The sequence below is a fragment of the Eleutherodactylus coqui genome, chromosome 13, assembly GCF_035609145.1.
Source record: "Eleutherodactylus coqui strain aEleCoq1 chromosome 13, aEleCoq1.hap1, whole genome shotgun sequence".
In the NCBI taxonomy this organism is placed as follows: Eukaryota; Metazoa; Chordata; class Amphibia; order Anura; family Eleutherodactylidae; genus Eleutherodactylus; species Eleutherodactylus coqui.
The window spans coordinates 16,835,792-16,975,762 of NC_089849.1; the positions used below are offsets into that span (position 1 = coordinate 16,835,792).

At 46.0% G+C, this 139,971-nt stretch overlaps 3 protein-coding genes across 8 annotated transcripts in view; 2 read left to right on the top strand and 1 right to left on the bottom strand.

Moving 5' to 3' along the window:
* Window positions 1-19,980: 19,980 nt before the first annotated feature.
* Window positions 19,981-87,276, bottom strand: DIDO1 (death inducer-obliterator 1). Of its 5 annotated transcripts, none has more exons than XM_066588197.1 (17): window positions 87,154-87,276; window positions 72,250-72,362; window positions 71,697-71,811; window positions 62,425-63,163; window positions 61,284-61,596; window positions 59,172-59,456; window positions 54,869-55,088; window positions 32,776-33,283; window positions 31,247-31,406; window positions 30,907-31,023; window positions 30,535-30,633; window positions 29,729-29,867; window positions 28,873-29,359; window positions 26,164-26,317; window positions 25,988-26,077; window positions 25,440-25,635; window positions 19,981-24,162 (listed from the first exon to the last, which is right to left on the bottom strand). In XM_066588197.1, exons 3-17 carry the CDS (start codon window positions 71,776-71,778, stop codon window positions 20,924-20,926), a joined length of 6,828 nt encoding a protein of 2,275 aa, XP_066444294.1. In that variant the 5' UTR covers window positions 71,779-71,811; window positions 72,250-72,362; window positions 87,154-87,276; the 3' UTR covers window positions 19,981-20,923. The 5 variants fall into 5 exon arrangements, with proteins under 5 accessions (XP_066444294.1, XP_066444293.1, XP_066444292.1 ...); XM_066588196.1 differs by having other exon boundaries at window positions 32,776-33,280; window positions 62,425-63,175; XM_066588195.1 differs by having other exon boundaries at window positions 62,425-63,175.
* Window positions 87,277-104,664: 17,388 nt separating this feature from the next.
* GID8 (GID complex subunit 8 homolog) lies at window positions 104,665-119,085 on the top strand. Of its 2 annotated transcripts, none has more exons than XM_066587585.1 (5): window positions 104,665-104,768; window positions 106,688-106,810; window positions 108,416-108,612; window positions 110,096-110,293; window positions 114,459-119,085. In XM_066587585.1, exons 2-5 carry the CDS (start codon window positions 106,693-106,695, stop codon window positions 114,630-114,632), a joined length of 687 nt encoding a protein of 228 aa, XP_066443682.1. In that variant the 5' UTR covers window positions 104,665-104,768; window positions 106,688-106,692; the 3' UTR covers window positions 114,633-119,085. The 2 variants fall into 2 exon arrangements, with proteins under 2 accessions (XP_066443682.1, XP_066443683.1); XM_066587586.1 differs by lacking the exon at window positions 104,665-104,768 and adding an exon at window positions 104,775-105,011.
* A 15,568-nt stretch (window positions 119,086-134,653) lies between these two features.
* Window positions 134,654-139,971, top strand: part of SLC17A9 (solute carrier family 17 member 9) — a 23,523-nt gene continuing 18,205 nt past the window's right edge. Inside the window, exon 1 of the mRNA XM_066586284.1 lies at window positions 134,654-135,137. Within this exon, the coding sequence (XP_066442381.1) occupies window positions 134,998-135,137 (140 nt within the window). The 5' untranslated portion in view covers window positions 134,654-134,997. The remainder of the gene's footprint in view (window positions 135,138-139,971) is intronic.

Consider the following 139,971-nt stretch of genomic DNA (forward strand, 5'->3'; position numbering starts at 1 on the left):
AATAGTGCTCCCAGTAGCGGCCCCAATAGTAATAGTGTCCACAGTAGCGGCCCCAATAGTAATAGTGCTCCCAGTAGCGGCCCCAATAGTAATTGTGTCCCCAGTAGCGGCCCCAATAGTAATAGTGCTCCCAGTAGCGGTCCCCATAGTAATAGTGCTCCCAGTAGCGGTCCCAATAGTAATAGTGCTCCCAGTAGCGGCTCCAATAGTAATAGTGCTCCCAGTAGCGGCTCCAATAGTAATAGTGCTCCCAGTAGCGGCCCCAATAGTAATAGTGTCCCCAGTAGTGGCCCCAATAGTAATAGTGCTCCGGGTAGCAGTCCCAATAGTAATAGTGTCCACAGTAGCGGCCCCAATAGTAATAGTGTCCACAGTAGCGGCCCCAATAGTAATAGTGTCCACAGTAGTGGCCCCAATAGTAATAGTGTCCACAGTAGTGGCCCCAATAGTAATAGTGTCCCCAGTAGCGGCCCCAATAGTAATAGTGCTCCGGGTAGCAGTCCCAATAGTAATAGTGTCCACAGTAGCGGCCCCAATAGTAATAGTGTCCACAGTAGCGGCCCCAATAGTAATAGTGTCCACAGTAGTGGCCCCAATAGTAATAGTGTCCACAGTAGCGGCCCCAATAGTAATAGTGCCCACAGTAGCGGTCCCAATAGTAATAGTGTCCACAGTAGCGGCCCCAATAGTAATAGTGTCCACAGTAACGGCCCCAATAGTAACAGTGCTCCCAGTAGTGGTCCCAATAGTAATAGTGTCCACAGTAGCGGCCCCAATAGTAATAGTGCTCCCAGTAGCGGTCCCAATAGTAATAGTGCTCCGAGTAGCGGTCCCAATAGTAATAGTGTCCCCAGTAGCGGCCTAAATAGTAATAATGCCCCAAGTAGTGGCCAATATAGTATTAGTGTCCCCAGTAGCGGTCCCAATAGTAATAGCGTCCACAGTAGCGGCTCCAATAGTAATAGTGCTCCCAGTAGTGGTGCCCATAGTAATAGTGTCCACAGTAGCGGTCCCAATAGTAATAGTGTCCACAGTAACAGCCCCAAAAATAATAATGCCCCCAGTAGCCGACCCCCAATAGTAATAGTGTCCCCAGTAGCAGCCCCAATAGTAATAGTGTCCACAGTAACGTCCCCAATAGTAATAGTGCTCCCAGTAGCGGTCCCAATAGTAATAGTGCTCCAAGTAGCGGTCCCAATAGTAATAGTGTCCCCTGTCGCTGGCCCAATAGAAATAGTGTTCACAATATCTATCCCCATAGTAATAGTGTCCCCAGTAATAGCCTCAAAAATAATAATGACCACAGTAGCGGCCCCAATAGTAATAGGCTCCGGGTAGCAGTCCCAATAGTAATAGTGTCCCCAGTAGCGGCCCCAATAGTAATAGTGTCCCCAGTAGCGGCCCCAATAGTAATAGTGTCCACAGTAGCGGCCCCAATAGTAATAGTGTCCCCAGTAGCGGCCCCAATAGTAATAGTGTCCACAGTAGCGGCCCCAATAGTAATAGTGTCCACAGTAGCGGCCCCAATAGTAATAGTGTCCACAGTAGCGGCCCCAATAGTAATAGTGTCCACAGTAACGTCCCCAATAGTAATAGTGCTCCCAGTAGCGGTCCCAATAGTAATAGTGCTCCAAGTAGCGGTCCCAATAGTAATAGTGTCCCCTGTCGCTGGCCCAATAGAAATAGTGTTCACAATATCTATCCCCATAGTAATAGTGTCCCCAGTAATAGCCTCAAAAATAATAATGACCACAGTAGCGGCCCCAATAGTAATAGGCTCCGGGTAGCAGTCCCAATAGTAATAGTGTCCCCAGTAGCGGCCCCAATAGTAATAGTGTCCCCAGTAGCGGCCCCAATAGTAATAGTGTCCCCAGTAGCGGCCCCAATAGTAATAGTGTCCACAGTAGCGGCCCCAATAGTAATAGTGTCCACAGTAGCGGCCCCAATAGTAATAGTGTCCACAGTAGCGGCCCCAATAGTAATAGTGTCCACAGTAGCGGCCCCAATAGTAATAGTGTCCACAGTAGCGGCCCCAATAGTAATAGTGTCCACAGTAACGGCCCCAATAGTAACAGTGCTCCCAGTAGTGGTCCCCATAGTAATAGTGTCCACAGTAGCGGCCCCAATAGTAAAAGTGCTCCGAGTAGCGGTCCCAATAGTAACAGTGCTCCCAGTAGTGGTCCCAATAGTAATAGTGTCCACAGTAGCGGCCCCAATAGTAATAGTGCTCCCAGTAGTGGTCCCCATAGTAATAGTGTCCACAGTAGCGGCCCCAATAGTAAAAGTGCTCCGAGTAGCGGTCCCAATAGTAACAGTGCTCCCAGTAGTGGTCCCAATAGTAATAGTGTCCACAGTAGCGGCCCCAATAGTAATAGTGCTCCCAGTAGTGGTCCCCATAGTAATAGTGTCCACAGTAGCGGCCCCAATAGTAAAAGTGCTCCGAGTAGCGGTCCCAATAGTAACAGTGCTCCCAGTAGTGGTCCCAATAGTAATAGTGTCCACAGTAGCGGCCCCAATAGTAAAAGTGCTCCGAGTAGCGGTCCCAATAGTAACAGTGCTCCCAGTAGTGGTCCCAATAGTAATAGTGTCCACAGTAGCGGCCCCAATAGTAATAGTGCTCCCAGTAGTGGTCCCCATAGTAATAGTGTCCACAGTAGCGGCCCCAATAGTAATAGTGTCCACAGTAGCGGCTCCAATAGTAATAGTGCTCCCAGTAGCGGTCCCAATAGTAATAGTGTCCACAGTAACGGCCCCAATAGTAATAATGCTCCCAGTAGCGGTCCCAATAGTAATAGTGCTCCGAGTAGCGGTCCCAATAGTAATAGTGTCCCCAGTAGCAGCCCAAATAGTAATAATGCCCCAAGTAGTGGCCAATATAGTATTAGTGTCCCCAGTAGCGGTCCCAATAGTAATAGCAACCACAGTAGCGGCTCCAATAGTAATAGTGCTCCCAGTAGTGGTCCCCATAGTAATAGTGTCCCCAATAACAGCCCAAAAAATAATAATGCCCCCAGTAGCCGACCCCCAATAGTAATAGTGTCCACAGTAAAGGCCCCAATATTAATAGTGCTCCCAGTAGTGGTGCCCATAGTAATAGTGTCCCCAGTAACAGCGCCAATAGTAATTGTGTCCCCAGTAGCAGCCCCAATAGTAATAGTGTCCACAGTAACGGCCCCAATAGTAATAGTGTCCCCTGTCGCTGGCCCAATAGAAATAGTGTTCACAATATCTATCCCCATAGTAATAGTGTCCCCAGTAATAGCCTCAAAAATAATAATGACCACAGTAGCGGCCCCAATAGTAATAGGCTCCGGGTAGCAGTCCCAATAGTAATAGTGTCCCCAGTAGCGGCCCCAATAGTAATAGTGTCCCCAGTAGCGGCCCCAATAGTAATAGTGTCCACAGTAGCGGCCCCAATAGTAATAGTGTCCCCAGTAGCGGCCCCAATAGTAATAGTGTCCACAGTAGCTGCCCCAATAGTAATAGTGTCCACAGTAGCGGCCCCAATAGTAATAGTGTCCACAGTAACGGCCCCAATAGTAAAAGTGCTCCGAGTAGCGGTCCCAATAGTAACAGTGCTCCCAGTAGTGGTCCCCATAGTAATAGTGTCCACAGTAGCGGCCCCAATAGTAAAAGTGCTCCGAGTAGCGGTCCCAATAGTAACAGTGCTCCCAGTAGTGGTCCCAATAGTAATAGTGTCCCCAGTAGCGGCCCCAATAGTAAAAGTGCTCCGAGTAGCGGTCCCAATAGTAACAGTGCTCCCAGTAGTGGTCCCAATAGTAATAGTGTCCACAGTAGCGGCCCCAATAGTAATAGTGTCCACAGTAGCGGCTCCAATAGTAATAGTGCTCCCAGTAGCGGTCCCAATAGTAATAGTGCTCCAAGTAGCGGTCCCAATAGTAATAGTGTCCACAGTAACGGCCCCAATAGTAATAATGCTCCCAGTAGCGGTCCCAATAGTAATAGTGCTCCGAGTAGCGGTCCCAATAGTAATAGTGTCCCCAGTAGCAGCCCAAATAGTAATAATTAGAGATGAGCGAACACCAAAATGTTCGGGTGTTCGTTATTCGGAACGAACTTCCCGTGATGCTCGAGGGTTCGTTTCGAACACCGAACCCCATTGAAGTCAATGGGCGACCAGAACATTTTTGTATTTCGCCGATGCTCGCTAAGGTTTTCATGTGTGAAAATCTGGGCAATTCAAGAAAGTGATGGGAATGACACAGAAACGGATAGGGCAGGCGAGGGGCTACGTGTTGGGCTGCATCTCAAGTTCACAGGTCCCACTATTAAGCCACAATACCGGCAAGAGTGGCCCCCCCCCTCCCAACAACTTTTACTTCTGAAAAGCCCTCATTAGCATGGCATACCTTAGCTAAGCACCACACTACCTCCAACAAAGCACAATCACTGCCTGGATGACACTCCGCTGCCACTTCTCCTGGGTTACATGCTGCCCAACCGCCCCCCCCTCCCCCCCCACAGCGCACACCAAAGTGTCCCTGGGCAGCCTTCAGCTGCCCTCATGCCACACCACGCTCATGTCTATTTAGAATTGCGTCTGCCATGACGAGGGACCGCAGGCACACACTGCAGAGGTTGGCACGGCTAGGCAGCGACCCTCTTTAAAAGTGGCGGAGCGATAGCCCACAATGCTGTACAGAAGCAATGAGAAATAGAATCCTGTGCCACCGCCATCAGGAGCTGCACACGTGGGCATAGCAATGGGGAACCTATGTGCCACACACTATTCATTCTGTCAAGGTGTCTGCATGCCCCAGTCAGACCGGGCTTTTTAATTCATAGACACAGGCAGGTACAACTCCCTATTGTGAAGTCCCTGTCGACCCACAGCATGGGTGGCTCCCTGGAACCCACCGGCGGTACACAGAAATATCCCATTGCATTGCCCAACACAGCTGAGGTAGTAATGTCGTGCTTAATGCAGGTGGGCTTCGGCCCACACTGCATGCCCCAGTCTGACTGGGGTTCTTTATAAGTGTACAGATGTAGTAAAAACTCCGTGTGCACCTACAGCATGGGTGGGTGCCAGGAAGCCACCGGCAGTACATAGAAATATCCCATTGCATTGCCCAACACAGCTGAGGTAGTAATGTTGTGCTTAACCCTTTCCAATCCAATTTGTATATGGTTTTCCTAGGGGGCTTACTCTTTTTCTGCTGTTATACAACGGCGCTATATGCTGGCTAAAGCCAGTACTGCATGAGCTGACACGTAGGATAGGCTCCGACAGCAGAGAGGCTGGCAATATACAGTAAGAGAACCCCGACGGACGTCTACCAACAACGGAGCTGTACAGCCTTAAACCCTAATGTCTTCACAGGTCACACAGTGGACTGGAAAGGGTTAATGCAGGTGGGTTTCGGCCCACACTGCATGCCCCAGTCAGACTGGGGTTCTTTACAAGTGGACACATGTAGGTTAAACTCCCTGTGGACCCACTGCCTGGGTGGGTGCCAGGAAGCCACCGGCGGTACATAGAAATATCCCATTGCATTGCCCAACACAGCTGAGGTAGTAATGTCGTGCGTAATACAGGTGGGCTTCGGCCCACACTGCATGCCCCAGTCAGACGGGTTCTTTAGAAGTGTACAGATGTATTAAAAACTCAGTGTGCACCTACAGCATGGGTGGCTCCCTGGAACCCACCGGCGGTACATAAAAATATCCCATTGCATTGCCCAACACAGCTGAGGTAGTAATGTCGTGCTTAATGCAGGTGGGCTTCGGCCCACACTGCATGCCCCAGTCAGACTGGGGTTCTTTACAAGTGGACACATGTAGGTTAAACTCCCTGTGGACCCACTGCCTGTGTGGGTGCCAGGAAGCCACCGGCGGTACATAGAAATATCCCATTGCATTGCCCAACACAGCGGATGTAACGTCAGCTGTAATGCAGGTGGCCTAAAAATTAATTTGATTACACTGTAGGCGAGGGCCCACAAAAATTGCTGTATCAACAGTACTAATGTACATCCCAAAAATTGGCCATGGCCAGCCAAGAGGGCAGGTGAAACCCATTAATCGGTTTGGTTAATGTGGCTTAAGTGGTAACTAGGCCTGGAGGCAGCCCAGTGTAACGAAAAATTGGTTCAAGTTAAAGTTCCAACGCTTTTAAGCGCATTGAAACTTATAAAAATTGTTCTGAAAAATTATATGACTGAGCCTTGTGGCCCTAAGAAAAATTGCCCGTTCAGCGTGATTACGTGAGGTTTCAGGAGGAGGAGCAGGAGGAGGAGGAGGAGGAATATTAGACACAGATTGATGAAGCAGAAATGTCCCCGTTTTGGATGGTGAGAGAGAACGTAGCTTCCATCCGCGGGTGCAGCCTACGTATTGCTTACGTATCGCTGCTGTCCGCTGGTGGAGAACAGAAGTCTGGGGAAATCCAGCCTTTGTTCATCTTGATGAGTGTTAGCCTGTCGGCACTGTCGGTTGACAAGCGGCTACGCTTATCTGTGATGATTCCCCCAGCCGCACTAAACACCCTCTCCGACAACACGCTAGCCGCAGGACAAGCAAGCACCTCCAGGGCATACAGCGCTAGTTCAGGCCACATGTCCAGCTTCGACACCCAGTAGTTGTAGGGGGCAGAGGCGTCACCAAGGATGGTCGTGCGATCCGCTACGTACTCCCTCACCATCCTTTTACAGTGCTCCCGCCGACTCAGCCGTGACTGGGGAGCGGTGACACAGTCTTGGTGGGGAGCCATAAAGCTGGCCAGGCCCTTAAAGACTGTTGCACTGCCTGGGATGTACATGCTGCTCGATCTACGCACCTCCCCTGCTACCTTGCCCTCGGTACTGCGCCTTCTGCCACTAGCGCTGTCGGCTGGGAATTTTACCATCAGCTTGTCCGCAAGGGTCCTGTGGTATAGCAACACTCTCGAACCCCTTTCCTCTTCGGGAATCAGAGTGGGCAGGTTCTCCTTATACCGTGGATCGAGCAGTGTGTACACCCAGTAATCCGTAGTGGCCAGAATGCGTGCAACGCGAGGGTCACGAGAAAGGCATCCTAACATGAAGTCAGCCATGTGTGCCAGGGTACCTGTACGCAACACATGGCTGTCTTCACTAGGAAGATCACTATCAGGATCCTCCTCCTCCTCCTCCTCCTCAGGCCATACACGCTGAAAGGATGACAGGCAATCAGCCGGTGTACCGTCAGCAGCGGCCCAAGCTGTCTCTTCCCCCTCCTCCTCATCCTCCTCATGCTCCTCCTCCTCCTCCTGTACGCGCTGAGAAATAGACAGGAGGGTGCCCTGACTATCCAGCGGCATACTGTCTTCCCCCGCCCCCGTTTCCGAGCGCAAAGCAGCTGCCTTTATGGTTTGCAGGGAATTTCTCAAGATGCATAGCAGAGGAATGGTGACGCTAATGATTGTAGCATCGCCGCTCACCACCTGGGTAGACTCCTCAAAATTACCAAGGACATGGCAGATGTCTGCCAACCAGGCCCACTCTTCTGAAAGGAATTGAGGAGGCTGACTCCCACTGCGCCGCCCATGTTGGAGTTGGTATTCGACTATAGCTCTCCGTTGTTCATAGAGCCTGGCCAACATGTGGAGCGTAGAGTTCCACCGTGTGGGCACGTCGCACAGCAGTCGGTGCACTGGCAGCTTAAAGTGATGTTGCAGGGTGCGCAGGGTGGCAGCGTCCGTGTGGGACTTGCGGAAATGTGTGCAGAGCCGGCGCGCCTTTACGAGCAGGTCTGACAAGCGTGGGTAGCTTTTCAGAAACCGCTGAACCACCAAATTAAAGACGTGGGCCAGGCATGGCACGTGCGTGAGGCTGCCAAGCTGCAGAGCCGCCACCAGGTTACGCCCGTTGTCACACACGACCATGCCCGGTTGGAGGCTCAGCGGCGCAAGCCAGCGGTCGGTCTGCTCTGTCAGACCCTGCAGCAGTTCGTGGGCCGTGTGCCTCTTATCGCCTAAGCTGAGTAGTTTCAGCACGGCCTGCTGACGCTTGCCCACCGCTGTGCTGCCACACCGCGCGACACCGACTGCTGGCGACATGCTGCTGCTAACACATCTTGATTGCGAGACAGAGGAGGAGGAGGAGGGTGCTTTAGTGGAGGAAGCATACACCTCCGCAGATACCAGCACCGAGCTGGGGCCCGCAATTCTGGGGGTGGGTAGGACGTGAGCGGTCCCAGGCTCTGACTCTGTCCCAGCCTCCACTAAATTCACCCAATGTGCCGTCAGGGAGATGTAGTGGCCCTGCCCGCCTGTGCTTGTCCACGTGTCCGTAGTTAAGTGGACCGTGGCAGTAACCGCGTTGGTGAGGGCGCGCACAATGTTGCGGGAGACGTGGTCGTGCAGGGCTGGGACGGCACATCGGGAAAAGTAGTGGCGACTGGGAACTGAGTAGCGCGGGGTCGCCGCCTCCATGATACTTTTGAAGGACTCAGTTTCCACAACCCTATACGGCAGCATCTCAAGGCTGATGAATTTTGCTATGCGGACGGTTAACGTTTGAGCGTGCGGGTGCGTGGCGGCGTACTTGCGCTTGCGCTCGAACACTTGCGCAAGCGACGGCTGAACGGTGCGCTGAACTACACTGCTGGATGGGGCCGAGGACAGCGGAGATGAGGGTGTGGGTGCAGGCCATGAGGCGGTAGTGCCTGTGTCCTGAGAGGGGGGTTGCATCTCAGTGGCAGGTTGGGGCACAGGGGGAGAGGCAGGGGTGCAAACCGGAGGCGGTGAACGGCCTTCGTCCCACCTTGTGGGGTGCTTGGCCATCATATGTCTGCGCATGGTGGTGGTGGTGAGGCTGTTGGTGTTGGCTCCCCGGCTGAGCTTTGCGCAACAAAGGTTGCACACCACTGTTCGTCGGTCGTCAGGCGTCTCTGTGAAAAACTGCCAGACCTTAGAGCACCTCGGCCTCTGCAGGGTGGCATGGCGCGAGGGGGCGCTTTGGGAAACACTTGGTGGATTATTCGGTCTGGCCCTGCCTCTACCCCTGGCCACCGCACTGCCTCTTGCAACCTGCCCTGCTGATGCCCTTGACTCCCCCTCTGAAGACCTGTCCTCCTGAGTAAGCGTTGCACACCAGGTGGGGTCAGTCACCTCATCGTCCTGCTGCTCTTCCTCCGAATCCTCTGTGCGCTGCTCCCTTGGACTTACTGCCCTTACTACTACCTCACTGCAAGACAACTGTGTCTGATCGTCATCATCCTCCTCACCCACAGAAAGTTGTTGAGACAGTTGGCGGAAGTCCCCAGCCTCTTCCCTCGGACCCCGGGAACTTTCGAATGGTTGGGCATCAGTGACGATAAACTCCTCTGGTGGGAGAGGAACCGCTGCTGCCCAATCTAAGCAGGGGCCCGAGAACAGTTCCTGGGAGTGTTCCCGCTCCTGAGCAGGTGTCATTGTAGTGGAGTGAGGAGGCTGGGAGGAAGGAGGAGCAGCAGACAGAGGATTCGGATTTGCAGCAGTGGACGGCGCAGAACTGCGTGTTGACGATAGGTTGCTCGAAGCACTTTCTGCCATCCAGGACAGGACCTGCTCACACTGCTCATTTTCTAATAACCGTCTCCCGCGTGGACCCATTAATTGGGCGATGAATGTGGGGACGCCAGAAACGTGCCTCTCTCCTAATCGCGCAGCAGTCGGCTGCGACACACCGGGATCAGGAGCTCGGCCTGTGCCCACACCCTGACTTGGCCCTCCGCGTCCTCGGCCGCGTCCACGTCCTCTAGGCCTACCCCTACCCCTCAGCATGCTGTATTACCAGTGATTTGATTTCACAGGCAGGAAATAAATTGGCGCAAGACTGCAGGCCAAATATAATTTTTTCCCTTTTTGGAAAACGAAAGGCCCCACTGCCTCTAGTGAATGAATAATCTAAGTTTAATAACTGTGCTGTGTCCCTGCTAATGTGTCACAGAACGTGAGGGTAGCAGAGTTATTATAACTCTTGGAGAGCAGGTATTTTTTTCCCAATTAAGGAAAGCAAATGGCGAAGCCAGCAGTAAAGCGTAGCTGGGTGCGTCTGATTTAGCAATGTTGTTCACGCAGCTCACACGTCTCCACCGCCCTTAGGACGGACAGAGGCAGGACAAATAGATTTGTTTTCAGTTTTTTTCCACCAAAAGGCAGCACTGCGTATATTCAATGAACATGAGAAGTTTAATAACTGTGCTGTGTCCCTGCTTATGTGTCACAGAACGTGAGGGTAGCAGAGTTATTATAACTCTTGGAGAGCAGGTATTTTTTTCCCAATTAAGGAAAGCAAATGGCGAAGCCAGCAGTAAAGCGTAGCTGGGTGCGTCTGATTTAGCAATGTTGTTCAAGCAGCTCACACGTGTCCACCGCCCGTAAGGACGGACAGAGGCTGGACAAATAGATTTGTTTTCAGTTTTTTTCCACCAAAAGGCAGCACTGCGTATATTCTATGAATAATAACTGTGTTGTGGCCCTGCCTATACAATTCTTTCCCTGCAGTATCAATGGAGGGTGGAATGCTCTGCAGAGGCGATTTTGAGAAGCAAAAAAAAATGCAGCACAGCTAACAGCAGCCTGGACAGTACTGCACACGGATAAATATGGCCCTAGAAAGGACCGTTGAGGTTCTTGAAGGCTACACTCACTCCTAACACTCTCCCTGCCTATGCAGCACTTCTGTCCCTAATGCCAGGTGCAACGGTCTGCAGAGGCGATTTTGAGAAAAAAAAATTTGCCACTGCTAACAGCAGCCAACACACAGCTATCAGTGGCCCTAATAAGGACCTTTGGGGGGTCTTGAAGCCTACACTAACTACCAATTCTTTCCCTACAGCAGCTCCGGTACAAACAGCACTGTCCCTCATCTAACTCACAAGGCATCTGAGGCGAACCGCGGGAGGGGCCGACTTTTATGTTCGGGTGACACCTGATCTCGCCAGCCACTCACAGCAGGGGGGTGGTATAGGGCTTGAACGTCACAGGGGGAAGTTGTAATGCCTTCCCTGTCTTTCAATTGGCCAGAAAAGCGCGCTAACGTCTCAGGGAAGGAAGTGAAAGTAACCAGAACACCGCATGGTGTTCGTTACGAATAACGAACATCCCGAACACCCTAATATTCGCACGAATATCAAGCTCGGACGAACGCGTTCGCTCATCTCTAGTAATAATGCCCCAAGTAGTGGCCAATATAGTATTAGTGTCCCCAGTAGCGGTCCCAATAGTAATAGCGTCCACAGTAGCGGCTCCAATAGTAATAGTGCTCCCAGTAGTGGTCCCCATAGTAATAGTGTCCCCAATAACAGCCCCAAAAATAATAATGCCCCCAGTAGTCGATCCCCAATAGTAATAATGTGCACAGTAAAGGCCCCAATATTAATAGTGCTCCCAGTAGTGGTGCCCATAGTAATAGTGTCCCCAGTAACAGCCCCAATAGTAATTGTGTCCCCAGTAGCGGCCCCAATAGTAATAGTGCTCCAAGTAGCGGTCCCAATAGTAATAGTGCTCCAAGTAGCGGTCCCAATAGTAATAGTGCTCCAAGCAGCGGTCCCAATAGTAATAGTGTCCCCTGTCGCTGGCCCAATAGAAATAGTGTTCACAATATCTATCCCCATAGTAATAGTGTCCCCAGTAATAGCCTCAAAAATAATAATGACCACAGTAGCGGCCCCAATAGTAATAGTGCTCCGGGTAGCAGTCCCAATAGTAATAGTGTCCACAGTAGCGGCCCCAATAGTAATAGTGTCCCCAGTAGCGGCCCCAATAGTAATAGTGCCCACAGTAGCGGTCCCAATAGTAATAGTGTCCACAGTAGCGGTCCCAATAGTAATAGTGTCCACAGTAGCGGCCCCAATAGTAATAGTGTCCACAGTAGCGGCCCCAATAGTAATAGTGCTCCGAGTAGCGGTCCCAATAGTAATAGTGTCCACAGTAGCGGTCCCAATAGTAATAGTGCTCCCAGTAGTGGTCCCAATAGTAATAGTGCTCTGAGTAGCGGTCCCAATAGTAATAGTGTCCACAGTAGCGGTCCCAATAGTAATAATGCTCCCAGTAGTGGTCCCAATAGTAATAGTGCTCTGAGTAGCGGTCCTAATAGTAATAGTGCTCCCAGTAGTGGTCCCAATAGTAATAGTGCTCCCAGTAGTGGTCCCAATAGTAATAGTGCTCCGAGTAGCGGTCCCAATAGTAATAGTGTCCACAGTAGCGGTCCCAATAGTAATAGTGTCCACAGTAGCGGTCCCCATAGTAATAGTGTCCACAGTAGCGGTCCCCATAGTAATAGTGTCCCCAGTAGTGGTCCCAATAGTAATAGTGCTCCCAGTAGTGGTCCCAATAGTAATAGTGCTCCCAGTAGTGGTCCCAATAGTAATAGTGTCCCCAGTAGCGGCCCCAATAGTAATAGTGCCCACAGTAGCGGTCCCAATAGTAATAGTGTCCACAGTAGCGGCCCCAATAGTAATAGTGTCCACAGTAGCAGTCCCAATAGTAATAGTGCTCCGAGTAGCGGTCCCAATAGTAATAGTGTCCACAGTAGCGGTCCCAATAGTAATAGTGCTCCCAGTAGTGGTCCCAATAGTAATAGTGCTCTGAGTAGCGGTCCCAATAGTAATAGTGCTCCCAGTAGTGGTCCCAATAGTAATAGTGCTCCGAGTAGCGGTCCCAATAGTAATAGTGTCCACAGTAGCGGTCCCAATAGTAATAGTGTCCCCAGTAGTGGTCCCAATAGTAATAGTGCTCCCAGTAGTGGTCCCAATAGTAATAGTGTCCACAGTAGCGGTCCCCATAGTAATAGTGTCCACAGTAGCGGTCCCCATAGTAATAGTGCTCCCAGTAGTGGTCCCAATAGTAATAGTGCTCCCAGTAGTGGTCCCAATAGTAATAGTGCTCCCAGTAGTGGTCCCAATAGTAATAGTGTCCACAGTAGCGGCCCCAATAGTAATAGTGCTCCGAGTAGCGGTCCCAATAGTAATAGTGTCCACAGTAGCGGTCCCAATAGTAATAGTGCTCCCAGTAGTGGTCCCAATAGTAATAGTGCTCTGAGTAGCGGTCCCAATAGTAATAGTGCTCCCAGTAGTGGTCCCAATAGTAATAGTGCTCCCAGTAGTGGTCCCAATAGTAATAGTGCTCCGAGTAGCGGTCCCAATAGTAATAGTGTCCACAGTAGCGGTCCCCATAGTAATAGTGTCCACAGTAGCGGTCCCAATAGTAAAAGTGTCCACAGTAGTGGCCCCAATAGTAATAGCGTCCACAGTAACGGACCTAATAGTAATAGTGTCCCCTGTAGTGGTCCCCATAGTAATAGTGTCCCCAGTAGCGGCCCCAATAGTTATAGTGTCCACAGTAGTGGCCTTAATAGTAATAGTGCTCCCCGTAGCGGGCACAGTAGTAATAGTGCCCTCAGTAGCAGCACTACTGGGGACACGATTACTGTTGGGGTGCCTATTGGGGACACTATTACCATTGGGACCACTACTGGGGACATGATTACTATTGGTGACACTATTACTATTGAGGCTGCAATTGGGGATACTATTACTATTGGTGCCACTACTGGGGACAGTAGTACCATTGGTGGCACTATTGGGGCCACTTAGGGGAGCACAGTTACTAGTTGTAACCACACCCCTTTTTACATTGATTTTTTTGTGATGTGTTGATGCTAACACTGCCACTAATGTGGGCACTGGTTAGAGAACCTAAGAAACTGTGGCTGGCACTAATTCTGACACTGGTTCGAGCACCTGGGAAACTGCGGGTGGCACTAATGTGGGCAGTGGTTAGAGGAGCTAAGAAACTGCGACTGGCACTAATGTGGGCACTGGTTAGAGCACCTAGGACACTGCGGCTGGCACTAATGTGGGCACTGGTTAGAGCACCTAGGACACTGCGGCTGGCACTAATGCAGAAGCTGTGACCGCTGACTTCTCCCCCTTCCTGAATCTTCGTCTGATTACAGCAGTGTTGGCCGGCGGGAGAGCGTGACTGACATGCTGGATGCTGCGGGGCTGCTGCCCGGACTGAGATACTCTCAGCCAGTAAAAAACGTGTACCAACACCGGCCTGACGGCTTAATTACCGGCTGGGTAATAACCCCACCCACAGTACCCCCAAGTCGTAGCCCCCCCCCCCCCATCAGTACCAGTTACAGTCAGCCGGGTGTAGCTGTAGGTGGTGGTCACCGTTGGGCCCTGGTATCTTAGGGGGCCACAGATGTACCTGTCTACCATCTTGGATTCCAGGCTCTGCCACGTTACCCTTATCCCCTTCCCGCATTATCACGGGGACCGCGCCATTTTCAACTTTGTTTACATTCTCTCTCTCTAAAGACAGTTAAAAACTTTGAGGAAAAAGGGGGCGCAAGATGGACCCTGACTGCTGGGCTAATGTTTCCTTTAAAGCGACCCTCCGATCCTTTACAAAACAAAGATGGCCGAACCGCTTCCCTGACTACCAGATGTGCGCTGCGTATTACTATGTGGCGGTAGTCTGAGATATGACTGCTCAGCGCTGCTCACCTGGTCAATCAAAGTAGGTGTAGCATCCCAGACTAATGGTGCGTAGTAATAGGTGGTCAGGGCAGCGGTTCGGCCATCTTTGTTTCTCCAGGACCGGCGGGTCGCTTTAACACTTTTCATCTCTACTTTTCAAAAGCCACAACTTTAATTTCCCCATTGCCGTAGAAGGCTTGTTGACGGCCGGACTCACAGGGGCTTACTTGCTCTTGCAGTGAATAGAATCGATTGATTTAGTGGGGTCGTTCACTTGCGCATGATTTTGCGTGCGCAGTTCAGTTGAAAAAAATAATGCAGCTTGTCCTTTGTTCCTGGGCAGGTAAATAGAATATGTGAAATTCATAAGACTGATTGGCCATTTCAATGTATGGGACCCGTGGCTGCGGGGTTTTTTGCGTGCGCAAAAAGTACAGTAAGAACCGCAGTCGCAAAAGCGCAGCCTCTGATGCATAAAACCGGCTTCATACTGGCGGTGAAATCGCGCAAGATTTCTGTGTTGCACAACGCATAAATATGAACCCCATTCTTTTGAATGGGGTCATACACATGAGCGATGCTTTCCCGTATGGCACCGCGATGCGGCAAACAAATCACGGAACGTTCTATCCTGTGTGACGGCGATGTCCACATTAGTGCCAGCCACAGTGTCTTAGCTGTTCTAAGCAGTGACCGGTTTAGTGCCAGCCAGTATCCCGGGGGCTCTGACCAGTGCCCACATTAGTGCTGGCAGCAATATCACTTTCAACACGTCACAGTTAGGGATGCCACCTTTGTCACAAAAAAATACCAGCCAATGGCGAAGGAGGCGTGGCTTACCACAATGTATGCGTTTATCTCCATTATTAGGAGCTGCAGCTATTGATTGTGCTCCCCCTAGTGGCCCCGAAAGTAATAATGCCCCTAAGTAGTGGACAGCAAGTGTTTCCCATAGTGTTTAATGGGAAAACTCGCATTACACACCGCACACCGTGCAATATGTTTTCCAGGCCCATTGAGAACAACGGGTGATGCGATCCGAGGGAAGACCTGCAACAATTTGTTCCGCGCACCACAATGCGATACGGGAAAATAAAATTACTCATGTATATGACCCCATTCAAAAGAATGGAGTTTATAGTCATGCAAGATTTGTACGTCTTGCAATTTTCAAGCCAAGTAAAAGCGGCCTAAGTTGCGTCTTACAGAAATATTCTGCAAGTGTGAAGGGATCCTTATTGCATTTTTTTGGAAGGCGACATGAAGGGAAGAAAAAAAAGCAGTTCAGCTGTTCTCAGCTATATATATATATATATATATATATATATATATATATACACACATATACACACACACACCCTTTGCCATTCAGGATAAAAAGTGTGTTCAGTGTCTTGTATGATCATTTAAGGTGCGGCGATACCGATTTTTATTCATTTGTTTCTTTGCAAAAAGAAAAGTGTAAAAAAAAAGTTTTTTATTTTTTTTGCTCAGATGATACACTGCAATTCTGTACTGCAGTGTATCATCTTCTATCTTTGCCATCCCAAAGCCATGGTAGACCCAGAGGTCACTATCAATTGTCCAGTTGCAATGGCAACCCATCACAATAGGAAGATGGAGAGTGGATGACATCAGAGAGAGAGAGCTTACTTACCACTTCCATGCCGCAATGAACATTGATGGCGACAACTAAGGGGTTGATGGTGGGAATCAGAGTACTCTGCGATCCTTGCCATTGCCATAGGACCCCAGCTGTCAGTTACAGCTAGTCTCGCTGCAGCTCGTTTGAGCTCAGCTTCTGAGCCCACGCCATCTACATGCCGTATGCCTGACATACATGAACATCATGGGGTGGGAAGGAGGTTAACGATCTCCTTTCCACGGTGCACGAGTAGCAGAAAATCTGCACCAAAATGCGCATCCTTTCCGCTTAAAACCATTGGTTCGGATTTTGATGTGGATTGGCAGCAGACAACAGGCCTTCTATATTCTATACTAGCGATGGCGCCACTCTGAGATGGGAAAATGCCCTAAAGGCCTCGTTCACGTGGGCGTTGTTTTCGCGCATTAGAGGCGCGTGAAAAGAGCGCTTCTATAAGAACCAATGGTTTCCTATAGAAGGTTGACATGAAGGAGTTTTAGACGCACTAAATATTGGCACCAATCAAAGATAGGACATGCGTGGCTACAATGCCCGCATCTAAGGGCCGTGCTGCGGGTAAAGAGAAGACCGGGCCTTTCTATGGTGCGAGCTGCGCAGGAGTCTCCATAGACTTATATGGGAGCTGGAGTTTATGGAAACTCCTGCACAAGAGAAGTAGATTTCTGCCGACCAAGGCAATACCCATTGCTGCCCAGAAGCACATTTTAAATGTTCCTGTAAACTCCTGTTAGTCCCTGCGACGAGGGGGAAGCCCTGAGGGTTCCCTTAATCCCGGCGAGGACTAACAGGAATTGATAGTGAGACATTTAAAATGTGCTTCTGGGCAGCAAGTTTTAAATGTCCCGCTGTGAGCAGCAGGAAATTCCTCCTGCTCACCTTCTGGGCAATTCCCCAGCAGCAGGGGGCAATAGGCAACTCCCTCGACCTCTCTCCCCAAGGGATTTCCCTATAGCAGGGATAGACAGGGGGACGGGGTTGCAGGGCTTTCCTGAGAGCATGATAGGAGGGGGGCAGAGCTAGAAGGATGCACCCTGCAGCCCCACCCCCTCTATAGTTTGCTATGGGGGATATCTGTGATAAGCCCCTCCCCCCCTCTCTGCTCTATGGGGATATCCCTCATGGATCCCCAGAGCATGGAGGGACAGAGCAGGGCTATGGGTTAATCCCCCATAGCAGAGAGAGACTGAGTGGAGCTATGGGTTAATCATTCATAGCAGAGAGAGACTGAGTAAGGCTATGGGGGGATTAACCCATTAGTTTCAATGGGAACTTGGCCTGCAATACCAAGCGTGACCACTGCAATAAGAATGGTGCTGTTTGCTTCCTGCACAAATCAGCTCAGTACAAAAGTGCTCTGGCCCAGTGAACAGATGATCAGCAGGGGTTCTGGAAGACATACCTCCAGCAATCTAATACAGATGACCTATCCTAAGAATAGTCCATCAATAGTTCATAAGTGAACAACCCTTTAACAATTGCCTAATGTGTCCCTCTTTCATTGACGTTTAGAGATATGTGTATGGCGGCTTGATAGGTTCATGAGGTTTTGGATTTTTTCTCCTACATGGTAGATATCTAGGAGAGGCAGCAGTTAGTCCTCCAAATCTGTAGAGGGCTCTCTTAACCAGTTTAAATGAACATTAGGCCTCATGCACAAAGGCAGACTTCTGCTGCCGAATCCATAGCATGCTATGGAAAAAGGATTCTTCATGCACACGAGTTGATACCAATTGCGGTGTCTGCTCACGGATGAAAAATCGCAGGATGCTCCATGTTACTGCGGTTCCCGCCCAGACGGCTTCTGTTGAAATATAAGCCCTACCCCAAAAATAAGCCGATTGCTTTAAAAAAAAAAAAAAAAAACGAAAAACAATACATTACCTAACAGGCGCTGTCTGCCCCGCCGCACTTCTCCTCAGGCAGTTCTGCGGCACTTATTTGTAGTCTTCAGCCAGCGCTTCCAGGTCAGGGGGTTCAAAAGTCCCACCTCCAGGAAGCGCTTGCTCATTGGTTCTTGAGCAGTGCGGCTCAGCCAATCACTGCAGCGCTTGATGAACCAATCACAGCCATTCAATCTTGTACTGGGACTGTAGAAAAGAATCCTCACACAACCGAAATGGAAACGGATACACGGAGTGGAACTTAAATCCACAGATTGTCAATTTAATCGCCGTTTACACTGCACCTCTCTCCAGTGAGGGGGTCAATGCCGCCCCAAAATCAGTGCTAAAAACACGGCAAAATCTGGTGCAGTTTTTGATGCAGAATTTCCACTGAGAATATTCTGTAGCAGCTCTGCCCTCCGTAAACATATGGAGGTTCTGGGGGAAAATTCTTAAAATACCTTTGCCTGCTGCCTTCTCGAAGGACCATATCTCTGGGTCTTTTGGCACCACTTATGAATGAGGACCCCCTTGTGTTGTAGCAGCAGTACAAAAGCTTATAAGAGAATGCAGCCTCTTGGTGTTGCAAAACCAGCACTCTGCCTACAGCTGAGGAACACTACTAGGAGTCGTCGAACTTCTGTACATATGGTGGTAAAATCTGTAGAGCGAGCACCGCTGAAAGAGCAGCCAAGACTGCTGATAAAAGGAAAAAAAAAAATCAATACTCACCTAGCCGGTGAAGTCACTGTCCCCGGCTCTGCTGTCGGGACCTTGTGAAGCCAACCGATTGCTCCGATTAGCTAAGCGCTGTTGAGGGACAGCCAGCTGAGCCAATTGGAGCCAGCACTGGATGTGTCCAATCACAGCCATTCAATAAATGAATGGCTGTGATTGGACGCATCCAGCGCTGTCTGTGATTGGCTGAGCGGGCTGTCACTCAACGGCACTCAGTTAATCAGAGCAATCTCTTGCTGGAGGCAGGGATTTTGAATTTCCGTCACCAGAGAAAAAGTTCCCCTGCTGGCCCACAAATCCCGGGAGCGCCCCCGGGGGACAGCGACATAACCTGGAAGGGGAGTAGTGATTTTTTTTTCTTTTTGAGTCAGGCATTGTAGCTAGGGCGTTTAGCGCTGCCACAAGTGTGGTACCAAGTTGTGCTGCGTTTTCGGCAGCACTGAAACCACTGCCCATTCATTTCAATGGGTGACACGGCTGAAAACAGACAAAAATAGAACATGTAACGCTGTCAAAGCGCAGCGTTGAAGACGTGTATTCAGCCTTGTGTGAGCAGGCCCATTGAAATGAATGGGAGCCTTGTACAGCGTTTAGCGCAGCGCTGAAAAAGCAGCACTACATGCTGCACAAATCCGCCCGTGTGAGGGAGGCCTTAGTCTACAAGGGGAAGCCGCCATATGGCCATTGGTTAAATGGAAATTCCCTCGGGCTGAGTGGAGCTGGTCAAGTGTGGACCTGTCCTGGTTAATGGCCGAACACCAATCATAAAACAAAACTTCATGGGTGGAATGGTTATCAGGATTGCCTGGCCATTTAATAAGCACAGTGGCCCCTTCGATTCAGGTGTCGGTAGAAGTCACTGCTCAAAAGAAATACATTTTGAAAGTCGTCTAAGAGCAGATGTGTTGATGTGTTGTTCCCCTTTAAGTAGAACCCTTTACAGTAGGTCATTTTTGGATAATCTTCATAAATGACAGAAAAGGAGAACATCTGTTCACATCTGCTTCGCAGCTTCAGCACAAAAGCCCAGACCGAATCCTGGAACGCGCTCTGCTAGTTTGTCCGTGAAGACGTTGAGTGATACATCAGAAGTCATTTGGCCACCATTCATTTCCATCATAGGACGGATCCGTTTTGGCTGGCATTCCGCTTTCCTGTACCCATGATGGAAGCGTGAACCCAGCCTAAAATATTTCTCAAAGCAAAATCCATGAAGTCAGAATCCGTGGGCACAATTAGTGAAAATTAACCGTAGAAGATATTTATTCTACTTACAAAATTAACATTTACATTTGTAATATACAGTGAGAATCTCCCATATAAAACACTCATTTGTACAAAACACAACCTCTGGTTTCCCCCAAAAAATTCTTAAAGGGACATCATGAACCTAAAAAAATTGTATGCGGTAGAATTTCATTTTTTTGTTGTTTTTCATATTGCCAGGGATAGGTGAGCTTTAACAAAGTGTAGGTAAGTTATGGCAAGAGGAGTTCAGTTTTTGGCCATCCGAGAGTAATCTTCACCAAAAATATACTTTCTGCTTTTTGGTTAATTTGGGGATAATGGGGAAAAAAAGGAAAACAACTAATTATCCTTCAGCCAAAATTTTCTCCCGAATAGCAGCATCAGATGTAGAACGGGAGAACCGCCAAAGTATTGTATAGCACACATCTCCTACTTACACATTTACATTTAGTCTTGTAGACATATATATATCTATAGATTTGTATTTTTTTTACAAAATATTAAATTATGTAGGAATGAGGAAATCCTCCTGATGTCAGAGATGCTATAAACTCCATTTATGATGCAGGTACCTACATTTACACCCGCGTACTCTGTGTGTGCTCCATACTTTTGAGCCAAAAAGTTAAAAAACAAAAACAAAACAACCCGTCAAACTGCTGGAGAAGAGCCGTATAAACTCTCCGGTGATGTAATTACCACCCTAACGGTCCAGGACGAGGGATTAAAGAAAAGAGGAACACATAAAAAGTTTTACTCTTAGTGTGGACAGCGAGATGAGGGACAGAATGGGATTGTTTTAGCATCTATATACCAGTGTGTACGACAGAAAACCTTCCCCCCCCGCTTGGAAGGGGATTTAATATAAAAGGATGCTATGTATATACATATGTACAATTATTAAAGTCCAGTTTCTTGACCTTTAAAAAGTTCATTACGTGTGACTTGAAGACGCAGGCTCGGCCGCCGTGCTCTTGGAAGAGTCTTTTGACTTATCGGATTTAGAATCTCTGTTTTCATTGCTTTTGCTGCGGACTGTACGATCTCGTCCTCTGTCCCGCTCTCTCATTCTGTCACGGTCTCTTTCTCGTTCACGGTCTCTTTCCCTGTCTCTATCACGATCCCTGCTTCGAGACCTGTCCCTGTCCCTACTCCTTGATCGATCTCTACGTCTATATGAATCTCTGTCACGGTCTCTATACCTGTCCCTATCTCGGTCACGGTCTCTATCACGATCTCGTTCCCTTTCTCGTTCCCGCTCTCGGTCTTTATCTCTGTCTTTATCTCTGTCACTATCTCTATCCCGATCTCTGTCCCTATCTCGTCCTCTGTCCCTTTCACGATCTCTGTTTCTGTCCCTATCCCTGTTGTCCCTATCCCTGTTCCTATCCCACTCCCTCTTTTCTATGTCTTTGTCTCCATCTCGGTTTGATTCTCTTGTTCTTGGCCGATCAAAATCTCGGTTTCTTTCAAAATTTCTTTCTCTGTTCCAGTTTCTGCCACGGTCTCTGTCCCACTGTACATCATTTTCCCTTTCCCTTCGTCTCTCCTCAAACCCTGTATTTGATGCAGGTTCAGATGGTTGTGGTTCATTAGGTCCCTCAAAGTTTCGAGGTCTTCCCTCAAAACCTTGACTGCGCTGGTCTTTGTTCTGTCTGAAGCTGTTAGATGCCCAGTGATCTAAATCTTGCCTCTGTTCTGTAAACTCCTGATGGGAATCTGGGCCAGGCTTGCTCCAGTTTTCACTTCTGTGTGAAGGCAGAATAGCTGGAAGATCAAGCAATGGCCGAGATCGTGTTTGTTGAGGTTGCTCTGAAAATCTAGAAGATGCTTGACCATGCTGTCCACTATATGGAACAGAAACAGAACCTCGCTGATTAGAAAAGATGGGTGGCGAGTGGTTACCGGGATCATCCGTCAGATGAGGTGAAAGGCCTCTTGCTCCAGGATAGTTACTTGAACCTTGAAAGTCATCAAATTTATTTGGATAATCTCCTCGTGGAGGCAAGTTTGTGGGTGCAGGCCCTATAAACGATGTCTGAATCTGCGCACCTCTAGAAGGTCTAGGTGGACCATCAAAACTGAGTGGCTGTGGTCGTCCTCCCATAAATGAAGTTGGCATGGGTCCTCTAGGACTATCAAATCTCCGAGACCCATCAAATCGAAGAGATGGATCAGCTGTACCACCAAAACAAGAATCTTCTAATTCTAAGTGTGGACTGTTTGGTCTGTCAAATTTTGGAGGTGAATGCCCCTTTTGAGTGGAAAAAGCATTAAGAGGTACTCTGTCCCTAAACAAATGAGGAGGTTGATGAGACGTAATAGACCCAAGGCCTTTTTGCTCAAGGTTTTGTTCAGATGGAAGGCCACCATATCCTTCCAAATTATCTGCAAAGTCATCTTCAGAAAACAAGGTGGAATGGCTTAAATCTGTATTAGACAGTGGTCTTTGTTCACCAAACAGCAGTGGAATGTCATGTTGTGGCGGCGCTAATAATGAATCCTTAGCAAAAGGCAGATGCCTATTTTCTCCCTCCTCTCGGAAGGAGGCAATTTGTCCCCTTTTCTGTGCCAGCACTATTTCTCTTAAGGGTTCAAAGTGATTAGGTCGATTTCCTTGAGGAAGAACACGACTGCCAAAAGTCTCGGAGTCCATGGCCCAGCTTGGCCCTTGTGCCGAAAGAAAGCCCGTAAACTGTTGCGTCTCACGTAGTGGTGGAATACCTTCAGGTGTTGGTAATAGTACTTTGCGTGGAGGTTTAGGTATACACATTGAACTTTCAGGTATAATAGCTGCATCTTGAATGTTATTCCAAGGTGCATCATCTTGCTTAAAGTCTTTTTCCAGCTTCTCAAAGAGGATTTCACTAGTTTGCTTAGTAATGTCCATATTAGCTACAGGTTTCTCTTCTTCCATGCTGGAAAATGGCATAACCACAGAGATTGACATATTAGGTTCAGATAAAAATGGTTGAAGTTCTTTCTCACTTGGCAACTCTTTGCTGGGAACATCTCCAATATCTGAATGTATTCTTTTTGTCGCTGCTTGTCGAGGATCCCTGGCTTGTCTAGGATCTTTGCTACTAGTGACAAGCTGTTCTGAAGTTGCACTTACGGTAGCTTTAGTTGTACTCGGTTCTTGCTGGAAAAATTCATTCTTTGTTATAGAAGATTTGGGGGGAGGGGACATTAAGGCATCAGAGACTGAGAAATGAGCCATCGACACACCTACAGCTGCTCTTTGCTGCCTAAGAGCTTCTTCCTGTTCCTCCAGTTGTCTTTTTTGCTCCTCTATCTGCTTGTTTAGTTCCTCCAACATTTTTTGTTGTTCCAAAAGAGTAGAAGAATCTGGGACATTGCTCAAAAACTCTGCACTTACTTCCCCGGGCTTTATTTTACTTACAACACTCATCTTATTGGGTAAATCTTCAAATGGAACTTTAGCTTCTTCTAAGATCGTTTCATCCTCCGGATCGTAGGCCTCATCATCGTATAGATTTTCACAAGGCTGTTCTGGTTCATAAGGCATTTCATTATTGCCATCATCAACTACTGAAATATCAAAGGCCTTTTCTGGATCATACTCTTCTTCTGGATCATAGGGCCTATCGTTATCCTCCTCTTCCAAGTCTTTTTCTTTTGGCAGCTGACCAAACTGCTGCACAATGGGGTCCACAAACTTTCTCTCAACTACTGGTTCTATAGTAGCGGTCGTGCTTGTGACGGCAGGAGAGTTCGAGGTTTCCGCTTTCTTATCAGAGGTTCCAAAGAGTTTTTTCAAAATGTGCTCCAGTGGAGTGGCAGTCTTTGATTGTTCAGCAGGTGGTGGAGGAGAGTTACGGGCAGTGTTGGCTGCAGAGATATCAGCTTTAGAAACTGGCAATGCTGGAGCAGAAGGGACCACCTTTGGAACAGTTTCTGCAAGCGGTGGAGGGGATCCTGGTGGGGTGGTGCTTTGAACAACATCACTCGAGTATGGCTGGTACTTCTGGGGCTTCTTCTCGGCTTGAGATTGGACAGGCGTTTTTCCAAAATTTAAGATATCTATTTCTTCCTGGGTTGGAGGTTTCATTCGCTTTTCTTCGGCTTTATCTGGTTCACTTGGAGCTGGACGCTTGTTTCTTTGACAAATGACCAATCCCAGAATTAAATTTGGACGTGTTGATTCAAGGCCTACAAACCAAAAATAAAAGAACTTTATATAAAGAGATGTATTTTACCATATGCAACACACAAAAATATCCTCTTAAGACCTGCACGCATTTTACACCATCATTAGGCTATGAAAGGTCTCTGCGAATGACTCCAGATAGCATCCAGGGGCAAGACAAGTGTGAAAATAAGGTATATGGGGCGCGAGTGATTCTGCTTGGTCAGTAACGGTTCAGTATATAGAGTGTATATGTTATTCATTTTCTGCCCTAGCTCCGTGACCATCGTGTCATCTCAGCTACGCCGTTCTTCAGATATCTGGGATTCCCCTAGAATACTTTAGAATTGTTTGGATTTTGGGTGAAGAACCCAGTGATATGAGATAATGAAGGTGGCAGATTTATTGCAGAGACTTCTTCAATTTAAAGTCTGTCCCACACATGTGAATGGGATTGTGTTGGCAGCAAGCACATGGCTTTCTACAACCCCTGTTCAGATGAATGGAATTGTTGCAGAAATTTCTCCAACAAATCTGCTATATAAAAATGTGACTAAACTCTTGAGTTGTAGTATTGTAGAGGAGACATGCTGGTGTATAAGGAATCGTTTGGCTGTGATCGGCATTTATAGCGAATGTAAACAAGAAGCCTATATGGACTACATGTGGTCTACCCAAGGGTGCCAATATGGGTATGCAGCACTTGTGTGTATAAAGGAGGTCTTCACTCAGACACCAATCTTCAAGACGTGTCCATCGTACAGCGGGGCTTCTTACATGTGTAACCTATAGCTATTATGATTTGCTTATGGGTCTGCTTATTCCAAATGATCTCCTAACGTAAAGCACGAGCCGATCCAGTTCCTCATTTTCTTCGTTTAGTGAGCAGCATTGTAGGCTTTTCATATTTCAGGCTCTACAGGCTGATTGGAACAGATGAATTGGGTGCGAGGTCTTCCAAAGCGACTCTGGTGAAGAGCTGATCCGAACGTCGACGTTGCGAGGACACTCACACGGACTCGATGTCTTAGCTGTTCTTACATGTAACCTATTCAATATTTACACCCATGTCTGCAAGTGGATGGAAGGTCAGTTCTTCAAGTTAACCAGTCAATGAACACGGTTTATAAAAAGGTTTTATTTTTTTCTCGAAGAAATATGACAAGAAACATGAAAGCAGCAAATTAATGGTCACATGTTCCTCCTCCGTAGTAACGGCAGCGCGGATTCTATACTTACCTCAACCTAAATGCCATCAGCGGTGGGATAAAAGGGATTTCTTTAAGCACAAGTTTCTTACCTGGTCCATCAAATGGCAAGAGTTTTGATGGAATTGGGTCCTTTGCACTTAATGGGATAAGATAAAGGTCTTTGATGTGTCTGTTGTTGTTGGCGACGACTCCGAAACGACCGCGGCTGCTGAAGTAGGAGTAGAGGGAGATGTACGCCACCTCTTCCTCTTCTGTGGCAGGGTGAAAACGGATCAAGGACAGCTCCTGGAAACAGAGAACGCAATACTGCTATGATAGTATTGAAAAAAAAAATCTTTTAAAAGTGGTTTTTCAGAACTTAAAAGAAAAGTTAAGGGCTTAAAATCAAGAACTGAATTGGTCATCTATCCAGCGCTGCAGCCCCGATGCCTGGCGCACGGTACCCGGAGAAGCGTCGGGCGGTCACGTGCGGTTCATTGTGCACATGACTACTTAGCCACTTACAGGCTTCAGCAGCGATTCTTCTATGGCTACTGAAGCCTGTGGATGGGCCAAGCAATGAACGGCACATGACTGCCCACTTCTTCTGGGTTCCGTTGCAGTTTTGTACTGCGTACAACCACTTTAGCACACCTACCTTTGACACCGAGGATTTCAGTTTTCCCACATAATCCCATACAGTCTTTGGAGAGATTCGACCACCGATATGGATGGTGTCTGGCAAGTCCTACATGAGACATAGATACGTGTGCACTAAATATCATTGCTGAAGGGATTAACTAAAACACTATTCTATATAGACTGGACACCAACCTCATTAAGATACTCGATAGAGCCGGAGACGGGGAAAGCCTTTGTGACAAATTTGGCCACAGACTGCATGTTTATGAATCCTTTCCATATCGGACTCAGACGAGAGAGGAAAAGGGAGGTATCTCCATCTTGAGGGGACCGGATATCTGGCATGCTGTAAGGATGGAACCATAAAAAGGGGTCAGCAGGCAGCTACACACGATGCGAATGAGATATCCTACAAGGCACATCTATAGGGAACAGCCTAAGCTGTACTTCATCAAACTCAGAAAGCACCAAATCACTCAACCTCGTAGAACTGCAATATGTAAGTTACTATTCATACCCAACTAGGTGAAATCTACCTGATGAACGCAGCAGAGTAAGTCCATAGTTATGGCATTATACCCAACTATATACCGGTATTCTACAATGCACTGCCAAAAAAAATGTGGGAAGCTGTAGAGCCTCGATATTTGTAGGCGATCCACCCCGAATCACAAGGCTGGTTTGTAGCACCAGCAAAGACCAGTATAACCATATGTCACCACCGATCACTGCTGGATGAGCCAATGTAAAATCAAGTGAATGACTGTTCCTTAAAGGATAAGCACTTCGGCTTCATCTCTGGGCCATCTAGGCGACACGTGTGCTGTAGTGACAGTCATGTCTACTTGCTAAGGTTTACTTCAGTTTGTAGGATACCGTGACCCTTTCGTCTTCAGTTCATGGCAGGTTATGTGTATGAAGTATGCTTCTCTTACAAGACAAGGGACTGGATCTAGTCAAAGGGACAATCTGGTTTTCCCATTCGCCTCTGATGGGATCCACTTCTGTAATTTGGTAGGAAATGTACAGACAAGTTTTTGGCAGACCTGTTTGTATGTAGACTAAAGCGCCATTTACGCGGAAAGATGATCACTCAAATGGCAGTTTGAGTGACAGTTTTGAGCGATCACTTTGCATAAGCTCTTAAGTAGATAATTAGCTACTTAGGAGGTTATTAGCATGTAAATGAAGGCGGACACTGTATGCAGAGGACGCTGGTATCCTGCTGAGAGCTCTGAGCTGGATACCAGCTGAAAGAATATCAGCGGTATCCTGGGAAGAATGGCCGAGCGTTTAGACACGATTATCGCTCAGAAGATTACCTTATGAGCGATAATTGTTGTGTGTAAATGGGCCTTAAGGCTTCATTAAGATAGCTGCAAGGTGGACATATTTTAGCATCCGGATCCCCACAGTGCGTGTCAACCATACATAGGTGGGGTTTCCGGTCTGATGACGCTAAAACACTGCTGCATTGTGGGAGTCTGATTGAGACTAAGGGCCCTTTTACACAAGACGGCCCATTGGGCACAGATGCCCGGACAGGTCGTCCCAGCAATGATCGTTCCTGTACTTTTACACAGGACGGAGTGGGTTGGGGATCGTTATAGCCTACTTGCCTCTATTCACAGTAAACAGGCAGTCGTTCATAAGCGATAACTGCCTGTTTACATGGGCCAATCCATGGTTTTGTTTTATGCCTGCAGAAACTGAACGATGATGAAGCAGCAAAACGGATTTTCATTCATCATTCACTCGGGACATGCATTTACACGGACTGATCATTGACCAGATTCTCAATGGATGCGGGGATCTGATTGAATTATCGGCTCGTGTAAAAGGACCCTCAAAGTGACTCCCCCCGATCCTGGCCAAACAAAGATGGCCACACCACTTCTCTGACTACTTGATGCACACTCTACACATCATTACTCTAAGACAATACACCTGCTTTGACTGCCCGATGCTGCCCATGTGAGCAGCATTGCTCAGTCAGATCAGTATGTAGGATGTTAGAACACTTAGGTATAGTAGTGTATCAGGTAGTCAGAGAAGCAATTCGGCCATCTTTGTCCAGGACCAGAGGGTCGCTTTAAAAGGAACAGACCAGCATATTGCAAATGTATTCATCTGTCGACATGCCCTGTGCTTCTACCGGACAGACCTTTGGTTCTGTAGTACCGCAGGTAGTCCAGGCGTTGCATCCATAGAATGAGGAATTAAATACAAGTGCGGCATGCTCTCAGCTCCTAGACTGCATTGCAACAGGGTCATTTTTTCAGTTCATGTCTAGTTTGTATACTCCCTGCTGAAAATGGGACTGGTTCCAAGCAGAAGCAGAAAAACCTAAAAGGTGCTTGTAGACATTAGTTGGGTGAACTCACTGATTTCGGTGGGACCAGCTGACCTTGATGTGTGTGTGCTTGTGTGCCCCAACTCCTCCCCATTATAGATTGTCAGAGGAAATAAAGATCAGGCTGTTGGATTTCAGTATGCCCCATCCCTTTGTTTTCAGGGTATATAAGCTGCCACCTGAGGGGTCTGGGTGCAGCTTATTCTGCTCTCCCCATCCATAACAGATGCTGGCTGAACCAAGCATTAATGCATATGGGAAAGGTCAAGAGGAAAGAGCTTTGTGACTATGTGTACCCCTCCTCTGAAGGGAAGAGATTGCAGAAGTCCTCTGGGCACAGCAGATTCGGACTTGTCTGTGCCACCTCACATCACTTTGGTGTATATGTATAGATTTGCACATTCTGTAAAACAACAGATGTGAACCAACTGCTCTACTTCTTCTATGTAATGTATTGTTGCCCAGCTAGGTCTATACTAAAAGGGTCAGCGATTCACCACTGGAGACATGCACTGTGTATGTTCCATAAGAAGTTCTGGACTACGCACTTGACATTTGGCGACGAGGATGATAAATAGCGGATGTCAGACGTTGTTGGCTTCATCAGAATTGACTTGGGGGCTGTGATGACTGTAGTCGGCGGAGACGGTGCTGGAGTTTCTTCATCTCGAATGGGATTAGGGCTTGCATTGGGGACAGTAGACACGGCAGGTGGTGGGGGCCGGTTGATTGCTCTTCTGGGGTCTCTACCAGACACAGTGACAGTAGTGACAGGGTTGGAGGGGGGTTGTGGTTTAGGTAAAAGTGGCTCAGGGAACGTGGAGGAAGCAGTGGGAAGAGGCGTTTTCTCTGGGGCCGTTTCTGGGACAGTCTCATCTTCAGTAGTGTCCATCGGCGTGTCAGGTTCTTCATCAGGGGGTGGAGGCGGCTCATCTACGAGTTCTGCATCCGGTTTTAGATCGGCCTTCTTCACAACAGTTGAGGAAGTGGTTTTTGTACGCTTATTGGACGGTTCATCACCACCCGACATTTGACCTGCAGATCAAAACAGAAGATTAAAGAGTCTCACCCCAAACTACAAAACCCCACATCATTATGTAAGCCCAGGGTGCTTTCGCACGGGCGATAGTCTCCAAGACGTACAGAACTCGCCCAGAAAATTAACCCATTCATTTGAAAGGTTAATTTACATGAGTGATCTTCTTGCAGGAGAACAGGGCATGTAATGCGCAGTATCCTGGCACACGGACAGAGTGTGTCTGTAAGTGATGGGCTGTGCCCAAGAATCTCTGGCACAACTGGCTATTGTGAATGCGGCCTTACAGGACTAGCATTTTGTGTTCACAAATGGCAAATTCTTGTTACTTTGTGGCTGGAGAGTAAAAAGGTAAAACTGCTTCTCACCTGTACATATTTTACAGTTCAGATCAAAAAGATGGGCACGGTGCTGACTTGTTGTGTCGTTTAGCATACTGGTGAATACATCGGGCAGACTCAAGCTGCTCTTCTCCGGAGCTGGGGCCCGAGCGGATTCTTGCTGTTCCTAAAGCAGATAGCAGCAATGTTACAAGTGAGGTTTGTGCGCTTTCAGTTTTCATACAAAAAAAGTAATCAATTTGATACGACCAAAGAAACCCAACTACTGCAAAAAAAAAAAAAAACAACATTCTGAGCATTAGCGATTGTTGTGGGTTACACTCGACTGCTGATTGGCTGGGCTAAATATCAATTTAAAAAAGCTAAGTTCGATCACTAATTTTGGTGCGAAGAGAATGTATTAGTTGATGGGAAGCCATCCTATGACGGCTGATTGGACAACCACTGCAAAACAGTGACACTAAACATTTGTGCAATGGCAGTAAGGCTGAAGGGCTATCCTGGGGCTAAAAGAAAGAAAAAAAACTCCCTGGACAGGGAAGGGTGGAAAGCAATTATATTAGATATATTTATTTTTTTCACTTGTGAAATGACCCCTTAGGGCGGGCGAGTGTAGGGGCCTCAATCCCCACTGCTCTGATCCCATAAGCAGCAGCATTGCTCATGTGCCCTTCAGCCGATCACTGGCTTCTGCGGCGATACGGTGGCGAACACCACGTGATGCTGAAACCTGAGCAGTCATGTGTACAGTGAACAGCGTGCGACTGCTGCAACGTCTTCTGGGATCAGAGCGGTGGGGGATTTAATCAACTGCATGTAAATGTATTACCCACCGTATCCGTATCGAACATTGGAGGGGATTCCTCCATATCAATTACATTCCTGGGAGAGAATTTATTTTCCCCGCGAGACTTCATCTTCAGAATCGCATTCTGTTGGAATGAGATAGGGAGGTCAGTAACAATACTATGTAATAATATATAAACACACCGACGCTTTGCATATAATTAAGTTTGTTATGCGGAAGACCTTCTTGACACAGAAAACCCTTCCTGCTGAATGCAAACAGAGGCATCAGTTGTCAATGATGCATATTTCCGAGGACAGAGGCATTACCAAGCAAACATTAATGAACCCATTATATATGTATTCATATTATGCAGGACTGTTGGGGTGATGATGGTAAACATGAGAAAACAACGCACCGATTTGGATCCAGTTTCTCTCCAGGAAGATATCTTCTTCGATACGAGCTCTTCCGGCTTGAGACGCACCAATTTCGGCAGCGGGATTTGTTCACGCAGGACTCGGTGGAACAATCCCTGCAAAGAAAAATATGTTTCATAGTTTATATCTCAAATGCAATGTGTTTCTATAGAATACTATATATTATACACCCTACACAATATCTGCGTGTTACCAGAGCGCCAGCCAATCAGATTGCACCGACAAAACATTAGATAATAAAGTCCGTTATATATGGAAAACTCGCTATAGCGCCGAATGAAAACAATCAATAGACTAAGAGGTCCTTGGGGGTTGTACCTGGTTTTTGGGATCTTTCAGGTTAAACATCAGGTTTCGGTACTTGCTCTTGTAGCGGTTATCTGTATCCTTAAAGAGGTTGAACATCTCTTTTTCAATGTTTACGGCAATCTTGGCGACTTCGTTCTCTGACATCACCAGGTCGTCGCTGTCATTCATCCTGTGTAGAAGAGAAAGGAAATTTGTATTTCTTGCAGCGTTCCACGTTATTATAGAAGATCCTAACAAGTGTTTTAAAAAAACTGCATATATAATAAGCTAATATTGTCTTATTGTAGCGGCTTCCTTTACATAGGGCGTGTTTCAGGAATTCACTCTAGCAGTGGTAGCATGACAGCGACAAAGGTTACGTTCACATGTGGCAGACCTGTTGCAGCTACTTTCAAATGTGACTTGTTGCAAGACTAAAAATCTGTTGCATACAGCTGAATGGATTGGTCTCTGCAGCATGTATACGGATTGCTGCAAGACCCATACCACTGAATGGAGTGGCCTCTGCAGCATGTATACAGGTTGCTGCAAGACCCATACCACTGAATGGAGTGGCCTCTGCAGCATGTATACGGGTTGCCGCAAGACCCATACTGCTGAATGGATTGGCCCCTGCTGCATGTATCCGGGTTGTTGCAAGACCCATACCACTGAATGGATTGGTCTCTGCAGCATGTATACAAGTTGCTGCAAGACCCATACAGCTGAATGAATTGGTCTCTGCAGCATGTATACGGGTTGTTGCAAGACCCATACTGTTGAATGGGAAAGTTGCTGAAATTTGCCGGGTGTAAATAGACCCTAAAACTGTGCAAGGGTCTATATTTGCTAATGTTGGTTCACTTACACATGATATGGGATTTTTTGAACACCCGTGTTAAATCACAGAGTGCTGCAGAAAATGCACCGATCTATTACCATGACTGATCTCAGACATTCAAGGGGACACATTGTATCCACTGATAAATGGCACTGGATGTATAGATTTTGGAGTCGCAGCACAGCCGAATTTATTGCATCTCTTTTCTTTCTGCAAACTCCTCCTCCCCCCATACTGACCACCAATAGATTCGCTCCCGGCCTTTAGAGTTTGTAAGGTGGGTAGTCCCTGTTAATGGAGGGTGTCAACAGGCAGAGGAAACCCAATGTGAATCATTAACAGAGTGAAGGAGACCACCCACTTGTCATATTCAAAGTGGCAGAAGCCAAATCTAATAGAGGTCGAAGCAGCAGTGTAAGCGGGGCCGTGGCTGCAAAGCTATGCAGCCGGCCCTGCTGATCAGAGAGCACAAGTCCTCTTAAATCCCTTAAAGCAACCCTGCAGAAATATTGCCAAAGCACTTCTCTGACTACCTGATGCACACAGACTGCCAGTGCGTACTAATGCGCAGACTGGTCATACAGATACACCGTGCACATCAGGTAGTAGAAAATCTGGTGCGGCCATCTTCGTTTGTTCAGACCTTTTATATAAACGGTTTCTCTCTCCCCCCCCCCCCCCCCTTCAGAAATAACTAAACCAAAGCTTCCTCCCACACCTTTTCGAGAGGATCTCCTTCAGTGACCGCCGAATGTTCTGCCTTATCTGAACATTAGGACCCTGTTGTGAAGAGCTGGTTGTTGGCTTGTTGGACACGTTGGAGGTTTGTGACGCGTTTGCACTGGAAACAGAGGTCGAAGTTGCTTTGGGGGGAGAAGAGGATAGCTTTTTGGGCAAGGAGTTGGCTGTTGTCTTCATGGGGGCTCCTGAAGAGGATGATGGTGGTGGAGTCTTCTTGGGTATTGGTGGTAATTTACTAATAGCAGAAGGACTTGGAGCAGCACTGGGTTTAGGTTTGATAGATATGAATGTCTTGCTGCTGGTTGGAACCGGTGTTGATGACTTTTTGGCGGGAACTAAGAGCGGTGGGATCTTCTTTAACATTGGAATTCTTGGGAGACCAGAGATTGGCTTCATCAACCCCAAGGGTAAAGTGGGAGAAGTCTTCTTAACAGGTGGTGTCGGAGTCTCGGCTTTCTCTTCTGGTTCTTCGACTTTCTCTGCTGCTGAAAGTGAAAAAAGGTAAATATTAGGACTAGAATCAATAATAAAAAGCGAGACAGATTTAGGTTGAAGATGATGTGGGGTCAGGTTTGCCTTCATAAAAAGTGAATGTGAATTTTTATGTATGGAACACAAGTTAAAAAAGTGAAGTCTGGAGACCCGTAATATATATGATTATGTGAGCTGGTCAACTGGTCCTTCACCGCACGCAAGAACCTATATTAGTATCTCTTCATACTACTGCCAAGACTTGTGCTCTTAGAGGGGTTCTGGAAGACAGAAGCCATCCATGGGTTCAGCCGACTGTTATTTAATACTCCACTTCTGGCCACAGAAGGCTTCCTCCAGCAAAATCAGCCATTTGCTGGGCGTGCCGGAAGTCGGATCCATCGCTGCAGTTCTACCAATTTACTGTGGGCATCGGGTTTCCAGTATGTCCAACGGCAGAGCAGTGCGGTAGACTGGTCATGGAACCCAGTGTGGGAAATCATCATGATGAAGTAGTACCACTTTGCTGCAAACACAGGAGGGACTCTTGTGTTCGGGGCTTTATATAAACCCATCCACTTCTAATTCCCTTCTTCCGACAGCTGTCGAGCGAAACGCGTGTCAAGGTGTCCCCACGGATATCTGTACAGCCAATAAGTTGGTCATATGGGCTCTGATGGGTTGTAGCGACTTCCTTTATCTACCATATCTAATCTGCTCGCCTCCCGTCAGCCCTCCTATCTATGTGGGTCTATTAGTGGATAGACTTCTCTACGGTGCGTATCCTTCTTAGTTTACGTTTGGCCTCATTCTCTGTTTGTGACACTGGCCGATATCTACTGGGACTGACTTTTTGCTCATCCCCGTCGGCTCTGCTCCCCGCCTTTTTTTGTGTTATACATGATATTTTTCATACCACTGGAGCCAACTCTCACTTATTCACCTTTTATTCCAAAGTGTACAGGTAACTCTAAGGCCGCTCTCACACAGGCGGTTCTTACAGCGTTTAGCGCGGCATTTCAAATGTTGCGCTAAACACTGTAAAAAACATCTTCGTTGATTTCAAAGGGGTTTCGCAGATAGCGTTGCGCTTTTTGAATGCCGTCTGCTCTATTTTAGTGTGTTTTAGCAATTTTTAAGTGCATCTCATCACCTATTGCAATGATGGGTGCATTGAAGGCAGCCTAAGGTCGCTCTCACACCGGACGCTTTTTTACCGTGCTATCTGGAGCGCTGCACTAATCAAAGTACAACGGTGCCACTGATTTCAATGAGACCTCGCAGACCTGCGCTCGGACGCTGCTTTTTCAAACCCTCTTGATTTTCGGAGTGCGTTTTATTTTTGTGCGTTTTCGCGCTTAATGCACCACATCATCCATCACAATGGTGGGGTGCATTAAAAAAAACACTGACATGCGTTAAAAAACGCCACTTGAAGTCACAGTAAAATGCTGCGAATGCGTTTTGTGAACGCATGTGTGTGAGAGTGGCCTAGGAGCCTTTTATGTGGCTTGATGATCAGGTAAGAACGTTCATTTTCATGACTGGGTCATGTGACTATGCCACCAACCAACCGGTGAACTTAGGAGTTAGTTTGTGCCATTCAAGTGGGTGTTAAATGGCAGGAATCGGCCAGTGTAAAAAAATAAACCCTTGGGCCGCGTTTACATGGGATTTACTTTCAGATTTTCAGCAACAGAAAAATCCACAGAGATCCATCTGACGTAGAAGGGGGGAAATCTGTAGCAGATCTACAGCAAAGGCTGCAGAGCTTTCCACTGTAGAAAATCCACAGCAAATCTGCCATGTGTGAACGCACCGTAAGGGTATGCACGAACGTCCGAATGAGGCGATTTCTGACCGTAAAACTGTTTAAAAATGCATTTTTTAACATGGTTTTTGGCACGGAGCCTGGTCAATGTGCAAAATCCGTTTGTGCAATTCTGATGTGGAAAAGCAATTTTCCACGTCGGAATTAGACATGCAGATTTTGCCCACTGACCAGGCAGATTCTACGTGCGGATCCGTGCCAAATACTGCAGCAGAAAACTACCAATTCAGACGTGACTTTTAGGGGCAGAAGTCATCATGGACAATTCTGTGGCGAATCCGCCGTGTGAACAAACCCTGTGAAGATCGCCTGTGTCACGCGATCGGATTTGCGCGTGCAAAACTTGAGCACACAATACTCAGTGTATAGAACCCATTGATTTAAAGGCGTTCGTTCACATGTACGTATTGTGTGAGCACAAAAAAAAAAATAAATGTAATACACAGCATGCTTTAGGCTGGGTTCACACAAGGCGGATTTGCCGCGGAAATTCCGTGTGGAATTTCGCTGCGACAAATCCACTTGCAGCCGCTAATCCCGGAATTAGCCAACCACGTGGACGAGATTTGTTAAAAATCTCGTCCACACAGGATGTCCAATCCGTCGTGGCAAAGCCGGGGCTGTGGTGAGGAGTCCCCGGTCGCAGCAGGTCTATTTTTTTTTTCCCGTTGCAGCCATGCTGCTCTCTATAGAGGAGCTGGCCACAATGGAAAAGCATGCGGCCAAGCCACTCCAAACCCGTGGCTAAGTGGCGCAGGTTTTGAAGCTGTGCTTTCCCGACAGAAATCTTGCGCTTTTTCGCTGCGGCAAAAACTGCAAGAATTCTGCAGAAAATATGTCCCGTGGAAACCCAGCCTTACTTTCCTGTGCATTTGTGCATGAGAATCACAGACTAATGTAACCTAATTGCCCGTCTTAATGATTTGGATTGGAGCGTGCTTGCAGGTTTTTTCAAGTGCACAAAAATTACAGTTAAAAGTGCGCACACAAATGCCCGGCGCTCATCGCATGAATGTGCTTATAGATGGGCTTATGCCCGTGTGACGCCAGCCTAAGACTGGAAATAGAGCTAAAATACAACAGTGGCACAATGCTCACAACAGCCGCGGGCGCTGCAGCCAGATCTCCATTAAGGCGGTCTTCTGCCATTCCAGTATATGGTTACTACATGAAGGCCACGGAGTCTTATAGGCCTCTTGGACAGAACAAGAATCTCGCGATACTCATTCGCCCGATTGAACGAGCTGCTGCCATCGCCAGCTCATTTGCACTCGGGCAGCCTGTTGGGAATCATGCAGTTCTCGTTACTCATCGTTCAGCGTTTAAACAGTCTGACAATTGAAGGTCCGCCATCAATCATTGGTTGGAGGACGGGTAGGTGGAACTAGCTTGCAGCTCATGAATATCCAAGACTACTTCAAGTCTGCATGTGCTGCTGCTATGTAAGTTTCTACCAAACTACTGCACAGATCCACAGAGCAGGCCTATCACTGTGATCAGTGTGCCAGTCACCAGCTTAAGCTCAGAGAGGGGTGCAAAAAAGAAGGCGACAGTCACTTAGTAACATAGTTCGTAAGGCTGAATGAAGACAATGTCCATCCAGTTCCGCCTGTTAGCCTCCTGTTTTGTTGATCCAGAGGAAGGCAAAAAAAAACCAAGGCCAGAAGCCAATTGGCCCTTTTGGGGAAAAAAAAATTCCTTCCCGACTCCCTAATGGCAATCAGACTGTTCCCTGGATCAACCCCTAATAGTTCCTACCTGTCTGTATACCCAGATTCACAATTAACCTAAGATTTATATCCTATAATGTCCTTCCGCTCCAGAAAGACATCTAGTCCCCTTTTAAACTCCTCTATGGATTTTGCCATCACACTTCCTCAGGCAGATAGTTCCACAGTCTAACTGCTCTTACAGTAAAGAACCCTTTTCTGTGTTGGTGATGAAACCTGCTTTCCTCTAGACGTAGCGGATGCCCTCTTGTTACCGTCGTAGTCCTGGGTATAAACAGATGATGGGAGAGATCCTTGTATTGTCCCCTCATGTATTTATGCATAGTTATTTGATCACCCCTTAGCCGTCTTTTTTCTAGAGTAAATAATCCCAATTTGGATAGCCTCTCTGGGTATTCCAGTCCCGTCATTCCATGTATTAGTTTAGTTGCCCTTCTTTGAACCCCCTCCAGCACTGTAACCTCTTTCCTGAGCACTGGTTACCAGAACTGTATGCAGTATTCCATGTGGGGCCTGACAAGTGCCTTATATAATGGAAGGATAATGTTCTCGTCCTTCGCCCCTATACCCCATTTAAAATGTTATTACAAAATCTTAACATTCCGGTTACCCAAAAAAAAAAAAAAAAAAAAAAAAAAAGTATAATTTTCACTCAAGTGACCAACAAAAAGCAGGCTCAGTAAATGACCCAACCCAATAATGCAGAAAAGAATTGTGCCGAGTTGGGTGGGAATTGGTATTCACAGGAGTCACAGGCCATGGCAGACCCTGACACAATTGTCTGGCATCTGATTGCCATGGCAGCATATCAGTCCTCCGCGATTACATGTCAGAAGGCCAATTACATCAGAGAGGAAGTGCCCTCCCTCTGAACACTTTACATGCTCGATCCCCGCTGCTAGCCGCGTACATGCTGCGGCGTTCTCATCAATCTCGCAAAGTCCATTTGCACAAACCCTTTTCCGACCAAAACACACGTTTACGTCCTGGGTTGGGAACGGGGTAAAGTACACAGAATAAAAAGCTATAACTGCCTGCCTGCAATATTTAGGGTTTGCCCTGAGGTCACCCATAGTATTTGGTGAAAAAGCTCCTTTATTGCCAACAGATATTAAACAGCTGAACAACCTTCCCGCCATATTTAGGGTTTGGGTAAGAATAGGTGGTTCTTATATACTGCCATTATGGGTTCATTTATATGGAACGGCGCCATTAGGAATCCACATGCCGATCTTTCGGCGGAGCTGAAAGCCGCAGCGCAGGATCAAAAGCTCACAGAAGTGATGAGGAGTCTGACAGAAATAAGCCTCCCAACCGCGGGTACATAACCTGTTCAGGAGTGCGATATCAAGCTTCATTTCACTGCCAGATATCGCGCTCGGACGTGTAGGTAGCCTTACAGATGGCTTTCCGCTTAGATAGGTAAAAGGAATGGAAGGCTCTAGCAGGGATTTCTGCCCTCTAGGATGCCCAATAAAAATAAAACCCCTTTCCAAGTCCTCTCCCCACCGTACCCCTTCCTTCTGATTCTGCCGCCTCTTCTTCAGCAGCTGTTGATGTCCTAGATTAGTGACCATCTCTAGTCAGGTGAAGATAGTTTGTATCCAACCAAAACACACAGTTGTGGCCAAAAGCTTTGAGACCGACACATTTAGGATTGCATAAAGTTTGCTACTTCAGTGTGTATAGATCTTAGGACTACATTCACACGGGCGACCGCGATATTGCGCTTGCCAACGTACATTTTCACGGTAATGCGAAGGGTTTTAAAAAAAAATAATAATGAATCACATCGCATCTGGAAATTGCAATTTCCACACGTGAAAAGGATCGCAAGTCTTTCCCATTGACTTTAATGGGAAACAATACATTACAAAAAATCCCCAAGAGAATATCGTTCGTGTGAATGCCCCCTAAGATGTTGCTATGGTTACTTAAAATCTAAGCATTTCATAAGTTTTTAAACTTTTGTCAAAATACATCAAGTTTAGACGAAGACTCAATATTTAGTGATGCCCCTTATTTTCGCTAGACTTCTGTACCTCGCCCTGACATGCTGGACATCAGCTTCTGGGCCAAATCCTGACTAATGACAACCCATTCTTCCTAATCAGGGTTTGGAGTTTATCACAATTTCTGTGTTTTTGTTTGGCCACCCTCCTTTTGGAGGATTTACCTCAGTTCTCAATGGGATTGAGATCTGGGTAGCTTTCTAGAAATGGACCCGAAAAGTTGATTTTTTTCCCCACCAAGCCACTTGGTTGTCACTTTTGCTTTGGGAAAAGTACTGTTCATCACCACATTGCTCCTCCCTGGTCAAAAGACGCTGCTCCTTGGTGGTTGGGAGAAGTTGCTCGTGGAGGATGGTTAGATCCCATTACTTACTCATGGCGGTGGTCTTCGGCTGTGAGTTTGGCCGCTCCCTTGGTTGAAAAGCTGCCCTCACACACGAATGGTCTTTGGATGCTTTACTATCGGCATGACACAGGATCGTGGTAGCTCACCTTATCTTCTCCGGACAATCATTCTTCCAGATGTCCCAAACAGTTTGAAGGGGGCTTCATCATAGAAAATATAGTCCCGAGTACATTTCGACGCAGACAGGGCAGTAACCAAGACAATAGCTTACTTGTTAGAGCCACTTGGCTAAAATCAAGCAGCTACTGGTCCGTGTAAACAGGAGCCATGATGTTTGTACAACTCCCGTTTACTGTGAATGGAGGCGGGCGGAACAGAACAATCCCGGCCCGCTCCGCTTTCATTCATTGCAATGACTATCGCTCCCGTGTAAGCTTATACGCCCAACAGTTGTCCTGTGTGAAGGGATTTGAAGTTTCCCCCAGTCCTCTGAAGTCCAATCCCTGCACTTCCCTCAGAATGGCAGTGTCCTTGATGATTTTGATGGAGAGATGTGGCTTCTTTGCTGCCCTTCTTGACACCAGACTGGAGGCATCAACACCTACCTGCGGCCACTCCTGAGCATACTCAGCACTGCAAGTGCCCAACACCACCACCACGAATAAAGTATTGGATCTAACTATCCTCCATGAGCAGCTTCCCCCAACCATCAAGGAACAATCTGGTGGTGGAAAATGTGCTTTCCAGCATGCTTGATCACCATGTCACGAGGCAAAAGTGGTAACTAAGTGGCTCTCTGAACAAAACCTTGACATTTTGGGTCCAAGGCCAGGAAACATTCCCAGATCTCCATCCAGCATGCCTGGGTGAATAGCAGAGGTCTTGAAAAATAAGGGTCAACAATGTCAATATTGAGTCTTTGCCTAAACTTGTTTAAAAAAAAAAAACTTATGAAAGGTTTATATAAAATGGTTCTTCAGAAACATTTGACTAAAAGCTCTAAAAACACAGGCAGCAAACTTTGTGAAAACTTTTAGCCACAACTGTAGAATATTCGCCAATAAAAGAAAAAAGGTCACTTCCAGTATTGGATCGCCAATATACAGTACACAAAAGGTGGGGTGAGAGATTCTTTACACCCTCCTTTTAGTTATTCTTCATTTGCTTTAAAGTAAAATGCAGAGCAGGGCGGGAATAGCAACAGCCGATCATCCTTTGACATGCGCTAAAAATTTGCAAGTTTTTAATGCCAGAAATGGGTGTATACTGCAACCTATAATAAAAATAGTTGAAGGTTGGGGAAAGGTGTTCTGGGATATCAAGTTAAAAGGGCTTAAAAGGGAATCTGTCACAGCCTTTGAGACCCATAAACTAAGAACCGGGTGCCCTGTTCCTGCACTGTGTGTCCCCATGAACTCTACGTGCACCCTCCCAAAGAGATGAATGGCAGAGCATGTGCACTGAGTGGACTGAAAAGAGTTACAGTGCTGAATAGTCAGTGGCCGGGATAGAAGAGTATGCAATTTTAGTTCATTTTAAGCCCGTTTAGTTTGTTTTTTTGTGTCCCATAAAATCTCTTTGAAATCCATGAAAATAAATAGGGTATCTGTGTGCTCCATGCCAAATGCCCAACTTCTGTTACCAGATTCTCTTGCTTTGCAGAACAATCCACCATAAACAGCACATGTATTCTGCCGACTGCACCAGGCACGGATTAATCTTCCCAGTTATAGAATGGTCGCTTTATTAGTGCTTTCACCGGATGGGCTATAACAGCCGCCGACCAGTTCCAGCGCCATTGTGTCTTAAGCGAAACAGAAAAGTGATACTCCAGTGGGCAAAAGAGCGCAAAACTTGTATCTCTGAGCAGCGGAGAAACATCACCTGGTCAGATGGATCCACTGTGCTGATGGGAGGTCAGAATTCGGTACAAAACAGGATGAATCGCTGACCTTGTCTGCACCTCCTAATTTACAACTACAAGAAGCTTCCTGTCCACAGGGGCCGATATTCATCAGCTAGTGGAATCTACAACACAACAAATTCTTGTTGTTATGAAGGCTAAGGGAGGTTCATCGCGGTAGTAGATGGGTATTCCTAATAAAAGGGCCATTCAGTACACATAGCCATCATACACTATTGTTGTTGATAGAGCGTTTGCCGAAAACATCCAATCTTCGACTTAAGCGCAGTTTTCCAGCGACACGTTCTTTCTTATTGTATTCATCCGCGTTGATGCTGGTGCTGCAAGTCATACAAGACTTGATGGGCAAACAGACAACACTTTCACTAAAACTCACCTACTTGCCAATATCTTTATATAAAAACATTAAGGAGTCTAAGGCCTCCTGTCCACGGGCGATACTTCATTGCGTTATCTGCGGCGATAATCCGCACACATGAAACGCTTTCCATAAGATAACTAAAGAAAGTGCAGGCCGATGGACATGAGCGGAAATCTGCCGTAATGTTCTGCTTGCGTATAAAAATCGTGGCATGCCGAGATGAAGCTATCATAATGATAGATTCAGCAAAATCGGTGACTTCAGTGTTCTCCCGCGGCGGAAATCCACTGCGTTAAAACGCAACGCCCACGGGCAGGCGGCCTAGGAGAGTGTGACAAGATCTTAGAAAATCTGAAGGCATGGAAGCTTTCCTCTTTACTTTACAAGAGCCTGCGTGAACTTAAATACATTTGTTTTTTTAATTTGGTGCAGAACATCTTTACATCAGCTGTAGCGATCCGTGTACGTTCTTCACCATCCCCCAAGTGGATTTTCTGTCCGCAAATTTAGCAATCCACTTTATTTAGAAAAATGACTATGGACAACTCTGATATGATCATAAATCAGCGTAGATCATGAGGAGGGCTGGAAACCAAACTATCAAAGTAGCCAACCTGACAAACTTTCTAGTGAACAGCATTCTGTAGATTGCCCTGTATTGTGCTTCATTCTTTTTCCTGCTCGATTACACAGAATTGCACACATCTCGTTCCATATTGCAGACGTATTTGCGCACCCGATTGACTTCTATGGGGACCTTCAGTACGCAAAACATATAACATGTTCCAATTTTCTTTGCATGACCAAAATGTGCACACAAAATACAGAAATGTGAATGAACGCATTGAAAAATCACTAGGGTCGATTCTCTTCGGCTTTTAAACACAAATACGCCCGTGTGAAGCCGGCCTAAGAGGCGATGTGAAGATCGTTGATGCTCTCATCACAACGGCACCTGTCAGGGGTCAGATATATATTAGGAAGTGAGCAGTCCGTTCTTTAAGCAGATGTTCTTGTCCATTTTTTTGTCCTGCTTCCACTAGAAGGATCTGAGCGACTTTGACTAGAGCCAAATTGTGAAGACTAGGTCAGAGTAGCTCCAAAGTAACAGATCTTTTGGGTGTTGCAGGCATGTAGTGGTTAAGGCTGCCTGTCCATGGGCGATGATCCGCTGGCGATAAATCGCCAGTGGATCACGCTCTGTAAAGCTTTCCATAGGATTACTATGGAAAGCTTTGCAGCGGCGTCCACGAGCGGAGAATCATAGTGATTTAAATTGCGGCATGCTGCAATTCTCTGCAGTGATAGGCTCATCTCGAAGACCTATCAGTGCCCCCCCTTCTCCCAAGCGGCGGAATATCGCTAGCGATATTCCGCCTCGGCTGTGGACAGGGGGCTTTAGAAAGACAGATGAAAACGCAGCAGTGCCATTAGGAGCCCAAAGAAATCTGATGCCAGTGGAGCGTGATGGCCAGTCCCCTTGGCCCAATGTCACCAAAGAGCTACTGTTGCCAAAGAAGTGAATGTTGGCTATGATAGAAAAGTGTCAGAACACACAGCTGCACTATACATGGGGCCACATAATACACATTAAGAAGATGGTTGTAATGTTATGGCCGAATGGTATATATTCGGCTAGTCTCTGCTTTAAGCCAAACGATAAATCAAACTTAGTGTATGTTTGAATATCCCATGAGGTTAATAGCTACTGCCTAGATTAAATCAAGCCAAGCCAATCCGTGATGTGAACCATGAAGTCTAGGTTAACGCACCACGGCATCTTATGGTACTACCCAGCTTGGTGGGGTTTTTGGCCAATATACTAATTCCATTATATAGCACCAGCCATTGTTTGAAGATTCTCTTTGGGTAACTGTGTGGATCTGCACCGGGTCTACATTTACTGAGTATAGGCTTTTAGATACGCTGAAATGGTTTTGGTCCCCATTATATCCATCTCCAAAAGGACGGATAGCCAATAGCTCATGCAAGAAGCAATTCTATCGGCACGACAACTCAAGTTGTTTTCCAGAAGTATTTATGTATGGTTTGCTTTCTTACACTGAAATGAGTTACAAGGGGAGTTCCACCAAAAAGTGTCCATGATTGAAAAAGTTGGCCACAGGACGGTGTTGCCCTATTCCAGCATAGTTCTGTTCATCTGCAGATATGGAGTCAATGATTGGTTGCAGAACTTTGTATGGCTTAAGTATAATAGCAGCAAAAGGTAAAGGTTGTAACACTCATTCAAAAAGAATGATACATACAATCAAGCATGTGTCTAACTACTTGAATACTGCAGATATGCCAAAAGTAATGGGCAAAGACAGATCTCATGTAGGATTTCCTCTAGCATGGCGAAGTAAAGCAACTCGATGCAGCCTCGATTCCACAAGTGGAGACAAGACGTCTGAAGGGATGTTGAGCCATCTGAACAGCCAGCGCAGCTTCTTTGTATTTGCAGGATCTCTGATGTGAGTGGCCATCTCATTAATACGCGATTGGGCTCATATCGGTCAAATCTGCAGACTGCACCATTTGTAGGAACTCCCCAGAATACTCAAGCCAATCCTGGACGACCTTAGGCCATTGGCACGGTGCATTATCCTGCTGGAATATTTCATCATTGTGGGGGTACATGAAGGGCTGCAAATGGGCACCAAGTAATTCAAAAATAGGCACCAGTCATTGACACATTTGGGCGGACCACTGGATCCAATCCATGCCATGAGAACACGCCACACCTGTATGGAGCTGCCACCAGCCTGCACAGTGCCATGTTGACAACTGGGGCCTATGCACATATGAACGCTACCAGCAGCCTGAACCGATTGATACTGTGACTCATTGAACCCCGCCACGTTGCCAGTCCTTTAGGGTGTGGTTAGCAACCTCACTAGCGCAGGTGAGGCACTGCATCTGGTGTTGTGATGTTTACAGAGGCATTCTGGTTGGTATTCTGCTCCCATACCACATGGAAGATAAAAATACAGGTCAGTGCAGCGTTTTGCATGTGGATCCTCCTGTATTGAATTTGATTTCTGCCAGTCACTTATCTGTTTGCATAATCAATTATAGCTAGAAGCTGTCGGTTGTGACCACTAAGCACCGTGGGCAGCCACTGTGGGTAGTAATGCCTTCCATGAAGTATTAAGAGTACACATTTGACATGGTGGATCGAGAAATGTTAAATACCCACACAACTTCTGAATCCATCTAGTACCTGCTATCATGCCTCATAATTCAGGTCAAGCACACAGGCCAGTGTTAGGTGTGGGCATTCCCAAGCAGCCACCTGAGGTAACACCACTTCATAATCAATTTACATACTATGCCATGACTTTTGGCATGTCTGTGTACATCCCTATATGGTTGCACATCACATTCCAGGGAAATGAGTACTAACATGTTGCCCACTCCCCTACTGCTCAAATTTTGCTGAATGGCTCCATGGATTCGCATTATTTCAGCAGATCTCAGCTTTAGCTGCATCAGAGACTGATGTCAAGTGATATGAACTGGCTTGCCTTGAACTCTCACACAAGTAGTTTTGAGGTCAGCAATAGTGTTTAGACACACTTCTACTGAAAGAAAAAGTCTTTTTCTTAACAGTAGTTGTTGGCCGTTGAGTCGTTCACGACCCTCGGTGACCCTAAAGACAAGCTCCCTCCATGTTTTTCGGTTTTGCACTGCTTCTTTTCAGTTGTGTGATATACATGCCAGTATCAGCTTTGACGGACTAAGGGGTAAAAAAAAGTTCCAAACTTTGCCCTCATCAGTAAAAGCGAGACTCATCCCCGACTTTGTTTGCACTGCCGTCCGTCGCGCGGGCTTAACAGAGAATTCTATGGCAGATTGGTTATGGAAATCCAGTCACTGAAGATCCACAAAAATGATTTTACGGCGATTGCTTCCTGAGGAAGCACTCTAGTTATGACTTTGGTTCGTCGCTGGTCTCATTCTGTGAGCTTTATGTCCACTTCAGAGCTCTGCTGTTGATGCTGTAATCTTCCTACGGCCCACAACATTGACTTTGGCAGCATTAGTAGGGCAGCAACTTGGTGAGGTGTTGGAAGGTGACATCCCATCATGCTTAGTCAGCTTTTTAAATCAGTCATTAAGCTTTACATACCCATTAATAGGTTACAGTGGTAGAACCTACTTGTTATAAGGGACCCAAACTCACTTTTGTCCATGTGGTATGCAGATACAGCTTTTAGCACACGACATTTGCAGATCCAGTCATCTGTAGGCCCAGTGTCAGACTTGGCCTTGCCACATAAAATAACATTGGAGGAGATGGGGTGTAGGCATTTGTACATGTTGATTTGTAGACATTTTCTGGAGCTTTTTTTCATCTGAACGGAGCTTGTAGAAACATGTGCATGCTGTGGCAATCACCCCTTTCAGATGTGAAGACTATAACCATAAGCGCAAAACGGCACAATGTCCCGAAGCCTAATAAGCTTGTCCCTACCCATTACAGCATAGTAATTACAGGGGGAAAAATAAGTTACTGAATTTTTAGAGGATTTATTTGAAATAGATTGTAGAATACCATAGTAAAACTTCATAGTAGAGGTAGATGGACTCAGAATGCCGATAGTTCCTACATGGAAGGGGGCAAGGCCGTCTATGAAGTGTATGGGCCTACCTTTGGACATTGCAGTTTCGTCCCATGTACATTGGTTTAACATGTTCTGACATGCCAATGCAAGACAAATCTAGGCAAAGGGATCTTTCAATGTAAGCTTCATGAATAGAGAGAAGCCATAGTGTAAGATGTAACAGATGTGTGTGTTTACGAAGGGTTTGGGTGCCATTCCATGCATTACAATCCCCTTTATTGTAGTAATCAGAAGAGCTAACCATAGTAGACTGTCACATTACAAATTCTGTCATGTCTCATGGATGTGTTACTATGTATTGTCAGAATTTCCTCTTAAGCACCTGAGAAAAATGATATTCTATTGGGAGGTGAAGTTGGCAAGTGCCATCCCACCATATAGTCACATTATAAAGCGCTTGTTTGCTGGGGTATAAGGTCGTGTCTCTACTGGGCACGTGCATGGTCCTCGTGCTAGGCTTTGAAGACCGCACAATACATGGTAACGGTCTTCAGGTTGCTTCAATTCAAGTTATTAACGTAGTGGGTACTTTGGTTTGAGCGCTGATAAACTATTACACTATTAACAAGGGCCTGGCCTAAGTGACCTGTAAAGGGAACCTGTCACTATGTACATGCTGCCCATACCACAGCCAGGCTGAAAGCAGCACAGGTGCCTATATTAAAATGAATCCCATCTTCTTCAGATACGCTGCATTGAAAAGGAAAGCCCTTAACGTGTCGCACCGACATCAGTAATTACAGTCATTGAGCGAAGTCCCACCAGCTTCTCCCTGCCGGGATTGGCTATGACAAGTCCCTTCCTATGTATGTAGAGGGAGAGATTTGTCAATCTGGCTGATCCGGGCAGGGAGAAGCCGGCAGGCTCTGCCTTATTTCCCATCCCCGGCAGCTTCTTAGTAGGTTTTCTTCTGAAACATTGTAGCATTTCAGAAAGTAAACAAACATCATTGTGAAGTAGGCATGCGTCTGACATGTTCCCGTGTAGCATGAATCTAGGAACACTGTCCCCTTAAAAACGTGTCATTTTTCAGGGTGGCGGGATCATATCAGACTATATATGCATGCTCCAGCCTCTGGGAAAAAGAAATCTCACAGGATAGTTCAACCTGTCGGCTCCTACTGAATGGCCAGCGACAGGTGTCTGGCTTCCACTTTTTTCCTCATTCATTTTGAGTTGACACGCGACGGCTCCATGCTAAACCCCCTGTACGTGGTAAAAGTTGCAGAGCTATGAGGTGCGGGTGGTATAAACCGCGAAATATGCAAGTGTATTCACTACTGCACTCTGTATAGTGGGGCCTCATAACGGTCCACCCCATTCTAATTAGGAACCCGATTTATTTATCCCCCTTAACGCAGCAAAGGCATACAGGACAAAGTAGTATATTATAGTAACCTACATGTGCCTTGTGGAAGAGATGATTAAGAAATAATTATGCAAGTTAAAAAATAAGTTACGATCTGTGCTCAGTAGCCAAGGAAGCCATTAACTTGCTATTGAGAGCCTTCAGCGTTGTAATAGCACGGGTAGCTGATGGTCCAGCATGGTCACACATGCGGCTCACCAAAAATCGATGCTTAGGTTATCAGCATTGCTGAGGCAAGGTTTTGTGGCGATACATCTCTCTCCATCGCTGCACACGTTCCTCTGCAAAGGTTAATTCATAGTCGCGTTGAGGATCCCACATCTGCTTCTACCTTGGGTTGTTCACAGGAAAAGGACGACTACCTGTAGCAAGTTTTCATGCGGATATAACCAAAAGCTGGCATCGACGTTTTGCAATGCATTACTAAAGGTGTGAGATACTTTGTGTAGTTACTGTGTAGTAGTACAGCACAATACCCCCCCCCCCCCAGCTCCCTTTTAGCCTCTACAAGAAGGTATTGAGCTCCACTAACAGAACACACATTTTTGATATCCATTACCTAGAATGCTTGTAATCTCCAGCCAGGCCCAACTCTTGGAGAACAGTAGCTAAAACATTATAATACAGCAGCAACTCTATCAGTGTTTTAGGCTCTGCTCATCTCTGTGTCAGGACCTCTGGCAGAGATCCATTCCAAAGTCCAAGACCAAGTAGTGCAGGATGAGGTGCTATTTCATCAGGGGTGATGAAGCTGGACGAATCCCATTACAGTCAGAGGGGTCCATCCGGCAGCTCGTTCCATCATAGGACCGACCAGGTCTCTGCAGTGATTTCATGTTCCCGTTTCCATGTTAGAGCAGTAAGATGGAAACTCAAAACACAAACGAGAGTTGAGCTTTAATGAAAAAGGTCGTTTAGGCAGAGTAAGGCACACGAACATATAAAACTCATCAGTATTGTGTCTGCAAAATGCATGTGCGGCCCCAGTGTCCATTCGCTTTACTGTAGTAGATCATGCATTTTTCTTTGCACCCGAGAAAAATTGAAAACAGGGCCATTTTTATTTTTTGCATCTCTTAAAGACGGACTCAAGAAATCTGTATACCATTATATGGATCAACCTAAACAGGAAAGTCTCCTTCGCAAAAGAGATCACAATAGTGCAGATCCCCCTTTTTTAAATGCAATTCGGTTGAGGGGTTAATATAGACCCATATGTGAATCGGTACACGCCGTCTTCTCTGGGTCCATGTGTCATCAGTTCCAGACTAACAGCAGACGGACTGAAAATATGCTTGTGTGCCTTTGGCCTTGGACCAAATCGACGTACTGCAAGCTTTCGCATCACTGATTTGCAGTGAAATTTGACCCGAAAGCCACGTGTTACATGCAGTTTTAGTCGCCTTGAAAGCTCTGTTCAAGAAATGAGTAACAGAATGAACATGCCTTGCATTAGAAAATCTGCAGCATACCCCTCAGGATATGTTCACAGAATGGAAGCAGGTGCAGATTCCACTGTCTGAACATACCCCAATTCTATACGGGTTTACTCCCCCCTCCCTAACTGCAGAACCCACCCTAAAAATGTGCCTGTGAACTGACCCTGAAAAGATTTTATGCCAGAAAAAAAGATAAAGCGGCAATAGACAATATAGGATTTTTTCAACTCCATTCATTTATGCTAGTTATCCTATGCTCGAAATCAGTGGCAGTCAAACCACTATAATGAAAGGGGTGAAGCTCTCAACGCCATGCAGAAGCGGACAGCGGCTTTTGTAAAAGGGAAAAAAACTGAAATATATTCATCCATGAAGGATCTATCACTTGGTCTCTCAAGACAGTAGCAATGCTGGAGCTCTCCTGGGAGAGGTGAAGATTGGTAACAGACTTGCATTATAGCCAAAGGAGCAAATCCCACAGCAACATCAAGACCACTCACCAATGAGAAGTGCTGAGGTCTATGGAGGTCCCGTTCTATCCCCACTATATGCCATTACTACTTTTGTAAGAGTCCTTATCATTACTGGCCACAGAGTCCTAACATGGTGCATATAAGAACTGACCACTGAACATGTGATCGGAAAAGCCACACCATTTTCTGCTAGACCTTGGACTGAGATGAGGCACAAAAGATGAATTCTGGGCTATACTAAGGATTCCTACATGGCAGCCATGGTTACGGGAGATGCAAGGACTACTTTTTGAGTATGTGTACGGAGGTTCAATAAAACTAGGAGATGCTAAAGCAGTCAAAAGTATCTGGATATGTATAGTGAGGAGACACAGAGGGGCTATGCTCTACAGGGCAATAGTCTCCGTATTCAGACTTCACACCTATCCTGTGGTTAGAGGTTCTTTTTGAGAAACATTTTAACTAGTGTATTTCATGACAGCTTTAAAGAACCAGGATGCACACATAAAAGAAAGATACCCAAAACATGCCTAACTGGCCCACTGGGCAAAAAAACCAAATACCTGTTGTGCGCTTGCTATGCTACTTCGGACTATCTTCTTACTTCCAAGTATGTGCTAATGCACTTGCCCGGACCATACCGGCGCTACCTAAAAGGAACGTCCAGTCCAGAGCAGCTTAGCAACAGGAGAACTTTCACAGAGGCAGAAAAGGTGGTATAATTATGGGGGCAGAACGGGGCATTACTGATGGGGGGGGACAGTCTAAACAAAGTGCACTAAAAGCAGCACTGACTTTGGGGCCTACTAACTATCTGGGGCACTATAGCTTGTGTAGAGGTGTGGAAACTGTAGGGCAGGTGACGGAACAGGAAGGAGCCTGTGAGGTCTGTGTGTCAAACTCTGCAAAGACCGGATGTGGCTGAAAGTAATCATTGTGACAGTCTAGGCCCAGATAAAAAGCGAATGACAACAATCAGAGGCGATGCTACCTGTGATCACCTGAGGCACTGTAATTATCACTGCGCATGGCTGGTATCTATTTAGAGGTAAACCATTACTGTAAATGGATCACTGAGAGGCAGTATTACAAAAAAGGATCACCAATGGGCACGAATACTGCGAGGGAATACAAAAGACGCGGCTTACTGTTAAATGGGCATGGCCAAAAAATTTTTTTTTTTAAATACAAATTTTAAAAAAATCTGCTGTCATAAGATTTTCACGCTAGGTGGGCTAATGCCAGGGGTGTACCATCATATTTGACCACTTCTTACTGCAGGCAGCTTTAATCTGGCCCTGCCTAAAGTTGTTCACAGCTATAAGACAATACTTGCACAAAGCATTGGCTGACAGCCATCTTCACCAATTCTTCTTCCAATTAACATCTGCCTTCAGCTCCAAGAGTTCTGTTGAACTCAGTTGAATCTCCCAGCAAAATCAAATATCCATTGCAAACTTTCAAGGGTAATCCCAACACAGACATCTATGGTACGTCCACAGTATATGCTACAGGTCTAATAGGTGCAGATCCCTATGTGGAGAAGGGGTACCCCCACACCCCCCCCATATTGCAAGCAATAGAGAATAGAGAAGTGATTCTGCATGTGCGTCTCTCTATTCACCTCTCTGGCCACCTTGGCACTCCTCCTTTGACTGGATGTACAATGAAGGCCACCTTGCCATGAGTGTCAGCCTCTTCTCCACATAGGCGAGGATTCCACTTTAAGAACCTGCACCTACCAGACATTTAACGCATAGTTTGAATATATGCATTAAACATCTGGACTGGGAAGATCACTAAGGCTTTCTACATATAGTTTAGAAGTTAAACAGGTTGTCCGGCATTAGAAAAACATGGCTACTTTCCTCTAAAAACAGAGGCGCAGCTATCTTTAAGTTGTGTGTAGTATCGAAGATGTTCCATACACTTTAATGGAGCTTAGCTGTAATGCCAGACAAACCCATCGAGGGCTGCCGCTCTGTCTTTGGGAGAGTAGCCATAATAATCTAATACTGGACACTCCCGTTGTCCAGTAGTGTGTAATCTCTTCATATTACTTCCTGTGGTAACCATCACATGCAGGTATTATATGAACATACATTAGTTGACCTCAAGGAGCTTGTGACTCCTTCAAGCTCAAATCTGAAGTTGTGATGCCATACTACATTTTCTCGATTTAAGAATCCTACCCTCAGGAATAGAATCCCCACAATCACCTCCCAAAGAGAATGAAACCATCAAGACCATGCTAATTCACTAATTAGCATGTACAATTGAAGTTATAAACTCAGACCTTATTGTTGACAAACTGAAATATACCACTGCTTGCTAACGCTTTATGATCGTGAAAACTGAAGTGTACCAAACCTTTACCTTTCAATGTCTTCTGACGTATCCACAGAGAACAGGATATAGCTTCAATACAACACTAGGGGAAAAAACCCATTATTCCTCCAGATTATCCTGCTTCGCGTGGAATGAGTGGGGGTCATGACAAGAGCTATAAAAAAAATATATATATTCTTGCCCTTGTTACTCAGCGTAAGGAAAAAAGTAAGCTGTGTAATAGCGAAGGCCTCAGGTTGTCACAGATCTCCGTATGTTCGGCTGGGAGACCAAAAAAAAAATCACAAGAATAAATCTGTGTAATAGAAGATTGTCTGAAACCTGGATTCTATGAGAGTTCAGTATAACCAAGGTGGCACAAAAATAGGTCATGGAAGCGACTGCTGAAAAACACTTTTCACTCACTGCCTCATGGTTGCACCACCACTAAAGCAGATAATTATTCTAGATACAAACGACGATAAAATAACTAAAATTACTACACCTTCATGTAAACAAAGGCAACCAGACATACAGATGTAGCCATCATTAACATGATCAGCAACACGATAACAGCAGTTATAACGTGATAAGTGTCACTTTAACATTCGCTACATATGTGTATATCTAAAAACTAAAAACAGAGGTTGCAAACTAGAACCAGATTCTTGTTCAGATATACAAAGGATTTCATCTGGCTATGCAACATATTTAATATATAACTAGTACTTTACCATGGGCTTTGCTGGTCTGAATGTATTAATATTGGCTCATTTTTATAGAAATAGTGTGGGTCCTTCCTAGATTCTTCTCTGGTACACTTCCAGGTCAGTACAGACAGGGAATGCAGTGTAGCAGAAATCCCTTATGAAAGCATGTGGGGAACAGGGAGAGATGAACTCAAGCGGTGTCTATAGTGAAAGGCAGTACAGGCACACTGCACAGCTAGGGACAACTAGAGTATTTTCACAATACCACCCACTCCAAAAAAAAAAAAGCAAAACAAAAAAAAAAAGCTTGGGGTCGGGGGCGCAAAACGTCCTCTAGAAATTTAAGGGTAGATTATACTAGACGACTTGGTATATTCCATGCCAAATTTCTTAATAGATTACGATTGCTGGCTACAATTCAGCGATTATGTCTGTGACTAATCCATACAGTGTGCATAAAAATAAGATTTCACATGAAGGTGCAATAAATTGTTTTAATTTTTTTCTCTCAAAAAAAACAGACAATACCATAGGGTCCATTGATCACTTACCTGTACTGTAGTCCATGCTGATAAAGGGAGAGGTCTTCGTTTGGCTTGCATTAGGATGCATTGGACAAATATTTCACAAGAGATTAAATAAAACGAGCTTTGTAAAGGGCTTTGCTAACCTGGATGCAAAGCAGTCGGACTTCAAAGTAAGGCTGTGGTCTGCCAGTCATAATCTGGCAATCTAGAAAAAGTTTTAAAGGGGTTGTCCACTTTCAGCCCAAAATCATGCATTGATAAGACAACTGCATGAAATAAAATGAACAAAAACTTACTTGTTGGATCAGGCGCCGCTGCAGTGTCGGTTCTCCCTGCTGTGCTTTGCTTACCTAACTGAAGCAGTGACATGTTGACTACAATGAACGCTGCAGATAATCACTACCTAAACGCTGGATCTCAGTATTGCTTGCTTTAGGCAACTTGACAACATTGCCTACCATTTGGGCTCAAACTGGACAACTCACTTGAGTTCTGATTTCCACAGTCAGACCAGAACTTATACTAATACAGAAACTAAAACATAGCTGCATTACAGCCATCTGAACAAGGCTTAAGCAGAAATAAAAAATAAAAAATAAAATTAAGTGCATAATTAAGAATTCAATGGTCTTCTAAGGCTGGGTTCACACAGGGCGGATTTGCCACGGGGAAATTCCGTTCGGAATTTCGCCGCGGCAAATCTGCCTGCGGCCGCTAATCCTGGGATTGGCCAGCCATGTGGACAAGATCTCTCACGGGACGGCGAATCCGTTACGGCAAAGGCGGCGTTGTGGCGCGGATTCCCCAGCCACAGCATGTTTATTTTTTATTTTGTTGCGGTAGCGCTCTTCTGTATGGGAGCGCCGGCTGCAACGGAAAAGCATGCGGCCAAGCCGCTCCAAAATGCCGAGGGATTTGAAGCAGCGCTTTCCCTGTGGAAATCTCGCGTTTTTTCGCTGTGGCCAAACAGCTAGATTTCCGCCGGGAACCCAGCTTAAAAGTGCCAAGACTCGCTACAGTAGCAGCTAGGTAGTTGGGATATTAGAGTTTAAAAGGAATCTGTCAGCATGAACAGGCAGTCCATTCTGCAGGCATCATGTTGTAGAGTAGGAGCAGCTAAGCAAATTGATATATAATTTTATGCGGGAAGCTTCAGTATGACTTGTGTTCCATTTAGATCTGCACATTCAGAGCTGAACAGGTCACTGGGGGGTCCTATCAGTGATAATCAGCTACTTCTGTTTGTAGTCATACATAGACCCAAGGTCAAAATGAGCAAAAGTTTACATGAATAAACAAAAAAGTTACTCAATCTCTCCCCATGAAGCTGTATCAAGCTGCTCAGCTCCTCTTGCTCTTTAAATACTTACAGTTTGGATGGCATTTTCGAGCTGACAGATTCCCCTTGAGAGGCCTTTAGGGCAATGTAGATTATAAACCCTAAAAGCTTTTTATTTGCACAACAACTTGGAGATCAACCTTCGCCTGCCTGGTAAAACCCTCAAAGTGAAATTTGTCATTCTCACAAAAGTTTTGGTTGAAATAGTTGTAGATTTCATTAGAAAAAACGGGAACACGGACCCCTTGACCAAGTCGGTTAACTCTTTGCTCAGTGTTGTATACTTCTCATTATACTTGTGGCAGCAGAGAGCAATAAGTTACCCAAGATGGTCTATAAAAGGTACCTAGACATTCAGCCTACACCTGTGCAATACTTACCCTTAGATCTATTATCTAGATGCCCCTATATGTAGCTACCTGCAGGCAACAAGTTTATATGACAGTAGTATAAAGATTGTGTTATGTTAATTAGGATTATGTCATGTTGATTACTGGTGTTATGAATCCATATTGAACAAAGATGCATATGTGGTCAAGATGTTGGTGGTGTGCTAAGGGAGAACTCCTATGTGATACATACATTTGTAAAATAGTGTAGATGAAATGGCAGCAGTCTTTTCTGGCTTTACTGCAATGTAATTATGGTCACTCTCCCAGGACGGCGTGCTGCCACTTTCCATTTTCAGCTCACTGCTAGCTTCTGGTTCTGTTCTTTGTATCACCACTAGAGCTTTCTTCATTACATCATCTGTCTTCATAGGGGCTGAAGACTTCTGTACAACTGGGGGGTTTGAAGAGGTCTGTCAAAAGAGAGGGAAAAAAAAATTAAGACTGCAACATACAAAGATTCTGCCATAAAAATAAGTAAAGCAGTTTTAAAATAAGGGTTAATGATTTTGGGGGACTTAGAACAGCAGTGCTCGCTGAAGTGTGCCTTTAGTACACTACTCAAATTTTGGGAAGACTTAAGCCCCATTCACTAGGGACGATTATCGCTTAAACGGTGTCTTTTGAGCGATAACCATTGCGTGTAAACGGTACCAGTTTGCACTTTAGCCGAAAGATTTTATGTTGAGTTTAAAATCTATCATTCGGCAGGCAGCTGATAGCAGGGACCGCACACTGCAATTCTCCACAGGAGTGCTGAAAACATTGTTCTGCCACTGGATAGCAGCTGAAAACATTGTTTTCAGCTGCTGTCCCGTGGCAGAACAAAGGGGCTGTATGCAGATAACAGACCACCTGCTGGTCCCTGCATACAGCACAAGGCGGCTCATTTAAATGCAAATGAGCATGTAATCAACATTTTGCATAAGCTGCTAGTGCCCACTAGCAGTTTATGCAAAATGATCGCTCAAACTGTCATTCTCCCCATCTTTTAAACGAATTTTGAGAAATCAACTTTGTGTGTAAATGGGTCTTTAAGCATCACATAACACCAAGTCTTGGTGTTATGCTGCTACACAGGAGCGAGTATCACTGGCTCTCTGACAAAGCGACCAATAGGGAGGCGGGACGTCTAGAGGAGATTTCAGTCTTTGCTCTCCCCCGCTCCTCTTTATTCACTTAACACAGCGGCAGTTCAGTACTGAATGGAAGCTGTTAACCCCTTGACACCCCCCTCCCATTTTCATTTTTTTCCTGCCCCCTTTAAAAAAAAAAAAAAATCGGAACTCTTTTTTAGCCATCAACGCCGCTGTATGAAAGCTTGCTTTTTGCAGGAGAAGTTGGTACTATTTAATGTACCATATAAATGTACTGAAAAACTTTTAAAAAAAATTCTAAGTGGAGTAAAATGAAGCGCCCCCCCCCCTTCAAAAAAACCCCCAAAACAACGACATTCCGCCATCTTTCAGTGCGTCTTGTTTCTACTACGCACAAACTGCAACAAAAACGACATAACTTTATTCTATGGGTCGGTACGATTGATAAAAATAAAACTACACAAGTTTGGTATTGTTTTTACTGCACTTTTTTCCAAAGACATTTAATTTTTTTCAATTATTTTCTGCCGCCATCTTCTGCGCGCAATTACTTTTCTTCCGTTGACATAGTTGAGCATTGGCTCGTTTTTTGCGGGATCTCCTGTAGTTTCCGTTAATACCAAATTTTGTCAGTCGTGACAAAAACAAACCAAAAATAAACTAAGTCAAAACTTTTGCCAAGCTTTACATCTGTCACTAAAAGGGCAGTGGACCAAAATAGAGGGGAAGTGGGAAGACTTTCTTGCTATATGAATGCACCCATGAGGCCCAACTTCCTAAACAGGTTTTTTCAATCTTATTGTGGCATCTGAGTAAGATCAATGGAAAGCTACAAGAATATGTCATGTCTTATAGCCACTAATTTGCTCTACAGGCCTAAAAGGTAAACATTTACATCTAAAACATTTACGTAAAATGACTACGTGCTTTAGTATCGATTTTGAATTTCAGGTGATAATTCATGGTCAAGATTTCCGCACAGGCATCAATATAATGTGCATCATGAGATAAGTGATATATAGCATTGAAATGAATGGAGCTGTAACACATATGCACAACCACTGCTCTATTTATGTGGGGACCTTCAGGATCCCATTCACAGGACTGGTGGCGGTCTCCGAGGTCAGACTCCATTGATCAAAAAGTTATCCCCTATCCTGTGGCTAAAGGATAACCTATCTTAGCACAAGCCCTTTAACCGATTAAGGACCAAGCGCAGTAAATTTACGGTGCTGGTCCTAGGCTTTAATCATAGCCGATAATAAAAAATATGGTGTGGGATTAAAACCCCTGACAATCAATCAGCAGCAGGTCGGGGTTTTCAGCTGTTAAACACAGTGGTCAATGAGCAAAAGTGGAAGTTTTTCTTTCACTACGCGAACTGACGGTCAATATGACCATCGGGATCCCCTGGCACACCAGAGCTACAGGGTCCTAGCAGACCTTGATCAGCTCTGCCAGTGAACACTGTCACTAAAGGGGGAGGTTTACCCTGTAACTGGGGCTCCTACCGATGTTCCAGCTACAGTGGAAAAATGAAGGGGGGGGGGGGGGGCACGACTTTATTAATGTTCCCCGCAGGTCTTATATGACGTTATGGGGGACATATTTATGTAATTTTTTTTTTACTATATATAAAAAGATATAATTTTTTTTCGCTTCTTTACAACGAATTAAAAAGAAGGATATTTAAAAATAGCCCTATGTGTCATGGGGAAAAGAAAAAAAATGCAGCAAAAATAATTTTGGTAGCTGAAGGGAAAAAAAATAAAATAGGGCAGTTAAACCATTACATGGGTAAAATCGCTAAGAAGTGTCTGGACCTTAGGGCTTATTCACACGTCCGTATATCGGCCGTGATTTCACCCCGGCCGATATACGGCGTTTCCCTTTCTGCAGTGGGAGGAGGCGGGCCAGGAGCAGTGTACTGAGCTCCCGCCCCTTGCCACTATTTGCAATGGGAGGGGACAGAACTTAGCTCCACCCTATCCCTCCCATTGTAAACAGTGGCGAGGGGCGGAGAGGAGGCGGGAGCTCAGTGCACTGCTCCTGGCCCGCCTCCTCCCCCTGCAGAAAGGGACACCGTATATCGGCTGAGCGTGAAAACTCAGCCTGGTACTTAAGGGGTTAAACATGTAAAGAAGCAATGTCAATCCTGTTTCATATACATTTTTCAACTTCATGTAGTTAAAATTTACAACTTAGAAAGTATAGCAGTCTGATTTTTGATCAATTGAAATATATTAATTGTAAATTAAGAAAGCAATATTGCCCATAACACTTTCCAAAAACCCATGCATCTTGACTGCCATTACAATCAAAAGTTTATTACTTAGTGAAGAAATATATGGAATATGGACACATCCAATGAATGCCACTGTAATACAGGGGTTTACTTACTACATACTTGATTTGAAGTGTAAACTCTTTGAACATGTCAAGTATTTAGATTGGTGAGGCTCCATCACTGAGCTCAGTCATTGGCTTCAGCAGCCTGCTGCAGCTTATAAACAATGTGTTACAATGTAAACAAATGGCTGAGGCACGGCTCACAACAGGGGAGCCAGGAGAAGAGTGTATAGGCTATTGTTAAATTAACACATAGGCTTTAAGCAGCTGCAATTGATTTTCAAGTTTCAGACTCACAGGGCTGGACAAATTCTAGGAGCAAGGTGGACAATGTACTGGAAAGTTAACTACTGGCCCCTTACATGAAAACAAGCTTCTATGCTAGCTGTTTTTAATGAAAACTAAAGTTGGCTCCTGCAGCAGTAGAACTAGCCCTTAAACATGCTTTACCAGGACTTAAAATTGCTTCTCAACCACTCTGCCCTTCCTGATTGCTACTGACCAGGACATGTGACTGCTGCAGCAAATCACTGGCCATAGCAGTGACCTATAGCCAGTGATTGGCTACAGCCCTGGTCAGCAGAAACCAGGAAAAACCAGGAAAGAGTGGTTGTGAAGCAATTGTAACCCTTTAGTAACTAGTCTAATTTTCTCCTTAAGGACCAAGTGATTTTCATTATAGCACTGTAAGAGCCATTACTGGTTGACATAGCAGTATGATTTTTTTTTGGGGGGGGGGGGGGGGGAGGGGGAGGGGGGGGGGGGGAGAACCACAAATTTTTTAATGACATCACTCCGAGGAACATATAATGTGATGTATAATTTATTTTTTTTATTTTTTTTGAGGGAGAAGGGGAAATGGAACGAACTGTAAATGAATAGTGCACGATTGCTGTGCATTTAGAAGAGACTATCATCGTGCAAATTCGTTCATTTGAACTAATTTTGCGTGATAATCATCCTGTGTAAATGGTCGTTTAGGCATAACTGTCACCAACAGAGCAAATAATGGATTTCTATATAGTGCAATTACAAAAATATGCCTCTTACCTGCATCTTGGGTGCAGGTTTCTTCTCAGATTTTACCTTGACCTTCTCCTTAGGCTTACTTTCTTTGCTTGAACTAAGAGATTTCATTGCGGCTGCAGCGTGCTTGAGTATGCAATCATGACTGCAATACACAGAATCGGGAAGGGCGTTTCTTGCACAACCTGGTCCAATGCACCTGGCTACATCTGGAGTGTCAGACAATTCCGTACCCGGAGTAAGCTCATTGGAAACTGGAGCTGTCTCAGACACTTCTTCAAGATGCACAATAGACTCTGGAACCGCCACCTGCAATACAATTGTAGTTAAGTAATTTCATACAGCTTAAAGTTCTTGTACACCAAATGAGGCTTGCAATCAGCTGACTTAGGGTGCATTCACACGATTTGCCGTGGGGTTTACGTGCATCACTTCCGCAGTAAATACAGCAACAGACTCCCTATAACTGCGAGTATGCATATAGCTCGTCTCCAGAGAAGCATTGTAGCTCCGCTCACAGGTTCTGCAACTTGGTAGCACCAGCCTCCCTCTCACTGAGTGCCAGAGAAAGCCCGTTGAAGCAGGCAGAAAAGGCCTACCAGCACTCTGAACTGCACGAGCAATAAAGCGCAGAGCTTTTCCGCGCCTATCCTCCCATAGCGCACTGCTCACAGCCGGATGTTAGAGGCAATATATTGGACAGGGGAAGAAGTAGCAAATGCGGAAAAGACATCAGAGTAAGGCCTCCCTCACACAGGCATTTTTGTACAGCTTTAGCGCTGTGCTAAACGCTGTACAACGCTCCTATTCATTCCAATGGGGCAGCTCCCACAAACGTGAAAATGCAGATTTTCTAACGCTGCGCTTTGACAGGCATGTATGTTCTATGTTTGGGTGAATGGGCAGCTGCTTCAGTGCTACTGAAAACATGGCACAACTTGGCTGCTGCACGGCCTAAAGAAAAAGGAGGAAAAAAAAGTGATTCTCACTTGGCAGATGTCATCGGGGGCCCCTGGCGCAGGCTCCCGTCCACTTGTCATGTCGACAGAGCATCTTCTGCTAGAGATAGAGATTAAATTCCCCGCCTCCAGCTAGAGAGTGCTCTGATTGGCTGAGTCGGATGTGAGAGACAGCCCTCTCAGCCAACAGCAAATGCTGAATGCAGCAATCACAGCCATTCAGCGCTGGCTGTGATTGGCTTATGTGAGCTGTCAATCAGCCGACTCAGGCAATCAGAGCAGTCTCTTGCTAGAGGCAGGGTTTTCCAATCGCCGTCATTAGCAAAAGATGCCCTGCCAGCTTGATAAGTGCAGGGAAGGTCCGGGGACCTCAATGACACCTTCCAGGTGAGTGTTTTTTCCCTCCCAGCCTTCTTGTCTGCGTTTTCAGCTGTGCTAAAAAAGGCACCAAAAATGCTGGCATAGCACATGCCACCGCTGCGAAAGCCAGGCTGAATCTGCAGTAAACACAGCGTTGAAACAGTGTGAAGGAGGTCTAAGTGGAGATATTTTTCAGGTGGAGGGTCATGTGACATTCAATTTTAAAATGTTTGCCTGTGCCCAGAACACCCCTTTCAGAATTGCCCATTATTTCCTATGGGAACCAAGAAGAAAAGAAAAAAAAAATATTGCATTTGCATGTAAATGTCAGTTTCATACGAGTGCAATGCGATTTTTCTAATTTTACTATTTAAAAAACACAAAATACATCACAAAGTTTAACAGTAAGTTATCAGGCCAAGTTTAGCAAGTCGATATCACACTCGCCCATGTAAATGCACCCCTAAAAGGTACATTTTATTGATATTTCATTTATGACTGAGCACCTTGGTATCACAGAAATGTGTTAAATAAAATGTGTTTTAATACAATTTAACCACTACAGAGTGCTATGATAGTAATAGTTTTACCTAAGTGACAGTAGATCTGGATCAATGACATAAGGGTTTTATTTTATTACATATATGGGCATTTATGACAGCTTGTAACAGATGTCAAACGTAATCTAGTTATGCATACAGTCTATGAGATCTGTAAACTACGGTAAGATTTAGGAAAGGACCACCTTTATAACAAACACTACAGCATTATATCATAGAGAGGCATTTCTAAACAATATTCTAGACAAAACACTTACAGGATGAAAAATCTTCAGTTTCTTTTTGCCACTGGGGTGTGCAGCCTTCTCAATTCTGCCTTTGATACCTTGACTGAGTGTATAGTGTTCCACAGCACCCACACCGGTAACTTCCGTAGTGCAAGTAACGGCTTCAGTGCTTGTCTCCTTCTGTTCGCCATCTGTTCCACTTTCTTCATGCTCCTGCAAAATGGTGCAGTTGGGGCAAATATAATCCTCTCCATCCTTCTCCAAAAGTCTACCACGGCCTTCAGATATTCCAACACAATCGCCGTGAAACCACTCTTCACATCTGTCACAGCAAATCATGAACCTGTAATCCAAAGACAACATAAAATTACAATAAAGCACGTAGGCAGATGAAGTTCTATTTTGGTGTCAAAAGGTACAAAAGCACAAGCAATCTTTCTGGAAATGCATGCAAATTAAAATGACACTGGATTTAAATGGCAGTGATAAATAATCAGTGTTTTAAAGGGGTTGTCCAGTAAATCTCAATAAGCCTGCCTGTCTGTATTTAAATAAACTGAGCTATACTTTCCCCTCCCCTTCCTGGTGTTTGTTGCGATAGCTGCCCTCACTGGAACTCAGGTGACTACTGCAGCCTGTGTTCTTCTAGTGTGATGCCAGAAGTTTCGGAAATGTGATGCTGCAGCGGTCACTTGAGTTCACACTAGGACCACAGCAGGCCTGTAGCGCTGGATCTCAGTGGTGGTGAAGGGGCAAGTACAGCTCAGTTTACTATTTTAATACAAGCAACCCTATTGGAAGGTTGCTTGCTAACCGGACAACCCCTTTAAGTAAGTATCACTCAGTAACAGGCAAGTATAAACTCAATGTTGAATTATTCCCTATGACAATGCTTATTTAGAACAAATCTGCTTTAAAGAACTTTTCTTGCTACAATCAAAGTTCTTAAAGAAGGAAGACAAGGCTGCATGCACGTTCCACCCCCCCACCCCCCTGCACATTGTAAAGTATATAGTTAGTCTGACAGTGCTCTTTGGACAACAGAATTACTACTCCCTTTCGACTTCTTATTGTAGCTCTATTTACGTTGTAACTATCAACAAAGCAACCTGTACAAACGAACTGCTTATAAAACAAAATGTTTTTGAGTCATCATTCAGATAGACCATACCTGTTGTTGTGAGGTTGACGACATATGCAATATAGTGCATTTGGATCATAGTTCTCCACTTCAGGTCTGCTTTTTGGCGAGAAAATCGTTCTCTCCTGTTTCTGGTCTTGTATGTGTTCTGGGCTGTGGGGCTCCTGCTTTATAGGAGTGGTCTGAGTTTGCTGTTGCAGTAGGGCTAGACGATTTGCACTTCTAGTGCGGATAGTGGACTCTGAAGTGTTCGTATTTCCAGTGTTCACAGCCTGTGCACTAACTGTTTCACTTGAAGAGTTGTTGCTGCGTCGACTTCTTAGTTTGTTCTGAAGCTCTTTCAATGTCATACCATCACTATCAGAACTATCATCTTCTTCCTTCTTAACCTGGACTTTAGAAGAGACACTTTTAGACTTTGAATCAAACTTTACTTCAGAAGTGCCCTCTACACTTCCTTCGGACGCGGTTTCTGCATCAGTTGCTGGACATGATCTATCGCTAGAATTTTCCAGATTGTTGCTTTTTCTCTCTCTATTTCTTCTGAAAGATGTAAGAAACTCTTCAACCCTCTCAGTAGGCTTTGGCTGGCGCCCACTGCGTCGCAGAGAGGGAGTCTGTTGCCGACTGGAGTCTGCACTGTCCATGTCTGTATCACTGATTATCTCACGTTTGGCAATTGTCGTTTTACGAAATCCCCAAGTTTTCTTAAACTCCTTGCTTGTTGGCTTAATGGATCTCAGCATATCTTCACTGTGTTCCTTGTCATCTGAAAAGGAGGCTATTGTCATAAAAAGTAAAACAAATAAAATATTGTTAAAAAGTTTCAATGTTTAAACCTTTAAATGTTCCCTGCTCCTTAGGTTTTCCAAGACACAGATATTAAGGATATAACATTTGCTACTCAGGACAACCACCAGCCAACTGTTTAAAGTGGCTCCAGCTCTTGAATAAGAGCCATAGCCACTTCAGTACCGGCACAGCGCTGTACATTCTGTAGCTGCTGTGTGTGGTATAACAGCTCAATTCACTTGAATGGGATTGAGGCTGCTCTTTAGCCATGTGACTGATAAAGGTCATGCTGCTGGTCTGAGAAGCAGCCACAGCACTAGTAGGGTCCTCAAACAGATAATCTGTTAGGGTCCTAAGACGCAGTCTCCACTAATTTTATACTGATTGCAGGATAAGTTGTTAGTGTGTTATCCATGGAAAACCCCATTGATAAGCGATATCATGCAGTGAGAGACTTAGTTCGCTCTGTCTCATAGCGGCATTGCATATGCAATATAGCCCATACGCATGCACAGCGCTGCGTACACTACCTATAGTAAATAGGGGCAGTTCATGCTTGATATGTGTCGAAATAGAGCATGCTGCAATCTGTTTTATGTGCGTTTCTACACGCAATGGCTATATGCTAATGTGAATGGATCAATGAAAATAAATGTACTTTCACCGACTCCATTCACCGTGTACTACGCGGACATGCTTTGTGTGCGTAATTCGATGTGAAATCACGGCCGTGTAAATAAGCCCTTAATGTTGTGCTGATGAATACTTATTTTGCATCTCTCTTTCTCCTTCAAGTACACATTAAGCATGTGTTGAAGTTAAATGCAAATGGGGTCAATATTCTATAATTGTCTATTCAGTGAAAGGGTCCTATATAATTATAAAAAACTATTTCTGCAGCTGAACTGGACTCATTCGTATGCTAAACGCCTCTATACATGCAAAATCAAACCAGATTATAGAATAGGCATTCTTGCCATTAAAAATGACGACCACCATTTCTGTCCAGAGGAGAAAGGATGGATTATATAGCAACACTGTGCCAGTATTACACTATGTTACAATATAGGACAATCTTACAACAATAAAGAACTCCTTAAATCCTGTCTACAAATGAAGACGATAGGCAAAAATTAATTACTGGAAATGTATCACTACAGACAATAAAAGTATATTACAATAATTCAATTGCAAAGGAAAACATTTGAAGACATTACAGCAATTCAGCATCAGTAAATGTTTCACCTGCTTTTTTTTCTTAAACTTACCACCAGATAAAAGAACACATTTCTGGCGTGTTTTCACTTTCTGGTGGTAGTCATGTACACAGAATAGAATAAAAACAAAAACTATGGGAGCTGCCATCTTGCCTGAGCTGCAGTTAACAGTATTTAGGGATACACTTTACAGCAGCCCTACTGGTCAGACACTGTGGACAAGAGCTGGCCCATTGACTTCTATGGGCGAGTGTGTCAGGCATGCTCTTAACCTGTGCAGAAAGGAGGCAAGCTGTGACCATTACCTTTTGTGAATGGTGGCTCCTGTTTATTATCTAAATATAATGTGGTACCTTTCAGTACTGGTGCATCTGGTCTCCATCGCAATTATGGGTGGAGACATGGGTTGGCTGGGTTAATGTATAGGGTGGGCCAGGTGACTAGCTAGCAGCGGATTGGATGAGCCACACACTCCTACGCTCACCCTAACCCACCGTGCTACCATTACGCTGCCGTGGACAGTGGCAGTGTCCCCAGCCGCCTAACATCTGCAGTACAGGGTCCACTGTTACTGTGCCCCTGGCAGTCTGCCATCTCCGCTTCTGCCGCCGGAGTCACTTTCTTCCCTGGCCTCCTAGTACCTGCGTTGCAGACCCCGCTTTTACCTATCCCGTCGGTCTGACCTCCTGTCACTGTGCACGGCGATGCCTTCTCCCCTGGCAACTCCGGTGCTGTGAGTGTCCTTGACAGGCAAGCATCTCCCGTTCCGTACCCACTGTCACTGTCCTAGTCGACCGCTCCCTTCCCCCACTGTCAGTGCCGCCACCACTGCCGCTTACAGCGCTCTCAGCTTGCGGTCCCATTCCCAGCAACTGGTACCAACATCGCTGTTACCCTCCATGGTGCAGGTGGGTTCCGTGGCCGGAGCTGCCTTCTATAGGTGGCCCAACAGCGGCATACGGGTCCATCAGTCCTGCTGTGGCCCCTACAGCATGTTGCGGCTCACACAGCTCCAGATGCCTTGTCAGTCAGTGTAGCCAATCAGGAGCTTTGGGGCTTTTAACAGGGCAGATACAGACCATGAGTATGTCTCCACCCATACGTCCGATGGAGACCAGATGTACCAGTATCGTACCTTTCATTATATTCCTACCTGTGATTATGAAATGACCCCTCTACAGAATAGAAGTGTCAGATCATTATTAAGCTCCGTGGTTAGTTTGAAAACCAGGTTTTTGATGAGACATCTATCTAGCCAAAAAACTAAAAATCTTAAAATGGTTTAGCAAATATTTGATTTATACGATAGTGTATTTTCTGCTAACGCACTCCCTTTAAACATTTAAGGCCCTTTTACACGGGCCGACAGTCTTTTCAGTGACTGCACAAGTGCTGACGTCACCACTAAGGTTGTTAGCAAACGTGCAGGGCTTTCAAATTAAATGTCCTGCTAGACGCTCGCTGGCTTTTCGTCTGCTTCTTGCTCAGCACTTCCTATGATAAGTACTGTGGAGAGCTTTCACACAGTACGAGACGCTAGCAATCGCTAACGAGGTTGTTTAAGCTGACAGAAAAGTGACTAGTTGGTGGAAGGCAAGACTTCGACCAACTAGCAGTTTCTTTGCAGGGGGGGTGGGGGGGGGGTGGGGGACAACAACTAAAATGTTGTTCGCTTATACACAACACAGTACAAAAAAATTGGCAAATATTAGACCGTGTTAACATGGGGAGGATTTGTTCATCTACTGAGGGAAAAATCCACACAAAACCTGTGCACAAATTGACACGCAGTGCAAAATTTAAATCTGCAGCATGTCAATTTTAATCACCATTTACGCTGCAGAATCCACCTCTTACCAATGAGGGGATGAATTCTGCACCAAAATTCACTTTAAAAACTATGTCAAAAATCCACAGCAAACGGTGTGGGTTTTGATTGACTTTCAGCTGTGGATCTGCCCCGTGTGAACATGCCCCATGACTTGCCGATTCTTCTAGCTACATCCAAGTTCACACTCACGTGCCAGTCACTGACCGTGTATTAGGCCTCCCTCACACAGGGCGTTTGCAAAACGCTGCCTTTTCAGCCGAGTTTTCAGCCCAGCTGAAGAGGCTGCCCATTCATTTCAATGGGAGACTCAGCTGAAAACGCCCAAGAATAGAACATGCAGCGCTTTCAAAACGCAGCGTTTTGAAAGCGCTGCATGTTCTGTTCTTGGGCGTTTTCAGCTGAGTCTCCCATTGAAATGAATGGGCAGCCTCTTCAGCTGGGCTGAAAACTCGGCTGAAAAGGCAGCGTTTTGCAAACGCCCTGTGTGAGGGAGGCCTTAATGTGCAATGTTTAGTGTATTTTATTGTTGCAACATTACACAAAACAATAGAAAGCACTGAAATGCCTCCTGCACACGGGCGGAAATTCCACGTCCGGATTTACCACAGAATTTCCGCCCGTGCCTGCTGCCATAGGATTGCACTAGACAATGCAATCCTATGCAGACAGGCGCGATTTGACCGCGTGAAAACACACGCGGTAAGCAAATCGCGGTATGTCCTATTTCTGTGCAAGCTTAGCAGAGGGCTGCACAAAAAAGGTCACTAGTGACGCATCGGCTCCGCTCTGCTCTGGCTGGGCAGCAGCCGGCACAGAGCGGGGAGACGCAGTGGTCACTGCAGGGGCACAGTGCGCATCCTATGAGAATTCTTGCAGCGGGATCCGACCCAGGCGTGTGCAGGAGGCCATAGAGGAATAGGAAGTATAACTCATCTTGGCTACTGAAATCTATTTTTTGCCCAATGAAAAACTCCAAATCAAAGAAATAGTAACCCTTGTCACGACTCTATAATTTGGCGATGACAGTCTGGTTAAAAGAGTCAAACGAATATTTAGCCAAGACAAAATTTGAAAGAAAAAAAAAATTTGGAGCCTTTTCAGGTTCTCGAAAAACTATTTGTACTAGTATTCATCAATGATGTACCAATGTTACAACACACAGAATTTGTATTCATAAAAATTTGCGAAACTCAAATGGATGGATGGATTGATTCAAAGGGGCAATTATTACCAAAGCTTTACACCATCCACTAAGAACATTTTATTTTTTATTCTTTTTTTTATTTTTATTTTTTTAAAGTAGGGTTTCCAAATCTTTAAAATTTTCTTTAAAACACACATTGGTGCATAAAATTCTCTTTAAAACACACATTGGTGCACCCCTGGAACAATAAAAATCTTACATCGGAGAACCCCTACCAATTTCTTTAAATAAATAAACCAGGGGATACACAAGACACCTCAAGCAAGACTACCTCAGATACCAGATTTAACCTTAAGAGACAAAGCTTTCTTCGTCCACCCCCCTTTTTAAAAAAAGGCAACTCCTTTATTTATCCATCCACGTAGCTGTAGAATTGTACTATTTAATGCACTACCGTGTTTCCCTGAAAATAAGACAGTGTCTTACATTAATTTTTGTTCAAAAAGGTTTAACTTTTTTACATGTATAGCTGCCTGGACACTATTTAAATTGACTTTTTAAATTAACTGTTAGCAGGGCTTAATTTTGGAATAGGGCTTATATTTCAAGCATCCTCAAAAAGCCTGAAAAATCATTTTGCATCCTCAAAAATTCTGGAAAATCATGCTATGTCTTATTTTCAGGGAAACAGGGTATATAGTGTACTGAAAGACTTAAAAATTCTAAGTGGAGGGAAATAGGGGAAAAAATGAAATTCTGCCATATTTCGGTGCGCCTTGCTTCTACGGCGCACAAACTGCAACAAAAATGACATACCTTTATTATATGGGTCGATACAATTATTACGATATTAGGTTTTTTTTTTGCTGTACTACTGGTATTTTTCAAAGATTTGATTTTCAAAATTTTCTTCTGCCGCCATCTTCAGCGCGCAATAGCTATTTTAATTTTTCCGTCGACATAGTTGTGTGAGGGCTAATTTTTTGCGGAACGTCCTGTAGTTTGCGTTGGCACTATTTCGGAATACATAAGGCTTTTTGATCTCTTTTTATTGCATTTTTTCTTGAAGACAGGGTGACCAAAAAAGCGCATTTCTGAGGGCAATTTTTTTTGTTTCTGACGACCTTCTTCGTCCGGGGTAAATAATTTGTTATTTTGATCGGACTTTTACAGGTGCAGTGATAAAACAACAAAAAAAATGCATATTTGTTTTATTATTTAGATTTTATTAATATGGCAAGTGTTTTTTTTTCCATCTTACTCTTTTCTTTTTAAGAATTAGTAAAAACAAAACAAACAAACAAAAAAACCAACTGATTTTATTTATAGTCCCCAGAGGGAACAACAACGTGCGATGCTTTGATCGCTCCTGCAGTATGATGCAATGCCATAGCATTATATCATACTGCTAACGGCAGTCACGGGCATGGCTTTATAGGCATTCTGCTATGGCAGCCCTGGGGCCTTTTAGACGGCCCCCGTCTGCCATGACATCCACACGGCTCCCTGCAATTTTCATGGGGGGGATTTGAAAAGTCCCTATCGATTGTCAGCGGCATTTAAAGGGTTAACATTTCCAATGAGCCGCACGGCTTATCACAGCCGTTGCCACCAAGTGTCAACTGTAGAAAATAGCCGGCAGCCATGATGTATGAAGAACGATCGCTGCGTGATCTCCCTTCATACATGTTCTGCAGCTGCATGCCGTTATAGGATCGGCAGTCATTAAGGGGTTAAGAACCACAATAATTTCAGACCCTGGATTTACCCAGTATGGAGGACTCTACGTAGAGTAGTGTGGAGCTTGTATAACTGTCTGCAGTCATTTCTTGCCATCTGATGCTAAAGACTATAGATCACAGCATCCTCTGCAGTATGGCATCTACAGATAAGGCCCTTAGTACGGTAGTTGTTGACAACCCTGCGCTCTCTACAGGGTTTTGAATGATAGTCGTCCCGTGTAAATGCATGCAGAAACTGAACGACTGAGCAAGACCACTCAGTCGTTCGGGTTTCAGCATGCTTGAAAACAGAACAACAAGCCATTCAGTACTGAACGACTGCTGTTAACACTGAACAGAGGTGGGTGGGGGTAGAGCGGGGAGGAAACGCTCCCCCAGCTGGCCACGCTGTGAGTGATACTCACTCCAGCGTAACAGCATAGGAGCGAGTATACACAGGGACGATGCCGACACTCGTCCCATGTAAAAGGGCCTATTATTCAGCATATTTAAATGATGAACCTTTTTCCAGCCAGCTTTAGACAATGCACTAAAATTAAATCCTCTAAAAACAGAACTAGTAAACCAAAATGAGGTCAGTCTCATGAGCGCAGGACTGAAAAGGGAACCTGTTCTATGCAGACACCCCTCCCCATCCACTAGTTAGAGATCCTGTTTTCAGTTGTCCAAAATGACCACTGCACTTTTCTACCTTCCTAATGCACTGTTCTCTGATTGGCAACCACAGATCAAGTGAGCAGCACCAATCAGAGAACACAGTGTACAGCGGTAGCCTAACACTAATGCTCTGCAGGGATTAGGTAGTCTGAAGATTGGGTCTTCCATCTTGGACAGTTGAAAACAGAATGACGAATTAGTGAATGGGGAAGGATATCTGCAAAGAACAGCAGATCAGGGGGTCATTAGTACAGAAGACCAGTAGAAGGCAATATAACTGCACCCTCCAGTTTAAGGACAAAATTCTGCTGTGAAACAGGAAAATCACTAACAGTCTTTATGTAAGAAATATATCAATCTTTTTCTAGCAGCACATGTAACAGAAAACATGCTAGTGCTAAAACAAAACTACCACAATTTGCATGTGTAGGGTCAGAAAGCAGTGTTGATTATTGACTTAACAGTCTTCACTTGCACAAATGCTTATTACAATACATGAAGTGGGCTGATAAGGCTATAGCCCATAGCAGTTAATTGGAGTTGCGGACAAGAAACTTGGCTGCAACTTGAATTGGACAATGCACAAACCCTGCACACTTACTACCCTACTCATCTGTGAAAACAGACAGTAATAGGGCAGGTCAAACTTTTTCCGTGTGTGTCAGCGAAACATGTTTTTTGTTTTTCATTTTCAGATTGTAGAATTTTTTATTCCGTTTAAATATAACTAAGCTTTACAGGAGACTCATAAGTCATCCACACAATAGACAGAAGGGGACCCATTGACTTGCATGTACTGTTCTTGACATGTTCTGTGACCTGCAGAGGTCATTTTGCAGCGAGGGGAGTAGAAAAAAAACAATTTTTAAAAATATGTTTAACAGAAAAATGTGATTTATGTAACAGGTCATTTTCATTGCTTAAGCATTAACATTTCCAGAATTAAAAGAAAAATGGCAACATGTGCTTTGGTTTTAGGAAATCAAGAGTCCAGTGACTTACTGATATTGGACATTATTCATTCCACTAACAGTGCCAATGCTGAAGTGTACTGACTTTAAAGGAGAAATATGTTTTTGGAGTTTTTAAAGAAACAAATCGCTTCTCTTATCTGTACTAATTTTTTTTAACGAACTTTCTTAATAGAATAAACAATTTCCAGATAACCTCTATTTTAATATCTGCATAAGGAAACAGGGTTATGTATCAAATTCCACAAGGTAGGAAGGTTGTACTTATATAGGAACATAGGCGAAGACAACGGCTTTAGGGTATAACCAGATAGGATGTATTTTCTACAGCACCAAATCTGCATGTGTTTCATGTGGATTCACAGCAGATTTTACCCTGAAGCATAAACGGACATTGTGCAGATTTAGATCTCGCAGCATAGGTCAATTTACACTGCGGATTACTTCCACATCCTGCAGATGAGTTTTCATAAAATCTCATCAACTCTGCTTGTACTGTAATACGCAGTGTATATTCAGCATATAAATCTGCAGTGAAAGATACGCTTTATATATGCCATGTGTAAACACGCCCCTAAAAGGCGTTTTTCTACAACATTTATTCCATATCCACAAGATAGGAGAGCAGCATGAAGCAGTGACACACAGCAGTGTCACTTATGGGCATGGATTAGCACTTCCACTCCCGAGAAGTGACAGATCGCTGCAATCAATGTTTCTGTTACTACTTTAAACTGCTCTCAATCAAGGTAGAATAAAGTACCTGTCAGGTTCTCTTTAAAACACTAAATATTTCTATGTAAGAATTAACCTTTTTCTATCCAATGAAATTGTAAGTACCAAGAAAATGGCAAGTACCTAGCGCTCTAGGATAGTTAAAGGTTAAAACTTCTATACATATTTAACATCTGTACTAATCCTCTGAAGAGTACATAAACTACAGCATACCAGGAGAACTGCTCTCCAAGATTTCAAGGTTGAGTTCAGTTTCAAAATTCACGGAAGACAGAGTACTTGTCACTTCCTCCATTGCAGGTGATGCTTTTGCTCCTACACTGCAACTCTGAAAACAAATACGTACGTTTGTAAGAGTAGCAGTAGCCAAATCTTTCAGAGCAAGCGTCAAGCTAACAGCTGCAGAAATGTGTCTGACTGTATTACGACAAGCTATTCTTCAAGCTAAAGATCAGACCTATAAAAACGCTGTATTGGAAACTTATAAAAGCTAATATTGCTTATAATTTACACTTTTATATTAAGCTCATGGGAAGAACTGTCACCAGAAAGAACGCAGATAAATGTAAAAGCTTCAGTGGGAAGATTGTTCTGTGTCTAAAATTTGGTTTTGCATTTAAAGAATTAAAAAAAAAAAAATAATCATACAGTCAAGCACAAAGTGCCTTACATGTTTCTAAAAGCTTGAAATTATTTTTTCTCCCATTCCCATAACACAAAGAGAGCCTGATAAAGTGTAGGTATAAGTCAGATATATAAGCTTTACCTTGACTTCAGGGAGACTTTAGCCTAAATCCATTCTGAATGTAACAAAGATTTGTGCTCTTGTTTCTAAAGCTTTAAGCTCAGTAGTCAACACTTCCCCCTAGGGGCGATGTCCTGGAAAGAAAGAAAAACAAACTTATTGGCATCGCAAAACAAAAGCAACAAGTAAAACTGTGCCGTCTGTAAGATGATAAAATAACTGGGATTTGTAAATTACTGAAATAGCTTACCAAACAAAAAATTATATATATCCTAGTTCCTAATGAAAGAAAGAAAAAAAAAAGGATGTCTTGAAAGTGTTAATACATTTGGCCTCTGTGCAGGCTTTAAAGGAAGCCTGTCATGACCTTTGAGCCCCATAAACTACTTATGTGGCTCAAAGGTCAGGAGGGGGGTGGGGGCTGGGAAGTACCTTTTACTCAGAGGCACCCATGTCCCTCTGAAGTCTGCGCCAGCAGCACAACTCCTGTGCTCATCTCCCATCCACCTCCAAAAGGTGATGCACACGCAGCAGGAGTCACGCTGCTGGCGCTCACAGACTCAGGAGGGACAACACAGGAACAGGGCACCCACTGAGTATATAATACCTCATCTCCCATAACACTGTATTCTTTGACCTTTGAGCCCCAACAACATAGTTTATGGGACTCAATGGTCATGACAGATTCCCTTTAACCCCTTAAGGATGCAGGCTTCCCACCCCACGCCCAAATTTTCATTTTTTCCCTCCCCCCTTTTAAAAAATCTTAACTCCTTTATTTATCCGGCGACGTTGCTGTATAAGGGCTTGTTTTATGCGGGACGAGTTGCATTTTTTAATGGTACTATTTAATGTAGCATATAATGTACTGAAAAACTTGGAGTAAAATGAAAAAAAAACTAAACAAAAAAAGAAAAACATTCCGCCATCTTTGGTGAGTCTTGTTTCTACGGCACACAAACTGCAACAAAAACGACATAACTTTATTCTATGGGTCAGTACAATTACTACAATACAAAACAGTTTTTTTTTGTTTTTATTTTTTGCTGTACTATTGGTTTTTTTTCAGACATTTTTTTAAAATCAATTTCTGCCGCGATCTTCTGCGCGCAATAACTTTTTTCTTTTTCCATCAACAGTTTTAATAAAGCTCCCTTTTTACAAGACATCCTGTAGTAAACATTAGTACCGTTTTGAGATACATATGACTTTTTGATCGCTTTTTATTGCATTTTTTTTCTGGGAGACCGGGTGACCCAAAAAGTTGATGTCTGGCGGTATTTTTTTTCTTTGGACGACGTTCATCGTGTGGGGTAAATAATGCGTTACTTTGATAGATCTGACTTTTACAGACGTGGCGATACCAAATATGTATTTTTGTTTTATGATTTAATTCTTTTATTATAAATATGGCAAGTGTGTTTGTTTTTTAAACTTATAACTTTTTTTTTTAATAAAAAGTAATGATTTTGATTCTTTTATTAAAGACATGGCAAAAGGGAGTGATTTAAATTTTATTTATTTTTTTTTTTTTTTTACAATTAGTAAAACTTTACTGATCTTATTTTTACTTACTTTTTTAGTCCCCACAGCATGTAATGTTTTGATCGCTCCTGCAGTATGATGTAATGCTATAGCATTACATCATACTGCGATCGGGCAGGCAGTCTATCAATCCACCCCATGGGGATGGCTTGATAGGCAGTCTGTTAAGACTGCCATAGAGCCTTTTAGAAGGCCCCCGGCTGCTATGACACCCGCACGGCTCCCTGCGATCTCATTGTGGGGTGGCCGTACAAAATTGACATTGGCATTTAAAGGGTTAATAGTGCCGATCAGCCACGTGGCTGATTGCACCTTTTGCCTGCGGGTGTCAGCTGTAAAACAGCTGGTGCCCGTGATCTCTCTTCATATATACCCTGACCCCGCAGGACGTAACTCTACGTCTTATAGCGGGAAAAGGTTATCCGAGGTATTTTTTTCTAGCTAGCTTCCAGTTTGGTCACAGATTTCATGCATGGCATTATAATTGGTGGAATCCACAGCTAAAAAAATTGCAAAAACTAGGGCATGAGGCAGAACTGAGTAACTTTCTTTAACCCCTTAAGGACCAGGTTGTTTTGTACCTTAAGGTCCAGACACTTTTTAGGGATTTTACCCATGTGGTGGTTTTACTGCTCTATTTTTTTTCCTTTAGCTATCAAAATTATTTTTGCTGCGTTTTTTTTTCCGTGACATATAGGACTATTTTTTTAATATCTTTTTCACTGACTTTTTTTTCCGTTTTTTAGTTTTATTGGGGGTAAAATGCTAAAAAAAAATTATTTTTTTAACATTTATAGTTTTTTAAAAAATTATTTTTATATTTACACTAAAATAAAGTATGGAAATGGGTTCCTCTATTTATTATGGACGTTTTGATATATAGTATGTATGGTTTTGGTTTATAGGGCGCATACGGCGACGGTTTTTGTTGGCGTCTGCTTTGTGTTATTCTCTTTTTTATGTATGTTTTGTTGTTTTATTCTGTTGTTTTGTTTTACTTATTTATGTAATTGTGTTTTTTACTATCTATGTCCCCCATGACGTCATATAAGACCTCTGGGGGGACACTCACTTTTTTTTTTTTTTACTTTATTTGACATTTTCCCACTGTAGCTGGGGCGTCCATAGGATCCCCAGTTGCAGGGGATAGCAACCCCTGTGGTGACATTAGTCACCTGCAGAGCTGCCAGGGTCTAAGTCTGATCCTCCAGCTCTGCAGTAGCAGGGAATCCCGGGGAGGTCACATGACCCCCCGAGGCTCCCGTAGTGAAAGAACTTCTTACTTTCACTTTGCCCCGACAGTGTTCATTGAGCACTGTATATCGGGGAAGCAGAAGGCAGGAAGGGTTAAAAACCCCTCCTGCCTTCTGCTCCAGGTTATCAGCTGTCAGTAACAGCTGATAACCTGTACCTGCCCTCTGACTGATTGCAGAGCAGGAGGCTTAGAGCACCACCGTATTTTTACGATCGGTGGTCCTTTAAGCCCAGCACCAGCCACCGTATATATACAGTGGCTGGTCGTAAATGGGTTAATGCCATTTATACCTTTGTTGTCGAATTTTAGTGTTGACTCCACAACAAATATACTATGTCTGATCCAAGGCATACAAGGGAGGTTCTGAGAGATAGCTGTGAATCAACTGCTAGTTTGGGCCTGCAGCTGTTTTATGTTGGTTAGGCTGACTTTAGAAATTGAATGGCTTTTTCTATTTTTTTGAGAGCAAAGCTTCCAACTAGTAAGTTATGGGTCCACAGGATTGGTGATAAATGTTAGATCACAGAGTCCAAATGCTGAAACACCAGACCGATCCTTAGACATTTCATTTTTGTAGCAGAACCAACTAGTGAACTGCTTTACAAAAGAGATCATTGTTGTAACATTAATAAAAGGACAGCTTGGTATTCTATTATACATACTGCAGCACTGTACAGAGACCAAGGATTATTTATATATAGCCAGACAACCTGACATAACGGTGATCAATCCTACTTTGAAAAACTGTAGGGATGCCCTGAAGAGTCCACTGTTCTGTACTTTACTCCTCCTTACTAAAGCAAAGTGAGTAACTGACTATATATAGGATTTTTGTTGGCAGATCCACTGAACCAACCACTTAGGCTGCCTGTCCACGGGCAGTTTTGCATTGCGTTCCCCGCGGCGATAATCCGGCCGCAGGGAAAACAGTGCACGCTTTCTATAGCTTTGCTATGAAAAGCACAGCCCCCCTGTCCACGAGTGGAGAACCATAGCGATTCTCAACTCGCGGACGGCAAATCGCAGCATGCTGCGAGTTGCCGCGATTCTCTGCAGTGAGCCTATCTGTCAGACAGGCTCACAGCGGAGATCCATCAGCTGTCTCCTGCTCCCAGGCGGCGGAGATCCACCGCAGGATATTGCAACTACTGTGGACAGGCAGCCTTAAAACACTATGTAATAGTGAATGCAACAAAACCATTAAGTCCGTCCAGCGGCAAGAAAAATAATCCCCAGACCGCCATACTGGAGGCTAATTTAATGTTTACATTAATTTTGCCCATACATAACCAACCCTACATATATCCACAAATATGTGTAACAGGAATGTTTCAACATACTCTTAGGCCCCTCTCTCACAGACATTTGTAAAAACGCAGTGTTTTTAAACATGGCATTTTACAGCATTTTAGAACAGTGTTTTTAAAACTCATTTGAACGCGTTTTTAATGCACCCCATACTTAGGCCGGCTGCACACGAGAGTGACGGGCTCCGCCGCGGAATATTCCGCGGCGAAGCCCGTCACGGCGCCCCCCAGAGACCCCATACTTACCACTGTATCCGGCGTCTTCGCTCCCGCATGACGCTTCCCCGCCCACCGCGTCACGTGACGCGCCGGCGGCAGGCGGGAAAGCGTTTTCACGCTATCTTCCGCTGTGTTACAGCGGGAGATAGCGTGAACGGGCGGCTTCCATTGACTGCAATGGAAGCCGTCAGCGCGTACACCCGCGGCAAATAGAGCATGCCGCGGGTGAGGACGGGAGATTTCACGAGCATTGAGCTATTAGGTTCAATAGAACCTAATAGCTGCGGGTAACGCAGCGGATTTTCGCCGCGAATTACGTGGCGGAAATCCGTTCGTGGGAAGGAGGCCTTAGGCTGGGTTCACACAGGGCGGATTTGCAGTGGAAATTCCGCCGCGGCAAATCCGCCTGCGGCCGCTAATCTCGGGATTAGCTAGCCATGTGGACGAGATTTCTCAGAAAACTCGTCCACACAGGACGGCCAATCCGCTGCGGTAAGTCAGGCAGGAACCGCGGCTGCAGCGACAGCAGCCGCGGCTTTACAATATGCAGCATGTCTATTTACTTTTCCTTTCAGCTGCAGCAGCGCTCTCCTCTATGGGAGCGCCAGCCGCAGCTGAGAAGCGAGCAGCCGGGCCGCTTCAAAGCCGCCACGGGTTTTTGCGCAGCGGTTCCCCCGGCGGAAATCTCGCGGTTTTTGCAGCGGCCAAACGCTGCAAGACGCTAGAATAGAACAGTATTTGATTTTGCGTACATTTGAAAAGCTGTACTAATACGCTCGTCTCAGAAGCCCCATTGAAATCAATAGAGGCTCAGTACAGTGTTTTTAGCAGGCATTTAAACGCCCGCCAATCGCTGTAAAAAAATACCTACGAGAGTGGCTTTACTAAATGAATCGCACATGTATTCAAGTGCAATAAGACAGTAATTTTATAAAACAGTAGATCTTTAGTGCAAAGTACCAGATTTTTCTGCTCATAAGACAAGTTTTCAGCCAAAAAAAAAAAAATCTTGCTGAAATGCTTCTGCACCTTATTATCTAGAGCAGTGTTCCCCAACTCCAGTTCTCAGGGACCGCCAACAGGTCATGTTTTCAGGATTTCCTCAGTGTTGCACAGGTGATGTAATTATTGTTGGTGCCTCAGACATTGCCACAGGTGTTCTTACCATAGGATATCCTGAAAACATGACCTGTTGGTGGTCCCTGAGGACTGGAGTTGGGGACCCCTGATCTAGAGGTAGGGTGTGGGAGGGTAGGTGTGTCTGATAGATCCAGAAACCCTAGAAAGCAATGATCGCTCAAAAAAAAAAAAAAAAAAAAACCCGCTAAAACGCGATCGTTTGAGCGATAATTGTTGCGTCTAAACGCACAGCCAACTGCTAGCTGATCGTTAAATTCAGTCCAACCTAAAAATCGTCCTCCAGCCTTATCAGCAGTTCTCTGCTGGTAGTACTGATAGCATTGTTTCACGCTGGAGAACAAAAGAACTGAATGCAGATAAGAGCCCTCAGGCTATTAACTGCTTTCAGCTAAGGCTTCATTAGCACACTTAATTGCTCTTAAGTAGCTACTTAAAAATTTATGTAAAATGATCGCTCAAAGCTGTCACTCAAACTGTCGTTTGATCAATTGCTCTGTGTAAATGCGCCTTATACAGTGCGCTGCCCGATCATCGAGTGAACTCTGCAGCCATACATACCGTGGCTGCACAGTCCTCCCTCTCCTTACCCAATCAGTCCCCTCCAGCCTACTGTTCACCACTATTCCTGTTTTCTATTGTATAAAAAACTTGGGATGCATCTTATAGTCCAAATAATACAGAACTCCAAATTTATGAAAAAGGTGCACTCTAACATATGGCATAACACATTTATTCCATCTCCCTTATTTACATAGCCCATTAGAACGACATCTCTTCCTTAGGCGGTCAGATTCCGACTGCGAGGTGCCCCGGCATTGACCTCCCACTTACCTGTCTTGCATCTTCTCTCTCCGTTCTGCGATGTGCCAGCTAGCGCACAGCCACGCACAGCACAGCGGGCGCGGCAGCGGTGACGTTTCTGTGCGAGCCTCTATGAGGCCTGCACATAAGTAGAACATGCCGCAATTTTAATATCGCGCGAGTTTTCATACAGTCAAATCGCGGTTGTCAGCATAGGATTGCATAAACTAATGGAATCCTATGGCAGCGCGCAACGGCGGAAATTACGTGCGGAATCTCGCTGCGAAATTTCCGGCCATGGGCATTTGGCCTTATGCCACCTCATGACTATTGTACATGAAAACAAGTACACCAAAAACAGTGGTAGTCCATAATGATTTGTTTTGCAACATGCCTTTGCACTGAAAATTAAACATGGCACATGGCTCTAGTTATCACATTCTGTCTGATCCTTGTGTCCTACGCAGGAAAGCATAAGGTGCGCTTTAAAAATATTAAATAAATATACATACATACACACATATAACCTGTGCCAAAATAAACCTTTTTAAAAATTTCTGTGTTCCTGACACTTGACATGTTTCAGCACCCATAACAGGCTGGGAATGCCGCAGTAAACACTGTAGAGGTGCATTTACACTGCAAAGATGATCGGTCAAGAGGGCTTTTGAGCGATCATTTTGCATAAACTACTACTTGGGACTGAAACCCAATTTACACACACAGATAATCTTCCAAAAGATTGAAAGATCAGCAATCGTTTTGCATAAGGTTCCAATTACACGGGACGACTGTCGGGCAAACGATGCCCGACACGCCTCCCTGTGCATCCGCGGTCACACGGGAGCTAGTAGTGCTGGCTTGCTCACAAAGCAGCCAGCAGGGGGGCTGGGCAGTGCAGGTGATTTCTCTCCTCTCGTTCCCCCACTCCTCTTCATTGACATAACATTGTGCCCATTCAGTACTGCAGCACTAGTAGCTCCCGTGTGACAGCAGGGGAGTGAGGACACACAGAGACGGGTGTCGGGCATTGTTTGCCCAACAGTTGTCCCGTGTAAATGGACCTTACAGTACTAATAGGCACTAATTGCATGCAAATGAGCTTCTGGGAGCTGTTGAGGAACTCAGAAGGTTGTCTGAGCTCTGTCATTAGCTCCATTGTTCAGCCACAGGCTCCCCGTAGAGAATTCAGCAGTATGGACCACAGGCTGTGTTCTGCCCAGGGAGAGCTGAGAACAGCTGATACAATGTCAGCCCCTCTGGCAGAACAGCTGATAAGCAGGACCTGCTTATCAGCTGTTCTGCCAGAGGGGCTGACATTGTATCAGCTGTTCTCAGCTCTCTGCTTATCAGCTGTTCTGCCAGAGGGGCTGACATTGTATCAGCTGTTCTCAGCTCTCCCTGGGCAGAACACAGCCTGTGGTCCTGCTTATCAGCTGTTCTACCAACCGATTGTTTTCGAGCAGAACTGAAAACCGGCGTTTGGGAGAAAACTGCAAGATGGGCACATTTAGACAACGATTATTGCTCAAAAGATGGCTTTTGAGCAAAAATCGTTGTGTCTAAATGGGCCTTAAGGCTGGTTTCACATTATGCTATGCGAATACAGCACTGGTTCTGTCCCCATGCTGTTTCTACAACCTAAAAAGGCACCAAAGGGGAGAATACATTAGAGATCTTTTTGGTCTCTCGTCTTAAGCCCCTTGTGCATAGAACAATTGTAGTGCAAAGCACTCCTTAGATTGAGTGTTTTTTGCACGATAACTGTGCAGTGTAAATGCATGCAGTGAAAGAATGAGCAGAAATAAAATCACTGACTGGATCTTTCAGGCAGACCATAAAATAATGGTTGGTTTGCCGCTGCGTCTGCCTGTTTAAAGTCGTTCTTCTACGAACGATAGTCTATTTATGTTAATGGAGACAGGTTTTTCGCAACAATATCTGTCCTGCTGCGCATTCACTCACTGAGCGATAATAACTTCTGTGTAAAAGCACAGGATCAATTATCGCTGGGATGGCTGTTGGGAGCTTATGTGCCCAACAGTCCTCCTATGTAAAAAGGCACTTAAAAACCCTGCCATCAGCTGTGGGTGGCCGTCCATGAGTATGCAGCCAGAAGCTGTAAAAGGGGCTTTATAGTTCCTGTCCTGGTCAGTCTTTTACACTAGATAGATAAGTGCTGTGTAGGATAGACAGATTCTATCTACTATATATAATAGACATACTGATCAACTAGAACACTGAAACCATCCAATGTTTTGGAGACCCCCCCCCCCCCCGCTCCCCCACCCCAGAACCTTACACTTTCCCATTTTCCCAGCTTGCAACACAGACGTCAAGAACAGTTTGTTCACTTGCTGTTTAATATTACCCCCCCCCCCCCCCTCACAGGTGCCATTGCCACAATGTTAGTCACCTCATCTGTCATCAATTTTAATGTTATGCCTGATGGATATATTACAGAGAAATGTAATACATTTCTTTGGTGCAGTGCCTCTTAAAATAGCAGTAATATATTAGTCAAATATACACTTGGCGTATATTGTTTCATGACTACAAATTTCAACAACCAAACATACGCTTCAGAGCAGGACCACCCCCCTTCACTAGGTCCTGATATAAGATAAGCAGCAATTGTGTATAAAAGTCGCTCATCTCCATAGAAGTATTATATGTATTCGGGGAAGATATGCCAGTAGGCAAATGTTTGCACACTCAGCCAGTCTATAGTGTATAGATTTACTGTCTTGATGTTGTCCAATACTAGCACCACATGAAGCTCCCTGGACTCCTCCACACCTTGAAGTCCACCCTGCTGCTGCCGACCCTTGGTCCGCATTTAAGCACAGCCTGCAGAGGTGAGGCTATTGTCAAGTTCCCGATTTTGATCAGAATCATGATGAAAGGGTTTTCTTACAATTGGGGGAAAAGGTTGAGTGCAGGGGTTCAGCAATTGCCTCAGGGGTTACGAGCTGTTCATTATACACATGGCCTCAGCAGGTGCCATGCACAATGAAACATGACTGCAGCAGAAATGTCCTGGATCTGAGCAGTTCAGCTGGACCTGCAGACATCTGAACAGCAAGTATTGTTTAGGGCTTATTCAGATGAGAATGTCCAATTTTTGTCCACGATAAACAGGCAAATTTTAATCTGCGAGTGTCCTGTTTTTACATGCATGTTCCCCCCCCCCCCCCCCACAAGAAAGTAAAAAAAGGATGTTTCAGTTTTATTCTATTAATACTTAGCAATGATCCATGAAAAACAGCACAGACAGCGGTCATCTGCGCTCACTCCTTTTTTTTCTTGTGCACCCATTGACTTGAATGACAAGACATTGGAGAAGTCTGACCAGAACTGGACTTGTTGCAATTTTTTAACATGGACTATCAGTCAATGTGAAAAAAAATAACGCATACCAGCAGGCCAATTGATAATGGATTAGTATGCCGTCTATGTGCAGTTGGTTACAAAAAAATAAAAAAGGACATGAAAATCGCCCTGTGAATGAGCCATAAGTTTATTTTGTGCCATCCCTAGCACTCTATTTTTTTTTCAACTCTTGGAAAATCCATTTAAATGAATCAAATGAACTGCTCAGCCCTGGTTGCATAGAGACCATGCTTTAATGAGATGTGCTAGCTATCCTGACATGTCTGTTTTAGTGACTACTGCCATTCCCCACAATCCAACACGTCTGGAACACAACTAGTTTGTGCCCGTTTCTGTTCTTCTTGGAAATTAATGAATAAAGTCTCATTTAGACAACGATTATTGCTCAAAAGCAGTTTTCTGAGCGATAATCGTTGCGCCTAAACGCACGGCCATCGTGCACTGTTCGTTCATCGCTCATTTCTAGCCAGCTAGAAATGAGCGATAAGATTTATCAGCACAGTATGCTGACATTCTTTTAGCTGTAATCCCGCTGGCAGTTCTCAGGACACCAGGTGAAAGAACCGAGAACAATGCAGCTGTTTGCATATAAAACAGCTGCATTGTTCTCCGAGCTATCGATGTGGAATCTCGCTCCACCTGCATAAAGGTCCATTTACACAGAGCAGTGATCACTCAAAGATCGCTCAAACAGATTAAATGACAGCCTTGAGCAATCATTTTGCATAAACTATTAAGTAGCTACTTGAGAGCTATTAAATGTGCAAATGAAGCCTTAGCTGTATGCAGTTAATAGCCCAAAGGGCTCCTATCTGCATTCAGTTACTTTGTTCTCTAGCGGGAAACAATGCTATCAGCACTACCTATGGAGAACCGCTGATAAGGCTGAACAACGATTTTTAGGTTGGACTGAATTTAACGATCAGCTAGCAGTGCACGATGGCCGTGCGTTTAAACGCAACGATTATCGCTCAAACGAGCGCTTTTTAAGTGATCATCGCTTCGTGTAAATGGGCCTTAATACACTAGGAGATGCATGAAACACTACTTAAAAGGGTTGTCCCGCGATAGCAAGTGGGGTTATACACTTCTGTATGGCCATATTAATGCACTTTGTAATATACATCGTGCATTAAATATTGGCCATACAGAAGTTATACACTTACCCCCTCCGGGGCTGGCGTCCCCGTCTCCATGGCGCCGACCCCAACTGCCTTCTCCCTGGATTAGATGCGCTTGCGCTGAAGGGGCAGCTCCGGCGTGCTCTCGCAGCACAGGTCTTCTGCGCATGCGCAGAAGACCTCTGCGGCGCGAGCACGCCGGAGCCGGACAGAAGAGGGCAGACAGCGCAAGCGCGTCTAATCCAGGGAGAAGGCAGCTTTGGTCGGCGCCATGGAGACGGGGACGCCAGCACCGGAGGGGGTAAGTGTATAACTTCTGTATGGCCAATATTTAATGCACGATGTATATTACAAAGTGCATTAATATGGCCATACAGAAGTGCTGAACCCCACTTGCTATCGCGGGACAACCCCTTTAAGGCCCAATGACCACAGGCGGGTGATATCCAACAGCGGAACCCCACTCTGCCCGCGACCGAGGACCCTGCGTACCTGTGCGGGAAGTCGGCAGCATCCGCACGGACCTCCCCACTTTTGGGTTATCTGTACATGCGCAGTACAGATTTTTTTTTTTAACATTTCCTGCTTTTCCGCGGCTCTTTTGCAGCGTCGGCTGCGGACGGGCCGTGGATCAGACGGCTTCTATCAACTTCAATGGAAGCCGTCCGTGTGGGAACCACACAAAAATGGTCCGCGAAACAAATCTGCATGCTTAAATCCATTTGCAAACCCCCATGCTTCTCTATGGGTGGCTTGATTTGCGGATCTCCTGCGCGGATTCCGCAAATCAAATCCGCCCGTGGACATTGGACCTAATAGCGCAAGAAGTTTCAACATATTTGGAACTCTGTCTAATTAGCAGCTTCATTCTGTGTTTTCCGCTCGCAAATCAACATGCCTTATATGCGCCAACACTATATTAAAATACACTGATATGCGTACAGAAAAGCATACGCTCATAAAAGAGCAACAGTAGAACACAGGTATAAGAAAAGACGCTCTAGAATGATTGTGTATAGGGAGCGCAACCATTTACTGAAACTGACTAGACTGGTGTAGACAGGTCCTCTAATACCAGGTACTAATGTCACTTCTAATCAAACGTAATCCTGTAAGCAAGTGTACAGTCAGCATGTGAGCTCATTATGATGTACAATCCACTAGGACAACCGTTACCCAGAATGCAAACTGAACTGGGCACGCCGCCAATGACAATCAATTTAGGTTCAGCCTGCTACACTACTGACAAAGGGCAGAGCCGCCGCCTCTGCTACAGGGCCACAACAGACAAGATGGGATCAATTCTAAACCAAAAATCACGAAGGAACCAAAACACATGCAGATGATTTCACACTTCCACAAGCTCAGGAATTGATGGAAGAAGAGGTGTATTCAGTAAGTTGGGATTGATAACGGCCGCTTCACAGGAGCCCAGTCATTTAAACGACTGCAGGAGCGCCGACGTCACCGCTAAGGTCATCAGCGCTCATGCAGAGCGTTTACACAGGAAGCCTTTTTTGGGGTGGGTGCTATGTTAGTGAATAAATAAAATAGGGTAATATAAGGAGATTATAGGATTTTATAGACTGATTTTAACATACATCAAAAGGTTACGTTTTAATTTTAGTCCCTGAACCGGTTTGCTCCCCTTTTTTCTCTGATGAACCAGTTGATGTGATGATGATAAACAGAATGCACTCACACCAGACGGCACACGTACGCACTGCGGTGACCGCGGACATTGCATGTTCTACTCCTTCCTGTGACATGGGCGAATATAGCACAAAAAATAAAAAAATAGAGCACCTGAAAAGGATCACTGAAGTAAGAGCCCTTCTACAGGACAACCGTCAGGCCCAGAAGCCGTCCCGGTGATAATCATGGTGCCTTTATACAGAAGCAACCGCTGCTCAGTGAGACGAGTGGGAGGTATTTTTTCCCCAGCGGCACATATTGAAACTGCTGGCCATACAATCAACAACACCTTGTACTACTTGTACTCGGCCACACGGGACCTAAGAGAGTGGAGTCACCTGACTGACCTCTACCAACCAGCCTGGAACAACCTCTTATGCCCCTATATTCCCAATAAACATTTCTAGTAAAGACTCAGATTATTTGCAACCACGACGCTGCGGTGCCTGCGACTACATTACAGGGGTTCTACGGTTACCGGACGACTCCACTTCAGTAGGGCTACTAGTAATTATTAGGAAATTATAGTACCAGTGTTTCTGGTGGCGCAATGCACGACACGCACACACAGCTCTGCTACACGCACGACACGCACACACAGCTCTGCTACACGCACACACAGCTCTGCTACACGCACACACAGCTCTGCTACACGCACGACACGCACACACAGCTCTGCGACACGCACACACAGCTCTGCGACACGCACACACAGCTCTGCGACACGCACACACAGCTCTGCGACACGCACACACAGCTCTGCGACACGCACACACAGCTCTGCGACACGCACGACACGCACACACAGCTCTGCGACACGCACGACACGCACACACAGCTCTGCTACACGCACGACACGCACACACAGCTCTGCTACACGCACGACACACACACACAGCTCTGCTACACGCACGACACACACACACAGCTCTGCTACACGCACGACACACACACACAGCTCTGCTACACGCACGACACACACACACAGCTCTGCTACACGCACGACACACACACACAGCTCTGCTACACGCACGACACACACACACAGCTCTGCTACACGCACGACACACACACACAGCTCTGCTACACGCACGACACACACACACAGCTCTGCTACACGCACGACACACACACACAGCTCTGCTACACGCACGACACACACACAGCTCTGCTACACGCACGACACACACACAGCTCTGCTACACGCACGACACACACACAGCTCTGCTACACGCACGACACACACACAGCTCTGCTACACGCACGACACACACACAGCTCTGCTACACGCACGACACACACACAGCTCTGCTACACGCACGACACACACACAGCTCTGCTACACTGTTTTTCCCATACAACAGGGATCAGAAGCAGCACAGGAGATGAATGACCTGGGTTCACATTACCGCCATGCTCCTCCCCTGATCACATGACAGTGATGCTCATCCTGAGTGAATGACTTACAGGCTCTGCCCCTTATCACATGACAGTGATGCCATCACAGGTCCTCCATCCTTGTGCAGATTATGGGCGGACTACTACAACCACAACCCCAACCCCCCCCCCCCCCCCCCCCCCCGTGGCCTTAGTTGCTATGGAATATTAACGAGCACCTAGCCGGACAACCGCCATGTGCGCACAGGACCTGTGACATCCCCGCCACGTGATATGGGGCGGAGCATGCAAGTCACTCACAAACCCACTCAGGCAGACAGATCGTCCTTAGTATTTTGAAACTACTAAACTAACACATACGGCTCCGGTGCTGCACCCCGCTGTGATCCCAGTGGTTGTGATCGCTGACGTCACAGAACCTCAGGTGACCGCTGCAATCCTGAACTCCTGGCGGCGTATGCCGATGCCACGATGCGTTCCCGTGACACCAACGCTCACAGCCACCACCGGGACCACAGCGAGGCGGGTTATAGTTTATTTTAACCCCTTCAGCCCTACAGTAACCGGACAAGCCCTTTACATTCAATCGCATTGTGATGTTGCTGCGCGACATTCGTCACGACCAAAACCGCCGTGTGGCCCTAATATAAGAGAGCCTCATCTAATGCACCGCAATTCCATCCAAGTGACCCCCATTACCTCACCCACAACACGGTGCGACCCAAAACACCCGACAAAGGGCCTTTCGGGGCGCCGTCCCCTCACCTCACACCCGGCGCCGTCCCCTCACCTCACACCCGGCGCCGTCCCCTCACACTTCCTACCTCAATCCCTCCTCCGGCGGTTTCCTAACTGACCTTCCCCGCTGCCTCCGCCTCACACGACGGTCGTCCATTTTGTCTTCCCACATCCCGCCCCGCGTCCTCTCCTCAGGGCGGCTCCCCGCTCCGTCCTACCACACAAACATCTCCCCTCAAACGTGCCGGGATTGCTCGGAGGGTCTCCTAGAGTCTCCGCTCTGCGCCCCCTCCCTCGGCTGCAGCCCGCTCACCTCACGAAGTCGAGGAGTCTTTCACACAACATTCGCCGCCATTAGCTGCTCATCCGCGGGGTTTCTGCGGCTCGACTGCACGGGTTGCTAGAGGAAGTGCCAACTGCTCCCTCTGCTGGTGACTGTAACGCGCATGCGCGGAAACACTACTTGCTCCTGAAAACAGTAGCAAGGATGTACAGGGCAAATGGCGGCCGGTGCCTATTGCGCATGCGCTGTGGAAATCGCCTCATATGTTTGCACCCCAAATGAAAACATGTCCAGTATTAATTCCCTGTCACATTATCATACAATGACTTGGTATTAGCTCTGTTTCTAGGAAAGTTGGGTGACGCTAGGTCTGCTACTCAGCTTGCCCAAACGCCTAATTGCGTAAAGAATGGTGGCAGGGACTATATGGCCACATAGATAGGGAACCCACAAAAATATATATCATACATACGTTTAATGTGGGAGCCTATGCTGTACAGTTGTAAACATCGGAGATATTCCTGGCGTCTGCGCAGAATGTAAAGTTATAACAAGGCGTACGCAAACCGTAATATGTAGTGCGGCTTCCTGCTAACCTCTCCCAGCACAGTAGGGACGCCTGCATTGTGGAGTCCACAGTCGGCGCCCGCGGATCCTCAGCAATAACCGTTCGTTACATGCTATGAAAACGCTTCTTCCTGCACGCTCGTGGTTTCCGCGAGCAGAGGAAAAATCGCAGCATGTTCCGTTTTTGTGCGGTGTGCTTCCATTGAAGTCAATGGATACCCTACGACCCGCAGCAATGGACATTGCAGAAAGGTCGCGGATTCCACGTCATCACCTAAATAAACATTTTTTTAAAATCTGTACCACACACGTCCGACGGCGGCTCGCCGCAGCCATCCGCAGTATAGATGAAGAAGAGGAAAAGAGCGGGTCGTCGCCAGGCACAGCATCAGATTCGGCTGAGGCCTCTTGCATGCGGAATCTGACCTGTTCGTGCGCAGGCGGCCAAAGGCGGGTTTCAGACGAGCGTATAAAAACACGTCCGTAATATAGATACATATTATGAAATGTAGGCGATAGTGTTTTTTACGACACATCCGTAATCTTTCTGCTCCGGCGTCAGATCCTCATCATCGTAATTGTGTTTTTGATGATGATGATGATCCGTTCAGTCGCACCCGACCCTCGCTCACTCATGGATCAATGTCCTCCACGCATTACTGTCTTTTACGGCTTCTTTCAATTCCGCTTGTGGGGGAGAATCGCAGCATGTTCTAATTAGTTCATAAAATCGTACAGACGGCTTCCATTGCAGTCAATGGGAGCCGTCCGTCCTGCGATATTTCCATTGTGAGCACAGAGGCAATATCGTGGGAAATCACGTCACCGCCCACCACTGGCGCGTCATGGGCTGCACTGCGCACGCATGCCGCCCGAGTCGCTCACGCCAGATACGGAGAGGTGAGTATAGGGTCTCTGGGGGTTACCGAGTCTGATTCCGCTGCAATATTTCGCAGTTGGAATCCGACCCGGCTGTGGGCATGAGGCCTAAGGGGGTACTGGTATATCTTGTCTCCACCAGAAGAATGGGTGGAGACAGAATGCACGCCAAGAACCAACGCCCACAACGTGATTGGCTAGGCAGGAGAATGGGTGCCTATCATCTTCTCGGCTGCAACATCCCATCTCCGCTGCTGCTGACCCTGTCACTCTCTCCGCGCTGTGGTGCCATGTGCGCTCTCGCTGCTAGGAACCCTGTAAGTAACTTTTCTTGCTGCTCTCTCATTATTCCCTTGCTGGCTTCAGCTCTCCAGTGCTCTCTGCCATCTGCCCTACCGCCTCCATCACTGTCATTCTCTCCCCCCACCATTCCATCTGTAACATCATCTTCCCTCCTGGAAGTAGTCGCCTACTGGCTGTAAGGCAGTGCATCCCCCATTGAAACTCTCCCCATCAGCCTCCCATCAGCGCTGCAACGTGTACGCCGCTTACAGACTTCCATCCCCTCACCTGTCACTGGCCCCGGCGCTATGCCTTCACCACTCCCTGCTCCTGCGCAGTTGGTCAGCCGCTGTCAGTCTCCTCGCCTGCTGGCCGCGCATAATGGCTGCAGTATGTGATGACAGCAAGGAGACTGATAGCGCAGGAGCCGGGAAGGGGACAAAGGAGAGCAGTGGGGGGGTGAGTGACACGAGGCGGGAGGGGAGATGATGGGCAACCATTCTCCTGCCCAGCCAATAAAGTTATGGGTGTTGATTGTGGGCGCGCATTTAGTCTCCACCCATTCTTCTGGTGGAGACAAGATACACCAGTACCGCCTACTGGCTCCTTCACATGGGCGTATTTACACATGCAAAAAATGCAATACTCAGAGAATAGACCCCATTTATATCAATGGGTTTATTCCCGTTTCTTTTTTTGCATGCATTACTTGCACACGTAAAAAGATAGAACCTGTTTTATTTTATGCGGATTTGCACACCAAGGGCCCCATAGAAGTGTGTGTGTGTGGGGGGGGGGGGGGTTGCGCGCCATATGTTTGACCCAATAATCCTACCTTCGATGAATCCTTCCCATACAGTTTGCATTATTGCCGGCAGCACATTCCCCGTTCACACAAAAGGATGTGCTGCAAACAAATAATAATTTTAATGTCCGCATAAAAGATGGGTGTTATAAACCCTTAGTCGCACACACATAAAGGGAACCTGTCACTTGCCTAAAGCACCAAAAATTAAGTTATGGTGCTGTTAGGTGAGGTGACAAGGAGCCGGGTGATGCATTTTTTATACTCACCCGCTTACTTGTTCCCGCGGTGCTCGCCGCCGAAGTCTGCACACCAGACAAAAATTGGACTCTTTTTCAGATTGCCATGCGCGCTCTCTGCTATACAAGTCTATGGGAGAGCACACACAGGGGACTCTGGAAAGAGTCAGATTTTTATCCACCACACAGACTTCAGCAGCGGGCACCACGGGAACAAGGAAACGGGCGACTCCCTGTCAACTGCCTTAACAGTACCATAACTTAGTTTATGGTGCTTTAGGCAGGTGACAGGTTCCCTTTAAAATATTTTTGGCTGTGCGATCAAGGTCGCTATGTAGTCCTAGCCTTAGGGTACATCCACATGTACCAGAAATACTGCAGGTTTTCAATGTGATTCATGGGTGGCAGCCCGAGCGGGAGGCCCACCGTTGCGCGGAAGACCGCAGGGAGACTAAGATGGGTGGCTCCATGATCTCTCCCAACAGTGGCGTCAGCATGGCCTAGCTTGGTCACGCGCGCAGTGAACACGAAAGGAGCATCAAGGCTTATGATGTTCCTGACTAGAGATGAGCGAGCATACTCGCTAAGGACAATTACTCGATCGAGCATTGCCCTTAGCGAGTACTTGCCCGCTCGTAAAAATAGATTCGGCTGCCGGCGGCGGAGAGCGGGGAGGAGCGGAGGGGAGATCTCTCTCTCTCTCCCCCCCCCCCCCCCCCCGCTCCCCCCTGCTCACTGCCGCAACTCACCTCTCAGCGGGGAGATACTCGCTAAGGGCTTTGCTCGATTGAGTAATTGTCCTTAGCGAGTATGCTGACTTTTAACATAAATGTCACGTGACGCCAGCACCTCTTCTAGGCACGGCGCAAAATAAGGAGTCCACAGTTCAAAGTGAAGTTTCAAAAAAAAATCGGAGGTGCATGGCTGTACTTAAGGCCGCCTGCACACGGGCGGAAATCCCGCGGCGGGATTTCCGCCACTGAAAGCCTGCATAGGAGTGCATTACAATACGCACTCCTATGCAGACGGCCGCGGTTTGGCCGCGCGAAATCTCGCACGGGTGAGTACGCGCTCGTCTCTGCAGGCGATCCGCTCGTCTGCAGGCGGCCTAACTCACACTTCTCCAGCTTTGATTCTCCAACAAATCACTTGCGTAGTACACTTTTCAGGTATAACATTTTCTTTACAAGATTTCATTCTTTTTTTCGCGCTTTTAGTTTCACACGCTTACTTGGAGATACTCTTCCCTCCCAACTCCAGACGTCCTCAGTCCCAGTTATCTGATAGACCGTCCTCAGTCCCAGTTATCTGATAGACTGTCTGTGGGGTTTTCACTTGAGCTTCTCTATTCTCAGACTCCTTACATTACTTTTCTTCTTTTCATGGTAGCAGAAGAACCGTTATTCAATGCCTCAGCCTCACGCTGGGACGTCTACCTCCTCCCACTACATTCTCTCAACTCCTTTCTTCTCTCTTACCTAAGCTCCACCCCCTAACTACACCAAGACTTGTAACCACGTCACTCACGCAGTTAAAGGGACACACACACAGTCATTCACATACATCCACACTACTACTTCGGGTCACTACACATGCACGGAAAATCCGCAGTGGATTTCAGTACCAGACGTGGATGAAATCTGAACAAATATCATCCACATGCTGTAGATTTTTCCACGCACAGAACATAAATTTATATCAATTTCTGCTGTGGATTTCCACCATGGATTTCACCTGTTTCAATGCAGAAGGGTGAGATCTGCAGCAGATTCCACGTTACACATGCAAATTTTGCAGCAGATTCACTAGGGATTTGTGGCGGATTCCTCTGGTGCTCGTGGATTCAGCCTCCGGCTCCCTTCCCACAATTCTTCTCCATTTCCCTTCTTTTTACTGGCAAAATTAGCATAGTCTCCAAAGGATCGATAGGTCCTAGAGATCTGTCAAGATTCTTTGGGATCCGTTTGAAATAGATCTGTCAAAGGTGTTAAAAATATAAGCCATGACACTAATGTGGACACAACCTACAGGCATTTATTTAACCCCTAAGTGACAAGGTCTATTTTGGCCCAAAGGACGCAACAATTTTTTGAGGGATTTTCATCTCCATTTTCAAAAGCCATAACTTTTTTATTTTTCCATCGGCATGGCCGTATGAGGGCTAGCTTTTATTGGTACCATTTTTGGGTACATATCGTAAAAATGTTATACACTTTGTTTTTGAGAACATCGAGAGAAAACACATCAATTCTGCCATTGTTTTTTTTTTTGCAGTATTAATCATGCAACATAAATGATACATTTTTTTATGCGGGTCTGTACGATTACGACAACACTGTATTATAATTTTTTAATGTTTTTTCCACTTTTGCACAATAAAAACGTTTGGGGATTTTTTTTCTACATTGTTGCATTCCTTATGCACATAATATATGGTGCTAAATGCCCATTGATTTCTATTGGCCCACTCAACACCTGAAAATTTTTGTCACGCGTGTATTACGCATGTGAAAAAGAAACGTATGTCCTTTTTTATTTTTTTCATGGACAGAACTTTATAAGGGCTTGTTTTCTACGTAAAGAGCTATAGTTTTTATTGGTACTATTTTTGGGTATATATGGCTTTTTTGATCACTTTTTTGCCTTTTTTTAGAGGCAAAACAAACAAAATAAGCATTTCATAGAATCATAGTGTTATAGGAATAAATCATATTCCAGAAGATTTCACTGGTTTGCTCCAAATTGGTTATAATGAGAAGCTTCATGCATGAATATATGTATTTGGTATTCCCCTTGATCCCCCATACCCTTCTGGTTTATTGTAAGGAAGTACAATACAGTTATACTGAATATGACGCACCAATTACATGCATAACAACTCATGATTGGCCTAGTATGCAATGACACTGGTGATTAACATATGTTTACGCCCCAGGTATATGTTGCTATGTGAACACGTAATTTCTAGGAAACGCAACTAGAATAGACTATCAATATCTCTGCCTGGACTTAGGAATCCAAGACATAGATAAGAAGTAGCACCCCCTGTTATGAGCGGAGGGCATCACAGATGTGTTTCTCATGAGAAACACATCTCAGGACCTTGTAGAACTTGTGTAGGAGTGTATTTCAGGATACCAGCATAAGAATGAACCAGTTAACCATTTCACTGCTAGCTATTTTCTATGAAGGTGGATATATGAATATATACATACATATATTTGCATAGGCTGCTTTAAGAAACACATTTATATTATTATTACTACAATAATAGGATGGTAGAGTTATAAGCGATCTCCGGGGTCATCGGGTCCAATCCCACTGCTCAGTGCAGGATCACTAAATCATCCTAGGCAGATGTCTGTCCAGCCTTTGTTTGAACACTTCCATTGAAGGAAAACTCACCACCTCCCGTGGTAACCTGTTCCACTCATTGATCACTCTTACTGTCTAATATCTAATCTGTGTCTCCTCCCTTTCAGTTTCATCCCATTGCTTCTGGTCTTTCCTTGTGCAGATGAGAATAGGGCTGATCCCTCTGCACTGTGACAGCCCTTCAGATATTTGTAAACGGCTATTAAGTCTCCTTTCAGCCTTTTTTTAAAGCTTAACATTCCCAGATCCTTTAACCATTCCTCATAGGACATGATTTGCAGACCGCTCACCATCTTGGTAACTCTTCTTTGAACTTGCTCCAGTATGTCTTTTTTAAAGTGGGGTGCCCAGAACTGGACCCAGTATTCCAGATGAGGTCTGACTAAGGAAGAGTGGAGAGGGGATAATTACCTCACGTGATCTAGACTCTATGCTTCTCTTAATACATCCTGGAATTTTGTTTGCCTTTTTGGCTGCTGCATCACATTGTTGACTCATGTTCAGTCTATGGTCTATTAGTATACCCAAGTCTTTTTCACATGTGCTGCTTAGCCCAATTCCTCCCATTCTGTATGTGCTTTTTTCATTTTTCTTGCCCAGATGTAGAACTTTGCATTTCTCCTTGTTAAATACCATTCTGTTAGTCGCCGCCCACTGTTCACGCTTTTTTAGATCTTTTTGAATCCTCTCTCTCTTCCCTAGTGTTAGCTATCCCTCCTAGCTTTGTGTCATCTGCAAATTTGATCAGTTTCCCATCAATTCCCTCCTCCAGATCATTTATAAAAATGTTGGCCAACACTGGGCCTGGGACAGAGCCTTGTGGTACCCCACTTGATACATTCTTCCACTTGGATGTGCAGCTATTTATGACCACTCTTCGAGTACGATCACTCAGACAGTTGTGAATCCACCTAACAGTTGCCTTGTCAATCCCATATTTGGTCATTTTTTTGAATAAGGATGGTATGAAATACTTTGTCAAATGCTTTACTAAAGTCAAGATATACTATATCCACCGCATTTCCCTGATCAACCCAGTCAGTGATTCTGTCATAGAAGGAAATTAGATTCATCTGGCATGACTTGTTTGTTACAAACCCATGCTGGCTCTGGTTAATTACTCAACTTTTTTCCAAGTACGTGCATACATGCTGTTTAATAATTTGTTTGAAGATCTTTCCTGGTATAGAAGTCAGGCTTACAGGCCTGTAGTTTCCTGGATCCACCTTATTTCTTTTTTTGGTAGCCTGCATTCTTTTATTCCCCCAATAGCACAGGGAAGATGTTACATCTCCTTCCAGAGAGAAAACACATACAAAATAGGAATTTAAAAGTTCGGCCTTCTTAACATCATTCTTAACCAATTCACCATTTTCCTCTTGTAAGCGTCCAATAGCATCTTTGAGTTTTCTTTTGCTATTGACATACCCCCCACCCCCCAATTGATTTTTATTGCTTTTGGCCTCTGTTGCAAGCCTTAATTCATTATTGGCTTTAGCTTTGACACTTGCCCTACAGTTCCTGCTGACTGCATTATATTCTTCTTTAGATATTCCCCCCTCTTTCCATTTGATAAACATATTTTTCTTTGTTTTTAACATGAGTGCAAGTTCTGTGTTCATCCATATGTAGAAGGAATTCATCCATATCGGTACTACTGTATCTTGACACCACCAGGAAGCTAGGGGTTTGGCAGGGCTTGGATGCAGGAACGCCCCTGTGACACCACTAGCTCCCCATTGGCTGTCTTGTTTAAGGTCCTAGCAGCAGCATGTGTAGTGCATTTTGCCTGCCGTGAACGGTTAGGATTAGGGATAATTCTCCTGTTAGGCTTATATGACTACTAGTAAATGCTTTCATGTTACACCTTTAACATGGAACCATTTACAGTTAGAAATGTAAGCCTAACAGGAGAATTATCCCTAACCCTAACCGTTCACGGCAGGCAAAAAGCACTACACAGCATGCAGCCATGTGTTTGCCACTGGCAGCCATTTCCACCTTCCCTGGCCAAGCGGTCATTCCGGACAGAACGCACAGGGCCAGCAGGTAGAAGCAGCTGCAGCGGAGAAGGGCCGCACTCCACTGCCGTGCCGCCGCTGGATCACCATACACGGCATGTCCTGCTGCCACTACTGCCGCTGGGGAGACCAGAACAGCAGCGATGAGCAGGACTGCGCAAGGGGACAGTAGCGACATGGACACCGGCGATCAGCGGCGTTCTACAGCAGCATCAGTTGGGAAGGTGAAAGAAGGGCAGGGAACACAGAACTGCAGCGCGAGGAGCCTGGGAGAGTTACTGCAGCAGCATGGATGACAGCAGCAGGACTCCGGGGATTTTAATACTTATTGCAGCAGCAGGGAGGACAGCAGCAGGCGCCTGGGTATATTCATACTGACCTTCCAGGACCTGCAGGGCACCCATCTCGGCAGCCAATCAGGTTGAGGAGGATGTCACCGGCCTGTTACTGCTCTCTCCAGCTCTACTAGATAGTGGTGTCAAGGTACAATAATACCATCCATATCTTCTGCTTGGCCAGGCGGCCTATAGTAAATGCCTACATGGTGTCCTTTCTGTTGTTCTCTCCTTGTATTCTTACCCAAACATTTTCTACAGAGCTACCATGCTCTGTATCCTTCAAGCCTTGTATTCCAATCATGTGTATCATTCCATCAAGTTTCCGTGATGCCTATGACATCATATTTCTCTTCCTGTGTTAGGAGCTCCAATTCTCCCTGTTTGTTTCCCATGCTCTGTGCATTTGTGTAAAAACATGTTAGTTTGTGATCCGTGTCTCTTGCTCCTCTACTTGTCTTCTGAATTTTTTGTCTTTGTTCTTTCTTTCCACTTCTAATAGCGAGGGTCTCAAATGTATTAATTACCTGTATATTTTTGCCTGGCCTTTCATATTGTTCTAGTTTAAAGCTCTCCTAATGAGAGCTTTAACCCCCTAGTGACCACACTTTTTTGCTTCTTTCCATTTTCGTTTTTCCTTCCACCCTTTAAAAAAATTGCAATGCCTTTATTTATGCATCGACGTCGCTGTATTACGGCTTGTTGTTTTTTGCAGGACAATTGCATTCTTCAATGGTACTATTTATTGTACCATATAATGTACTGAAAAACTTTTAAAAAATTCCAAGTAGAGAGAAATAGAAAAAAAATGACATTCCGCCATCTTTCAGTGCGTCTTGTTTCTGCGGCGCATAAACTGCAACAAAAATGACATGATAACTTTATTCTACGGGTCAGTATGATTACTACAATACCAAACATATAGTTTTTTTTGCTGTACTACTTGTATATTTATTTAAATATATTTAATTTTTTAAAACTATTTTCTGTCTCCATCTTCTGTGCAGAATAACTTTTTCATTTTTCTGCCGACGTAGTTTAGCAAGGGCTCATTTTATGTGGGACGTACTGCAGTTACCGTTGGTACCATTTTTAAATAAATACAAGTTTTGATCGCTTTTTATTCGATTTATTATTTATTAGATTCTTGGAAACAGGGTGACCAAAGAAGCGCATTTCTGGTGTTCTTTATTTTTTTTTTCAGACGTCGTTCTGAAAGCTAAGGGGACGGCTTGATAGGCATTCTGCCATGACAGCCCTGTGGCCTTCCAGAAGGCCCCGAGCTGCCATGACACTCTCACGGCTCCCTCGATCTTACCGCCGGGGGGGAGGCGTACGGGACCCCGGAACAGCGGATTTAAATGCCGCTGTCAGATTTGACAGCGGCATTTAAAGGGTTAACATAAATACTGGATAAATATTGTTTTCAACTTATTGTACAAGTCATTTTGGATATGATGCTACCAAATATAATTCTTTTTTATAAACAAATAGGGAAAATGCCCCAAAAAGGTTTTTTTTTGTTTTTGAGTGTGAGGGAGTTTGCATGCTTTGTTTTTACATTATTTTATTTTTCTTTACATTTTTTTATGTCTCTGTAGGGGACTTGAACTAGAACAGCTCGGTTCGCTATGATAATGCATCCATGGACTTCTGTACTGGAATGCCTTAATGCTTAAAATAGCGATCATAGGCAATGGCAAGCCGGAACACTAGTATCTGGTGTTTTGTTGCCGTGGCATGCCACAATTTAGATAAATTGCAGCATATAGGGGGTAAATAGCAGAGAACACTATTCTTATCTATCCTCCCCTATTACGGCCGGAGGCCGGCTATCAGTAAGAGCCAGCTCCCGCTGAGGAATGGCGCGGGTTCTGCTTCTGATTCCACGCCATCCACAGGACGTAAGTTTATAAGTACCCCACAGCCAGGAGATAAACCTTTGTTCTGTAGTGTTAAGAGGTTAAAGGAGTTGTTCACGACTTTTGAGATTTTTTCTATCCTGAGGATAGGTCACCAATAGATGATCCATGTGGGTCCGCTGCTCGGGATCCCTGCTGGTCAGCCGATTTCTGGCATTGCTATCAGTATGGACAGCGCAGGAAGCAGGCTGGGTTGATAATGCAGGCACAGGTCCCATTGAATTCAATGCAATACTAAGTGGGGCTGCGGCTGGATCATACATCTCCGTACAGCTAGCATTGGTCAGCTGCACTTCTCCAAGTTTACTCGGGCAGATATGCAGCTAACCAGCGTGCCCCTTTACATGGCCCAGTGATGAGGGTCCAGTAACCATGAAGATCCCAACTGAACAGGACAGGACTGGCGACTCATCCAAGCGGAGCCCTGGCCTAGATATTGATTACTAATTGTGCAACTCATTTTATTTTTAGGAATTCATGGTGGCTACACAACATAGGGGGTCCTATTACTATTGAGGCCACTAAGGGAGTCACTATTACTATTGAGGCCACATTTGGAGGCATTATTACTACTGGGGTTGGCTTGAGCTTGTGTATTTTAACTGGCAGGCCTGCTCTTTAGTTACTCTCCATGTGGACATGTTGTTTTTTTTCTGAAGGCCTACCTCACTTACGTATCTGTATCTCCAGCATATTTGGTACTGTAGTGTAGGAGAAGCGTCTTCAGACTTCTGTGGGTGGTACCCCTTTGCACAAAACTGCAGGATAATGTCAACTATCTGTAGCAGTTGTAGTGCCCCAGAGTTAACGGGGTCCCTCCATAAGTTTGAATGTGCTTGTCCTGTGCAATCGTATTGTCAGCGTCTTCAATGTGTATGCATTTGCTGTGCATTGCACCTCTGCAGCACTGAATGCGTTAACGTCTAAGTTATGTCTGAGAAATGTATCATGTTGTATGTAATGTGACTGTGTTTTAGGTACATGTTGGTGAGGATGTCAGAGAGAGGAGAGACACACTTCAGTTTGGAGTCTGCAAGCGAGTCTAGCAGGGGTCTTGCAAAGTGTGCAGTGAGGAGACCGGCTAGTCTGAGCCTTGTGTGAGAGTCAGCCCACACACAGACACTACCCTATCAGCTTGTGCGTGGAGGCATGGGAAAGGCTGAGCAATACAGATGAGCGAGCGTACTCGGTAAGGACAAATACTCAAGCGAGTATCGTCCTTACCGAGTACCTGCCTGCTCGCCCGCAAAGATTCGGGTGCCGGCAGGGGTGAGCACTGTGTTGCGGGAGGGAGCAGGAGGGAGCGGGGAGGGGGGGAGGGAGAGAGATATTGCCCAGTGCATCCTCCCTGTCACACCACCTTCTCTTGCTGTATCTGTGCCAACCTGTTGTTGAACTGTGATGGAAGTTTTAGTGAACGGACATTACCGACCTTCACGGTTTTGTTCAGAAAAGTCAACCCTGTGAATGAACTAAGTTATTTCTCAACGACAAGCTTCACTTCAGAGGACGGAACGATGGCGTCACGAGTGACAAAGGACATTGAGGTAACTCCAGGTTACTATTCCCCTGTGACCTCCCCCAGCAGTAACTTGGATGGGTCCCGAGCTGCCCCCCGGGGAGGAGATGGTAGAGCCACTGTGACAGAAATAATCTTTGTATTCCCCGCCATCTCCTCGATTGTTGGCCCGCTCCTCGCACGCTGCACAGTCTCTCTAGCTGTACTCCTTGCAGCTTTGTTCTGAGTGATGTCGGTTATGATGCTCACTTATAGGCTGCCTCCTTTCTCCTGCCACTGGCTCTCTCTAACAGGACTCGTCTTGCACGGCTCCCTCAGATGACTCTTCACTCCTCTTTAAACGCTCTCTTCCTGAGGTGCAGTCTCTCAAGGCTCAGCAGCACTAAAATCACTCACCAGCTTGCCACACTCTCACCCGGTCACCAACTCCTACGATTCCATCCTGAATACACCGAGCCTATGCATCTCTCCGATCCTCCAGACATCCCACCTGATCTCTGTATCCAGTCGGAAGTAATACACAACTCTCCATAGAGAAATACACAAAATGCAGTGATGTATGATGGCCAGTAGAGGCCGCCCCTATACCATACACTACTAAGGGCACTATTACTATTGGGGCTATAAATGGGGGTACTATTACTATTTGAGCCCTTACGAAGAGTACTATTACTATAAGGGCTACTATTGAGGGTACCATTGCTATTGGGGCTACTAATGGGGCTACTTTTACTATTGGAGCCACTACTAAGGGCACTATTACAATTGGAACCATTACTAAGGGCACTATTATTATTGGAGCTACTACTAAGGGTACTATTACTATTGGGGCTACTAATGGGGATGCTATTACTATTGGAACCACTACTAAGGGTACCATTACTACTAGGGCTACTACTGAGGGCACTATTACTATTGGGGCTATTAATGGGGGTACTATTAGTATCGATCCCACTACAGAGGGTACTATTATAATTAGGGCTACTATTGAGGGTAGCATTACTATTGGGGGTACTATTACTATTGGAGCCACTACTAAGGGTACTATTACTATTGGAGCCACTACTAAGGGTACTATTACTATTGGAGCCATTACTAAGGGCACAAATACTATTGGAGCCACTACTAAGGGCACATTTACTATTGGAGCCACTACTGAGGGCACTATTACTATTGGAGCCACTACTAAGGGCACTATTACTATTGGGGCTACTATTACTATTGGAGCCACTACTAAGGGTACTATTACTATTGGAGCCACTACTAAGGGTACTATTACTATTGGAGCCATTACTAAGGGCACAAATACTATTGGAGCCACTACTAAGGGCACATTTACTATTGGAGCCACTACTGAGGGCACTATTATTATTGGAGCCACTACTAAGGGCACTATTACTATTGGGGCTACTATTACTATTGGAGCCACTACTAAGGGTTACTATTAGGTTACTAAGGGTTACTATTAGGGCTACTACTGAGGGCACTATCACTATTGGGGCTATTAATAGGGGTACTATTACTATTGGAGCCATTACGAAAGGTACTATTACTATTAGGGCTACTATTGCGGGTACCATTACTATTGGGGCTACTAATGGGGGTACTATTACTATTGGAGCCACTACTAAGAGTACTATTACTATTGGGGCTACTAATGGGGCTACTATTACTATTAGAGCCACTACTAAGGGTACTATTACTATTGCAGCCATTACTAAGGGCACAAATACCATTGGAGACACTACTAAGGGCACTATTATTATTGGAGCCACTATTAAGGGCACTTTTACTTTTGGGGCTACTAATGGGGCTACTATTACTATTGGAGCCACTACTAAGGGCACTATTACAATTGGAACCATTACTAAGGGCACTATTATTATTGGAGCTACTACTAAGGGTACTATTACTATTGGGGCTACTAATGGGGGTGCTATTACTATTGGAGCCACTACTAAGGGTACTATTACTATTGGAGCCATTACTAAGGGCACTATTATTATTAGAGCCACTACTAAGGGCACTATTACTTTTGGGGCTACTATTACTATTGGAGCCACTACTAAGGGTATCATTACTACTGGAGCCATTACTAAGGGCACTATTATTATTGGAACCACTACTAAGGGTACTATTACTATTGGGGCTACTAATGTGGGGGCTATTACTATTGGAGCCACTACTAAGGGTATCATTACTACTAGGGCTACTACTTAGGGCACTATTACTATAGGAGCTATTAATTGGGGTACTATTACTATTGGAGCCATTACGAAGGGTACTATTACTATTAGGGCTACTACTGAGGGCACTATCACTATTGGGGCTATTAATGGGGTGTACTATTACTATTGGAACCATTACGAAGGGTACTATTACTATTAGGGCTACTATTAAGGGTACCATTACTATTGGGGCTACTAATGGGGGTACTATTACTATTGGAGCCACTACCAAGGGTACTATTACTATTGGGGCTACTAATGGGGCTACTATTACTATTGGAGCCACTACTAAGGGTGCTATTATTATTTGAGCCATTACCAAGGGCACAAATACTATTGGAGCCACTACTAAGGGCACTATTATTATTGGAGACACTACTAAGGGCACTATTACTTTTAGGGGCTACTAATGGGGCTACTATTACTATTGGAGCCACTAATAAGGGCACTATTACTACTGGAGCCATTACTAAGGGCACTATTATTATTGGAGCCACTACTAAGGGCACAATTACTATTGGAGCCACTACTAAGGGCACTATTATTATTGGAGCCACTACTAAGGATACTATTACTATTGGGGCTACTAGTGTGGGGGCTATTACTATTGGAGCCACTACTAAGGGTACCATTACTACTGGAGCCATTACTAAGGGCACTATTATTATTTGAGCCACTATTAAGGGCACTATTACTATTGGAGCCATTACTAAGGGCACTATTATTATTGGAACCACTACTAAGGGTACTATTAGGCTGGATTCACACGAACATATATTGGCTCGGTTTTTATTCCGAGCTGATATACGTCGTCCTCATCTGCAGGGGGGGGGGGGGGGGATGGAGGAGCCAGGAGCAGGAACTGAGCTCCCGCCCCCTCTATGCCTCCTCTCCACTCCTCTGCACTATTTGCAATGAAAGAAGGTGGGTCGGGGGCGGGGCTAAGTTACGATAATTAGCCCCGTCCCCGCCCCACCTCTCTTCATTGCAAATAGTGCAGAGGGGTGGAGTGGAGGCAGAGAGGGGGCGGGAGCTCAGTTCCTGCTCCTGGCTCTTCCATCCTCCCCCCTGTACACGAGGACAACGTATATAGGCTCGGCGTAAAAACCGAGCCGATATACGTTCGTGGGAATGCAGCCTTACTATTAGGGCTACTAATGTGGGGGCTATTACTATTGGAGCAACTACTAAGGGTACCATTACTACTAGGGCTACTACTGAGGGCACTATTACTATTGGCGCTATTAATGGGGGTACTATTACTATTGGAGCCATTACGAAGGGTACTATTACTATTAGGGCTACTACTGAGGGCACTATCACTATTGGGGCTATTAATGGGGTGTACTATTACTATTGTAGCCATTACGAAGGGTACTATACCTATTAGGGCTACTATTAAGGGTACCATTACTATTGGGGCTACTAATGGGGGTACTATTACTATTGGAGCCACTACTAAGGGTACTATTACTATTGCGGCTACTAATGGGGCTACTATTACTATTGGAGCCACTACTAAGGGTACTATTACTATTGGAGCCATTACTAAGGGCACAAATACTATTGGAGCCACTACTAAGGGCACTATTATTATTGGAGCCACTACTAAGGGCAGTATTACTTTTAGGGGCTACTATTACTATTGGAGCCATCACTAAGGGTACTATTACTACTGGAGCCATTATTAAGGGCACTATTATTATTGGAGCCACTACTAAGGGCACAATTACTATTGGAGCCACTACTAAGGGCACTATTATTATTGGAGCCACTACCGAGGGCACTATTGCTTTTGGGGCTACTAATAGGGCTACTATTACTATTGGAGCCACTACTAAGGATACTATTACTATTGGAGCCATTACTAAGGGCACTATTATTATTGGAACCACTACTAATGGTATTATTACTATTGGGGCTACTAATGTGGGGGCTATTACTATTGGAGCCACTACTAAGGGTGCTATTACTATTGGAGCCATTACGAAGGGTACTATTACTATTAGGGCTACTATTGAGGGTACCATTACTATTGGGGCTACTTATGGGGGTACTATTACTATTGGAGCCACTACTAAGGGCACTATTACTATTGGGGCTATTAATGGGGCTACTATTACTATTGGAGACACTACTAAGAGTACTATTACTATTGGAGCTAGAGATGAGTGAGTATACTCGCTAAGGCACATTACTCGAGCGAGTAGTGCCTTAGCCGAGTATCTCCCCACTCGTCTCTAAAGATTCGGGGGCTGTCGGGGGGCAGGGAGCGGCGGGGGAGAGTGGGGAGGAATGGAGGGGAGATCTCTCTCTCTCCCGCCTGCTCCCCCCCCCCCCCCCGGTCCCCGCTGCAACTCACCTGTCACCCACGCCGGCCCCCGAATCTTTAGAGACGAGCGGGGAGATACTCAGCTAAGGCACTACTCGCTCGAGTAATGTGCCTTAGCGAGTATACTCGCTCATCTCTAATTGGAGAAATTACTAAGGGCACTATTACTATTAGGACTACTAATGGGGCTACTATTACTATTAGAGCCATTACTAAGGGCACTATTACTATTAGGACTACTAATGGGGCTACTATTACTATTAGAGCCATTACTAAGGGCACTATTACTATTAGGACTACTAATGGGGCTACTATTACTATTAGAGCCATTACTAAGGGCACTATTACTATTAGGACTACTAATGGGGCTACTATTACTATTAGAGCCATTACTAAGGGTACTATTACTATTAGGGTCACTACTGGGGGTACTATTAGGGCCACTGAGGGGGCACAATTAGTAGTTGTGGCCACTAAAATAAAGCAGATAAAAACATACATTGTGGTAAGTCCCTTCTCTTTTACCTTACCCGGTATGTTTTTGTGACAAAGGTGGTGACCCTCGCTAACAAACTCTGACCAACAATCAGTAAGTTGGTCAGCGCTCCTTCCCTCCGTGTACACGGGCAGATTATCTGCTATATGGGGGTGTTCACGTCATCGTTTGTCCCCATACTGCCATTTCATCGGCCGCCCGGATCCCTGTTAACACCTGCAGCTGACCAGCGAACAATTTTACGCCCACCAAAACGACGCGATCAGCCGGCGAATGAGCGTTTGTTCTTTCGTTGGCTGATCGTTCGTCTTTTTACACAGCCCAATTGTTGGCCCAACGGGTGTTCGCAGGAACAATTGTGTAGAAGGGCCTTCCGCTTTATGGATTATTGTGTGTCTCATTTTATTATCAGGTAAACATTGCAGCTAACAGTGTGCAGAACATTGTAAGAACTAAAGTCTGCCAGCCGCCGGGACTCTCCATGCTCATCAGTTGCCCATAGCAACCATTAAGAACTAGTAGAACGCACTGCGCATGTGCAGCAGTCCTGACTCCCGATCACGTGAGCAAACCTCGCGATGCTGGCGAGTTACGTGACAGGCTCTGCGAACTCGGTGCCTCGGTGACGTCAGCGCCGGAAGTTCGGTAAGTGTCTGTTTACCGGCGGCTGGTCGTGGCCCGTCTTTAACCCCGTAATGTTGGTTCTGTGGCCACTTCCAGCCATTGTATGAGAGCCGGGCCAGGTAGCTCTTCCCGTCCCTGGCTTGTTTACATCCTGCAGCCTCCTCCATGTTTCCTGGCTTCTGCCCTCCATTAGTGCTGCTCACAGATATAATCAGGGTGACACGACTGCCGTTTGATGTTTGTGTCGTCATTTCTGTGTCTACGGTAAGAAATCAGCGGACGGCGGCGCTGCTTGTCCCAAAATATGCGTCCGTTGTATTTCGTAATCGTCCGGCGCTGTTCGTTAGCGCTCCTATCATGGCGGTGTCCCGGCGCACGAAATTTTCAGCTGCCAGTACTTGTTACTGAATAGGTCAAAATATATATATTTTATCTTTGCGCTCTTTTCGTTGTTGCTGTCCGTGTGCGATTACGCGGCCCACGGGTAAACATTCTCATCGGTAACCGCGAATCACATGTGTGATGCTGGCATTCTCAGTCCGATGCATCGCCTTGCGCTGTTTCGCTCACACTCGCACGTAAACATTGCGTAATATGCGAGCGCAAAAAAGAATTGCTGTATTACGTGCGGGAGAGGCCATTGTTCTCAACGCCGCCCGTACGTAATTACATGGGCGGCGTGTATAAGCGGCGCTGTGAAGGGACAAAGCGGGAAATAGACAAAAAACAGGAAGACCGCGCGTGACGGCGTGCGTGACGCTCGCTGCCATGTGTGGTGTAATATCGCCGCCAGGCGCGGTTGTGGAGTTTTTGGTTTTTTTTTCAGCAGCGGCCTTCACGCTGACGAGAAAATTATGCGTTTATTTTTTTGTTTTTTTTTAAAGCAATATGAGAATGCGGGGAAACTCCGAATTGTGAAGCCCCCGCCGTTCAGCGACCTCCTTCCCGTCTGCCATGTTTTCTATCTTGCGAGATTTGGAAATCTCTCTGCGTTTTGCTGTTTCCCTACGGCGACCCTGCTGCAGCGCATCGCACCAACTTGCGCTATTTGTGCGATGCGTTTTTAACATTAACAGCAATTCCTGTTTTCTGTCGTGTGAGAGCGTCGCAGGCTTCGGTCGTGCTTCTCGAGGAAAACGCTTCGCCGACGCTCAAACATCGTATGAGCAAGAATGCCATATTGGCGCAATTTTCCTCACGGCGGTACCGCGCCCGCCAGTGTGAAGGAGGCCGTAACCAGGCGGCATCAATGACAGCATACTTTTTCTTTTCTTTCGCCAGTTGTGGTTTTATACGAAAATTCTTTTTTTTTTTTTAAGGTTTTTCCACTTTTGGTTTATGCTTGGAAATTATTATTATTGTTTTTTTTTTTGCATTCGAAGTCCCATAATTGTTTTATTTTCCCACGGATAGAACTCTGTGAGAATTCGTTTTTGCTAGAACCATTTTGGGGTAGATATGAGCTATTTTGATCATTAGATTGCATTTTTTTTATGTGAGGCAAAATCAACCAAAAAAAGAAGCATTTTGGCTCCATTTTTTAAATGTTTTAAATTTTTTTTGTTGTTAAAAAGGGGAAATTGCACAAAAAAGTATTTTTTTTTCTTCTGAGCATTTAAAAAATTTTTTTTGTACTTTTTTTTTTTTTAAATGACCCTATAGGGGACTCGAACCTGCGATCCTTTGATTGCTATGTTAACCGTTGCAGTAGTTCTGTACTGTAGTGTATTTTCACTAATAGCCACTATATGCCATTGCAGACCCGGATGCTGTTGTCAGGTGTCTGGTTACTATGACAACCCATCGGCCCTCCATCCATAGTCCATACATGGACCTTAGAGGAGACGACCAGCCGCTCGCGGGTCCGGACTACCAGGGGGGTGGAGCTTGTCCAACTCCTTTAAGTTTAGTTTAATCTACCTGTTTTCTGCCTCTCGCAGCGACCATGAGCTACTCCGAGAAACCCGAAGAGATCACCAAGGATGAATGGATGGAGAAGCTGAACAACCTGCACATCCAGAGAGCAGACATGAACCGGCTGATCATGAACTACCTGGTAACCGGTCAGTGCTAACACTGCACAATTAACCCCTTAAGGACACGGCCTATTTTGGCCAAAAGGATGTGATAATTTGGGGGGGATTTTCATCTCCACTTTTCAAAAGTCATAACTTTAAAAAAAATTTTTCGGCAACCTTTTTTATGCTTCTGTAGGGGACTAGAACCAAAAAAAGCTCTGATCACTATGATAATGCACTGCACTACTTCTGTACTGCAATGCATTATCACTTACGATAGCGATCACAGGCCATGGCAGGCTCAGAGGCCATTGTTTGGCATCTAGTTGCCAGGGCAAACCATCGGCCCTCCATGATTACATAGTGGAGGGCCGAGGACGTCACGGGGGGATATATGCTTTCCCTGTGAACCCATTAATTGCCAGCACTCCTATAGAATTGAATGGTGTGGTGGCCGAGTGTGTGATTGGTGGAGGTCTCACACCCACCAATCTGCTTGTTGTTCCCTGTTCTGTAGATAGGGGATAACTTAAAGGGGTTGTACTACAATTTCAGGTTATACCCTGTCCACAGGATAGGGGATTACCCTCTGATCAGTCGCGGTCTCCCTGCTAGCAGCTACCAGCCCCACAGACCTTCCGTACGACCTATAATATACAGTTACATTATAGGTTGTCGGGAGGTTAAATATGATGCAGTCTTGATGCTTCCCTTAAGGGATCAGGTACCAAAGAAAGTCCAATCCGGGACACGCAAGCAACTTTCTTCTAATCCAGAATTGAGTTGTTTTTTTTTGCCAGATCCCCAAATCCCCAAATCCCTATTCTACTGGATTTATAAACTCCGTGTACATAATGGCTAAATACTGTAAGGCCCAATGTCCACTTGCACGCACGGGTAACACTGCTGAATCCCACATTGGAGAGGAAAAGACATTTTCTTACCTCTCCGGATCCAGCACGGGTCTCCCCCGTCGCAGCCGGATCTTCTTTCTTCAGCACGGTGGATGTGTCTGGGCTTTTTCTTTTTTTTCAAATCTCCTGCTTTCCCGCTGATCTGCGGCCCATCCACAGTGACAGCTGCGGGCAGTCCGCGGATCATTGGAAGCCGTCCGCTTGGGATCCGCAGGAAAATGGAGCATGCTGCGATTTCTTCCCGCGCGTGCGATCTGCACACCGGGGGAAAAAAGTCACATCCGCATGCTTTTTACTGTCCTGCGGACGCTAATGTGTCTCCATGGGTGGCTTGATTTGCAGATTTCCCACACGGGTTCCGCAAATCAAATTTGCCCGTGGACATTGGGCCTAGGGGCGTATTTTCTCTCCGTATAACGTGTATATTTTTACGCACGTAATCTGGACAGAATACAGCACCACTGGTTTGGTTTCTATTGGAGTATTCTGACGTGTGTGAAAAAAAAAATTACAGCATGTCATTTTTTTAATGCACTGAAACTCCATCCATCCATGTGAATAAGCTCTAAGAATGCCAGTTACTAAAGAGCCATACACTGCATGTTATCTGAAAAATACCTTTAAATAACATTCAGTCTGCCTGCGGTCACCACTAGAGGGAGCTCACTGTATATGGATTTATCATTGTGTCTAAAGCGAGTTGTGTAAGTCGTGTTCTTGTCTTTTTGTATTATAGAGGGATTCAAGGAGGCGGCAGAGAAGTTTAGGATGGAGTCTGGTATTGAGCCCAGTGTAGACCTGGAGAGTCTGGATGAAAGGATTAAGATTCGGGAGATGATTCTTAAAGGACAGATCCAGGAAGCCATCGCCCTGATAAACTCCCTCCATCCGGAGTTACTGGACACTCACCGCTACCTGTATTTCCACCTGCAGGTCAGACAAGGCTTAGAGCATCACTCCATACAAAACTAAAGGGGTTGTCGAACATAGGGATACCTTGCTGATCGGTAGGGATCCGACCATTGGGACCCTCAGTGAAGCGAAGTACAGGGTTCCAGCGCATCCAGGAATGAACAGAATGGCGGTCGCACATGCACACTGTCGCTCTATTCGTTTCATTAAGGGTGGCTTTACACGAAGTCACTATCGTCCAAAGAGTCACTTGATAGAACGAATGGAGATGACCGTTGTTTCCTTTAAATATGGCCACCAACCAGGTGACAAGCAAAAATTTGGTCACCAGTCGCTTTTTTTCTGTTCACCTAAAAATAGTCGCTGGTTGATTAATTATCCTCCTGTGTAAACGGATAATCATTGTTTTTAAAGACTACCTAACAAGTTTGCAGGGAGATGTGCGGCTACCACTGAGCGCTGATTGGCTCCTGCCTTTATTGAACATTTTGCCCTCCCTGTTAACGCTGACTCAGTCCTGAAAACGCATAAATACTTACAAGTGACCTTAAACTGAAGGTCCTTGCTGGTCTTCGAAAGAACACTTGTTGCTACAGTCTCTGGGTGATTTTGGTCCAGCGAGTGTTCACTTGTAGACCGCTTGTGCGTATATATGTGCGTTCAGTGGACTTGGCAACCAATGAGCGTGTGTTGGGGAGGGGTCAAATACACATCCGCCAAAGAAACTCGCGCTCCCTAACTAGTTGACAAACGAACTTGCGGCCCGTGTAAATGTTCCCAACAATTCGTTTAGCGATTGTGAAATCAAAAAAGTGACCAGTCACTCTGTGTAAAAACACACAGACGGTCATTCGTACGCTTTAGCGACTATTCAGGTGACAGTTGCCCCTTATAAAGCCACGCTATAACTGCATGAAATAGAGTTTGGGCGTTTGGCTATATCAGGTAGTCACATGAAATGAATGAATGAATGAAGCAATAGCATGCATGTGCTTCCACTGCTCTGTTCATTCCTGGACACCTTGGACCCCCGCTCTCTGGAACAGTGGGGGTCTCGGCATTCAGATTCACATGGATCAGCATGTAATCCCCTATATTGTGGATAAGTGATAACTTGCCTTTGTGGGACAACCCCTTTAATACCAGCAACCCAATCCCCACATATAACACATGAGTCCAGGAAGCTGAGGTACGAGGAGCAGATCGCTGGGGTCTTAAAACTGTGATATAAAGGGTCATGGTGGTCATTGGGATTTTCTGTCTCTGACCATAGCATTGATTGGCAATGGCAAATCCATTTTTGACTCTTTGACTCTACAGAGCTGCTATTCTGCTGGGTTAAAAAGTTCCATGTTATTAAAGTGTTCCTTTGACATCTCAGGAAGCCCATCTATAGTATGCGGACTCCGGCAAACAGCTCCCCATGTCTCAGCTTCCTGTCGTGAGACAGATGGATATTGGGAAAGTAGTTCTAAGCAGAGGTCATCTCTTCTTCTTTCCTCAGCAACAACATCTCATAGAGCTGATCCGACAGAGGGAGACAGAAGCCGCCCTGGAGTTCGCCCAGACTCAGCTGGCTGAGCAGGGGGAGGAGAGCAGAGAGTGTCTGACGGAGATGGAGAGGACGCTGGCGCTGTTGGCGTTCGACAACCCAGAGGATTCCCCGTTTGGCGATTTGCTAAACATGATGCAACGGCAGAAGGTATGTTTATCCCCCATACAGGAAAGGATTATGCCATGAATCACAACGTCAGACAGTCCTGTAGTTAAAGGAGTTGCACAAGATCAGAAAAACATGTCTGTTTTATTAAAAAAAACAAAAACCTGCCACACATGTCCATGGTTGTGTCTGGTACCGCAGCTCTACTAAAGTGAATGGGGCTGTTCTGCAATACCACATAGAGCCCATAGACAGGTGGGGTGCTGTTTTGGAAGTGAGCAACCATGCGATGTTGTGCAATCCCTTTTAAAGTGCGGTTTGGGAAAATGTGTCTGTTTTCTTCTGAAAACAGCACCACACCTGTCCACTGGATGTGTGCGGTATTGCAACTTGGCTCCATTCGCTTCAATAAGACTGCAGTACCAAAAACGCCATACCTTTTCCATGGTTGTGTCTGGAAGTAGACGTCCATATTGTCCGAATGCTGGGTTTTTGCAGGTAAAATTCAGAGTTGACTTTAGTACAAGACAAGTGAATGACATCTGATCCACATGATGGAAAGGCAAGCATGCTGCAGATTGTATCACGTCGCAGCATTCTCATTCTGTTGTGGCTTTAATGTGGATTTTCACAGCAAAATTCACGCCCTTCAATATAAGTGGGGTGAAATCTGCATGTAGCATGGATTTTCCTATGGATTTTCAGTTTAATCTGCTGCAGAAATATTCCACCGGTGCACATGTGCAGTAGAGCAATGTCAAGTGTGGATGGACCGCTGATCGGACGGCTTCCATTGACTTCAATGGAAGCCGTCCGTGCGAGAACCACACTGAAATGGAGCACGCTGCGATTGGATTTCCCCACCCAAAGGTCAGCAAATCAAATCGGCAGGCTTTATTTCAGTTGGGGACGCCCTCGTTTTCCTGTGTGCGGCTTGAACTGATCATCCGCAATTCGTATCCGCCCGTGGACATTGGGCCTAAATGGTTGGGATATCTTCTGATTTCCGGTGCACAGAGCCTCCAGTAATGGGACAGGTTTCCTCTTATAGTCAGTGCAGGACCCAGTGCTATGAAGACACTCCAGTCTGCAGCCCGGCTGTGTCAAAGCCAAGCCTTCCCCCGGCTTCTACCGTCCCCGGTCCTCTCTGCACATACGAAAGGAGAACTTGTAGCTCTGCATACATGGACCAGAAACACATGGTCTGGCTGTCTGCATGCTGCCAGATAATGCTCGCCCACGGCAGTAAATGAGCGCATAATTCTGTTACATCGCACTACCATTAATTACTGGGGGTGAGTGTGGCCTGGATGTATGCTACTTGCCGAACTGTGTATTTCCTGCTTTAGACTACATTCACACCGGTGGGCGCAATATCGGGCTGAGAAACTTGGCCCAGTATTGTGTTTGCCAACGTGCAAAAATGCCTCGCATCACTTCTGTGCAATTGTGATTCTCAGTTGCGTGTTTCACATGCGTCAGAGGATCATAAGTATTTCCCATTGATTTCAATAGGAAACCTCACCTCGCACGGCATGCAATGTTTTTAAGGTCCCATTGAAAGCAATGGGCGTGGTATTCCAAGGGAACGCTAAAAGATAGAACATGCTGCTATTTTTGGGAGTCTTGCAACGCACAAAAATTATGTGAGATTCTCAGCCATGTGAAACTGGCTTTAACATATTGAATCCTCATGACCGTATAATTAAAAAGAGACTGATCAGATATGGCTTCTCTGGAAAGGTTGCAGGGAGAATGCCGCCTCTTCTTTCTTGGCGAAAACCAAACATTGCATATCTGCACAAACCCCTCTTACCAACTGTGGGGGTGGAGGGGTGATGATTTGGGCTTGTTATGCAGCCACAGGACCTGGACAGCTTGCAGGCAGGGAGTCGACCATGAACTCCCCTGTGCACCAGGACACATGGACTCCAAACTGTTTGAAAATGGCCTTATAATTCTTCCAAGATTGATGGCTGCAGCAATTGCTTCTCAAAGATCAGTGCTGATTAGAGATGAGCGAGCGTACTCGGAAAAGCACTACTCGCTCGAGTAATGTGCTTTATCCGAGTATCGCTGTGCTCGTCCCTGAAGATTCGGGTGCTGCTGCGGCTGACAGGTGAGTCGCAGGGGAGAGCGGGCGGGAGAGAAAGATCTCCCCTCCGTTCCTCCCCGCTCTCCCCTGCAGCTCCCCGCTCCGTGCCGGCACCCGAATCTTCAGACCCGAGCACAGCGATACTCGGATAAAGCAAATTACTCGAGTGAGTAGTGCTTTTCCGAGTACGCTCGCTCATCTCTAGTGCTGATGTCTCTCCTCCCTAGCATTGTGTTAACAAACACCTGAATGCTCCAAACCAGCAAACTGCCAAAAATTCAGCTTTTATAGAGGTGCTCACACTTGTTGATGATCAAGTAATCCAGGGCATTTGATTAGCAGCACCTAGCTGCTACTTACCCTTTTAATTCCTATGGAAGCAGTAAGGCTAGTTTCACACGGGCGAGGGTGATATCGGGCCGTGAATCACGGCCCAATATCGCCCTCGCCAGCCATGTGAAAGCCCCGTGGATGCATGGAATCCCCTGCTGCAGCAGAGGATCACCGATTTCTCCCATTGTTTTCAATGGCACTGGTGCTGCTGCCGCCGTCCCCATTGAAATCAATGGGGCTGCTAGCTGCGATCTCGCAGCTAGATAGTACATGCCACGATTTTTTTCTTGCATACCATAGCATCGTGGTGCCATGCAGGAAAAAATCGCTCATGTGTCTGAACCCATTCTAAGGAATGGGTTTCATATTTGAGCGTCTTGCAATACACAAATCTTTGGCGATTTTCTCGGCTGTGTGAAAACCTCCTAAGGGGGTATTTAATTTTTCGCTCACTGCTTCTGCATTTTGGTTTAGTTTTTGTTAAATAATGTTGCAGTGCAGTTTGCGATGCGTTGCTCTTCATCTGAGGTCGCATTAACATAACTTTTAAGAACCATATGTTTTTGTTTTTTAAATTATGTCCTGATACGTAAAACCACAGAATTCAAAAAGGCTCTACTTAGTTTTTCTCATGAATGAATATGTTAGAATGACTTCCTTTATCCCTTTTTTTATGCCTGTGCCTATTGATATATAGGGGGCCAGCGAGAAATAATGTTAAAGGCAAAGTTATAATGTTTTCTCTCTGGGTAAAGGGTCCTTTTATATTCGGCCCTGATGACAAGCGCCCATCAACGTCGTCTGCTCTACAGGTTGATTTATACTCTGGTGGAGGGGAGCGATTGTTCATCCTTCATCAAACTGCTAACAACCGTGTGTGTGTGTGTGTGTGTGTGTGTGTGTGTGTGTGTGTGTGTGTGTGTGTGTGTGTGTGTGTGTCTTATGCTCCACCCCTGGTGATGTCATCACTCTTCCCCCTGGTGACGTCATTGAAGGTCCTACAACATATATAACACAGTTAGGGCTCTTGGAAGGAAAAGACAAAAATAACAAAATGAGAATACAACTAAGCCGTTATTATCTCAGAAGACACAACTCAGAAGTCCTGATAAAAGACACTGACCAACCTGCACCGCGGAGATCCGGTGGGCTGAAGGACCTGTGGTGATGTCACTGCTGTGGGAGGAGCCAAGCTGTTTCTCTTGTGTGGTAATCAATCCGCTGTGAGTATGATGTGCCACCAGAAACACTGGGACTATAATTTCCTAATAATTACTAGTAGAGTTTTATAATTGTTGGCAGCACATCTCTTATTTATATGGAGAAATGTGATGCTGATGGCAGTGATTTGGTACCGCGCGAAAGTTGCGCAAACAGAACAAATGAGTGTTTGCTCGTTGCTGTTGGGTGATTGGCAGCACCTTCACACGGTCTGTGATCAGGCAAATGAGCGTTCATAGAAAAGTTGTTGCCTGATCATGTGGCTGTGTAAAAGGTCCTTTTAGTATGTCCAGCAGACCCTCCTCTCGTCATTGCGTGCGCAGAATTAGAGGACTGTGCGCCCGCGTGTACATGCAATCAAGAGATGAAGCCTGCTCAGTAGACCGAGGGACAGACGGAAAGGGATTGGGGGACGCAGGTGAGTATAAAAAGCAATCCCCAGGACTCAGCGGCCCCTGTGCTATAAACCCATATCCATACCCCGAGGTCTTGTCGGCACTGCCTAACCCCAAAATTCACATGCGCCTAAAGTAACCAGCATCTGTTACATCCTTACAGGTTTGGAGTGAAGTGAATCAGGCCGTCTTAGACTACGAGAACCGCGAGTCCACACCCAAACTGGCAAAACTCCTTAAACTGCTCCTGTGGGCTCAAAACGAGCTGGACCAGAAGAAAGTCAAATACCCCAAGATGGCCGACCTCAGTAAAGGCACAGTGGAGGACCCCAAGTAACACCCCCGCCTGGGTGTTGGGAGTACCCAGAACGCGTGTGACCTCCTGCATTACCAGTCTGTGACTGCGACGTTGTTTTCTTTTCGTACCAGCACTAAACCCGGACACTTCTTCACCAAGCCGGTTCCTCATGGGGCACTGAGATTTACGGGGAGGGGGGTGGAGGATGGAGGGTCCAACCAAGCCAAGCAAAGCCCCCCCCCCCAAGTTCTAAAAAAAAATCTGTTTTGTTTGTTCTCCCTATGGGCCCTTGGCTGTTGAGTATATGATTACAGTGATTGTCCCGCCGGTCCTGAGAGGAGACATAGGGAGGAGGTTGTAGCCTATGCATTTTACCACAGGAGTACAGAGTATTTAAGGCACAGTGATCCTTGACCTATGTATTTATGAAACCTATTTTTTACCATAGCCTTCTACGAACTATGACAGAATTTAATTTATAGCCTTTATTAGTAATGAGGCCCCTGTAATAGCATTTTTTCCTTTTCTTTTGTAATGTGAAAATCATAGTAGAACGTTGTATCCGATATCTTGCCTTGTTCTTCTCCAGTAGTGTTAGGTTATTCTTATGTATCGTGTGTATATGTCACTCTACAAAGGAGCTTTAGTTTAAAAGGGATGTCCATCTTTACAGTTTATATATAGAATTAATCTACATAGAGAGTTGAGTCACTTTGTAAATGCATTACTTATCCTGTACTGATCCTACATCACATCCTGTATTATACTCCAGAGCTGCACTCACTATTCTGCTGGTGGAGTCACTGTGCAGATACATTACTTATCCTGTACTGATCCTGAGTTACATGCTGTATTATACTCCAGAGCTGCACTCACTGTTCTGCTGGTGGAGTCGCTGTGTACATACATTACTTATCCTGTACTGATCCTGAGTTACATCCTGTATTATACTCCAGAGCTGCACTCACTATTCTGCTGGTGGAGTCGCTGTGTTCATACATTACTCATCCTGTACTGATCCTGAGTTACATCCTGTATTATACTCCAGAGCTGCACTCACTATTCTGCTAGTCGAGTCATGTCCTGTATTATACTCCAGAGCTGTACTTACTCTACTGGCAGCTCTGTAGTATAATACAGGATGTAACTCAGCCTCAGTACTGGATAAGTAATGTATGTACACAGTGACTCCAGCAGCAGAATAGTGAGTGCAGCTCTGGAGTATAATACAGGATGTAACTCAGGATCAGTACAGGATAAGTAATGTATGTACACAGTGACTCCACCAGCAGAATAGTGAGTGCAGCTCTGGAGAATAATACAGGATGGACCTTGGGATCAGTCCAGGGGCAGTAATGTATGTATAAAGTAAGCAGCTTTCCTGTAGATTTTATATACAACCTGTGACACGCGGTGGACATATGTTGGGTTTATGTTTAGTTTTAATAAGTGATATTTAACTCTTTCCTATTAGACACTATTGGGGTTGGTGCTTTATCTGTTTGGTATTGGGCTTTGATCGCACATTGGAGTCTTGGTGGCCCTAATCTACCTCTCAGTTTCCTGTCCTTATATAACTCATTGTGTGATCAATTATGTACATTGCAGCACCCTATAAACACTGAGGTCGGCGGGGGAAAGTCAACGCTTTATAGCACCCGGAGCAGTGACCACCGGGAAACATGAGAGACGTCTTCGGATTGGCTGTAGTAAATAAACAGGGGCTCCACTTTATGGGTTACTTTACACAGGACGACTATTGGGCATAAAAGCTACTCATTGCTTCTGTGCTTTCACGCATTCAGTGAATGGAGGCGGAGCGCGCTGGATATCTCTACCGCCCGCCCGCCTCCATTCAGTGTGAACAGGCAGTCGTTCAGAGATGAGCGACCGCCTGTTTATACTGAGTGAGCAGTTGGGAGCGGACGGTGGATGAGATGTTATACTTTGTCTTTTCTGCAAAGGGTGCTGCAAGGAAAATCTGCATAAAGCTCAGTAGCTTTGGCCAGATTGTTGGCTGTAGGCCAGTATATAGCTGGTGATGGGAGCGCTGTATTTTCCTAAATGCTTTTTTCATTGAGCTCTTCAGAATTCATTGCTGTTATCGTTTAGCCGGTATTCTGCTGACGTGTCGGTGAGAAACCGGTCGCCCCCTCCTCCCCTCCCGCAGCGGTACCACACCTCCTCCTCCCCTCCCGCAGCGGTACCACACCTCCTCCTCCCCTCCCGCAGCGGTACCACACCTCCTCCTCCCCTCCCGCAGCGGTACCACACCTCCTCCTCCCCTCCCGCAGCGGTACCACACCTCCTCCTCCCCTCCCGCAGCGGTACCACACCTCCTCCTCCCCTCCCGCAGCGCACAAGCTCCGTGCGGACATTATGTAATTGCTAGCTCTCTAATATTCTGCACAGAACTTGGATAAGTTCTCCGTCTGCCGTCAAACTTCACACAGACTGATTTTCCCATCGGGCATTAAGCCTGGTAAGTGTTGCATCACATTGGCACACAGAGCAGGCGCCCCCTACGAAGCGATTGTCCCACTGTGCCTGATGGCAATTATGTTACCCAGCAGAGAAGTGGCAGGTTCCCAGCATTTATCATCTTCCTCTCCGCCATAGAAGCAAGCAAAGGTGGCATTACCACAAATCATAGGATATAATGGCCAGGGCCCCGGTGCCATATTACTACATAGCCAGGCCAGATTGCCAGTCAGGGAAGCTGGGTAACGAGTACTATGGACGCTGTAATGGCAGCCAGGTTGGTAGTTGGGGAATATATATATGTAGCTTGAGTTTAAATATTGCTTAATTTCCTAGGTTGTATATTTTGTCACTTTTTACCGTCTTTTCTAGAAGTGTTGTATACATCTGCACACAGTGGAAGCCGCCATGTTGTATGATCGCCCAAATACGGAATACCCCTTTAAAGGGGGTGTAGTGGGTTAATCTGCCCACCCTCAACTACCGATCGTTCATCTGATGGCTGTTTTTCCAACACATGAGCGGTGGCGGCTTTTTTCTCAGAGAACAAAAGGATCGAGCATTAAAAATCCAACCCCCCCCAATTCTTCTTTTCTGTGACATTATCCGTCGGGGGCGGGAGGAGTTGTTGAGCCGGCCCCCTTCACATCAAAGAGTGGTACGGCATCGCAGCGGACTCCACTGTTTGTCTGCAGCAGCTTATCAGCCGATTTGTCCGCATCGCACTGTCCGGTTTGGTAGTTCTGTTCTCTTCCATTCACTTCAGTGGGAGAGAGCTGCAATACCAAACTTGGCCACTGTGCTACAGAGACATTGTGACCGTTCTAGCATCCGTAGCAGCAGGTCATAAGCTGCTGGGTGAGGGTCCTTAGCACCAAGCAGCAGGCCTTTACCAGTCTGCTACTGATGACCATAGGGGCCCGTTTGCACGGGTGTATGCAATTTTGGGGAAAAAATGCATTTTTTAATTACGTGTATATGTGCATATTTGGTGCATAGGTACATTTTTTTTAATGGCAGTGTTGCATCCGCATTCACTGAGTTCTTCATGCCCAAGAAGGCCCAAGTGATGCCAGTTTTTTCACAGCCCACAAAACGCAGGGTGCACAAAAAACGTAGCGAACACAGATGCGAATGCGTATTCACTGTGGACTTTTAATGCACCCATAATACAAACCCAAACAGGACCGGCTACGGTTTGGGGTTTTTTTATGCGCAACATTGGTTTGTGTTAAACAAAAAAACCGCGCACATCTGACTAAATCTGTTTAATTCAATGGGTCCGTATTGAGTCCGTAAAAAATCCGGACAGAAAATACACCCATCTGAGCGGGCTCCAACGGGAGGACGGATCTCCAATGGTTGTGATCTGGACAACTTCTTTTGAAGAGGTGTTCCAGGATTATAAAAACATGGCTGCTTTCTTCCCTAAGACAGCGCCCCACTTGGCCACAGACTGTGTGTGGTATTGCTGCTCAACCTGATTCTCTTCAATGGGGCAGTAATACCGGGCACAGCCTGTGGGCAGGTGTGGCGCTGTTCTTATAGGAAAGTTTTGTTATCCTCCAATCTTGCCTGGCTTCCACTGTGAACCCCAGATGCGATAAAGCGTTTAACTGCAAGCTGTGGCAAGTCAGCGGCTGTGGCACTACAATTCCCAGCATGCCCTGACCGCCATCGTGCAGCAGCTTGCAGGCCTCTACCATATGGTATTTATTTGTGATTTTGGGGGTACAGCATGTACAGTATATATGGGGGGGGGTTTATGGCTAAAGAGCGATCACCACATCCTTTTCTTGTCGACAGATCAGTGGGAGAATGCAGGGTGGCACGCCTCGGCGGGGGGAGGTGAGGGCGTTACATTGTATATAGCAGTCTGCCTTTGTATATAGTTTTACATTCTTGCAGGTTGTATCCATTGATTGATTGACGTGTGCGTGCGCTGTATAAAATGTGCATCCAACCCGAGCGGTTAGTCAAATGTTTTGCAATTAAAAGACCCGAGACTGAAGACTCTTCTGCCGACTCTTTATTTTACAGTCTTTCAACTTTAAAGGAGCAAATCCCGTAATCTTGATGGACGGCGGTCCTACCTCATGGCCCCCACAGTCCCTGTTGAAGTCCATGGGAGTTCGGAAAAGAGCCACATAAACCGCACAACCATGCACAGCTCTCCGTTCAACTCTGCAGACGGCGGTGCTTGCACATCAAGTTGCCGGACCTTGTACTTCCAGTAGGTGAGGGTCCTCGAGGTGGGACACGCAGCTGTCATGCAAGTGAAGCATATACTGTGAAGCGTAATACCTCTTCAAGGTATCTGCTTACTGCCCTAAATGATGGCGCAGGGGCTTCCCTGGATCTGCACAACCGGCGCCCTAAGAATAGAAATCCCTTCCTTGATCCGCTAGTTAGCCCTTGCGGGAGGCTTTTATCCGATCGGTCAGGGTTTCTCAGTGTTGGTCCTCAGGCGCTCTTAAGGACTCCCACCTACTTGCAGTTTTCACATTAGAAAGTTCCATTCACATTTGCGCTTAAAATACGCAGAATTGAAAAATGAGAGTCTGTGGGAGCCCCTAGGGGGATGCAAGAGCGAGGCAGGACGGGGGACGCGAGAGCGAGGCAAGACGGGGGACGCGAGAGCGAGGCAGGACGGGGGGACGCGAGAGCGAGGCAGGACGGGGGGACGCGAGAGCGAGGCAGGACGGGGGGACGCGAGAGCGAGGCAGGACGGGGGGACGCGAGAGCGAGGCAGGACGGGGGGACGCGAGAGCGAGGCAGGACGGGGGGACGCGAGAGCGAGGCAGGACGGGGGGACGCGAGAGCGAGGCAGGACGGGGGGACGCGAGAGCGAGGCAGGACGGGGGGACGCGAGAGCGAGGCAGGACGGGGGGACGCGAGAGCGGGGCAGGACGGGGGGACGCGAGAGCGGGGCAGGACGGGGGGACGCGAGAGCGGGGCAGGACGGGGGGACGCGAGAGCGGGGCAGGACGGGGGACGCGAGAGCGGGGCAGGACGGGGGGACGCGAGAGCGGGGCAGGACGGGGGGACGCGAGAGCGAGGCAGGACGGGGGGACGCGAGAGCGAGGCAGGACGGGGGGACGCGAGAGCGGGGCAGGACGGGGGGACGCGAGAGCGGGGCAGGACGGGGGGACGCGAGAGCGGGGCAGGACGGGGGGACGCGAGAGCGGGGCAGGACGGGGGGACGCGAGAGCGGGGCAGGACGGGGGGACGCGAGAGCGGGGCAGGACGGGGGACGCGAGAGCGAGTAAAAACGCAGAATTATGAAACCAATGATTTTCGACGGTTTCATTCCCATTTGCAATGTTTTTACTCATGCGATTTGGAGTGAAAACAAAATCGCAGCGTGTCGCATCTTTCAGCGGTTTCGCTTTTTTTATCCCCATGTTTCACTATGGAGCCCCTTTTATCGAAGTACGAACTTGCGATTTTCATGCAGCGCTTTTTAAAAATTCGAATCTCCTATTGTCTCATGGGATAATCGTGCGAGAAAAACGGCAGCAACGTTTTGGCAAGAAAAAGCGTCACTGCGGCTCAAAAGGGGTGGGAATAAAGATGTGATTTTCCCCAATTGTCCTGGTGCAGCATTGTGATTGCCAGTGTGAGGGAGCCCGAGGGGTCCGCGCACATGTGACGGGAATAATCCGCATTATTTACAGTGCAGGTTGAGATTTTGACAAATCCAAGGGGAATTCGCGGCGGAATTGACTCGCAGTTCGGACTTTAAATCCCACAGCCTGTTGGTTTATAGGTTGTGGATTTTCAGTTCGTCTCCTGAGGGGTGAAATCCATGTAAAAATCTGCAGCGCAAAATGCACTAGAGCGTGTTCACAGCGGATGCGCCAAATAATCCGCCGCAGAAATCTGAGGTTGAGCCTCTGGATTCACAGCAGATCCCTCACAGATTAAGGCTAAATCCACATGAATGAAAACCACAGCAAGGATTGCCGTCAACTAGAGATGAGCGAACGGACTCATTTAGGGCGATTTCGCAATTGAGCACCGCTTTTTTCGAGTACCTGACTACTCAGGTGAAAAGATTCGGGGGTTTGCAGGGGGGGCGGGGGAAGAGAGCTCCCCGCTGTTCCCCACTGCTACCCCCCGCTCCACCACGCCGCCCCCCCCCCCCCCCCCCGGCGTCCCCCAAATCTTTTCACCTGAGTAGTCAGTTACTTAAAAAAGCGGTGCTCAATTGCGGAGTCGCCCTAAACGAGTACGCTCGCTCATCTCTACTGTCAACTCTTTTCACTATTCGAAAGGTTTGATTGATGTAATAACTCCCCCCTCTCGTCTCGGCATCGGCGCTCGTTCACACGGGCGTATTTAGTTTGTCCGTGAATATGCAGCGTAATCGTGAACCAAAACTCTGTATTCCCCGTGGATCTGGCTCTAGTAGCTTTTTTTTTTTTGCGCACGTTTTAACTAAGATTTTTCATGTGTGCAAAATTAAACTTCCAGCGCGCCCCATTGATTTCATGCGTGAATACACTGTGAATACGGATGTGTCGCGTCGTCGCTGCGTATTTATGCAATCCCGTAGACCTTAATGGGCTCTGGTTATACCCAGGACTGTGACTGTAACAAGGGGACGCCCTCTACGTCAAAAGGAAAGGAGGTTTCTACCCAACACAGAAGGGGGTTCTTTACTGTAAGAGCAGTGAGACTATGAAGGTCTCTGCCTGAGGATGTGGTGATGGAGAACCTGATGAAAAGAGTACAAGAGAGTCCTGGACAACTTTCTTCAGCATTGCAATATTATATGCTATCATTAACAACTTCAGACGGTCGGGGATTATTCTGAGTGCCAGTTTGGAGTTGGGTAGGCATTTTTTCCCTTAAATGGTGAAAATTCGCTCCTACTGCACTGTTTTTTTTTGTTTTTTTTGGGGGCCTTTTCCTGGATCAACATTTATGTGATACGGGCAGGCATGGAGGCTCTAGAAACCTGTTGTACCACCTCTAGCTTGGATACAACATGTGATATGGGTGGGCATGGAGGCTCTAGTACCCTGTTGTACCATCTCTAGCTTGGATACAAGATGTGATACGAGCGGGCATTGAAGCTCTAGTACCCTGTTGTACCACCTCCAGCTTAGATACAAGATGTAATACGAGCGAGCGAGGAGGCTCTAGAACCCTGTTGTACTGCCTCTAGCTTGAATAGCAGATGTGATATGGGCAGGAATCGAGGCTCTAGTACCCTGTTGTACCACCTCTAGCTTGGGTACAAGATGTGATACGGGGAACATGGAGACATACAGGTTCTGTATGGTATCTTCATGCATATTGCTCTAGATCATGCAAACTTGTAGGCTGTGTAAGTTGGCGTCCCAGATAGTCCCATACATGTTCTATTGGTATTAAAGCTGGGGACCGGGCAGCCACTGAAGTGGGACAATATGGTGAAGACATTCCTGTGACCCCCTTGTCCTGAACATATTGCTGAGCTGTCATTGTCCCTCGTACCACTACTAGGGGGACCGACTTTTGAATGCGATGGCCCCGCAGACCATCACACCAGCAGGGGGCAGTATGCCGCTCTACGGGTTGAGGCGCTCACCCCGAGGTCTCCAGACACGAACACAGCCAACGTCAGCGCCAAACTAAACCTGGATTCATCACTGAAGAAACCTGGTTCCACACCACAGCGTCCAGTTTCATGATTCACAACCCCACTGCAAATGGAGGCGACGGTGGGTGTCAGAGGCCGTACATGTAATGGGGGCCACAGGACCAAATGTCCTTCAGCCAAGTGCCTGGAAATGGTTGTGACAGACACAGGGATGTATCGATGGCAGACAATGAAACAGTTTGGGCTTGTGGTACTTGTTGGACAATCAGACGCTCCTCTCTGCTGGTGTTCTGTAGGGGGCGTCCTGAGCCGGATCACCTTGTGGGCCCCCCATCCACCGGTCCCAACACCTCCTAACACTCTGGTCAGACGCTCCTCTCTACTGGTGGTCTGTCGTGGGGGCCTGAGCCCAGTCACCTTGTGTGCCCTCACGCATCCGGTGGTCCCAACACCCCCTAACAGTCTGGTCAGAAGCTCCTCTCTACTGCTGGTCTGTCGTGGGGGCCTGAGCCCGGTCACCTTGTGTGCCCTCACACATCCGGTGGTCCCAACACCCCCTAACAGTCTGGTCAGAAGCTCCTCTCTACTGCTGGTCTGTCGTGGGGGCCTGAGCCCGGTCACCTTGTGTGCCCTCACACATCCGGTGGTCCCAACACCCCCTAACAGTCTGGTCAGAAGCTCCTCTCTACTGCTGGTCTGTCGTGGGGGTCTGAGCCCGGTCACCTTGTGTGCCCTCACGCATCCGGTGGTCCTAACACCTTCTAATAGTCTGGTCAGAAGCTCCTCTTTACTGGTGGCCGGTAGGGGGTCCTGAGCCCGGTCACCTTGTGTGCCCCCATCCACCGGTCCCAACACCCCCTAACAGTCTGGTCAGATGCCCCTCTCTACTGGTGGTCTGTAGGGGGCGTCCTGAGCCCGGTCACCTTGTGTGCCCTCACACATCCACTGGTCCCAACATCTCCTAACAGTCTGGTCAGAACGGCCGGTGGGGGACAATTCATTGATACGACCCTCCAGCTTCTCACATACCAATGATGCGCCCCCCTCTGGTAACTGGGTGAAATCTCTTCTCTGCGTCGTAGACGCGTCTAGTGGTCAACAAGCTCTACAAGCGGAAGAAGAGGTCACTACACACAAGGAGCCTCCGAGAGCCTCTTATAGGCCAAGGGGGACCACTCTTAGGGCCTCCAGTGACAAGACCGTCCATCTAATCACCACAACTCCCATCATTTGTATATCTGCCGGATTGTTCTTAACAAGAGTGTATACCTAACGGGACGTTATTTGTAATAGACGGCAAGCGAAGGCATGATCATTATTGACTGAGGCAAAAGGGGTTATTATTGCTAACTGGGGCATTAACACAAACAGAGGCCCACATCTACCTGCAGCCGGCCCTGGGAGCAACACATCGGTGTCTCGTATCCATATCACTGGTGTGCGATATAATGTAGTCTTATGATATCGTCTTATTGACAGGACGTTTAATAAACTGATATCACTGCTCCAGAATCTACAGTATGTGTTATTAGCATATGGGCAGCGTTCCCGGGCGAACGAACACTCAGGGCGGAAAACGTTTGTTTGCATGTTTGTCGTATTATAAATGTTGGTGGAGTAAAGGATGTGCCTCCAGGAGCGCCGTAGGGGGTCCTTCTGTATCCCTGCGTCATGCACGGCCCCCTCAGGTTCTGCTCTAGGTACTGCAGTGTATTAGTTTTGTTTGGAGTGTTCCTTTAATAAAATGAGGTCGAAGTACTTGTGAAACTACAACTCCCAGCATGCCCTATGCCTTTGCCTCTTTCCCATAGGCCTCAGCAAGACCTATCCAAAGACAATCAGGCCAGATTCACACGCCGTAGTGCAAGTTGCACCAGAGAATCTCATGCGGCTCACGTCGGACAACACACGCACGTCTCTGCTATCCAGCCTGCACAGACGTAGGACGGGCGGCCGTTCACGCCGATCATCAGTTTATATGAAAAGACCATGTGAATGTCATCAGACTATTATGGGGCCGTATGTATATAGCGTACCGCTCTAAGCCGTAGACTGGCTTCACTAAGGTGTTTCTGCACAAGCACAATATGCAGTCAGTAGAAGGCGTGGATGTAAATGGGTTGTTCACGTGCGCCGATTGTTTTGTGCTCTATTTCCCTGCGCACCAAAATTCCCCATAGAATCCAATGGGGGATGCCAAATGGGCGCAAAATACTAGAAGTGTGATATGCTATGTAATCGCACTGCAGAAGAACATATCTTAAACTCATTAGACTAATTAGCCAATTAGCTAATTTCAAAGGCTGGGAGCATCGCTGCGTAGTTTTCTCCTTACGCTTAAACCAGCAAAATATACGCTGATTCGCACGCAAATAAGCAACGTTCATGTGAGGCTGGCCTTAACCAGCAGAGCCCGTACCGAGGAGTAGATCTGTAGTGGAGGAAGGTTCTAGCAGGGCTGCGCCCCGATACCTTCCTTAACCCCTTAGTGACGCGGCCTATTGTGGTTGAAAGGGCTTACTAACATGAGCGTATATAGGCCGGCATTTTCACGGGCCCGGACTATATGCCATCGGGTGGAGGGAGACAGCGTACCTCTGCTTCACTGCCCCCACTTCGCCAACTCCCCTCCTCTCTCCTCCCCTCCAGCTGTTTGCAATGGTCGGGGGAGAAGCTAAGCTCCTGCCCCTTGTCCACAGCCAGCAATAGGAGAGGGCGGGACGGGGCTGAGCTTAGCTCCTCCCTCACCCAGCCCCCTCCCTTTGCAAACAGCCAAAGGGGAGGAGAGAGGAGGGGGGAGTTTAGCAGTCAGGCCGCTAAACTCCCTGCCACCTCCCTACTCCGGCCGCTGTCATTAGCTCCCATAGAAGTCTATGGCAGCGGCCGTGGTCCAGCTAGGAAGATAGTTCCAGGGCCATCTTTCCTGTCCAGCGTTAAAGCGCCCGGTCAGGAATACGCCTGTGTGATCTGATGCATTGGAATCCAATGCATCCGACGGTAGCCTATATCGGCTGGCCGTGAAAACGGCGTCTGATATTCGCTTGTGTGAATAAGCCCTAAGGACGGAGTGATTTTGGGGGGATTCTCACCTCTACTTTTCAGAAGCCATAACCTTTTTATTTTCCCCCCGAGATGGCCGGATGAGGTCTTGGTTTTAATGTTGCAAGCTGTAGTTTTTATTGGCACCCTTTCCGGGTACATATACTGTATTACCTAACTTTTATACATTTTGTTTGGAGGGCAGAGAGAAAAAATACCTAATTTCTGCCATTGTTAATCGTGTAAAATGACATGATGATCTTTTTCTGCGGGTTGATACGATTACAATCGTACCATTTTTTTTTTTTTAGGTTTTTCCTCTTTCGCCCAATAAAAACACTTCTTAAACAAATATTTTTCTTCTGCCTCGCTGCGTTCAAAGTCCCATAACTCTTTTAGTTTTCCGTGGGCGGAGCTCTGGGGCGGCTTGTGTTTTTGCATGTCGAGCTGTAGTATTTATTCGTACCATTTTAGAATACTTAGGGCTTTTTTGATCACTTTTAGGCTTTGTTCACATGAGCGTATATTGGTCACGCTTTCACGCCCGGCCGATATACGCTGCTAATCTGATGCATTGGTTTACAAAGCATCAGTTTACATTGGCGTATTCCCTCCCTCGGCGTCTGGCCGGCCAAGATAGCGCATATGAGCGCATTTCAGCCAAGTGCTTCTACGTAGGCCATGAAAGATAGTTCAGAAACTATGGCGGAGAAGGGAGGTGGGAGGGAGTTTAGCAGCGTGTCCGCTAAACTCCCACCTCCTTCCTCCGCTTGCTGGCTGTTTGCAATGGAAGGGGGTGGGGCATAGCTATTTGCTAAGCTCCCACCCGTCCCGCCCCCTTCCATTGCTGGCAGCGACAAGGGGTGGAGAGGGGGCGGGAGCTTGGCACAGCGGCTTCCATCCCATCCCGCCCCCTTCCCTTGCCGAGAGCTGGCGAGGGGACAGAAAGAGGGAGACAGTTTAGCTTGCCCGACAGCAATCTGGGCTCGGCATATATGCGCCGAACCTGGCCTGTTCACGCAATTTTCGGTCGCGCTATGGCCGTGACACAGCCGACTGAAAATCGCTACGCTTGTGTGAATGAGCTTTTACTGTGTTTATTGGGGAAGGCAAAATGAATAAAAACAGCATTTTGGCTCAAAAATTATTTTTTTTTATGACGATTCCCATGCAGGATAAAAAGTGTTCATTTTATTATATGGATGATTGCGGATGCGACAACACCAAACGTGTTTGTTTTTTTTTACATTTTCTTTTAACTACAAAGGGGAAAGAGTAAAAAAGAAACATGTAAAAAAATAGTTATTAAAAACCTTTTTTTGCTATTTTTTTTTTCTCGTTTTTATGTCCCTGTAGGGGATTTGAACCTGTGATGCTATGATTGCTATGATAATACACTGCATTACTTCTGTACTGCAACGTACTATTGCTAATAATGCCGATCAAAGGCCCGGACGCCATTGTCCGCAATTACATAGAGGAGGGCTGATGACATCCTCCTGTGAACTTTTTACATGCCACGATCAACATTGATCACAGCATGTAAGGGGTTAGCAATAGCGATCGGTGTACTTACTGATCCCCACTGTTACAGTGGGAGGCTGGCTGTGGGTCCGTCACAGATGGCTCCTGCTGCAGATGGCACTGGTTCAGCTTCTGAACCCGCGCCATCCATAGGACATGAGTGTACGCTCTGGGGAAGGAACTGCTTCCTTGTATGCCTTAGGGCTGGAAGCGGTTAAAGGGGTTGTCTCACACCAGAGTTTACTTGTTATCCGGCGAGTTTTTGCATCTACACTCCATTCACTTTAATTGGACTGCCACGTCTAGTTGACTCATTGGACAGCAGGTAAAACCAGTTGTGAGGCCAGCCCTTGTTTAATAGGCTGGGGTCAGGCATCCGGTCCAAAGCTGTAATACCTGAACTTCCCATCAAACTTAAAGTCGATTGGTCGAGGTTAGAAAACATGACTGCCTTCTCCTAAAACAGCACCACACCTGTGCATGGGTTGTATCTGGTATTGCAGCTCAGCTCCATTAAAGTCAGTGCGGCTAAGATGCAATACCTCCCACAACCTGTGGACAGAAGTGGCAGTCTTTTGGAAAAAAAACAGCCATGCTTTTCTAGTCGGTGGGAGGTCTGGGCACCATTATGGCAGCCTGACACTGGCTCTGTGCCGTACCTGTAAGGATATAGTGTAAATGTCTAAATGTTAGTGCTCCCACCCCTGGAACCCCACTTATCATAAGAATGGAGTCCTATGACTGCTACTGTACCAAGAGAAGCTGAAAAAGAGTTGTCACGCATTGCTCTCTCCATTAAAGTCTATGAACTGGGAACAGCGAAGGTCTTGAGCACCCCATTGTCCCGATACGCGGGGGTTCCCGAGGTAGGATACATCATAAATGGAAGCGGTCAGAATCCCCCTCCAACAATGCACAGAAATCACGATATACATATAACTGAGTAGCTCTGTGATGACATCCTTAGAAAAGTCAAATGTACCAAATTTTCCAAGTGGTGCTGATACCGATCCGCCATATTGATCATCATGGTGAATAAATAGCCTTGTGTGGCGCAGAGTTCTGAGGCAGCAGTATGCAGTCCTAAACTCTCACTCATGATCTGAAGGTTGTAAGTTCAATTCCCGCCTGGTTCAGGTAGCTGGCTCAAGGTTGACTTATCCTTCCAAAGTCAGTAAAATGAGTACCCAACTTGGTGGGGGGTAATTATTAAAAATTGCCTGAAAGCGCTGCAGAATAAGTTGGTGCTGTACAAATGACAAGATTTATTTGAAGTAAAGGCAAATGAAGTGATTTAAGTCCAAGTTGACCATTTAAAGGGCCAGTACCTGTATAACTGAGTTCCATCAGGTCTATACTGTATATATGCTATATGGAAGTTGACAGCTGCGCTCCGGTCCTGGACACTAGATATACTAAACATATTGTATGACGGCCCTCACAGCAGCAGGAGGGCGTACTCCTTACTGGGACCTCATGCTGTGAGCTCCTTACTTGTCCCTGCTAAATCCTTGGGCAAATATTGACCTTAGTTATTACATAGGAACAGGGTTATAGTGTCGGTTCAGCGCCTTAAGAATAAATATTGGAGCTAGAGCAGAGAAACGGATCATACCGAACAGGTTATGGTAATTGTCACACCTCAGGTGTCGTTACCTATACAGTAGGACAACCGCTGAGCAGTACCAGGGTATTACAGATTATCTTCCCAATGGGACCCCTATAACTCTCAGATACAGAAATCTGATATCAATGGAAACAGGAAATCAAAAGTTTTCATTTAGGAAAACCGTCCACCAGTAAGCCGTCCTTGTTATCCGCAGCAACCAATCACAGCGCAGCGTTCATCTCTCAAGCTGCTGAGGTGAAATCAGTGCTGCGCTGTGATTGGTTACTGGGGGCAACAAGGATGTCTTACTGGTAGACGGTTTTGCTAAAGAGGGGGCCAAAAATTTTTGTCGCTGCTAGGGGGATATGGGACAAAACAGCTGCCAGTGAAAACAGGAAAGCGTTTGGTGTCCTTGATTTTCATGTCTACCAGTCTGATATTAGTCAACCTGATATCAGATAAAGAATACTATGATTTTATGAGCCCTCTTGTATGCTGCCACTATTCTTTATCTTCTTCTGATATTAGTCACCCTGGATGTTCTTGGGAGTGAAGAGCCTTTTACAAGACTCAAGTATGTTTGTTTGCCCGATTGGTCCAAGTGAAGGTGCCACCAATCAACTGACAAATGAGCAAAAGTTCATTCATCTTGATTGGATCTTTGATTTTTTGACTATGTCACAAAAGGGGTGGATGAAGGCGACACCGTGGATACCGCCTACCTGGATTTCAGTAAAGACTTTGATACTAGTTCCACATAAAGAGCTCAAAGATATGTTATTGAAAATTGATCTTAATCCTTTGATAGTCCGTGGATGGTTGGTAACGCAGTGTGTTCTGAACAGAGAGGAGTTACAAGTGGTGACCACGAGGCTCTGTCCGCGGTCCTATTCTTTTTACTATGTTTGTAAGAGACATAGGAGAAGGTTTAACAGGTAAGGTCTGTTTGCTGATGATACAAGAGTGTACAATAGGGTTGATACTCCTGCTGGTGACTCGAACGTGGAGAATGATTTAACGTTACTGGATAAATGATCAAAACAATGGAAACTTTAGTTCAGCGTTTCCAAATGTAAAATAATGCACTTCGGGAGAAGAAATCCTCGGAATGAGTCCAGTGCTGGTTCTTCCGTGTTATCCAGGAGTTCAGAAGAGAAGGATTTAGAGGTGCCGATTTCTGAGAGCCTTAAAATGAGTTCACAGGGTGGCCAAGCAGCAAAAACAGCAAGTAGGATGTCCGGCTGTGTAGCAAGAGGTATTACCAGTAGAAAGAGAGAGATTGTGATTCTGCTGTATAGAGCTTTGATGACACCACATCTGGAATACTAGGGTCAATTCTGGAGACCTCATCTACTGAAGGACATTGAAAAAATAGAACAAGTCCAAGGATGACTATTAAAGAAGTCTTAAATAACTTAATTTGTATAGCCCAGAGAAGAGAAGAGAAAGGGGAACATGATGAAAAATGTTTATGTGTTACAGGGAGGGAGAAGGGGGAGATGGACATGATGGGACCTTTATATATGTTACAGGAGGAGAGAAGGGAGAAGGGGGACATGATGGGACCTTTATATATGTTACAGGAGGAGAGAAGGGAGAGGGGGGCATGATGGAAACCTTTATACATGTTATAGGAGGAGAGAAGGGAGAAGGAGGACATGATGGAGACCTTTATATATGTTACAGGAGGAGAGAAGGGAGAGGGGGACATGATGGAGACCTTTATATATGTTACAGGAGGGGAGAAGGGAGAGGGGGAGATGATGGAAACCTTTATATATGTTACAGGAGGAGAGAAGGGAGAGGGAGACATGATGGAAACCTTTATATATGTTACAGGAGGGGAGAAGGGAGGGGGACAGGATGGAAACCTTTATATATGTTACAGGAGGAGAGAAGGGAGAGGGCAACATGATGGAAACCTTTATATATGTTACAGGAGGAGAGAAGGGAGAGGGGAACATGATGGAAACCTTTATATATGTTATAGGAGGAGAGATGGGAGAAGGGGGACATGATGGAAATCTTTATATATGTTACAGGAGGAGAGAAGGGACATGATGGGACCTTTATATATGTTACGGGAGGAGAGAAGGGAGAAGGGGCACATGATGGAGACCTTTATATATGTTATAGGAGGAGAGAAGGGAGAGGGGGGCATGATGGAGACCTTTATATATGTTACAGGAGGAGAGATGGGAGAGGGGGACATGATGGAAATCTTTATATATGTTACAGGAGGAGAGAAGGGACATGATGGGACCTTTATATATGTTACGGGAGGAGAGAAGGGAGAAGGGGGACATGATGGAGACCTTTATATATGTTACAGGAGGACAGAAGGGTAAGGGAGGACATTTACTTAGAAGGAGGGGGGGTGTGATGAACAGAACCCCCCTCCTCGCAATGTCCCCAGGAGATGTCAATCCACATGGAATGCCAGGATACAGGATAAAGTATAACTTTATTAAGGCGGCGACGTGTTTCGGTGCTATAACACACCTCTCTCAAGCCGACATACAAGTAGAGACAAGACATCGCCGCCTTAATAAAGTTATACTTTATCCTGTATCCAGGCGTTCCATGTGGATTGACATCTCCTGGGGACATTGCGAGGAGGGGGGTTCTGTTCATCACACCCCCCCTCCTTCCAACGATATATTCCTCAACATTGCATCGAATTTCTCCACATTATTCTTCATCCTCACTCCTTGATGGAAACCTTTATATATGTTACAGAAGGAGAGAAGGGAGAGGAGGACATGATGGAGACCTTTATATATGTTACAGAAGGAGAGAAGGGAGAGGAGGACATGATGGAGACCTTTATATATGTTACAGAAGGAGAGAAGGGAGAGGAGGACATGATGGAGACCTTTATATATGTTACAGGAGGAGAGAAGGGAGAGGAGGACATGATGGAAACCTTTATATATGTTACAGGAGAAGAGAAGGGAGAAGGAGGACATGATGGAGACCTTTATATATGTTACAGGAGGAGAGAAGGGAGAGAAGGACATGATGGAGACCTTTATATATGTTACAGGAGGAGAAAAGGGAGAGGGAGGACATGATGGAGACCTTTATATATGTTACAGGAGGAGAGAAGGGAAAGAGGGGGGCATGATGGAAAACTTTATATATGTTACAGGAAGAGAGAAGGGGGAGGAGGACATGAAGGTAACCTTTATATATGTTACAGGAGGAGAGAAGGGAGAGGGAGACATGATGGAAACCTTTATATATGTTACAGGAGGAGAGAAGGGAGAGGAGGACATGATGGAGACCTTTATATATGTTACAGGAGGAGAGAAGGGAGAGGGAGGACATGATGGAAACCTTTATATATGTTACAGGAAGAGAGAAGGGAGAGGAGGACATGAAGGTAACCTTTATATATGTTAGAGGGGGAGATAAGGGAGAAGGAGAACATGATGGAGACCTTTGTATATGTTACAGGAGGAGAGAAGGGAGAGGGGGGACATGATGGAGACCTTTATATATGTTACAGGAGGAGATAAGGGAGAGGAGGGGACATGATAGAGACCTTTATATATGTTACAGGAGGAGAGAAGGGAGAGGGAGACATGATGGAAACCTTTATATATGTTACAGGAGGGGAGAAGGGAGAGGAGCACATGATGGAAACCTTTATATATATTACAGAAGGAGAGAAGGGAGAGGGGGAGACGATGGAGACCTTTATATATATATTACATGAGGAGAAAAGGGAGAGGGGGAGATGATGGAAACCTTTATATATGTTACAGGAGGGGAGAAGGGAGAGGGGGGACTTGATAGAGACCTTTATATATGTTATAGGAGGAGAGAAGGGAGAGGAGGACATGATAGAGACCTTTATATATGTTACAGGAGGAGAGAAGGGAGAGGGGGACATGATGGAAACCTGTATATATGTTACAGGAGGAGAGAAGGGAGTGGGAGACATGATGGAGACCTTTATATATGTTACAGGAGGAGAGAAGGGAGAGGAGGACATGATGGAAACCGTTATATATGTTACAGGAGGAGAGAAGGGAGACTCGGGACATGATGGAAACCTTTATATATGTTACAACAGGAGAGAAGGGAGAGGAGGACATGATGGAGACCTTTATATATGTTACAGTAGGAGAGAAGGGGGACATGATGGAGACCTTTATATATGCTAAAGATATTAATAAAGTTCAGGAAGGAAGTGTATTTATTAGGAGCTAAACATTAGAACACAGGGACGCAATCAGAGAAAAATCAGAAGTAACATCAAAAAATATTTTTTTACTGAAAGTAGTAGATGCTTGGAACAAGCACAGTGGCTCGACGGTTAGCACTATTGCCTTGAGGCTCTTGGTTTGAATCCAAAATCTCCATGGAGTATGCATGTTTCCGCTGTGTTTGTGTGGGTTTCCTCCAACACTTCAAAATCATCCTGATAAATGATGTAATACCATAAAATATAGTAAACAATCATCATGTATCCCAACCGTCGCGGATGAGATAAGAGATCTACCGCTAGGAATACAGGAGAATAACAAAAAACAGCTTATACTCACCCCTTTTGGTCTTTGTACCACCCACTTCTGGGTAGCACTAGTAAGTGACCCCTGTCACCATTTACTGGCCTCAGTCATACCAATACCGAGGAGGGGTATTGGCTATATCAATCACAGGATCGTGCTACCTGGAAGTGACCAGGTAGTAACTTTTGTCTATTTTACTGCATAAAAGGAGGCATTGTTCCCTGAGGGGGAACATGCAGGGGCATTATCACTGAGAGGAGGGTATTATTACTGAGGGCCTCATGCAGGGGCAATATTACTGAAGGGGAGTATACTGGGGCATTATTACTGAGGAGGGCATGCAGAGGCTTTATAACGGAACGGGGGCATTAGTACTGAGGGCTTCATGTAAGGGCAATATTACTGAGCAGGGTATTATTACTGAGAGGGCATGCAGATGCCTTGTCTCCTGAGTAGAAGGGGGGCATGTGGGGGCATTATTAATGAGCTATGCTGCAGCCCTATTATTTAAGGGGGCATGCAGGGTCATTATTAATGAGGAAGGAGGGATGTTGGGGCATTTTTACCGAGGATGCCATGCAGGGGTATTACTACTGAGTGGGACATGGGGCATTATTACTGAGAGGAGGCATGCAGGGTCATTATTAATAGGGGGGTGGAATGTTGGGGCATTTTTACTGAGGACGCCATGTATGGGTATTACTACTGAGTCGGACCTGTGGGGGCATTATTACTGAGAGGGGGCATGCAGGGCATTATTCTCTGAGTGGGGGGTACATGTGGGGCATTTACCAGTGAGTAGGGGCATTATTCCCTGAGTGGGCTGACATGCAGGGACATTATCTTGTAGGAAGCATATAGGGGCACTACGGTATTACTGAAGGAAGACATGTAGGGCCATTATTGCTAATTGGGGCATTATTAGCTAATGGGGATAAGCTGGGGCATTATTCATTGCAGGGAGGTCATGTACGGACATTACTACTGAAGGCGGTCATCGGGGGGATTATTACTGAGGGGGGCATTATTACTATGAAAGGGAAACTAAGGGGCACTATTACTGAGCGGAGACACAGAGGGCATGGTTTAGCATTAAAGGGGTGGGACCCAACCAAATATTTAGCCTAAGAATTGTCCCTCTTTTAGTTGCTCAGACTTCGCAGTGAGTCAACCAGAACTTGCCAGGTGGCCCTGACCTGAATTGTCAGTCTCGGGGTGTGAGTTTGCCCCATGCTGTAGGTATGTGTGTCAGTGACTCCTGCAGCTGGAATCTGGCTATCACTGCTGCCTCCTGCCTGTATACTGCGCTGCACCAGGAACAGGAAGCCCGCACTGACAACGTGGAAAAAAGTCTCTCTGTGATGTAAAAAGTAATGGTCCCTCCCACCAGAAACCGTTCCAGCTCCAAAAAACAGCAGGACTCAGTGCTCAGAATTTAAGAGAGTCAAATTAAGGGGTCAGGGCTCAAGGGAGTCAATCAACAGAGATTTAGAGAGTCAATACCCTGATCTATAGGGAGTTGGTGTACAGAGATTTAGGAAGTGCCTGGGTCAATGCGCACAAAGTTTAGGGAGTCAATCTGTAGCTTTATGCCTGCAGAGGTGCCAGGCTGAGGTAATCCAAGTCTCCGTCTTTTACTGAATGGCATCTGTTGGGGGCAAGCATGCCCACAGGAGCGACTTGGTACGATTGCTGCAAGATGATCAAACACAGCCCCTGCTCAAGACCCCTCAACATGTGGAGCGGACGAAGAGGAACAGCGGAGACCCCTACTGGTCCAGGTTAGTGAACAGAGCGGTCACAGAGCTTGCAATCTAATGAGCTGAGCCTGTGCTGGGCTCCTGCTTTATGCCATGTAAAGCCTTCACAACGGCGTTTTCCTTTCCGTTATCCTGCTCTGCTGTGGGAGCGCGGAGACCGAAATCACTGGTCCAACGGATTTGTGTTATGACGGAACAAAACGGCGCCAAGCGAACCCCATTGGCTGTAATTGGGTCGGCTCCGTACTCCTTTGGCCGTTCTGTATTTTATATCATTGCACGCAGCGCCAGTTCGTTCCGCATTTCAACGTAAAGCAGCGACGCAGAATCCGAACGCAATGTGCGACGCTGATGCCGGCGGTCAATTTCTCTTAGATTTAAAAATGTCCTGAAAAGTATTGTTACGACATTTTAAAAAAATTGCAATTCTTAAAGCTTTCTTAAAATCGCGCACCATGCAGACCCCGCCCCCTTTTATCACTATTTTATTTAAAGTGCCAAGAGAAGCGTAAAACAGCAAAAGAAGAAATCACAAATTTGTGCATGAACCCCTGCGTGCGCCAAACTTGGGATTTTGCACAAATGCGTTCATAAATTCCAATGTGAGGAATTTGGAAAGTTGTGCAAAACATTCAGAACGAGTAAAAAAAAATGCAGTAGAGCCGAGTTTGACAAGTGCAGTGAGTTTGCGAGGTGACGTAGTGCTTGTTTTGTCATATGCAGCAAGAGCCAACTTTATTAGATGTAGCAGAGCTGAATTTGCCAGGTGCAGCAGAGGTCTGTTTATCAGATGCAGGGCATTCGAGTTTGTTAGGTGCAACAGAGCTCATAATCAGATAGTGTGGAAGAGTTTGTCACATGTGGAAGGGCTTATTGTATCAGATGCGCTCAGTGTATTAGATGCAGCAGAGCTGAGTTTGCCAGGTGCAAAATGCTGAGTGTATCAGATGCAGCAGAGCTGAGTTTGCCAGGTGCAAAATGCTGAGTGTATCAGATGCAGTAGAGCTGAGTTTTCCAAGTGTAGCAGAGCTCATTGTATCAGATATAGCATGGTGGGTTTGCCAGGTGCAATAGTGCTCAGTGTATCAGATGCAGCAGAGCGGAGTTTTCCAGGTGCATCAAAGCTCATTGTATCAGATGTAGAGTGGTTGGGTTTGTCAGATGCAGAAGGGCTTACTAGACCAGATGTACGAGAGCTAGGTTTGCCACGTGCAGCAATGCTCAGTGTATCAGATGCAGTAAAGCTGAGTTTGCCAGATACAGCAGAGCTGAGCTTTCCAGTTGCAGCAGTGCTCCGTATAGAAGATACAGCAGAGCTGAGTGTATCAGATACAGCAGAGCTGAGTTTGCCAGGTACAACAGTGCTCAGTGTATCAGATATAGCAGAGCTGAGCTTGCCTGGTGCAGAAGTGCTCAGTGTATCAGATACAGCAGAGCTGAGTTTGCCAGGTGCAGCAGAGCTCAGTGTATCAGATACAGCAGAGCTGAGTTTGCTAGGTACAACAGTGCTCAGTGTATCAGATACAGCAGAGCTGAGTTTGCCAGGTGCAGCAGAGCTCAGTGTATCAGATACAGCAGTGCTCAGTGTATCAGATACAGCAGAGCTGAGCTTGCTAGGTGCAGCAGTGCTCAGTGTATCAGATATAGCAGAGCTGAGCTTGCTAGGTGCGGAAGTGCTCAGTGTATCAGATACAGTAGAGCGGAGTTTGCCAGGTGTAGCAGTGCTCAGTGTATCAGATACAGTAGAAGTGAGCTTGCTAGGTGCTCAGTGTACCAGATGCAGCAGAGCTGAGTTTGTCAGGTGCTGCAGTATTTAGTGTATCAGATGCAGCAGAGCTGAGTTTACTAGGTGGACTAATGAGGAGTTTGTCATTTGGTACAACTCCTGGTAATACCGCAGTGTCTGAGTGTTTTTGCATAGGACTGCAGGCGAACCTCCTGCATTATCTTTGCAGTTTATCCTATTGTAAAGCAGCTTGAAGAGTTAATGAGGCCTGCGGCGCTGCAGCACATCTCGCTGCTGCAGAATAAACAGTGGCAGCTGATAGCACAAGCTAATAAATGCTGACGGCTTCTATAAACTGTCGTGTTTATTGACTGTGAAACGTCTTCATTGAGCAGCCGGATGGACCCATCTGTGACCTTACAGTGTGGACACAAGGCGGGTACTGTGGACACAAAGACGAGGGCCACGAAAATAAGTTAGTAGAGCCGTCATCTTGGGGCCCATTCACGTGGCCCTTTTTCCGGTCTGTGTGCTGTCCATGTATTTCACCCATCAAGCTGTTCACATGAGCGCTTTTTCACGCGGACCAATGTCCTAAGCCCATCTGTATCACGGATGAGAGTAGTACACGCAATGTCCACTTGGGGAGGGGGACACAAAACTCACATATGAATGTGGTCTAAATCTGATAGAAAGTCTGTGCTGTTTAATCTACCATAGTAATAAATCTGTATAACCATAGAAACAAATCATATGACAGATTTCCATCTTCCTGCAGCCACCACTAGGAGGAGCTCACTGTATACTGTTATTACTGAGTATACTAACAGCTATATAAATCTGAATGCAGTCATCTCCCCCTAGTGGTAGGGTTGAAGTAGTGTATATATCCACCTCATGTTGGTAGTTAGTACTTTAAAAAATTCTCCCCGTGACCCCGGAGCATAAAATCCCGTGACAAGTTTTCCGTGGATCAGTTTCAGTGTGAATCTACATTAGATGGGAAAATCCAGCAATCTGAGCGACTTCCAGCGAGGCCGGGTCATCGGTGCTAGACTAGCCGGGCCGGATGTCACTGCCAGCTTCACACAAGCGTTCGCGTATTTGCGGGACGATCTATGCGTTTTTGCGCTCACATTGGAGTATTCTACCGCACATTTTGCACCCGCAGAGCATGATCATTTGCGTGCAGCAAACAAGATGCATTGATTGAAATGGCTAACGAGTTCCAGATGTGTTCTTTTTCGCGTTACGCAGTGTTTCACGCATCACCTTGCGTATTCCGCGTGCATCTGTGCACCCACACTGACTTCTATGGGGACCATTAGTGCGCAAATACACAGAAAAATAGAACAATGCGCCGCAAAATACGGAAATGTGAATGAACCCATTGGAATGAATGGGTTATATTCTCTGTGTATTATGCGCACAAATCCGTCCATGTCCAACCCGCTACCAGATGGCGGTCTGTGATATAGTGGCTGATATAATAAATATACATTGATGTAGCAGTGCTGAGTTTGTTACTTGGCATTCTGTACTGTGTTTCTCTATAGGAATACTAAGTGTCCGCGGAGAACAGGAAGGGAATCCCTCATTCTCGAGATCAGTGTGTTGGACAGTGTAGAACTGGAGTTCCCAGGGCCCATCAGTAAGATTCATTCTGGGGGTCCTCTGTACAGATGCCCTCAGGAGGATGCAAATGAATTGTGGCAGGGGGGCTCTCAACATTGAGAAAGGGAAGAAGAGTACTGGCCGTTGCACTTAGATATGGATGCTTTGCTCTGCCTATGTTGGACTGAGGGCCCATTCCTGGATAGGGGCCCACCGGGAGATCCACCTGCTCCCCTGTGGGTCAGCCTGAGCCTGTCCAACCTGTGGTTGTTGCAAAACTACAACTCTCAGCATACTCTGACAGCCGCAGACAGGGAAGACACAGTGGATTTGTCTTTCCTGAGCTGTTCACTTGTTAACCCCTTAGTGACGCGGCCTATTTCGGCCATGAGGACACAATGATCGTTTGGGGGGTTTTATCTCAACTTTTAAAAACAAATAACTTGTTAAATCTTCCGTCGACGCGGCTGGATGAGGCTTGTTTTTTGCGCGGTGAGCTGCAGTTTTTATTGGTATCATTTGTGTGTGTATATATATATATATACTAGGTGATATGCCCGTGCGTTGTGTACATAGAGGATAATGTATTCTAGAACCTTTATAACATTTATTTTTGAGGGCAGCGAGAAAAGATCCATCAATTCTGCCATTATTTTTTTTGTTCATTGTTTGCAGCATAAGTCCCAGGATACATTTTATTCTGCAGGTCGGGACGATCAGGACAATACCAAAATTATATATATTTTTTTAAGGTTTTTCCACTTTTGCACAAGAAAACAAAAAGTTTTTGGAAAACTTCTTTTGTCCATAGACGGAGGTCTGAGAGGGCTTGTTTTTTGCGTGATGAGCTGTAGTTTTTCTTGGTACTATTTATTTTGGAGAACATACGGATTTTTGGATCACTATTAGGGCCCATTTACACGGCCGTAGGCGTTTTACGTGCGCCCACCAACGCTGTAAAAACTCCTAAACTGCAAAGGGCCCAGCGCATTTACGACGAGGCCGCAATGCCGTGGGGCCTGGGGTGACATTCCCTCTTTCCTCCCCCTTGGCGAATCACCTCCTCTCCCCTCCCCTCCAGCCGTTTGCAATGAGGGGGGGGGGGGGGGGCAGGTCAGGGGCGGAGCTAAGCTCCCACCCCCTCCCTGCCCCTTGTCCGCAGCCAGCAATGAGAGGGGTTGGAGCTTAACTCCACCCCTCCTGCCCCCTACCATTGAAAACAGCAGCAAGGGGTGGAGAGGAGAAGGGGGAGGGAGTTTAGCAGTCATGCTGCTGAACTCCCTCCCACCTCCCTTCTCCAGCAGCTACCATAGGCTCCCACAGGAATCTATGCAGCTCCTGCCGCATTATTGCTTCTCATGGCATCACAGACCATGGCAGACCTGGACACCATTGGCTTCTAGTTGCCATAGTAATCCATCGGCCCTCCACGATTACATGGTGGAGGTTTCGATGATCTCCCAGAGGGAACGCCCTTCCCCTGTGAAGACTTTACATGCCGCCTTCAATATTGAT

Bases quoted from the DNA above. Each gene is read 5' to 3' on its own strand.
- DIDO1 (XM_066588195.1), bottom strand. From the start codon at position 71,778: ATGGAGGAAGTGACAAGTACTCTGTCTTCCGTGAATTTTGAAACTGAA. The intron at 30,634-30,906 runs GTGCGTTGTTTT...TCATTCCAACAG, and splicing joins GAGAAACTGGATCCAAATCG to AATGCGATTCTGAAGATGAA. The intron at 29,360-29,728 runs GTGAGAAGCAGT...TTTGATCTGCAG, and splicing joins GAACTGTAAAATATGTACAG to GTCAAATGTCGGGTGGTGAT.
- GID8 (XM_066587585.1), top strand. From the start codon at position 106,693: ATGAGCTACTCCGAGAAACCCGAAGAGATCACCAAGGATGAATGGATG. The intron at 108,613-110,095 runs GTCAGACAAGGC...TTCTTTCCTCAG, and splicing joins ACCTGTATTTCCACCTGCAG to CAACAACATCTCATAGAGCT. The intron at 110,294-114,458 runs GTATGTTTATCC...ACATCCTTACAG, and splicing joins ACATGATGCAACGGCAGAAG to GTTTGGAGTGAAGTGAATCA.